Genomic DNA, 114,731 nt, shown 5'->3' with positions numbered 1-114,731 from the left:
GAAAAGTTTTCACTTGTGGTTGTTATGCATGTTTAAAATTCAGTTTAATTTAGTGAATCTTATGAATGCATGGCAATATTTCTGCAAAAACTAAATATTTTCCTTCATGTTTTAGCTGGTTGGACCAAAACAATTATTTCACTCTTTTGAGCTTAAAAATGAAATAAATTAGTTAAATGTTTATGAATTTTAGAAATGCAGAACAAGATTTCAGCAAAAACTAACATTTTAAACTGTTTACATTCTGCACAAACTTCATATTTTCATTTTGTTTGACCCCCATCAATGCAAAGATTTTTTTTATTTTTAAGACAAAATGATAATTTTGCGGATTGTTTGTCGTTTGGGATTAAAAATGACATAAATTCGTTTTATTTTTGTGATTTTTTTCAGTGCATGAAGTGGGAAAGTGAAGCTGCTTTCAGCTCCAACTGAAACTTGAAACCTAAATATTTTCCTTTTGTTTGCGTGCAGAAGGGGAGCGCGCGTGACCCCCATCAATCTGCCACGAGCCAAAGTGAGACAAAAGCATTATCACATCAATGCGCCATTCAGCCGCAGCCAATCAGCGCGCGCCGCTTTCTCTGCGCCGCACGAGCTGCGGGGCTATAAAAGCTGCCGCGTGAAGCCGCTCCGCTCCAAACGCTCTTCTTCCTCCTGGAATATCCTCATCCTCACCGACGGCATCATGACTTTTGAAGAGGTTCTGATCCAGAAGCCCGCCGAGCGCGCTCAGTGCGCAGGCGCAGCCCTGGAGGAAGTTCTGGTCTCGGCTAAAGACAACCAGTCTCTCACCGTGGGAGTCTATGAGTGCGCAAAAGTCATGAACCTGTAAGTTTGGAGATCCGCAGATGGTCGGTTTGGTTCCCGACCCGGTCTGACCCGGTTTGTTCTTTCCGTCCACAGAGACCCGGACAGCGTGTCGTTCTGCGTCCTGGCCACGGACGAGCAGTTCGAGTGGGATGTGGCCCTGCAGATCCACTTCACCCTCATCCAGTCCTTCTGCTTCGACAACGACATCAGCATCGTCAGAGTCAGCGACACGCAGCGTCTGGCCGCCATCGTCGGAGACGAGCAGGAAGACGCGCACTGCGTCCTCATCACGGTACGAGCAGGGGCGGAACGACGGGGTGGGCTCCGGGGGGCTGCGGCCCAACAATCCTACATTAATGTTCTGATAAATACAAATATAACAGGAGAAAATGAGCTGGAACTTACAGAATATATTTAATTTTTACACTCTAAAGTGTGACTGGGCTGAATTAATTTTTTGTTAGGTTAAGACATATTTTGGCCAAATTAATTTCTGCAAACTTACCTTTGTTTTATTACAGTAAAAAAGCTATTTTAAATTTCTAAAAAATTTTAAATTGTTAGCTTCATCGCATTAAAGCCCATTTATTGCTTGATTTTATCTTCTACACATTTCTGCTCCAAGAATTAAATCACATTTTTACTTAAAACTGAAGTTCTGAGTCGGCCATTTTGTTCCCCAACTGAAACTAACAAATTCCAACATTTGCAGCTGATTTTCAATATAGACACTAACAGTAGAACAACCCCCCATACTTTTGGTGTTATGGCCACTTTGTGAGGCTTGTAGCTCCGGCCCTGCTCAGCAGCCGTTTCCCTGCTAACGCTCCTCCTGTCGCTCCAACAGAACCCGGCCGATGGGTCTTGGGAGGACACGGCTCTGGAGAAGCTGCACCTGTTCTGCGAGGAGAGCCGGCGGCTGAACGACTGGGTTCCTGAGATCAGCCTCCCCGAGCGCTGACCCGGCTCTCTGCCGCTCACCTGATCCGTTCACACCTGGAAATCCTCATCCCGACCGGGATGATTCCGTTTCCGGTTCTTTCCTGGGCGCTCCTGAGGAGCTAGCATGCCCGGGCTAGCATGGCGCCGGCAGCGCCGCCGCCCCCGCAGCCGTCCGTGCCAAGATGAGCCTGGTTCTTTCTGCGAACGAGGCCGGGCACGCGGCGGGGGGCGGCACACCGTCGACCCTCATTCTTTGTGCGGATGAGGTTTGGAGAGGGAGGAGAAGAGGCGAGTTCTGCGTCCCGTGGTTCCCACGGAGCGAACGTCGCCACGTAGAAGCACGCGCAGCAGGAGAAGAAGCGGTGCCGAGGAAGAAGCGGCCATCTTGGAAAGAGACTTTTCAGATGTTCGTCTTCGGCTGAGCAACATGGCAGCAGTTGCAGTCAGCGGAAAAGTTTCCCACTTTCCAGAATTGTCTTAATTCTCTAAAGGTTTCACTTTAGAAGTTTAACGATGACAAAAATTAATCTAGAAAAGTCTAATCTAAAGGTTTCACTTTAGAAAATGACAAGATTAAATTATTGATAAAAACAACAAAAAATCTTTGTAATAAAATTTGTTAAAAAAATTAAAAATGTCTTTAATTCTGATGTAAATGCAAATATAATTTGAAACAATTTAACCAAGATAAAATGATTGTAGCTGTTTTTGATTATTTTTAACTGCAGAAATGTTTTATTTGTTGTTTTAAGATGTTTTTGTTTAATTTTACTAATGAAAATTTTTTCTGAAGATTAGAGAAATGACTCGGTTATGAAATAAGATCTGGACCAGAATGTTTTCTTTTTTTTGACCTGCAATTCTGATATAATTAAAAATTAATTTTAAATTATTTAACCAGCATCTTATCTGATTTTGACTTAAAATGCAGAACATATGAAAATTGTTGCTCCATTTTGTATTTTTTTTGCGTAGTTAAACCTTTGACTATTCTCTCTGTGAAGATTCAGATTTCACTTATTGGAGAATTAGCTTGAATACACTGTAAAAAATACCTGATGTGTTTTAAACTTGTTAGAAATAATAGTTTTGTATGTTTGTATGTGAAAAACACTGAATAAAATCCTTGAAGATGATTTTGTGGTTTTCACTCTGGATGAATAAACTCTGTTCTTCACGGATCAGTGATTTTGCTCCCTGATGCGTCGCCTTCATCTGCATCTCTATGAGGCTCCACACAATAGCCGCTCCGCACAGAGGGCCCTTTGTCTGGCCCGCAGATGTCTCCGGGGCCACGCCGCGCCATCTGCCGCTCGGGGTCAGCAGGGTCAGGTGGGCGGAGTCGAGCCAGAGGGAAGAAAGGGAAACCAGGAGGGAGGGTTCGGTTCGGTTCGGTCCGGCCAGCTGCTGTTTACCAAACTTTCACCAACTGTGTGACAGTAAACAGATCAGATGTTTGGGGCCCTGAGGGGCCACCTGCTCTGCACCAGCCAGGCTGGAGAAACACAGAATGAAACTTTAATTTTTACTGGATATTCCTGGGACGTCCTCACATTTAATGACGGCACATTATGAAATAAAAAATCCCCAAGTTTCATAAGTTGATTTGAAAATGTTCAGGTTTTTTTCTAGAAATAAACTTTTGAAACTTTTGCATCATAACAAATAATCCATAAGAAAAAAAAAATCCTCTGCTAGAAAACATTTGCAAGAAAAGAGACTCAGGAATTTTCTAGGAAATAAATAGAAAGTTTTAGATCAATCTCACAAATTTCCAAGTTTCAAAAGTTTATTTCTAGAAAAAAATTGCTTGAAAGTTTTTTTTCTTTTCTCAGAAATGTTTTTTTGCCGAGTGGATTATGGAGCATTTATTATGATGTGTAACCATGGCAACAATTCATTTTTTTTGGTTTGTTTTTTTTTACAACTGACTACAGCTGGTTAGCATTTTAAACCAATACCTGAGCTGCTACTTTCTGGCTGTACGATTAGACAACAGACTTAATGAGGAGCAGCAATAGCAAAGGAGGAGGATTAGCAAAGCCAGCTAACAACTGATGATGTCATCCAGGAAATGCTACGTTTTTGCCATCCAGATATTAAGCTGTTGGTCAGAGGCCTCTTCAGAGCCACTGCAAGACTGACTGCTACTGGTGCTCATTCCTGCCGCAGCATCAGTTTGAAGGAAGGAAAAATATTTCTGAATTTAATTCCTTGAAGCAGTTTCTGTGGAAATGTCATAAAATGGTTTAAAAAAAACACTTAAAATTTCAGGTTTCACCTTTGACCTCACAGTCATTTTATTTCTCGTTTTTCAGGCACTTTCACATAAATAACAGAAAAGTTTCCAGCGCTGAACTCAGAGTATAAAACGTGAATCTAAGAGGGGCGATGATGATGATGATGATGATGGTTTTCTTTGGTCCATTTGGGTCTCAAATGTTTCTAAAAACAAACCAGAGCACTTAAAAAAAACACCCAGCCGTTATTTGGCAAATTATTTCTCTTGGTGTCTAGAAAGACGTGATTGGTCCATGCAATGGGCTGTGCAGGAGGCTCCACTTCTGCTTTTCAAAGATGTACAGTTATGTAACTGTGCATCTGTTTGCAGCCATTTTCAGGCGTGGGTGTAAACGTTGAGTTGGGGGCGTGGCCAGCAGCAGCTTGTCTGGATTTAAAAACTAAACTCTTGTTATCTAAGAATGATTTGTTTAGGCCACAGACGGACCCGTAGCGGTCCGTTATGACAGCACACAGAACTTGGAGGTGTGCCTGAGGCCCCTGTAGGCCCGCAGCCCCTCCCTCTTGGGGTCCCTCACCATGCCGCGGACCACGGGCAGCGAGTCGCAGCCCCACCTCTTCTGGGCGCGGTGCAGCAGGATGCGGTAGACGCCGGTGACGGGGCTGCGGCTGTCCGTCAGCTGGTGGTTGCGGAGGTGTTCGGCGGTGAAGCCCAGCTCCTCCAGGGCGCTCCGCACCTCCTCCTCCACCTCCTCGTCCTCCGGGTTCCCGCGCTCCGACTCCAGCAGGCTCTGCAGCGGGCCGGGCGGCTCCGGCGGCGTCAGCGCCCAGGGGAACTCCACGGGCAGCAGCCAATCGCAGCCCAGCATCTGGTCGACGGCGTAGCGCTCGGCGGCGACCGGCTTCAGGATGCCCCTGATGAGCCGCTGGCAGGGGCCCGGCACCCACGGCGGGATGGCGTAGCTGGTCTCCATGATGCAGCGCCGCAGCTTGCCCATGGTGTCGGCCCGGAACGGCATGCTGCCGGTCACCATGAAGAACAGCAGGACCCCCATGGCCCAGACGTCCACCGGCGGGCCCAGGTAGCTGTCGTCCCTGAACAGCTCCGGGGCGGCGTACGGCGGCGAGCCGCAGAACGTGTCCAGCGAGCTGCTGCGGCTCGCAACGCGCGTGCTGAAGCCGAAGTCGGCGACTTTGACGCAGCCGGCGGAGGTGAACAAAACGTTCTCCGCTTTCAGGTCGCGGTGGATGATGTTCAAGTTGTGCTGAAGGGGAAAACAGAGAGAACTGGTTGGACTGGTACGATAACAAATGACCCTGGACGATAAATTCTCCCAGATGTTATTGCAATAAACAATAATATTGTTATAATAATATTACCTTTTTTATATTTTGCTCTAAAGTTGCCAATTAGACTAATCTGTTTCATGTCAAATTACAGCCTACATATTCTGATCAATAAAAATCATTTGCTTTCTTGGTCTTGTGTTTCTTTTTTCTGGTGGACATTTTTCAAAATGGCCGAAATGGAAATATGTGTCCACTGTAGTTATTACCAGTGGAGGACACAGCTAACGAAAGAGTTAGCTTCACTCACCACTAATTCACCAAACAACAATCTTAGCATCTGGTAAGTTTATATGCTTAACATTAGCAGAGCTAATGCTAAACACACAAAGAAAACAGCAGGGCTAGCATTAAGCTGCTATTCAACATAAAAAAATTATTGAAAGCTGACAAATAAAAATGAGCAGAAGCTAATGCTAAGTAGCCACGTACATAAAAACGTGTGTAGCTCTGAAGCTTAAGGGACGTCATTAGCTTTCTAGTGTCATGTGACAAGACGTGATTGGTCAATGCAGCCGGAGGAAGCTAACTATAGCATTGTGTGACTGCAGCCTTCCATTGTTTTCAGGTTTAGCATTAGCAGAACTATTGTTTATGATTAGTGTAACAGTTAATAATGTTCCATTAGCTTGATGCTAACATGAAATGCTATTCCTCGTAAGGCAGGGGTGTCAAACTCCAGTCCTCGAGGGCCGGTGTCCTGCAACTTTTAGATGTGCCTCTGCTGCAACACAGCTGAATAGAATAATTAGATCATTAAGGCTCTGGAGAACTGATCTACACAAGGAGGAGGTAATTAAACCATTTCATTCCAGTGTTTGGTACCTGTGGCACATCTAAATACTGCAGGAGACCGGCCCTTGAGGACTGGAGTTTGACACCTGTGTCGTAAGGTGATGAACCTGATTCCTGATCAGTCCATATTCTGCTCCGTACAGAAAAACAATGTTTCATCTCATCCTGTTTCCTGGCCTTTATTCACACAACGCAGAATTGATTTATGCTGAACGATCACGATTACAGACGTTACATTAGCGGGTTAAAGGTTCCTGAAGAATCGCCCACCATGTATTTGACGGCAGAGAGGATCTGGGCGAAGGTGATCTTGCTGACGTTGTCGCACAGCTTCCCCTCGGTGCAGATCCGATTGTGCAGATCCCCTCCTCCGGCGTACTCCAGCACCAGGAAGAGGCGGCTGGGCGTGTCCACCACCTCGTACAGCCGGATCACGTTGGGGTGCTGCAGGCACTCCAGGCTGCTGATCTCCCTGGACAGCAGCCGCTGGGCCTGGGCGTCCAGCCGCGTCCGGTCCAGGATCTTCAGAGCCACTTTGTCTGTGAGCAGAACAACAGAGAAAATATTAATAGTGGTGCAGCAGATAGATTAATTAATAAAAATGAAAAAATGCAAGATGGCTGCCACCACAGTCATCAAGGAAATTGTGCCAATATTTACCACAGATTGATAATTTAGTCAAGTGATACATGATTGGATCCATATTATTAATCTTTTTTTGTTTTTTCAAGATGGCCGCCATGGTTGTCATTGAAAATTAAATTTTCACTCTAAAATTGCTAAATGGATGAATGTGTTTCATAGCCTTCATGTTTTCAACAATAAAATTCCTACATATTTTCTTCATCTTGTTTCATTTTACTGGTGGACATTTTTCAAAATGGCCGCCATGGTTATAATTGAGAATATATGTCCACAGTAGTTACCGCCGGTGGTGAACACAGCTAACCAAAGAGTTAGCTAACCACTAACGCTACACTCCTAAACACATGAAAAAGTTAGCAGAAGCTAATGCTAACCACAAAAAATGGTTTTGTGACAGCTAACGCTAAACAGCTTCGCACATAAAAGTTAGCAGAAGCTAATGCTAACCACAAAAAATGTTTTTGTGAAAGCTAACGCTAAACAGATTCGCACATAAAAGTTAGCAGAAGCTATGCTAACCATGAAGACGACTGTCACATGATATGTTTTAACTTATTACCAAAGTTGAAAAGTATTAATATGTAGAAAACCAGAAAAACTGAAACAGACTGAGAGACAAAATTCATCTAAAATATTAAAACTGGGAACATTTTATGGCAAAAATCGGTTAAAAATGGCGGCCATCTTGAAAAATGAGTCATCTTGAAATTCAAGAGGCTAATGGACAATATGAAAATGCTAATTGCTAATGTATCCAAGCTCTATAATAACATGTGTGACTGGAGCTGTGAATGGGATTATCAGGTGAGGTTCTGATGGTACCTTTGGTCAGAGCGTGGAACGCCAGTTTGACCCTGGAGAAAGTCCCGTAGCCGATCTCCCCTCTGACCTTGTAGAAGCCCACCCTGCGGCCGATGATCAGCTCCTTGATGGTCTTCTCGTCTTTGCACATGGCCGCCGTTAGCTTCTGCAGCGGCGTGAGGTGCAGCGAGTCGTCGGGCCGCTCCTCCTCATGGCCGCCGTCCGAGCTGTCCGTCAGGCTGTACAGGCTGTGGCTCAGCCTGTGGCGGGTCAGCTGGTACTGGCTTCCAGGCATCGCTGCGAAACAGACACAGGAGGACTCAACAACCCTAGAGCCGTGCAAAAGTCTTAAACCACCCGACATTTCTTTGTGTTTTCCTTCAAAACAGCCAGAAAGTCTTAAAAACCGGCTACTTTAAGTCCTTATAAGGACGTCAAGGCTGCTTTGAACTGAACTTTAACAGTTTACTATTGTCTGTGGTTTCATAGGAAGACTGGAGACTATAGAGAAAGAGAACTTTAAACACAGGTTCTGTAAATTATGATTTTATGTTTTGTTAGCAAAAACTGTTTTTTTTTTTATTCCACTACATTGTTTCAAATTTATATCAAATTTGAAAAAAATGTGTGTTTTCCTGTCAATCAGATCTTAATTGACCAAAATAATAATTTGAACATCCCATCCACCACAAGTGATGAGCTCATAGCTCAGCTTTCTATTCCTTAGTTGCCGATTGTTGCTAAAATGCATCAAACCCAAAATTATAAATAACTTTTGGAACTTTGATCACATGTTGTTTATTTTAATATAGAAAATGTGGAAGACATTAATCAGTCTAAATATATATTTTATTGCACAACCTAGTTCAAGGTTAAGATCATTTACTGTGTTTATCAGCAGAACTCTGTAATTCACACTCCGACCACTAGATGGCATCAAAGCACTTCTAATATAATCCGAGAGGCATATTAATCAACCCATAAAGAGAGTATTTATGCACCATCTAGTATGTATTCATAACAAAATAGGTATGATGCTAATTAGCATCACTAGTCCATAAAGGAATACAGTTTGTGGTGTCATTATTTTTGGCTTCAGATTAATAATCTCACACAGGATTCTATTAGGACAAGTTTCTACAACCTGGTTAAAAGTAAAGATCTCACCAGATGTCCAAACCACCCGTCTTCTTCAGAACGGACGGAGTCCTCTCCAAACAGTCCGGCCCAGACGGACCCAGAGAACCAGAACCTTCTCACATGCTGAGGTCAGAGCTTCACCGCCTCCACCTGTTTCCTCTCCAACAGAGAACCGTAGACTGTTGACTCAACACACGGCAGACATGTGAGGAGGAGGAGGCTGAGACGACGCCACAGGCCACGCCTCTTCATCCCTCCAGCAAAGGACGGCGGCCAAGATGGTGTCCATGATCGCTAATCCTGTTTGAGTTCAACTCTGACCCGCTACATTTAAACCGAAACAAACAAAAGCTTCTGGTTCTGACTGTATTTTATGTTTCTAAATCACCAGAACCTGGATATTTATGCAGGTTGAGGCCAGGTGTGTGGGAGGAAATGGTTTCATTCCCTGGAGGCTCGGCTGAAGATGAACCGTTACGCAACGGCATTAGCCGATGTTCTCGTTGAGATTAGAGGAGAGTCCAGTTTAGAGCGCGGCTGCAGAGCAGAGATAAACAGATTAGAGGGAACAAGATCAAGACCTGGCTGGAGAGCAGCTCCATTCAGGTGGGAACACCTGGGGAGCAACGTGGCTCCGCCGAGAATTCATTAACTCATCGTTTAGTTTGTCTCAGAAATCAAATAATCTGACGATTAATCGATCGATCAGATTAAAAAATGGCCACATTCTACATATAAACACTGAAAGAAAAAATACAATTACAGATTAATTACTACATAGCAAAAGGTGCTAAATAATTTCTATACTTTTTTATATAAAATTTGAACCTGGTGAAGCTAAACAGCCACTTCAGCAGTTCTGATTAAAACATATTTACAGACAAAGGTGTTTTTTTTTTTCTTAAATATAAAATGTGTATATATGTGTAAATATTTTGAACAGTTTTGACTCAATTACTCCGTTGAATATGTTGGTTTTTTAATAAATTATCCTTTTCAGAGTCTGATTCTCTACTTTAGTAAACAGTTAATCGTTAACTAGTTGATGATTATTCAATTATCATCTCTAATTGAGTGATAGATGATATTTCTCCTGATTGACACCATCAGCTGTTACAAACACTCTGCTAATCCACCTCATTTACTTTTGCCGCTCCTCTTTAAATCTCTGCCATGGTTGGAAAGATGTTGGATTTGGGGAAACGATGGAAGGAAGAGATGGTTTCAGCTTCCACCTTTTCAGCTCCTCTGGGATTTGGGGTCATAGTTCAGATATTATTAGTAAAAACAATACCTTGTCGCCACGGTAACACGTCTAAACAACCAGCTCCCGTGGGAAACTAAAAACATTAGACCCAAACTGCTCCAGAACTATTTATATTGCTAAATACTGAGGAAGTTTTTCCTGCTACAGGTGGGTGTACTTAGTTTTCCCTTATTTAAAGGGTGTACTTTCATTCTACCATAAGCCTGTTTATCAGAGAATCTTTTTCAGGCTTTCAAACATCAAACCAAAACCAAACTCTGAGATTTTAAAGCTGAATTAATGAATTTATGGAAAGCAGTCGACTGATTTATTTCTCTGAATGGAAACAGATTCAAGCTGCAGCAACAGATTAGAGTTTCATTCAGCTTCCTCCTCTGCTGCAGTCTAATGGGATTAGAGCCTCATACGGCCGGGCAGCGTGGGGTTCAACGTGCTTCCAGACGGGGAAAAAGGCGAAGAAAACGCAGCAACGGCAACCAGAACACGAATTTAAACTTTTCTGAACACAACCGAGTCAAACTAGAACTTCCTCCTCTTCACATAGCTGCTGCTGCCAATGCTAACGGCGCGCTGGCTCTGCTCCAGCTCCTTGATTCTCTGACGCAGAACCGCAATCTCTTTATTCTTCTCCTCCTGGAAAAACTGCAGCTTCTGATCAAACACACACACACACACACACACACACACACACACACACACGCACACACACACACCACTAAGTTCTGGGTCAATCTAACAGAACCTGACGTTTATTTCTGCAGGTGAGGTTCTGGCTCACCCGCTTGAAGACGCTCTGAGGAAGAAGGTTGGATCCATGAAGTTGCTGCTGCTGGTTCCTCTGAGCTGAACTTTGAACCCGAGCTAACTTCGCACCAAACTGTTGGAAAACAGAAGCAGAAACGTAAACAAACAGCTCAAACTGGAGGATCCCTCAACAATCGTTCAGTTCAGACAGATTTAACAAGCTACTTCAAACCGACTGAAACGGTTAAATTAATGAAATCATAATTAATCTCTATTATCTGATGAACCATGGTTCAATAAACTATAAACAGACCATAACAGGCTGGAAGAACAAATCAAAGAGCTGCAATGAAGCCAAAACTACAGAAAATAAACTTTTTGCATTTAAAAAATATATTTTTAATTCTTTGTCTGCAACCTGAGGAGTTCTGAGTGGAAAATATTTAGTTTTATCTTCACCTGGTTCAACGTTTGTTTAAACAAAATCTCCTTTAAAGCCTCTTTTGCTATCATCATTATTATTTATAAGTATTTCTTAGCATAATATAACTAAACAAAAAATACAATAAAATAACAAAAACAATAGCAGGGTGGTTTAAACGTATCACGTATATAACTCAAATTATAATACATATAGAACAGAAAGTCACACAGATTCAGTTTATCATTTAACTCGGATCTTTTTAAATTATTAATGAATCATTAACTGAAAAAATTCTGTTACATTTTAGGGAATAAAATGTTTATTTTCTTACTTACAGAGGGATTCAGTTATTTGTTTATTTATATGTTATAATGCATTTATAACATTGAGTAAAAAAGTGGTTAAATGAAAAACTTGCAGCATATGCCAATTTTTTTTATCCAATAAATTGATTAATCGATTATTGAAATGTGTTTCTCAACAGAAGCTCATCCACAGCAGGTCTGGCCTCCTGCAGTACCTGTGAAGGTCAGCAGGGGGCGCAACGAACCATAAAACTGACTATAAACACTCAGGAATTATAAACGGTTATATTTGTTTCTGAGTTTCAGTTCATAGAAAAGAAAACAAACTTAAATTAAATGATAATCAGCAGCTGTTTTACAGTAACCTTTAATAACAAACGATGATTTGTAGAAACATTAAAGATGATTTTTTTTGCTGACCTCCATCTGCATCTTGAGCAGCTCGCTCTGCCGCTCCCTCTCCTGCTCCTTCATCCTCGTCTTCATCTCCTCCAGCTCCAGATGTTTCTCCTCCAGCTGCCGCCGAACATCAGCATCTTTAGCTTCCACTGGAGAAAAACCAGAGAAAAACCTGAAAACTGGTTTATATCAACACTTCTGACCACAAAACAAACTCTGATGGGCAAAACACAAACTCAGCATTTCTAAAAACTAAAATAAACTGTTAAAAGTAATAAAAACCAGAATAAAACCTATAAACAGTTAAAGTTGGTGAAGTCTTACTCTGCCTCTCCGCCTGTTTCTGCGCCTCCTCTACCTCTCTGCTGCTCTGCTGTCTGACGGCCTGTAGCGCCCTCTGGTGTCTGTCCTCATCTGCTGCCATCTGGCTGAGCAGCTGCTGGACATCCGACCGCCCAGCCTGCAGGGCAGCAGCACAAAACGAGACAAACTGAAATCAAAAGGGTTTATTCACCTTCTCTAATCTAATTCTGGTAGAAAAGAGAGTGAATCAGAGCCAGAATAAAGTTAATAAAACGAGAGTAAAATCCTAAAATATAATCAGTTATAAATGACCAGAGTAACAGAATCATTTCATGAGAAAAAGCTGCTTTAGCACAGAGTTGAAATAAGGAACGTTTATATTCAGGATTTATTTTAAATCAGATGTAAACACCAGAGAACTGATCCGTTTGTTTCTGTTTTCACCTCAGCTGTTCTCTCATTCTCGTCCTTCAGATTCTCCACCTCCTTCCTCAGCTTCTGGTTTTCCACTGAAACGTCAAGAAAAACACAAAATTAAATAACAGAACCCCAAAGTTTCTCCCCTGAAACTCATCCCTGTTGTTTAAAATGATTCACTTTGTTAGGAGCTTCAGCCGTTCACACAGATTATTTAATAAAACAAAAATCCCATCAGACACACTCAGCTGTTTCCTTTCAGATTTCAGGCTTTTAATAATATTTTTTAATAAAGATAAAAACATTCAACTTTAAGGATGTTTAAAAAAAAGTGTTGCACCAGTTTGAATTTTTGTGGATTTCCACTGATTCACACATGGAAACTTAAACTGTTTCCATTTGAAACGAATCAGAGATTTCTTCAGATATCAACGTTACTCAAAGTTGTAGTTACAGAAAGTAGAGGTTTGAACTTTGACCTTTTTCTCAGTTTGGTGCTAAAGATGAAACATCTTTAACAAAATCAACTATTTTCTGGAAAAGCCTAAATTAAGGAAGTTATTTGGAGTTTTGCTGTTTTTAATCAAAATAAAATAAAAATATTTTGACAGAAAGATGACTGGTGACGGAAAAACTCCCACTAAATATTAGTTAAATGCTCCTTATGAAGCTTTTTGAACTGCAGCAACTGTCAAACACGGTGGTGGCAGCATTATGTCGAGGGCTTTTTCTATATTAACTTTACTGCTGCACAAACTGGAAGTGTTGAAATAAATCATTAAATCACATCCAGGAGATTAAACATCTTTTCTCCAGGCTTGTGTTGGGTTTTCCTGGTGTTTTAACTCTTTCCACCAGCAGGTGGCGCCGTTACCTCTGAGGTCACATTGTTCCTGCAGCGTCCGGTGCAGCCGGTCCACCGTCACCAGGAGGCTCTCCTTCTCTGCAAACAGCATCAACTGTCAATCTGCTGCAAACATTTACCTCAAAGAAAAATATCTACCTTAAAATCATTTTAGAATAATAGAATCAGCAAACTGACGCAATGAAGTAAAAAAAAGAAAAATAAAAAGCTAAAATGCAGTAAAATTATGTTATTACTACCAGAGTAAAATGTAAAAAATCATGAGAATGAGTTGATTTTATTACAAGAATAGTCAGGATAATATGAGAATAAAGTTGAAATAATGAGAATAAAGTTTAATATTCCACATTTCCAGATAAAATGTGGAATTTTAGCAGAATAAAACTATAATTTTATAACTCCTACATGAAAAATGATAAATTATTAACATGGGGATTGTTGAGCAACTTGTGCAGTTATATTGGTATTAGTTTTACAAATGAGATAATATTTTAACAGATCAGCATCAAATTATTATAGTAGAAGGACCTTTAAATGATTCTGCAAACTGAATTTATTTTTAAAAAAAATTAACACTCTAGACAAGCTGATCATGTCAGATCCAGATAACTATCACAGTATTCTCATGAAAACGGATTTTAATGAGAGTAAAGTTATTTTGTGACATATTCTGCTAATATTACTATTATTGTTGTCATAAAATTATGACATGATTCTCATAATTTAAATAAAACCTCTAATTTAGCCCTAATACTCTTTGGTTTAAGTTTTTCATATGAAAACAGTGAACAGTTTGGCAAAGCGCCACTAGAGGGAGACAAAAATCACAAGTTCAACTACAAACAAATAAATAACCTAAAATACTCACCATCTTTTAGACTCTGCTCCTTATTTCTATAAAAATTCACCAGCCTGTTGGAGTCATCCAGCCTGATCTCCAGAAGGTTTTTTGCACCATTCAGTTCTGTAATGTTCTGCCAGAGACAATAGAGAGAAAATGGTTCAATGTCCCGTTAAAACGAACGATCCTGAAAAATAGATTCAGTTTCAGTTCAAACGTTACAGTTTTTAATGCTTCTTGTAATTTGGAAACATAAATGCAAAATTAATCATTTATATTCATGTAGACCTCAAATTAGATTATTTAAAAAATAAAAAAAAACATATTAAGAAAAGTCCAACTTAGATCTAATTATTCTACACTGAACAGAAAAAACTGAGTAAACTTTTTCTCAGCTTACTAAGTTATTCTATAATTTGTAAGATGGAGTTTTCATTTATTTTTCATACAATAGCATATTACAGCCAAAGTATATAGAAAAAATAAAAGACCAAAAATCTGCCAAAACAATTTCAGAAAAATTATAGAAAAACAATTGTTTGAAAACTCAAAAATTTGTCAAAAAATTAAGAATTTGTTTTATTAATCTCGGAAATTTGGGGGGGGGCAAGAAATTTTAGTTTTAAAAGTCGCAAATTTGCTAGAAAATCAATTAAGAAATTCTGAAATTAATCTCTGAAATTTTCCAAAAAAATGTAACTCTCTGGGTTTCAAAGTCACAAATTTGCTAGACAAAAATCCGAATATTTCCAAGAAAAAAAATTTTTTTCCCTGAGTTTTTGTTTTTCCACAAAAATGTCAAAACAAGTTTCATATTGATATGAAAGTTTCATTTAAATTCTAAAACAAAGTGGACTGCAGACCCTGTAGAGTTAATATAGTATCGAATATTATGTATGACTAAAATTATATATTTCCAAATTAAAAAAATAAAACAGGCACAATATCAAAACGAAAAGTGAGAAAGTTGGTTCACTCAACATGTTTTTAAAAATTAAAAGCGAGGAAAAGCTCGTTTTCGTGTTTAATGTCATAAACTCCGGTAAAGAGCATTAGCATTAGCATTAAGCTAACCGTCACGTACCTGTTCCAGTCGACAGAATTCCGCCATAAATCTCTCCAGTTTCACACAGTTTAACTTCGTCATCCCGTTGGATTAAAAGAACCAAACAAAACAATGTTTAATTGTGTAGTTTGTGGTTTCTATGTCTGTATTTGTCACCGACGCTAAGCTAACTAACAGCTAACGAAACGAGGTGCCGCCATTTTGAGAACAGCGCGAACTTCTTAGTAACAGATCATCAATATTACCAGGCCAGATTTAAAAACTAAAAACAAAACCATATTATTATTATTGACTTTTTCTATCACCAAGTTCCTTTATTGGCAGCCCAAGGAAAGTAGGAGTCCGTTTTAGTTTTCAGTTTTTAAGTCTAAAATATTCCTGACCACATGTAAAATTGTACAGCGAATACAAAGTGTTATCATCCAAACCAAATTGTGATAATTTGTTCTAAACTCATATTTATCATCCACTGGCCCTAACATTATTACCTCTAAAATTCATACAAATAATACAATGAAATTATAAAACTGTATTTAAATTGTTTATATTAATTTTAAAAATTAATAACATTAAACTTTGATGTGGGAATTTTAACCCTGACCTCAAAATCCAAAATGGCCACCTTGCAGAAAACAGCCAACCAATTTCAAGGAGATTTTAAAGAGAAGTATCAGATTAAAACAAGACAGCAACTAAAGTTGTTGAAAAGTTGTTTAATATGTAACTTTATAAAATTGCATATGGTTTTTACATTTATTATGACCCATATTATTGGAAGAAAATCTTATTTCCCTTTCCAAATGCTGACAAAGAGACGGATCCACGAATGTCTGGAAAGTTTTCCAATGATTGTCCAAGCTTTCACTTCAGGAAAAAAAACAGCATGCAAGGAAAATTACAATTAAACCTCCAGTTTTCCAGTAAATGCTCATCATTCAGCTGAAGGTAACTTCTTACAGAAAACTAAACAGATTTAACAAATGTAGCTGAATTGTCATTTATTGTTAAAAGAAATACGACCTTCTATTTCTGACATTAAATGAAACTAACCTTATATTTTTAAAGGGCCAGTTGTGACAGAATGTGCTAACAAAACTAGCAATTAAATTGTTAAAATATTAAGTATCTTTTCACTCAATGAGAACTTCTTAAAGTTAAATAATATTAAATATATTTTCACCTTGACCTAATTTGGCAGAATACAAATAAACTTGCTGATTTGATTGATAAAATAATATTTAAGGACACTTTAACATAAAAGGGCCACATTAAAACTTCTGACGGGCCGGATTTGGCCCCCGAGCCTCAAGTTTGATACCTGAAAGAATTTTCAAAACATAACTGACCTAAAACAGGAAGTTCAGTTAATGTCAGACAGTGAAGAAGAAAATACAAGTGTGCTTTAATAAAAGATGTAAACATTTGGTTTACAACTCTGAAATCATTTATGAAATACAAAATACTCAGATATAAAGGCAAAAAATACACAAAAAATTAAAAACTTTAAAAAAATATTTCACAGTTTTAAATGAAAAGAAAAAATTGAATGAAAGTAAAAGGATAATTTACAGTCCAGCTGATGCTGTAGTCCAGAAAACAGATTTTCTGGCTTCATTTATGGAACAGCATCAATATTACCAAAGTATGTGACAGTGAAACATGATAGAAATATTAAATACATAAAAAAGTAAATGCATGACCCTTTCGTTTATCATTTTCACAAATTCTGTTAAAAAAAAAAACAATTGAATTAGTGAAAATTAGATCAACTAGATTAACAAGTTCTGGGTGATTAATACTGAAAAAAGACAAAATTAAGACATGAGTCGAGTTATTCCTCTATAATTACAGAGCACCTGGATTTTCAGAACTTGTTACAATATTGACCTTTTTTGACTCCATTCCTTCACGATCTAGATTATTTATGAGATTCCAAACCTGCTTTTTAAAACAAGTAAGCTACACAGCGATGGATATTTCTGAGAGGGTGTGCTAACTTTCTTCCACCAGAACAGACGAACCTCAACGTTAAAACCTCGTTTCATTTGTTCTAATTCATTTATTTATGAGGCTAAAATGTTGCCATCTGTCTGTGGTGGGCACACTAACGCTAAACTGCTAACCCGCTAATAGCATAGCTAATTTTATCAGTTAGCAGTTTAGCATTTTTGCTAAATTTGAAAACATTTAGCGCACTAAGCTTCCACTAAATACATTTTCCCCAATAAAGTTTAAAGAGCTAATTTGGCTGTTTTAAAACCCAAACGTCTAACTGCTTGACCTCTTGAACTAGTTAGACGTTTATATTAATGCTCTTATTTTGAAAGGGGTAAAAACTTCAAATTGGAATTGAAATTAACGTCTTAGCCCTCTATCATTAGCTTCTGCTAAAAAAGCTAACTGGTGCAGCAGTTTACTGTTACTCTAAAAAACAAAATTTACTGTTAGCTTCTGCTAAATGGGATAGCGCTTTAGCATTAGCAGAACTAATGTTTATGATTAGCGTTTAGAGCTAATCATACCTTTCTAACTACCTTGTTAGCTCGCTAACAAGGTAGCTTGCTACAAACACCAGTGGCAATGCCCACCACTGGTATTTGTTTCCTTTGATTTCCCATCTGCAGATCCAGATCTTCCCTGTAGCATCTTTTTGTTAGCTGTGCTGGTTTAAGGTGGAACAGTGTCACTGGGTCCAGGTTTCTCTGAACGCCTCCGGCTCCTGCTGCTATTTTAAGCTAGCTGAAACCGAGCCAGGGTCACCTCCAGGAACTGACCTCCCTTTAGATTAACAAGTTCTGGGTGATTTGATCCCCGGCTGATTTACGGTGTGACGCTTCCCAGCAGGTCGGGGGTCAGGTAGCCGTCGGGCGTAGCTGGTATTTTGGGGCCGGTCAGGTTGGGGGCCGGCGTCGGTGTCAGTAGGAGGCTGTTCTGGATGTCCACGCCTTCCACCACGGTGTAGACAGGAGCAGCGGGCAGCTGGGCTACGCACTCAGGAAGCTCTGCTAACCGCTTCGTCTCAGAGCTGCTGTCTCTCTGATCTGCGTTCACCAAGACGCCATCTTGTTTCTTACCCTTCTCCTCCTCCATGTTTGTCTCTTTAATGGTGGTTTTCTCCAGCAGAACGCTCCCAGACAACCCGACCTCGCCAACCTGCGTGTACGCCGCCGCCTCCCTGCCCTCCACAGGTACAAACGCCGAGCTTTGCTCCACGGCGGTCGCCTCCTGATGGACGGGCAACGCGCAGGCCTCGCTCAGCAGATCCGGCTCGCAGCAGCTGGAGCGGCCCGAGTCGTCGTCCCTGAAGACGGTGGAGTGTGGAGACGACGGGGAGCAGTCCATGAGGCAGCCCGTGTCCACGTCCAGCAGCTTGTCGTTGGACTCCTCGATGTCCAGTTCGATGAACTCCACCCAGGGGTCGTTGTAGAGCTCCGGCCGGAGGTCGGGCGGGCCGGTGAGGATGGATGTGAGCTCTCGGAGTTTCCCTTTCTGGAACAAACACGGTTCAGACACCCATGACATCCCACAAAACCCAAAATAGACGTTTATATTTCAATTTCGACCTTAAACAGAAAGTAAAAATTCACATTTTAAATGTTTTTGTGATTCCATTTGGGTCTAGCTGGCTTCTAAAAACAATCCAAATGCTTAAAATAAACACCGAAATGTTTTTTGGCAACAAGTCTTTGTTTTTAGGTTCTGGGAAATGAGCCGTTTCAAAAACTTCCAGAATGTAACGTCAAAATCTGCAGGCACTGTCCGTCACCTAGCAACCCCAGCAGAGTTCTGCCCGTTACCTGACAACCCAACAATGGGTTATACAAAATATGTTCATACATTTTTTATTTTTATACAAAATCCTTCTTAGATAACAAGATTTTTTTCTTGTTATTATTACATGGTCAAATATCTTGTTATAAGTTTAATATTAAGTATTTACTTTAAACAAGCTCTTATATCTTGCTGTTCAGTTGTTTGTTAGTTTTGTCTTATTTCAACTGACTTAAGATTTTTGCACTAGAAACTAAACCAAAAATACTTTGTAAGATTTTGTTTTATTTATAGTGTATAATTTTAGCCAGAAAAAACCCAACTGTAGGAAAAAATAAATGCATTTAATTCCTCAAAAAAATAATAAAACTACATATATTTTTTGATGTCTTTTAAAATCCTTCTTGTGGAAACTTGCCTTCAGTAGATTCGGGTCGATTCCTCGTATTTTCGGTCCAGGAACAGGAGGCAGGAGGATAAACATCAACCTGGAGCAGAAAAGAAAACAGCAGAAATCATTTCTTCTTCATTCTCTTGGTTCAGACTCAAATATTCTAATTCTGACAATCAGCTACTAACTTTTCCTGCTGTGAAATGATGACCAGCAGCAGGACGGCCACTAAAAACAACGTTCCAAAGATGAGCAAAGCCATAACTGGGAATCTGGAAACTGAAGGACAAAAAAAGTCAAATGAATGAATTGAAAAAGCAAAATGTTTTAGCACAGCTTTGTCAATGTTGACCTCTAGATGGGATGTGGATGAACACAGAGTCGCTGAAGTCTCCATAGTCCTTCCCTGCCAGCATTTTGCAGCGAACTCTGACCTCATAATTGACGTTGGTTTGAAGGCCGAACAGGGAGCGGTGCGTTGTTTTCACCAGGCCGGCCTGAGGAGCACAAAGGGTTAAAAACTCAAGTTATTATCTGGAAATAAAGAGGAACGATCTAGAGCCAGCTCAGCTTCAGTTACTACGCCTAGAAACTGGAGATCAGGCTGAAATCTGAGCCTTCAGAGTCACATAGAGACAGTTACAAAGTCAGCCTTCTGTCACCTGAGGAACAATGAGGAAATGATTGAAACTAAATCTTTAGTTTTCTCTGTTTATGAATGAATAACTTCTTATTCATTTGTTGTTTCTTATTTTTATTAACGGGAGGCTGAAAAATTCTTGTGGCTTAACTTTGAGACAAATAAGTCTGACTGATTGTTGGTAACGAGCCTCTGCACCCTAACGAACCGGCACGGCCACCCACCTGTTCCCAGCGCTCGGCGCCGGCCTGGCGGTACTGGGCGTCGTACTGCAGCGCTATCCATCCCGTCTCCACGTCGGCCGTCGCCGGAGGCCTCCAGCTCAGCATGGCGTCAAAGTGCGATCCGGTCAGGCTGACGTTCATCAGGGTCCAGTTGAGGCCGAACGGAGGGTCCGGTTTCACTGCAGAGCAGAAACACGGGATCAAACCAGGCAGAACATTCAAACACATTTTCTCTGATTGATCCTAATTAATCAATACAGTCTAGTTCAGTTTGCTATCCTAGCGCTGCGTTGTCAATCATAAGTTGAGTTTTTGTGGATTTCAGATATGAAGATATTTCAGGTTTTCCACTTTATTAAAGAACAGAAAAAAATAACTGAGAAAATTTCTAATATTTTATCAAAAAATAAATAACATTTACATGAAGAGTGAAAACGGTCATCTTCTTTAAAAGTTCTTTAGTTCAAATGAATGGATGAATGAATAATTGAAGGAATGGGCCAGTGCAGTCTGAATCCGTCCCTAAAGGATGTGACCATCATGTTTCCTTTCGTCAGCGCCTGAATGAACTGGAACAGTTCTCCGGAGAACTGGAACAAACCCAAACACTTTTCATAATTAAAACCAGTTGGACGTCATGTCTTCTGCAGAAGAATTTGTTTTCTGTCCCGCTGACAGGAGGAAGGTTTCTCTCCAGTGGAATCCAGAAACCAATCTGGACCGTCCTACTCTGAACTCACCCAGGTCTTCCAGGGAGAAGGAGATCTCGTCGTACAGGACGGCCCGGTCCCTGGAGCGCAGCTGCACCGTGTAGGACGTCCAGACCGTGGTGTGGTTCTCGTTGAAGAAGCACTCGTCTGGTCTCTCCGCGCTGTAGTGGGGACATTCGTTCCAGTTTTTCTCTGAGGCGCCGGGAAGCCTGAAAGGGAACACAGTCGACTACATTGAAGCAAGTTTAATTCAGCATTGCTAGCTTAATCACCAGAAAACAGACATTTCATAAGAATTGTTGAGTTTTTCTTTATAAAATCATAACTGCTCAGTCGTTGTCAATCATGCATATGACATACACACTGCACACTGATATACTGTTGGAAGCTAATACTGAACACTATACTGACATTACATAAAGTGCTAATATTACTTAGTCTGTAATAAAAAGTCTTCTAGAGTTCAGGTCTCCATTTAATTTCAAAATAAGAGCATGAAAGACCAAAACTTCAGCAGAAATATCGAACTTTATTCAACTGAATAAACAACAAAGTAAATTAGCGCTTTAGAATTTATATGAAAAAATGAATTAAGGGGAAGCTAAATGCGCTAAACGTTTTTAAAGTTAGCTAAAGTGCTAACAGTTAGTTCTGCTATTAGCACATTAGCATCCCCACTACTGGATTCATGTCTATATTTGATCTTCTGGCTCCAGTTGAAGTCATTTTATGATTATTCCAGTTGAAATAAATAATCATAAGCTAAACATTAAATTGCGTTTATTTGGCTGATTTAAAGCAGCATCACTTTGACCCGCTGGTGGACTTTGCCTGTTCGAAAGAGATAACTCTGCTTCCAATTTATCACAGTCCACCCTGAGGTCATGTTTCTAAACCTGAAGCAGGTTGTCATGTTTTTAAAAAGCCTTCCTGCATCTTTAAAGTGGAGGAAAATGCAGGTTTATGGATTAGTGAAGACAATGTTTTCCTTACACTCTGTTGAAGTAGAACAGGCGTAAATCTTTTGGTTCTGATAGGTTCTGGAAGGAGCCGGCGCTCCATCTGCAGACGAAAGTCTCCATGTTGCGCGAGACGCAGTCGGTGAAGTGCGGCCGCACTGGAGAGGAAAAGAAAATATTATTTACACATTTTATTAAAAACAATAGCTGCGAAACAAAAAGGCCTCGGATATTTTTCATAACTGACTGATTGTTTCATATCTGACATTTTGTGTGGAAGTGTGGGCTAAAAGTTGTAAACATCAATAGATTCTTTTTTTATTACAAAAGAGAGCAAAGAGTCATAAGTGAAGTGGATACAGAAATCACACAAACCCAACAGTTGATCAGTTAAACTTATTGAACCTGAGCAAAATATTTTAAAATGTGCACAGAGCACAAACACAACCAAACAATATTCAAAACAGATTTGGAAAGATAAAGAAAATACTACGAAAGAGGAATAGGGCAGCTGGAAAATAAAAACAATTCTGACTTCAATTCAGAATTCAGAAAAAAAATCTCAGTTCTTTGAAATAATTTGATAAAGTCAGGATTATGAGAAAAAAATCTGAATTCTGAGGAGAGATATTAAAATTCAGAGAAATCATTAAGAAATATGAGGAGGAAAAACTCAGAATTCTGAGAAATTTTGTGAAAAGAAAATCTGAATACTGAAAAAAAAATCTAAATTTTGAGAAATTTCTAAATTCTGAGACTGAAGTCAGAATTCTCAGGAAAATTTCAAAACCCAAGAAAAATTCAGAATTCTGTGAAAAAATTCAGAGTTCTGAATTTAAATCTCTTTCTGGATTAAAAAATGTTGAAAATCATTGAACAAGCTGATGTTTTGTTCTGTACTTGTGTGTTTGAAATATTTCTATAAGCTTATACTTCTTTCTTTTCTTTTAGTTTTTACTTGAACTCCTGATATTTATGACTGAGTGAATGAGATAATAGATAAAATGGCGCTGAGCGCTGAGCGCCTCCCTTTGGCCGCCAGCGTTTTCCTGGAAGTCCACTTCAGACTCACTGCAGGAGGAGTTCGCTCCTCAGCTGTCGTGGAATAATCTGTTTGTTCTCACCGTACCGAGAAACGCGCTCACACAGAAACAGGCATGCGGCTCGGGTTTTACTGCCTGCACAAATTGAGAGCATGTGTGCCTGGAGCAGCTCTCTGTGGAGCTGCTACAGGCTGCCGGCCCAGTAAACACCACATCTGGCAGAAAACACAGAAATTGCCACTTCCTGCTGTCTGTACCGCCAAAGTAAAACATTCATCTTTACTAAATGCAGTTTGTTCCATATAATCCTGAAAAATTCAGTAGTTTTGTGTCTTTGCAGCTTCAGGATCCGAGCTAAAACGATTTTAGAATAACGAGCAAAGAGCTTTGTTTGCATAAAAGTTATTTAACTGATGGTTGAAGGAGCCGAACAAAATAATTCAGTCAAAAAATATATATTATTTAATCTTAAATTCAAAATTATTCAAAGTTACTATAGATGGAGAAAATTGTTACATTTATATATTATTTTGCACAGTTTTGGCTTCATTACTCCCAAGTGCTGTCGATCAACCTAATGTACTAGCTGCTAAATGTGCTGCTGGTGGAGAAACAATTACAGAAAAACCGTTTACTTCCCATCATCAGTGGCTATGCTAACTTATAACAAGCTAAGTGCAGCACAGCAGAGAGAAAAGAGGATGATTGGCAGCGCTAAGTCCCGCCTCCTGGCTCTGATTGGTTGATTCTAGTTAACACTGGGAGAAAACGGAGGAGTTACATTTTTACAGATTAAACTGTCACAATATAGTGACAGTTTCAACAAATATGTACAAAATATTTTCATAAGTTACACACTGCAGCTTTAAGGTCATTCTTTGCTTTGTTTCATTTTAATGTTTCATGTTTTGCTGAGAAGGTAAGAAAATCAAGAATTTACTAGTTTTCCTTATTTTCTCTTTTGACTGGATGATTTTAGCCAACGTAACGTAACGTAACGTAGCCAACGTAAAGTTGGACGCCCCCCGCTTAAAGCAGAGGAACAACGGCAGCATTCCTCACTCTGGTTGTGAAAACAGAGAAAACCACCTGCAGGCCATCAGCAGCTCAACAGCTCACAAGTCCAGACTGGCTGAGCGCCTGCGACAATGATGACGATGATGAAGGTGATGTATGCTGTACTTTTGGCCCACTTCAGAGAACAGGAGTAAGGGGTTAAAAATAACCTGTTTACCAGATAACCGGCTCCTCCTCCTGTTCAGGGCCGAGCTTCGTCAGGATTAGGAGAAAAATGTGACACCCAGCTATGTGGTCAGAAAACTCAGTGGGGGAGGAGAGAACATGAGGGTTCGACCGGCCGACCCACTAACCTGCTACTGCAGGTTCCACCAGCTGAAATTTAACACCTTTACATCCACAATGAATGAAATATAAGAACTTTATCCACAGAAATGCATGAATGGTGTCCAGCAAACTGGTTATAAATTTACATTTACCCAAGCTAGCTAGCTACAATGTTAGCAGCTAGTTAGTGGTAGTATCAGATATGATGGGTTATTACTGCAGATAGAAAAAAACAGATGAAATGTCTACCAAAAAAACATTAATAAAAAAGGAATTTTTTTAGCTCTAAAAGTTAAAAATTTGGAGGATGGTTTTCTTTTCAGCAAACACAACCCGAGGCTCCTCTACTTAGCTAGTTTTTGGGATGACCTGTTGGATGGACAAACAGATGGATGGATTAAGAAAATGAACAAAAGTCGAAAAATTTTTACTTCTGAAACTCTGAAATATCAAAGTCTAGCAAACTTGAGATTGAGCTCAATCTTTCTGTTATTCAGGGGTATGTTACCAGCTAGTTAGCGGTAGCCTGAACCGTCTCCAATCAACAGAATGAAGACCAGTGAGACTCAAACTTATGGCTGACAAAATCCCCGCCAGAAAAAAAACAAACATAGATCATACGACATTAAATAGTCCTGTAAAGACAGAATTTCAGAAATTGGATAAACATTTTAAAGGCCAACTTGCTTTTTTTCATTAAGACTTTTTTTTAGTATATTATCAACTAGCTAGAGGTAGCCTCAAACGGCCGGAGTCACATTTGAGTGCAACTGAAACTGAAACTTTAGCCTGACAGAAAATTCCCGCGAAAAAGCAAACATAGAATATATACTATTATAAATATTATTGTCGAAACAAAATTTAAGAAAATGAATTAAGACATTAAAGGCCAACTTACTATCATTTCTTCATTAATAGCGTTTTTTATATTAGCAACAAGCTAGCGGTAGCCTCAACCGTCTGGAGTTACAGAAAGTAAAGATGTGCCGGGCGGGTGCGACTGAAACTTTCGCCTGACAGAAAATCCCCGCGAGAAAAAAAAAACATAGAATATATATTAAATAGTCTTTTCGAAACAGAATTTAAAAAATGGTCTTAATTTAAAGGAGTGTTACTTTTTTTTTAATGAAGTGAGACTTCTAAAGAAGTGGTCGGACATTTCAGGAGGCGCGCTGCGGACACCCCGACTCTCCCCTCGCCTTTCAGTAACGTCAACTTGAGCGTGTCTGTTTGCTCAGCGGCTGTCAGGCACAGTTCACCCCGCTGAAGATAAACACCACGGAGCGGCACGTCCCCTACTCCTTACGCCGGGATTACCTCCCGGATGCGGACGTAACCTCACGCCGTGTTCCCATCACACACACAGAAAGCTGATAGCGGAGCCGTCACCAGATCTACAGTAAACATGTTTACGCCTTGATTTATCCCCCCAAAGCTGCCAGCAATCTATTTCAGGGCGCAGCACAACATCCTGCATGCATTTCCATAAATCCAGATGAGCTTCCTGTCCACTGAGGCGCAGGAAACATTCTCTGGGCGGACAAAGTCATTCATTAATTATCAGGCGGGACGCGGCGTACTGGCCGGCCGCTCCGTGTTAATTAGCAGGACCTTTGGACCCATTAAGGCCCGTGGGAAGCCGCCATTATGCTTCCTATCGGGCCAAGAGGTTATTCAAAGCAAACGTTCAGCCGTCAGTCAGTGTGCTCCAGCAGGGTTGCCAGGTTGGACGGGTCTCTACCCAAGTCTGAAGTTGTTTGCTGTCAAAATTGGATCTGGTTCTGAATACCAACAATGTTTTAAATCAGTGGAGCCCAAAGTGGGTCTTTGAGGGCTGCATGTTTTAGTTCTCTTCCTGGTTTAACGCTCAAATGATGGCTCATTAGAGGCCTAAGAAGAACATTGACATGCTGAAAAGGTTGTTGGTACAACCAGGGAGAGAACTAAACCATGCAGGATGCCGGCCCTCCAGGACCAACTTCGGCCCCCTGTTTTAAATTATCACAAGTTTATAAATGCAGTCGATGACCTAAAGCATGAATTATATTCTTTATATCCGAGTATAGGAGTCACTCAAAGAAAATAACAAAAAATAGAATCATAAGAAAAAAAGTTGTGAGTGCAAATAATGAAAGATTAAAGGCATAAAATTAAAAGAATAAAATTCTATTATTATTGGAATAAAGCCACACGAATATAAAGTTTAAATAATACAAGAATAAAGTCAAAATAATACGACAATAAAGTCATAAAATTACCAAAATAAGACGAGATGATTTAATTCTCGTCTTATTTTGGTAATTTTATGACTTTATTCGTGTAATTTTACTATTTATTTATTATTCTCAATGGCTCTAATACTCCAACGTAAATATAAATCCAGTGCTGTTGATGTGAGTTTCCTTCCTTAAAGGTTGAGATTTGTAAGGTTTTCTGTTGGGTTTGGTCTGGACACTGTCAGTCCGATCTGGCAACCCTGTGTGGCTCTCCAGGGAGAAAACCTGGACCTGATGAGCCGAAGAATCTGCTTCCTGCACCGGATCGACTCAGCAGAACGAGCCTCATAAATAACCGGAAATCCTTCTGTTTTTCCTCGCAGCCTGGACTCCTCTGCCACTTTTCCCTCCATTTCAAATCAATCCTGCTGATGATTTTCCCCAAACAGAGTTAAATCGAACCCGTTTTGTTGCAGTAATAATGAGGTGAAAGTGTCGGGCAGGAAGCCATGAGGGGACAACAAAACGGGACTGTGGAAACAAAAACAGCAGGACCAGGCGGGCCCACCAGTCCAAACAAAGTCTGAATCAAACCGCCTGGCTGGGAAAACTCGGTCCGGTTGATTCGTAGAAGCAGAACCTCTGAGGGCTTCGACATGGCTGGAAAAGTGAAGCTATTTTAGACGACTCATTACTTAAAAATGTCCTGCAGTGAACTCTGCAGCTGGGAAAAAGGGAGGCTACTCACTTTTTCTATTTTTATTCATTTCTTTCCTGTTTTTAATTTCATTTTGTAGCTTTTATGTATCTGAGCTTGTAGTTTATTTTTATGTTTTTGGTTTGGAAGGCAGGAAAGAGCTAAAATTAAAACGAAAAAACTTTTTTTTCCAATACATATATTTAAAAAATACACAAAATATATTTTATTAACCCCTTAACCTTAAACCCCTAAATCACCAAAAACGGCTGAAAAGGCAAACCCAAATTAAATCAGCTGCTGTTCTAGAACAAGTTGGAGTGAACATGAAAGCATCTCTCCTTCGACTCCCCCTCCACCCAGTCTGCCCCCCACCTTCTCTCCTTCTTCGAAACCGCCCCCGCCACCATTCCCTCGGCCCCCCATTCCCGCTCAACGGTACGCTCTGCCCACCTCACTCTGACGGCAGCAGCGGACGACTAAAAGTTTTCGGTATTCTCTGATCCAAAACGGGTCAGTTCTTACGGCCATAATCGTCCACTCCTGTGAGTTGGGAAGTTCTGCTGAAGAAATACATCCAGTTCCGACACGTTCTGACAACGTGTCTCTCCTTTGGTGAGAAAAACTCCTGTAAACACCGTTACGCATGAGGACGCATGAGGAAGCATGAGGAAGCACAGAGCCTGACTTTGACGCAACAAAGACGCACGCTGGTGGATTCGCATGCAACTGGTGGATTCATGTCAAAACAAATCCCAAAATGCCTGATGTCACATGACACGTGTTGGATACACATTGGTGGCTTTAGATTTAGATGACCAGTCAGAAATATTCCAGAAAGAATACAGGCAAGTCAAAGTGAGCTCAATCGCTCTCTGGATATTATTGGCTCAGGAAAAGCCAATAATATCTTTCGACCATAACATTATTGGTCGAATGCTGTGTCAATCAAAATAGGGGGCTGTGGCGTAGAGGTTAGCGCGACCCGTATTTGGAGGCCTTGGGTCCTCGACGCGGCCGTCGCGGGTTCGACTCCCGGACCCGACGACATTTGCCGCATGTCTTCCCCCCTCTCCTTCCCCGTTTCCTGTCAGCCCACTATCATTTAAGGGACACTAGAGCCCACAAAAATACCCCCTGGAGGGGTAAAAAAAAAAATGGGGGGCTGTAGGTTGCCCAACAAAAGCGTCATCAATGAAACCCGGAAGAGTTTAAACCCTTAAATCTCAACCCCGGAAAATACAATGGAAAAACGTCAGGCGGGCGTTCCGGTTCAAACTGGGTCAAACTGTAAGTTCACAAAACAGCCAAGTAAATGAGAGCTTCAGAATATATCTGGAAAAAATGATTTAAGGGAAGCTAAGTGAGCTAAATGTTTTTAAAGTTAGCAAAAACGCTGACGTGCTAATCATCTAACTACTTGAATATTTCCTAAGAGTTGATAACCAAAACTCAAACATACATGTTTAGTTTTATTCAACTGAAAATTTAGAAAACAACCAAGAAAATTCTTTAAGCGTGTTAGCGTTAACGTTGACAACATTTAGCGCACTTAGCTTATCCTGACTTCATTTTTGCTGTAAATTCTAAACAATGGATAACACAGTTAGCCAACACAGATGCCAAACTTTATTCAACTAAAAATTTACAAAATATCCAAGTAAATTAGCATCTCAGGATGTAATTTAGGGGATGCTAAGTGTGCTAAATGTTTTCAAAGTTAGCAAAACACGTAAACGTCTAACTACTTGAAGAATTTAGCAGTTAATAACCAAAACTTCAACATTTGTGAGCTTTTATTCAACTGAAAGTTTACAAAATAGCCAATTATCACCTCAGAATTGAATTTAGGGGAAGCTAAGCATGCTAAATGTTTTCAAAGTTAGCAAATGCTTTATATAAAAGATTAGCTATGCTGTTAGCGCATTAGCAGAAGTGTGCCCACCACTGATTTGGAATTATGTTCCACAGAAAAATGTGTGAATACTGAACATCTTAGTTGGGTCAGAAACATGTCTGAATCAGCCGTTCATCAAACATGTCTGACTTTTTTTTTAAACTACAACCAACAATTTCGTTTTGCTGTCGTAGAAAAGTCATTTCAGTTTCAACAAAAAGTCATAAAACATAAAAACCAAACCCAGCAGGGGAGCGCTGCACTGTTACGCAACCAAACCCGACTCCAGATGTCCAACCCGGCTGTAAACATTCACTGCAGACCTCAGCTGAAATGTGAGTCATGTGTGAAGAGTCTTTCTGCTGCCGCTGGACCCAAACCGGGCCCTTCGCACTGAACAGCTTCCCATTGTTTTCCCGCTTCAGAATTCCTGGTAATCCACTTCACCAGAAACCCGCTGGCTCTCTCTGCGGAGGCCGCGCATGTTGTGCAACACGCATTGTGCTCCAAGGCTGCACAGTTTTTACTGACTTAAAGAGACGATTTGTCCTGAAAACCCACCGAGGCAGAAACTAATCAGAGTCTCCAGACGAGTGGAAACCGTTCGGACCCGAAACACAGACGCCGTACCTGCATCAGGCTCCGACCGGAGGCCGAAGACGTGGAGGAAGAGGAGAAGCAGCGTGAGCGCCGCAGACGTCATGTTGAGCTGCGGAGGAAACATTAACACAAAGTTAGTTGGTTCCACCCAGAAAACCCACAGAGATCCAACCGTGAAGAACCATCACGCTCCCACCGAGCTTTCTGCACATAAATAACATTAAAATTCCTCCCAGAGCCTCGTTTAATCAATCACCGATGTGTTTGGAGGATTTCAGGATTTATTTGCAACATTCTGCCTCCAACACAACGAACAACTCAATGGAAACAGAGTTTAGCATTTTGGTGGATTTTCCTCTTTAAAAAGCGAAACCTTCAATAGGCCTTCAGGTTAGATTAAAACACTAAGAACTATCAGGTACGGAGGCGGGAGCATCATGCTGGGGGACAGCGACTAAAGTTTGAGACGATATGAAGAAGGTAAAAACTATTCAACCATTTCTGATGTTTTACCGTTTTATTGTTTTTACGATTCAATCATAATTAACAAAAAAAAATGTTTCCCTCTAATGTCAAAATAAAAACTGATTTCTGCAGAATAATCACAAATAAAAACGTTTTATATAAAACTAGTGAGTGCATAAATATTCTGTTAATTGTCATTATTATTTAGACATAATTTTGCACTTGGACATTAAAGTCTTTTTGGCAAATTATTTTGCCAAAATAAAAAAGTAAAGTTTTGCATTTTATCCTCTTTAACAGAAAGGCTTCCAGTTAATTTTTTATTTTGTTTGCACATCTGGAAGATGAATCAATCAGTTCTCATTTGCTTTACATTTGCTGTGTTTAGCAAAGTTCTATAAATTAATTAAAAGCATAAAAGTTTGTTTTTGAGTGTAGATGTGATCATATCTATAAGAAATTAGTGAGAATGTAAAAAACTTGCTTATTAAAAAAGACAAATAGTTTGTGATGTTGATGCCAATCTTCATTAGAAAGAGTTTTCAGTTTTGCTGTAATTAAAAGTAAAGAGTCTGTGTAGTTAGGGGCCGCACAAAATCAGTCTGGGGGACACAGTTGGCCCTGCGCCGCACTTTGAACACCCCTGGCTCAGTGTAAATATTTATTTATCTAGCAGCTTACATGCTTACAGTCAAAACTATTGTAATGAAACTGTTTGTTGCTAATAGCCGGCTTTAAACAGAAGAGGTTTCACTTTTATTTCCAAAGTTTGGTCACGCTCTATGGAACACAAACCAGAGGCGACAGGAACGCCGAGCCGCTCCCTATTGGCTGCCTGCCCGGCAGCTAAATGTGCTAATTGTTTTTCTTAGAAATAAGATCATCTAGTCTTTGAGTAAAGACAGACAGGTTTATTCGCCGTCTTTATTCCTAGAAAGAAACATTTATCTGTCCTACCAGGAAGACGCAGCTGAGTTCTGGCTGGGATTGGGTCGGCCTAGTCCAAACAGCAGTTCAGGGTCACTCCACTCCCCAAAAGTTGTGAAATCCACCAGCGCTCGTTTCTGAGTTTTTTTTTTCTTTTCTTGTTTTTCTGGAACATTTCTGAATGATTTCATCATGGAAAGCAAACCGAGGTTCTGATTTCACCTCAAAGTCAGGAATTAATTTCCTTACATTCACCTTAATGATCACATTAACGAAGCTTTACATTTATGAGTAACATGCATGTTTCAGTCATATTGCACTTATACTGACCTATTTGAACTGTTTTTTTTTCCCCAGGGGAGAAATAATTAAAATTGATTTCATTTCAAACGCGGTCAGAACCAGACAGAACCATTTAAAAGTGACCTGTGATGCAAAATTCACATTTTGCACATTGTTGTACTTTAATTTGGGTTTGTACTGATAAAAAAACAAACTGTTTTTTGCAGTAAGTTGATGTTTTTTTGTGTCTTGAAAAGGAGCAGTTTCAAAAACCTCTTGAGTGTAACATCCCAGCCCGTTACCTAGCAACCCAAGCTGAACTGCAGCTCATTTATTCAGCTGGTTTTTTTGCTGTATGTGCTGTACAACGGCTGCTGGAAAAGACAAGTGTTCTGTTGTTGACTTGCCATCCAGAAACCACTAGCTGCATTCTTCCTGGTTGTGCAGGAGGCTCTACTAATGCTTTTCAAAGATGTACAGTTGTTTAGTTGTGCATCTGTTTGCAGCCATTTTCATGTGTGAGTGTAAAGGTTGAGTTCATGACTGTGGCCAGCAGCAGATTATTTACATTTAAACTGACTAGACGGCCTAAATGAGCTAAAATCTCATTATCTAAGAATGATTTTGTGCAAAAAATAAAATGAACATGTTTTGTATAGGCCACAGATATATCCTAACCTGTTCAAGGAAGCACGATAAGTCGCATTTAATTCTCGTTATCTGACATTAGATCAACTTTTTTAAGGACAGTTGGCAGCAAACACTTCCACTAATCTGCTAATAGAGATGCTAATTTTACGTTTAGTGCTTTAGCATTTGTTAGCTTTGAAAACGTGAAACAATGTGATGGTTTTGCATCGCCATGCCACACACTCCTTGATTGAAATGATTATTTTTAACCTTCATCTATTCATTTGTTTAATAAAATGTCAGTTTTCTTGGAAAACGTGACGTTTTCTGGGTGACTAACATTTTGGTGTTAGTCTACAGTTTCTTGGGTTTTTCTGCTCCTCCTGTTGTTCTGAGTATTAAACAGCTCAGTAACTGTTTAGATTTGCATACCTCGTCTACGTGCCTGGAGGTTCATTTCCAGTTTGTTCATTACGTCAACCAGTTGGAAGCTCCTATTTATCAATGTGCAGACAAAAGCACTGGCATATTCATGTTCCCTCTTATCTCTCAAACCTCGTCCATGTAAGGAGTTCAGGGTCTGATAGCCTTCTTTCACAGAAACGCTTTATTTTCAGCTACAACGTGCAAACTGAGCTGGGGAAAAACTTCAACATGATCTCAGTGGAGACTTTATTGCAAGTGCTAACAGAGTGGAGTCACGAGAAACATGTTTGGAAATGTTTTTGCAAGATTCCCAGAGATTAGTCTGTAAAATGTTTAATTTTGTGCTACTTTTGTGCTATTTTTTCTGGTTAAATAAGGTCAAGTAATAGAAATAATATCTAAACCAGACATAGATATGCCTTAATGTTGTCAGATTTAAAAAAAATATTCCAGATTTTCCAATTATTCAGATGGATGCATTTACCTGCATGTTTATTTTTGATCGTCATATTTGATTAGAGATTTTTAAAGAATGAAATAAATGTGAGTTTGTGCTTCCATCTCTTGTTTTTAAGTTAATTCATGTTTGTTGAACGTTTATTTTGCCCTGTAATTAAACAGGTAAAGCACACATATAACATAATATGTTGCAAATATTAAACTAAATAACTAAGAATAAAATCACTGATTCTTGATAGAATGTCACTTTCTAGAAAAAATATAAATTCAGGAGATAAACCGTTGAAATGTGGAGGGGAAAAAACTGAAAATAATAACCAATCAGTACATTTAGCCGTTAAATCTGCCCACTTTCAGTCTGTTTACACAGATTTAAGGTGCAACTTTTTCCCTGTTTATCCAATTTCAGCCTGATTTTTAGGAAATGTGAAAATAAGTCAGCATTAAGCTCCAGCAGAACAAGCATAAACCGCGTTTAAGACGCTTAAAGATTGTTTTTAAGGAGCGCAGAGGAAGATCCTGGTGCTTACCTTGCGCACCAGCCCGCAGGTCTTACCCCAGAGAAGACCCCCGTTCACCCGCCGCCGCGGCTCCGCTGCCAGTCCCGGAGCTCCGGGGGTTTCCTCGATACACAAACCGACACAACGGCGACCAAACACGGACTCAAACTCCCGAATCGATGCGCTGACAGCAGCTGAAGGCGGTTCACCGGAGACAGCTGTCCTCCCGCTGTGTGACAGAGGCTGTGTGTCGATCTGCGGCGCTGCAGGTGCGATAAATACAGAGTGGCGCCATCTGCTGGTGGAGTCTGGGTACCGCAGGGGAAACGCAGACCGAGGACAACATTAGATGGAACAAAAAAGGAGTAAATTGCTGCCAAAAAACTCAGAAATTTAGAGACTGATCTCATACATTTTCTGGGGGAAAATAATTTAACTAGAAAATTTATGAGTTTGAAATTGCTAGAAAAAAAATTAAATTTTGAGATTAACCTCAGAAATTTTCCAGAAAAAGCCTCTAAATTTCAAGTCAAATTTTTTTAACTTATGGAAAAAAATAATTCTAGCAAATTTCAGAATTTTCAAACTCAAATTCAAAATTTCTGGGTTGTTAGGCAGAAATTTACTCTTTTCCCCTCCCTGTCTACAAATGCCCTGCTACGCCAATTTTTCACATATTTCTTTGCCGTGAATTTTTTTCTCCAATCTAGCAATAAAAGCCACATGAGAGTTTATGTACATTTGGAAAAAACCTAGTTGAAACCAAAGAAACATTTTGAAATTAAATGTAAAATTTAAATCAGGGAAAAAAGTTAAACTGTTTAATTCATTTTTAAAAATTGTATTTCTTTTATTAGGAGTATCAGATTTTCAGTTCATTTTCTTCAGTTTTATTGTTTTTATGAATGGAAGTTCATTACCACCATGAATGAAAATAATTTTATTTATAATAAAGTCACAAGAATGAAAGTCATAATTAAAGTTTTAGTCTCAATTATGAAAATAAGTCGTAATTTTCAGATTTAAAGTCATTTTTACAAACGTAAGTCAATTTTGAGTTTTAGAGTCATTATTATGAGAATGAAATAATAAAGTAAAACCATTTTGACCGTCTCCAGTCTGATAGATGTCGATGATTCCTTTTGTTATTCTGTAGATCAGGAGATTCTGTGTTTGTGTTTGAGATCTTTTACCTACTTCATGCTGTTCAAGTGATTTCTTCATACTACTTGTCTGGACGTATTCAGACCTGAAGGTGGCTGGTGGCATTAAACCACAAAATATGATTAATCCCAGAAAATCCATTATTAATCCCAGCTGTAATGACTTTTTCACATACAACCAGGTTGATTTATGAGCCTTAATAAATAATATTTTAATTAGAAAACACTGAAAAACCTGTTGGATCTGAATATTTCCCTCCTTCAAGCTGAAGTTCTTAATCCAACCACTAGGTGGCGAGCTCAGTAAGATTGTTTATTACAGTTTATTAAATTATAAAGCAAAGCAATAAAACTAATTGTCTCTTCTCTCAGTTGATTCCTTCATGTATTTTATAATTAGAGCAAACTGAATAAATAAACTGCAGTTCTGGACATAAGTTTCTCTAAACTAAAAGCTCCAGCAGAGTAAATAAATCCAGATTATGAGTCGTTTAAGGATCAGGTCAGTTTGGACCTGATTGTTCTAATCGTTTCTTCACTGAGGGAATTCCTGAACTCGGGGGAGTGTTGAGAAACGCAGCTGCCAATAAATGACCCTGAGCGTTACAGAGCTGAACCAGATAAGAGGGAGAAACTCTGACCAGAACAGCATGAAGGTAAAACCAGAAAATTCACCATTTAAAATATGATCTACCACAAATAAATCACGTTTAAACTCAAATAAACCTTCCTGCTTTCTGTTCACAGTTGTATTTGGTTTCTACGTTAGCGCTGTCACTCACTCTGCTGTCACCAGTTTGGTAAGAGTAACACGTTTCACCGTTGTTTTAATAAATGCTGCATACTTTAGGGTTGTATTTTTAAATAAGTATCATTTCTTCCTTTCTCAGCTGTCAGCAGAGAGTAAACTGCAGATTTGGTTCATATGGAGGCTGGTCTGAGTGCGACGGCTGCTCCCGTACAAAGGTAACCAAACAACACTTTGACTCAGAGCCATGAACATTTTATTATTTATACATTTATTAATTCAATATGAGAAAATAAGGTTTGCATAAAGAACGTAGAAAATATTGGAGATGATCGGAGCACAAAAATATATTTTTAAATCATACTTAAAAATAAGCTTAGCTTAGCCCATGTTAGCTTAGTTTATTTTATTTTATATTATGTTGTTCAGCACAGTTTTAATTTTATTTTATCCACTTTAGTGTAATTAAAGTTACCTTACTATATTTATCTTACCTTCCCAGTTATTTATTTCCCTTTAGCTTATTACATCCTCTTTTAACTTAGCTTAGGGTGGTTTATTATATTTTAATTTCCAAATCCTATTTTTTAACATTTTATCTAAACTTAACCTAGTTTAATTTATCCTAAGTCACTTTAGTTTTCCCTATCTCATCTTATTTTAGCTAACTTTGGTATATTTTTACTTTACCTTAGCTTACCAGGTGTTAGCTAAGTTAGCATGTCTAAAGTTGTCATAGCCAATTTTGTGAATCTTGATTTAATTCCCTTTAGCTTAGCAAAGGTTTTATTAATGTTCCAGATGTAAATGTCAGTACAGAAACCATGAGACTTATTTTTATTTTAGCTTAATTTATCTTATCTTTGATATTATGTAGATGGCAGATTTTTATCTTTTATTTTTTTACATCTCTGTGTTGACCCAGATTATAGATTTAGTTGTGTAATCTTTTAATCATATTTTACCAGAAACAGCTCAGTTAGAGCAACATGGCTGACTTTTGGCACCGTTTTCTGGCCGCACTCTAAACCCAAACAGGACAGAGTTCGAATGAAGCAACATTTCTCTCTAGTCTGTAAATATTTCAGGGAGTTTGATATTTGTTTCTCCAGTAAGGCACAAGCAAGTTCAATTCATGTGAGATGGATTTGTAATCAGTACAAAAAGAGTTTTGCTGCCTTTTTTTTTATTATTAATTATTGTTAACTGGAACATGCAACCATTCAAATTCACATTTTGAATAGTTTTATATTTACATTTGGTTATAAAAACAGTCTGAGTGTTTAAAAAGAAAACACCCCGCCGCTTTTTGGAATTATGCTTTTTCAAAACCTTCCGAATAACGTCACAAATCAGCAGGCATTGCCCCTCGCCTAGCAACCCCAGCCCGTTACCTAGCAACCCCCAGGAGCTCCACCCGTCACCTAGCAACGCCCAGGAGCTCCACATAGGCAGAACTGACCAGATTAAAATCACATTATCTAAGAACGATTTTGTGGGGGGAAAAAATAAAGTAATGAACATGATTCAGTTAGTCTGTACAACAGGGGTGTTCAAACTTTTATCACATGGGAAAAAATGATCAATTCAAAAATAAGAGAAGAAAAAAGGACAAAAAAAAGATGAAAAAAGAAAAATACTGAGTTTTTTTACCTTCTCAACAGTAAACTAAGTTACAATACTTTAATTAAATGAGTAAAATAGTCTTTTTTTAATTGGAAAGGGTGTGTAAATTATTATTATTACTTTAATAATCAATAAAAGGAAGAAATCTTTGAACTTTGAACATTCCTGTTTCCCAGAAACCTGTTCAAGAAGTAAAATATGTCACCTTTAGTTCAGCAATTCTATGTATTTAATAGTTTTACTCTGTTTTCCAGGTGCGGACTCGTCATGTGGAGGTGTACGCTCAGTTTGGAGGGGCGCCGTGTTCAGGAGAAGCCACCGAAACGCAGACATGTGTCCCACAGAAAACGTGTCCCCTGGAAACAGGGTGTGGCAGCAGGTTCCGCTGCACCTCTGGTACGTCAAGATCCAAAGTCAAATATCTAACGTATCGATCAAAGTTATTACAGATAACTAAAACTGACAAAAACTGTAACTGAGAAAACATTTTCGTTAACTGGATTAAATAAAAACCGTAACTAATTAAAACTAAACTGAAACTAAACAATATTTACCTAATAAAAACTGGAAAACACACTCAAAAACTAAAACTAACAGAATTAGATAAAACAAAAAAAAGAAACAATGAATTAAACCTAGACTATAATGGAGTTGATGTTCTAACTGTGATGCAGGCCAGTGTATCAGCCAATCTCTGGTTTGTAATGGAGACCAGGACTGTGAGGACGGTCTGGACGAGCGAAGCTGTGGCCAAGACGACAGCCAATACTCATGTGATCTTATCAAAACGCCTCCAAACGCCGACCTCACAGGCAAAGGGTGGGAGCCTCCGTGTTTCTGAATAAAGACACAATGTTCGGAGATGATAATCTGTCACCTGTTACCACAGATGAGGTCAATGAAAGCATTTCTTTCACAGATTCGACGTTCTGACCGGGAAGCTGAAAGCTGGTGTGATCAACACGTTTAGTTTCGGAGGACAGTGCCGGAAGGTTTTCAGCGGGAGCCATAAAGTCATGTACAGGCTGCCACAAAACATCCTCAGGTTCAACTTTGAAGTGAGTAACTGAAAAAACTGGTGGGAGTTGAATAGTTTGATCTGGTCCAAATGGGCAACAGGACGGCCAAAAGGTTATATCCAATCTGTGTGCCTAGAAGATCCAGTTTGTTTGGGGAGATGTGAATATGTAATGGAACCAAAAAGGTTAATTCTGTCTCGGTTTGGTTGAAGTGAACTCTGGTGAGGTTCGTATGCATATGTGAACAGGACAACACAGGGCATTCTGGGTAAATACAACCAAAACAAATGTGCTAGTCCAGCGATAGCAGGAGAAACGACTCGTTGTCTTTTACCAAAGGCAAAGGAGAAATCCTCCAACTGATCAAATTTGACACCACTCCATTTTTATTTACATTTCACAATGAAGGAACTTGCACTCAGTGTCTTCCAAGGTTTTTTTATGTCATTTCATTCAGTGGTTCTTGGTGCAGCGCCCCCACAGGCGAGGAGGGGAACAGGTTGCTCAAGGGGTTTGGTTGATGAACCGAAAGCTGAAAATGTAACAAATGTTGGAGTTTTGGACCCTAATCAAACCGAGTCTGCTGGACTTTCAGGGGTGAAAACATCGTTGATGGAGCTGAGAATAACCGTTTGTGCTGCAGGTCCATGTAGACAACGAGGAAAGTGACGAGTCCTATGAGAGCGCCTGGTCCTACGCTCAGCACATCCAGTCCAACGCCTGGTTCGGACATGACCGTCGGACGTTCCACAAAGAAGTCACAGACAATAAGGTGACCGATGACCAGACCTGCTTCAGCTGCATAGTGAACCCTTGAATCTTTGGGTTTCATCATTTGTGTGTCCCATAAAATCCCTTCCCCAATGTTTCCTGGTGTGTGTTTCAGGCTTACAGACTTCTAATCCTGAAGAACAGAGTGGAGTTGGCCCAGTTTCAGAACTCTGCCCCCCAGTATCTGACTCTCTCTGCAGATTTCTGGAAGGCCTTGTCCTCGCTGCCGCTGACCTACGACTACTCCGCCTACCGCCAGGTGCTACAGACCTTCGGCACACACTACATGTCTGAGGGGTCACTTGGCGGCGAATACCAAGGCTTGTTGGAGTTTGACTTTCAGGCCCACACATCCCACAGTAAGGACTTAATGAGTGAATATTGTTACAGGATAGCAAATCTAAAAGGAGAACATGGACAATGCCAAAGTGTTCTGACACACTGTTCAAAACTCAAACACTCCAAAGGGATTAAGGTCACTAATTAACGGTATAGTCCAATAAATCATGACAAGATCCGACTGTGGCTTAATCTATGACCATAATACCAAGAAAAGGTTAAGACTAATGCCAGACTTTCAAACCAACCGTCAATCTATCGTCTAGTTCCAGGGGACAAAAGTCTAATCTGAGCTGTTAGGAGGTGAGATTCATACAGAGGTGGGCAGAGCAGTCAAAATTATACTAAAGTAAAAGTAGCAATACTTCAACATATTTTTACTCAAGTAAAAGTAAAAAGTAGCCGTCCAAAAAATTACTCAAATAATCTGAGTAAATTGGTATTTAACTAAATACTTTGGTACTCAATTAAATTAAATTAAATTACCAGAAAGTATATTAAAAAATACCAAAGTAGTTTTGGTAATATATTTTACCAATACCAATACCAAAGTATTGGTAAAATACTTTGGTATCCAAAGTATTTAAAGTGACTTTGGTATTTTACCCAAATACTTTGGTAAAATAGTATTCGGTAAAAAGGCTACTAACGTACTGGTTAACTGATCAAAACGTCTGATTTAATATTTGAAATTTGCATAAGCAGACGGACTAAAATATAAAGTTATGTTTTGGTATTTTAATAACTAAAATGAAAATAATTCATATAAATAACAATTACAAAATCAGACAAAAGAAAAAATGTTCCTAATCAGTTTATTTCAATATAAAATTTATGAAACTGCAGGTGTGTGTCTATGTCTGGTGAATATTTTTGGTTAAAAAAAGCTTGTTCTCCTTTCATTGAAGTTACTCACAGTGGGTAAAATATCCAGTATTGATACTTCATAATGAAGTTACTCAAGTAAATGTAAAATGTACAGCATTGTAAAAATACTCCTAAAATTATTATTTTTTCCAAAGAGTTGCTCAGGTAAATGTAACTAGTTAATTCCAATGTATGTTATATTTCTGTCCTTTTTTAAAGGTGTGACAGACATTGAATACCAAAGATGTTGGAAAAAAGTGAAGCGCTTCCTGTTCTTTAAGAAAACCAAAATCACCTGCGAAAGATTGCAGAAACATCTGGAATCCAAAGCTGGCGAGTTGAAGTCACACAAACCCAAATATTTTAATCACAGTTCTCTCTGAGCTCACATTACATTATTTCCATTTTCTGCAGGAAGCCAGTCAAACAAGATGCCCATCAAGGTGAACGTGTTTGGAGGAGATCCGCAGTTCATAGGCGCTCTATCTGTTCTGGATCTACAGAAACCCGAAGCTAACGGAGAAATCTACAATAACTGGGCCTCATCTGTCAAAGATTTCCCTAATGTCATAAACCAGAAGGTAAAAAGACCCAAGATCGCAAGTATTTAAGAGCCCAGTATTAAAAATATGAAATACGGAGAACTTCAGCACTAGGATTACTAAATAATCTGACAGGAAATAGGATTAGGAAAGTTTCAGACCACATTCCTTCAGAGGGAACAGGAAATGTTGTTTTGCCGAACCATCCTTCACTATTTATCACCCCAAAGTAAAAGTATGAATATTTTGGTTCGATACGGTGGCCCAGAAGAGTCAACAAAATACAAAAGCTCCAATAAAATAGCAAAAAGCCACAAAACAGCAACAAACACCAAAAGGCAACAACACAATAACAAAAAGCCACGACATGGCAACAAAAAGTCAGAAGCTATGCTAACACACAATTTATGCTAGCAAGTTTGTCATAACTTCCGTTTTAGCATAAATGCTGTTTGGCTTTATGAATCCCAATAATTTACACAAATACATTATTTTAATGTTCATCAGATCTTAAACCTTTTTATTGCTGTTTATTGTTGACCTGAAAAAACATAATTAACTAAACAACAAAAATAACAATATTGCACAGGCTAGCAAGTTTAATTAGCATGTGCTAATCCTTGCTAGCTAGCTCTAACTTAGAATGTTACTAGCCGACCAACAAAATTATCCGATTTCTCCTCTAAATAGTAGCAACCGACAGTAATTTCCTTTGATTGTCAACATATTGATCTGACCTCCTCCAGCTTCGTCCTCTGTATGAACTGGTGAAAGAGGTCGAGTGCGCCGGGTTGAAAAAGCTTTACCTGAAGCGGGCGACGGAGGAGTTCCTGTCCGCGGAGCATCCCTGCCGCTGCAGGCCGTGCCAGAATAACGGCCAGCCGCTGCTGACCGGCACCGAGTGCCGCTGCGTCTGCAGACCCGGAACATCAGGACCGGCCTGCGAGAGGGGAGCCGCGACCGGAGAGCAGCCCGGTAAACAACAACAACAAGCAGCGGAGTGGCCACTGAGGAGACCGGGGGGCGGGGCTTCGGCTAACCTCGACATCTGATTGGCCACTCCAACCACAGCGGCCAATCAGATTGTATTTTATCTAAATTAGATAACAAAAAGGAAGAGAAAGTTTCTGCCAAAAAACTCAACAATTTTGAGATCAATAACAGACATTTTCTAGAGAAAACAAAAATAAATGTTTTTTTGTTTTCTAGAGAAAACTAAAAAAAATGTTGAGCAAAAAAGTCAATAAAATTCTAGAAAAATTTTTTTATTTTTATATTAGTCTGAAAAAAATGTCTGGAAAAAACAAGTAAATTTGCAGCTGCACAAGTCAAAACATTTGCAAGGAAAAAATGCAGAAATTCTCAACATTTTTCTGTAACAAAATGTAAATTTCTGTGTTCAAAAAGTTATAAATATGCTAGAAAAAACTGAGAAAGTTTTAGATTAGTCTGAGAAATTTTCTAAAAAATAAAAAAAACCAAAGGAAATCTCTGAGCTCTAAAATAAATTTTAAAAAAGCTCATTATTTACTACATTTTCACCTTTCATGTTTTTTATGTTCAAATGTAATAAAGCATAAAAATAATTCCAGTAGAAAACAGGAAATGAAAGTGATCACTGGATCTGTTTCTCAGGAGTGATCCATGGCAGCTGGAGCTGCTGGTCCAACTGGGGAGCCTGCTCTGGAGGTCAAAGGTCAAGAACCCGAAGCTGCAATAACCCTGCCCCTAGAGGAGGGGGCCGGAACTGCATCGGGGAGCAAAGCGAACAAAAACCCTGTGAAGAGCCAGATATACAATATTTACAGTAAGTTTTCTAGTTATAATAAAACCTTAATAGCTATAAAGTCCCGTTTTCACTCATTATTGTATTTTTGTTCCTTTTTGCCCTCAGGATGATGGAGCCTCAATGCTTTGGGCTTTCTATAACTCCACCAAAAAGGTGCGGACTTCCTCCTGTCCTGAAGAACGGATTCGTTGAGGTGAATTTTTAATCTGAATTCCTGTTTTGTTCTTATGATTATTACAAAAATAAAGTTAAAATAATACAAGACCTTTATTCTTGTATTATTTTATTTTCATAATTAAATTTTTTAATTATTTTTTCTTTCTTAGCATGGCCTTAATACTTACTTAATTACTACTTAATTCTTATTTGATAAGACAAACATTTTATTTTTTTACCATTTGGAAAGAAATACTTATTGGACTTTCATACAACACAAAAATAATGAACTGGTAAAGAATATAAAAAGAAATTGTAGATATTTTTGATTTTTTTAGTCATTTCAGGTTATGAACAGAGAATCTAAGCAGACAATTAGACTAAGTTAAATTGATGTGAAATATGGTCATCAGGACAATAAATTGTGATATTAAGCTTCTTAAAATCAATCATGAATAATCAGAGGACTAAGGAGTCAGGTAAGGCGCCTTGAGGAACACCACTATCAACTGGGAATAGTTGAAACACTTTTCTGTTCACAGTTTACAGTTCTGGTAACATTAATGTCATGTTAAAAAGTATTTGTTCATACTCTGATAGTTTTTTAATCTTTCTCTTTTATAGGATCTTAAAGACTTTTACACAGTAGGAAGCAGACTGCAGTATTCCTGCATTGAGGATTTTTACCTCGTTGGAAACGCTGCAGCCACATGTGGTGAAAACCAACAATGGAGCTCAGGATCAATGGTTTGTAAAAGTAAGTATTAAAGTAACACTAAATTCAAACCCCATAAAGTTTTATTAATGAATCTTTGGTTGTCAAATAGATGAAAATGTGGACATTTTTTAGAAATATTCAGGATTTGTTCCATGCTTATTGTGGATATTTGAGTTATTACACAGTTTCCATACTTATTACATCTTTATTTTTTCATAGTTAATTTCATAAATATTATGTAAAAGTAGAAATTAACATTTCTTCCAGGTTCCACTTGTGCATTTCCTGAAATCGGCGGTTTAGTTGAAGTCACGCCCATTAAAAATGTCTACCAGATCGGAGACTCCGTGTCCCTGTCGTGTCCCGCGGGATCGGAGCTGGACGGTCAAGTGTCAGAGGTCAGGTGCAGCTCCAGTCTGCAGTGGTCGCCGTCTCCTGATGATGTTCAGTGTCACACAGGTGAACCTTCAGGAGCAGCTGTCCTTTAAAACGGATGAATTTAAGGCAAAGTGACTCAAATTCAAAAGGTTTTGTCTAACATGGCCTAAATGTAACAAATTCAATGTTAATGCAGGCAACTTCATTTTTTTACGACGAGAAAATAATTTAAAAATAAAATAAAATTCAAAGAATAAAGTTGAAATAACATTAGAAAAAAAATAATAAGAAGAATAAAGTCTTAATATTTTGCTAATGTTATTTCCTCCTAATTTTATGAATTTATTTTCTTATCAATTCAACTTTTTTCTTGTAATTTTATGATTTAATTTGTGAAATTTTATGACTTTTTTTCTAAAACATTTTCTTGAAAAAAAAGAAGAAATTTTCTCAAAAATCCCAAATAGTGGTAGAAAAAGAACATGGAAATGTTGACATTAACCTAAGAAAATCTATATAAAGAATCAAAACAATAACATTTCTGACCTGTAAAAGTAAAAAAAGAAAAAAGCCAGATAAAATGCTGACATTTTTTAATTAATCCCACAAATTTTCTTGAGAAAATGCAAATTCCTGAGTTCGAAAATGTGAAAATTGTTTAGTTTTGAAAGGAAGAATTTTTTTTTTTTCCCAGAAAATTTCATAGATAAATAGCAACATGTCTGAGTTTTTGGCAGAAATTTAAACCTCCTTTTTATATAATAAACCATCATTAAGTTGTGTGTTCCACTTAGTGTTGGTCTATCATATAAAGGAGAATAAATCACACTACATGTTGTAAATTTTCATTAAATTTGCCTTCTTGTTCCTGTGCAGTGCTCACCTCTCCGGCGCCACCTGCTGGTCTGAACTGTAAACCCTGGGAGAAGATCGGAAGGACCGGCTGTGTCTGTAAAATGCCCGCTGAGTGCCTGTTAGTCTCTTCCTTCAGAACTAAAACCAAACTGAAATCCAGACCCAGTCAGGGCGTTTGGTTTAAAAATGTTCTTGTTTCAGGTCGTCCGTGAAGTTCTGCTCCCGGGTCGGGCCGATGAGTCTCTGGTTGGGCGTCTGCCAGCTGGGGGCGCTGCGCTGTTTGGGGCGCAGCTTCACGCTGGCGGCCGATACGGACTGCGGCAGACCGCAGGAGGAAACGTTCACTTCCTGCAGCGACTGCAAACCAGGGACGACCTGCCGAGGTGAAACACCCGAATACTGAACATCCCGCTCAATAAAAACACATAACAACAGTAAATATGATCAGATCTGACGGATCTCAACGTCTGATGAAACTCACGTCAATAGCGCCAGATATACATTATAACGGAGTATAGAGACAAACCAGATATTACAAAAATATTAAAATAAATACAATTTAGAGAACAGAGTTGTAATTCAAATTATTTTGACTTTATTCAGGTAATATTATGACGGAATTAAAGTCATAATATTCCTGTAATATTAATTCTCGTATTATTTTTGACCTTATTATCTTGTGACATCTGGGATTTTTGTTTTACAATCCTACTATATAGTGACACTTTATTAACCATTTACCACTCGGTGATGACGTCATAATCAGGAGAAATTAATACGTTTTGAGAATCTTTGCCACGCAATGACAACTATTTCGACAGAATTTCTCTCTGAATAATTAATAAAAACGCCTCAAATGTTGTGAAAATTTTAACAACCCGCCCAAAACCTTTCTTCATTATTTTCCATCCAAAAGTGTTGAGTATGATTTCCTTTCTAATCGTAGAATCCCAGCGGAAATGCGTATGTCTGAGTCCGTCGGAGTGCCCTGCAGGCTCCGCCCCCCTGTGCGTCACTTCCGGTGATGATGGCGGCCCCGCGAACATGACGGAGTGCGAGGTGGGATCCAGGAGGTGCGCAGGCGAAACGATCCGTCTGCTCAGTCTGGAGCAATGTCCGCAGTAAACGGACAGTTTTCTTCATTTTAGTCTGTAAATATTTCTTATTTTGGTAGCAGCTGAACTGTAAATATAATGTTACAAATAAATTGATCAATTTCTTTGTTTTTGTACATCCATCCATAAGGGTGTTGGATAATGGATAGATTTATTGTTTTTGTTATAAAATGTATTAAATTGTTTTCATTAAAATTTCCCTTGATTTATTTTTTATTCATTCATCCATTTTATTGACTTTACCAGCAGGGATACATTAACAGTTTCTTTGGTCTATTTAAGCTAACCTAGCCACTCAAGCTAGCTTAGCAAGGCTAGCATGAGGGGCATAGTAGCCAGATAAACTTGACTGCCAGCCAATCAGAAAAATTAACAATGCAAATAACATTTCAATTAATTATTTTAACTTATATTTTACAATAATGATTCAAAAATTACAGAAGCCCATTGCTGTCATGAAAGAAACAGGAGCAAGTTTCCTTAGAGAATCAGTGGGACTTTGAATTTCATAATGATGTATTTGAGCAACTTGTTCCCCTCCTCGCCTGTGGGGGCACTGCTCAGTGAAACAATAAAGGAAACAGCACAAACGCCACTAAAAGAGACACTGAGCGCAACTTCCTTCTTCACAAAATGTAAACAAAAATGAAGTGGTGATAAAGTTTTTAGGATTTCTCTTTTGGCTTTGGCTAAAAACCAGGAGCCATTTCTCCAGCTAGCGCTAAGCTAACGTGTTTGTTTTGTTTGTATTTACCCAGAATTCCCTGCGCTGTAGTCCGCTTCCTGCTTTTGGAGCGGTGGCTGGTCTGCTCTGCAGTCATATTAGGGCTTCGAACTGTAACCAAACCCAGATCTTGGTTTGTAGGCGAACCAGAGTTTGATTAGTATTCACACCTGAGTTTCTAGAAACTGGTGTGAATCCACTTTGTCAACAAAACAAATGTCTACATTGTTTTAAATATAAAGTTTTATTGCATTACAAAGTAAAACAGAGCATTAAATGCCATCCATTGATTATACCCACAAAATAGAAAACAGTCAGGACAACCAACCAAGCTTAGCTAGCTTCAAAAAGCTTTCATTCATCTTTAATCATCATCTGTAGCTGCAGGGAGGTTCACGTGGACCCATCATCTGCTCTGACAAACGCCCTCGTTGAGCATTTCATACTCAAAGCCGCTGCAGCTGATAGCCCCCAAAGCGCAAAGACTGATGCTTCGGATCATCTGCATCGGCTTCAGCTTCACGCAGAACATCTGGTCCGAGGTTTTGGGGCAGTCAAGAGGAGCTTTGCACTGGCACTTCTTAGAGGCTAGAACCCATAAATAAACATTAGACATGGTGTCTGATCACTTCCCAGACTTCCCAGTATCACTTCCCAGACTTCCCAGTACATGAGACGCCAGACCGACTCACCGGAGCAGGTCTCCCAGTCGTAGCAGGTGTCCAAGTCGCACGGCACGTGCAACGAACTCCTGGGCGACATCTTGGCTCTGAACTTGGCCCGCTCCAGTTTGGCTGGCTCGACCGAGTCGCACACGCCTTCGCTGATGTAGAAGAGTGGGTCGCCGTGGCAACGGCCGGCGTGGAAGGAGCAGAGCGACATCGACACGGCGACACCCAGGTTTACGTTGAGGACGCAGAGACTCGCCGACTGTGAACTAGAGACGGGTGAACATTCAGATCAGATCATTCCCTTCCAAACAAGGCTCTGTTTGTCAAATTAGGAATATTTAGCAAACTTATTCAGCGGTGGACACACTTATGCTAACATGCTAATAGCAAAGCTAATCTTTCAATTAGTGCTTTAACTCATTTTGAAAATGCTTAGCACAGCTGTTTTTATGGTTTGGTTTCTGTCTGCTAAGAATTCCCCAAGTAGTTAGATGTTTAGCTTTTACATTTTTGCTAATTTTGACAATGATTAGCGCAATTAGCTTTTTCATTTTTCCAAATAAATTCTAACTTGGACATTTTGCAGACTTTCAGATGAATAAAGTTTGATCTCTGTGTTGACATTTTGGTTGTCGCTTCTTAAAAATTCCCAAAGTAGTTATATGTTTAGGACTTTTTAGGACATTTTTGCTAATTTCGAAAACGTTTAGCAAACTTACTTTCATTCAAATAAATTTTTCCAGCTAAATTTTTGGCTGTTTTGTAAACTTTCAGTTGAACAAAGTTTGTTTATAGGCTTAAGAATGGTTCAAGTAACTAGACGTTTATGTAAATATTGTGTCAATGACACATGGTGAGAATTTAGCGCCTAGCGTTTAGCATTAGCTTCTGCTAGATGCAATGTTGGAGGGGTGCTTTAGCATTAACAGAACTATTGATTAGTGATTTAGGATTAGTGTGACTACATTTTTAGTTAGCAGTGCCCAACACTGAATTTAACTAAAGATGGTAAAACACGTCTGTCTGGAGACCAATGAGCTCCAGAGGCTTTAAATGATGAAAATGCCAGCGATCTAAAAATCCCCTACAGACAACTTTCCCGTTCAATGCAGACACAGCCGGATCTCTGCCGCTTCTGTCCTGGACCACACTGACCATCAGGAACAAATGGCTGCACTAAGCAGGCAAAAAGAGAAAATTATTTTAGCATTTTCACTAATTTGCTTCACAGCTAGCAAACAAGACGACTTTATTACAGAAGTTTGTCAAATTGCAAGAGACTCTTGATTGTTTCCAACCAACCATCTGTGCAGTGGAGGTCTGCAGGCAGCGGAGGCTCCCAGGTCAGTTTGCTGCTGCACCTGTAGAGGCCTCTTGGCATCGGCATCAAACCCGCCTCATTGCAGTTGAAACCGACCGATTGGCCCACTCTGTACGTCTCTCTGGAGGGATACAGCACCATGTTCTCTGGGGCCTCTGGAGCAACGCAAAGCCTCTCTAAAGACAAGAAGGAGGCAGATTTTAGGAACTTCCTGTGGAGAAATGCATGAAAACGCTGAGTGTAAAAGCAACTCAAAGACTTCCAACTTGACTTGGACTTGTCCCTAAATCACTACCAACTTTTAGACCCATATTTCTCATTCTATCCAAACTTTTCTATTGGTAATTTATGATCTTTGGAACTTTAAAATGCTTTTTAATTTCATGTTTAAATCTTATCATTACAGCTAAATAATGTCTGGATTTATCTGTAAAAGTTTGGGACTCTGGTTTCTCTACAAAACACAAACTTACTGATGCATCTTCCTCTTGGTTGACTCCAGGTCCCATCTGGTTGACAGTTAATGAACTGGAAACCTTCCAGTTCAAATCCAGTGAAGCACTGGAACTCCTCATCCTCACCAAAGCTGTAATACTGTTTCGATTTCTACAAGAATGAAGCAAAACAATTATTAGACCTTAAAATTATCAAATGTACAACAGCGTATCAGGACATTTGTGCTAATAATCTGTAAAAAGTCATTTAAAAGAAACTTAGAGTTTAAAATGTTCAACTTTTGAACTTTAGAAATTTCTGATATTAATCTCAAAATTTCTATTTTTTCTAGCACATTTTCAACTTTGAAGCTCGGAAAATTCTTTGTTTTTTCTAGAAAATTTCTGAGAGTAGTTTAAACGTTTCCAAGTTAAATTCTTAACTTTTAAAACTCAGAAATTTCCACTTTTTTTTTTTTTTTTTTTAGAAATTTCCAAGATAAATCTAAAATTTTCTGATTATTTTCTAGCAAACGTTCGACTTTTAAAACTCAGAAATTTCCTATTTTCTTTCTAGTACATTTAGAAGATTAACCTCACAATTTCTGATTTTTTAGGCTTAAATTTACTTCGTTTTTTTCTACCTACAATAGCTTTGTAAAATGCTATTAGCTTAAAAATGAAATGTATTGTTAAACGCAGACATGGTTTTGTCCATTTAAGTAGAGTGTTACCCTGAGGAAGCTGTGGTTCGGTCTCTGCGGCCTCAAACAGCCCTCCACCCCCGGCGGCAGCTCATCCCTCCATCCCACAGTGAACTCATCATCGTTGTCACACGACTCTTTTCTGCACAGGAAACCCAAACAACAAGCAACTCTATAAAACCAAACCTGCTGGTTGAAATAGTTCATTTTACTTGAGTCCGTCTGAGTCCTACTTTTCAAACAGGGAGAGGGGACACGGTTCCTCTTGCTTGTTTGGACCGTCGCAGGGTTGGCCGTCTCTGAGGGGAGCAGGGTTGTCACACTTCCTTGTTCGTTGTCTCCTCATGGAGCCGCTGCAGCTGCTCCACGGCCCCCAGCAGCTCCAGTAACCATCCACTGCCTCTGTGGAAAACAAACAACTTTCCAGCAGAAACCACATTTTTGTCAAGCTAATAGTTTATCCACATAGCCTATTAGCTTGGAAGGCTAAAACAGTCCAACATATAGATTTAAATTGATACCTTAGTTTGTTCTTTGTTAATTATAAAGGTATGAAGTAGTTGAACAGTCAACATATTCTGAAGTCAAACAGATTCATTTATAGATTAATAAATGGAAAAATCAGCCACTAGTTATGCTAGCTGCTAATCCCTGGTTAAGCTAGTGGCTAATCAGAGTTCAGGGGAAATATTTGTTACTTTTTATGTATTTTTTTCTACTATATAAATTAAATTTCAGTTCGAAACATTGTTAACTGATTAATTGTATCATAAAAGTTCTTAGCTAGATTCTTTTTGTTGTTGTTTCTGCCACTTTAAGCATCTATGCTAAGTTATCTATGCTTAGAGTTTCAGAAACTCTCTAAGCATAGAGAGACATTGTACAGTGGCCGGGCAATAAAAAAAAATATTTTGAATAATAATAAAACACGCAGGATCTAACTAAATGAGCTTAGTACTCAAAATGTTGCGTACCTGAAGTGTAGTCAGGCGCTCGTATCTCACAGTTGGTGCCGAAAGTTCCTGTCTGGCAAACACACTTGCACTCGGTCCCAGAGAGAACCGGCTTGGCGTTATTGGGACACGGGGCGCACTTACAGGTATCAAACTCCTCCAGGTATTGGAGCAGAGCCTTCCTCAGTTGTCTCCTCTTTGTGACAGCACAGGGAATTCCCCGAACCAGATCTATGATTGGACGCAACTGAACAAACACGAACAAGGAGTCTTTAATATCGTTACTGATTAGAATCAGAGTGACGTCAGTTTGGTGAATTAGGAGGAAGTTTTTGTGAAAACGTTAAGATAGTAGCTACTTACACCTACTAACCAGCCTTGTAAAATATTCTCAAAATAATGAGATGACCAGCTATAAGTGATTTCTTGCTAAGCTAAAAGTAACTAGACCATATCAATGTGGACGCTAGCTCTCTAATGACATCAAGCGACAAGGAAAAGGTTCCTTTTTAAGAGAGAAACAACTGTGGATAGAACCTGGACAAGAAACGTCACAAGAACTTAATTCGCAAGCAGCGAGTTAACACAAGGAGAGAAATGCTTTCTCAGACTTCTGTTAGCAAGGATGCTAACTGTGGATGGCTTAAAACTGAACTGTATGCCGGTGATTTATGCCGTCTGGGTGCTAGTTATGCTTCAGGCATCCTTCGTTCAAGCTGCCACATCCATTCAACATTTCCTTTTGTATGAACAAGGAGTTAATCAGTTAAACATCTGGATGACTCTTCTAAAGATTTACTGTTGCTGGTACCAGGGGGTGAAACCCAATGAGTGTAGAGCACTTACAGGCAAAATATGGTCCCCTGATTGACAATCTCATGACTAAATAATTGGTTCTAGTCATGGCAGCCATCTTGTCACAAGACCACACAGATCACTTGGCAATGACAGCCATTTTGGGGAATTCTTTGTCTTTGTTTACACCTTCGCAAATGCCATCCATCGTCTGTACCTCCTTGTCCTAGCGAGGTTGAGGAGAGGCTGGTGGTCATTTGGTGAGAGACTGGATGCACCACGAACAGATTGCTGGTTAATCACACGGCAACCATATATACACCCTGCCATACCCTAGGACAATTTAGAGTAGCCAGTTAACCTAACATGCATGTCTTTAGATGGGAGGAAGCTGGAGTACCCAGTGAAACCAACCGTAACACCATCCTAGAGTACTTTCTCTCTAAGTCCCTTTGTGAGAAAACCCCTTGTTGGCTATTATCTTCTCTACTAAGCAGCTTAGTGTTCATCACTGAACACTTAAGCATCAATGATGAATAAAATGTTTCTATGAGGTTCTCTGGAATTGACCTGGTAGTCCACCAAAGCAGGGTTGTCAATCACAGACTTGGCCCAGTTCTTGTAGGATGTCTTGTCCGGCGCAGCGCCTTGTCTTTCCCAGGCCAGAGCTCCAGCTTCCCTGGCTCCACCGCCTTTCACCCTGGAGAAGGACTTCTCAGAGGCCTGGATGAACGAGCCTGGACAAGAGACAAGATGAGAAAATGAGCCAAGAGACACACCAAAACGTAGAAATAAGAGAAACTCTTCCTCCGCTACACTTCAGAGGTAACCTTGGTATTTCTCAGTCATGCGGTTGTTGGTGCATCTGTGTACGCTGCTGGATTCAGAGTAGAGGATTATAGTCCAGGAGATATCTCGGTGCAGGCAGCCATTGAAGGTCTCTTCTGTTTCACCTGCCACCAAAAAGGTACAGATAAAAACTGAGTTTTAATCTGTTGGTTCATTGGAAAAATGCTAGTCGACTAGGTTACATAAGGCAGTATCTGTTTTTTCTTGTTTAAGGATACAGGAACTTTGATGACCAGTAAGAAATCTTAAGCCAAGGCTTTTAAGAAAGAGTTCTCATGGTGCTTTTAAGGTCCAACATCCATCCATTAGTTTCCAAAGCAACAGATTAGGTAGAAAGGCCCAGACTTGCCAGTCCTCAGTCACATCTCCTCTGGGGGAATCCCTTTGTGTCTCCAGGCCAGAAACATAAACCCTCATTAAATTTTTACCTAATAGGGGCGCGCCGTGGTGGCGTAGCGGTTAGCGCGACCCATGTTTGGAGGCCTTGAGTCCTCGACGCGGCCGTCGCGAGTTCGACTCCCGGACCCGACGACATTTGCCGCATGTCTTCCCCCCTCTCCTTCCCTGTTTCCTGTCAGCCTACTTCCGTAAAAAGGGACACTAGAGCCCACAAAAGACCCCCTGGAGGGGTACAAAAAAAAAAAAAAAAAAAAAAAAAAAAAAAAAAAAAAAGGGCGTGCCGTGGTGGCGTAGGGGTTAGCGCGACCCACATTTGGAGGCCTCAAGTCCTCGACGCGGCTGTCGCGGGTTCGACTCCCGGACCCGGCGACATTTACCGCATGTCTTCCCCCCTCTCCCTCCCCCTTTCCTGTCAGCCTACTTCATGAAAAGGGACACTAGAGCCCACAAAAAGACCCCCTGGAGGGGTTACAAAAAAAAAAAAAAAAAAAATTTTTTTACCTAATTTATAAACTGAGTTGGACCGAAAACTGAAGCACTCGATTTGTATACTTTGACTCTCATCTTAAACCTTGAGATATAGATTAGGACCATTAGAATGAGATCTGGGCAATAGATATTGGGAATGAGGAGATCAGCGTTTGTCTTCTGGACCCTGCTTGTGTCCCCAGGTAAGCAGAGTGGACACAAGGTGAACTTACCTGATAATTTCCATGCATGGCGTTTTAGACGTACCTCTGGTTTATACTGCGGTTCTAAACTCTAAATGCCAGGGTGTGATGTATAACCTGAGCTTCTTATCTCCTCCCGGCTGTACTGGTAGAGCAGATCGTAGTGGCCTCCCAGTTTTCCAGAGCTGTAGTAGTGCGTGCCAAAGCGCTGGAAGATTTCCCTGTAGAGGGCGTAGTTGTAATCGAGTGGCAGAGCGTGAAGGAACTGAAGGAATGGCAGCGAAAGCACAAGATCCTGTGGATCCTTCACTGTAAAGTTCGAAATCGGTAGAAGTTGATGAACTCGGAAGAACTTGGAGTCCTAAAAAATGGTGGGGTAGACACTGATTTTAGTGCTTTATAAAATAAAGACGTTTTGTTCTTGTGTTGGCAATGGGTTGTGCAGATCTACCATTTAAATCACCTTTTTCTTTGAAGCCTCAAAGGCTGCCTTACTCGAGGTCAGACTGGAGCTGGAAGAACTGCGTCCATAAAAGAACAAAATGTGAAGGTTGTCTTGATCTCGCGTGTTTTGTCCTCTCTGTTCCGATCTCTTTATCACGACCGGCTCAGAAATCACCGGCTGCGGGTCGGTGCTGAAGTCTTCCAACACCCCAACCTAAACATCCACAGCACAGTTAGTAAATCTGACATAATTAGAAAGTGGAGAACATTTCCATAAAGTATCACTTGTTTGGTTTCTCAGTATCCCATTAGCAGGAAAGGTTTTAAGAGCAGATAATCAATGGCTACCTTAATGTCAAAGGTCTTAAAGTTGTACGGCATTCGATGGTAGAGTAAAGTGCTTTGCGGTCGCCTGATGATGCAGCTTCCTCCCATGAACATGTTGTCCAGCACTCCTCCCCTCGGCTCCTCCGCCAGAAAATCAAAACTACATATAAACCAGGAAACAGAAGGAGGAAATATTTCGTTAAATATCAGAAATTACTTTTATTTTCCACTGCTCTGACACATCATCGGTCTTATGGAAAAGACACTTGAGACAATGATACAATATTAGTTACATCATTAACCCTAAACATCAAAAATAAATATTAGCTTAGCTAATGCTAGTGTTATAAAAACATCAAATTTAGCAGAAGCTAATGCTAAAGTGCTTTAGGATTTACTGCTTAGAGAGCTAAAAGTTGTCAACGTTGAGCAAAAATGCGAAGATGCTAAAATCTGTCTACTGGGAGAACAATTAATATCCAAAACTTAAACATAGACGTTGAACTTTATTCAACTGAAAGTTTATAAAACAGCCAAGTAAATTAGCGCTTTAGAATTTGTCTGAAAACATTCATATAGGTAAAGCTAAGTGCGCTAAACGTCTTTAAAGTTAGCAAAAATGCTAAAACGCTAAATAAAATAAATTGTTTTGCTATTAGCTAGTGGAAGTGCTCCCACTGCTGATAATAAAAATACACTTCCACAAACATCTAGAGGGGTAATTAGCAGTTTGGGGTAAGAATGGGGCAGTTTACCCATTTCCAACCAGATCAACCCCCGGGGCAGGTCTCCTCTCAGGAGGACAGACGACTGAAAAGGCTCCGCAGTCCCTCTCATCTGAGTTATCTCCACAGTCGTTCTGTTTGTTGCATGTCAGCGTTGAGTTGATGCAGCGGCCTGCAGCATTAAAGGTTATTTTTAATCATTTCTTACAGCTGAAGTTCAGCAGATTCATAATTTTAGGTGAAGTCACCGTTGCCACACTTGAAGTCGCCCCTGCAGTCCACCGGCGGTAACTGGCACTCTTTGGAGGGATAGCAGGGCCTTTCCTCTGTCAGCTCCTCTCTGCATTCAGAGCCACCGAACTGGGAAGGTCTCACCACAGACCGGGTCCGAAACTGAAGCAGAACACGGCAGAAACCTGAGTCATAGCAGCTGGGTTTAATAAATTATTTTAAAAAATACTGTAGTTTCTAATGTGAATGTGAAAGAAGCAGCATGTTGGGGTGACTGTGGTCCTGCCTGCTTCCGGGCGCAGGGCGAGCAGTCGGACCACTGGCTGAACTCGGACAGGACGCAGTTGATCGGACAAGCCTGCTGGTTACAACCTCTGGTGTCACTTCTGGCGCACATCTGGGGGCAGCTGTTCTTCCAGTAATAATCATCATACTGAACGTTCCTGGAGAACAGAGACGGGAAAGTCTGTCGCAGTCTTCTGGGTTTGGTTTTGCAACAGTCCTGTAAATATTTCTGGCTCGTTGTTGCACAATGGCCCGTTTCTCAAACATCATTTAGAAAAATAAAAACCTTGTGATGTGTTTAACTCTATGAATATGTTTTTTTTTCTTACCTGTTTCTGGTCTGAGTGCCGTAGTTGCAGGTTCTGGTGCAGGCGGACCAGGCGGTCCAGGGGTACCGGTCACAGTGACAGGCCAGGCTGCCGGATATGAAGCCGAGGAGCAGCAGCGGCAGCGGCAGCATCATGCTGCGGGATGGAGACATCGAGCAGCTCAACCTGAAGATTGTTTAAGTTTTTATTTATGTTGAAATAACCCAAGATGGCTCATTTAGTTTCTGCAGAGGAGAATTAGGGTCACTGAAAAAACAAGCAAACAAAACTGATCTAAGATTTTTAACTTTATTCACAGAATTCTTTTTTTGTAGAAAATTGTGACTTTTCTTCCAGAATTCTGAAATTAAAGTCAGATTTCTTTTTCTGCAGGTTCTCATTTTGAGAAATTGCTTTAAATGCATCTGCAGTTTTCCTGCAAATCACTTGCATTTTCCTCCTTAATTAAATATCTAGACATTTTGCAGCAGGTTTTGCTTCAGACTAAACAGAATTTAACCATAAAAGCTGAAAAGATGAAGCCATAACTCACCAGATGAGCTGCTGTCGTCTGCAGGAGGGATTTTAATCAGATTCCTGCAGAAATTTGAATCGGTTGGTAATAAAAGCAGAACTGCAGGCTGATCTGAGGCTGAGCTTCCTGTCTGGGTGGATATAAACCCACAGCGATCCTCAGGGGAATCCACTTGTTTATGAATTCATGTTGACCAATTGGTGTCCAAAAATAAATCACAGGTTCTTGATCCTGGTTGTTACGGGAAGAGCAGCAGCTCTGGAATTTCCAGGCTGCTTGATGCAAACCAGATGTTCTGTTTCACTGCTTATCTTCCAGAGGGGAACGGAGAATGTTTCTGCTCATTTATGACTTCCTTAAGTTTTCCAAACATTTTCACAATCAGCAGCTTTGCACAATCGACGCTTTGTTTAGGTATGAAGAACATCTCCGCCCAGTTTGGATCATTTCAGCAAAACAAAACCATCTGATAGAAGGAAAATGGGCCAGATTTTTATTGAAACTGAATAAACATGGAACTAAAATACTGTTTATGTTGCACTTTAATCAATAACAATAAACATCTAAAAGTTTTATTAATTCCCATTTAGTCCCAAACAAATTCCTGGTGTATTGGTTTTATGTGAACCAAAGTGTCTGCCACATTGTTTTAAAACATAATATCACACACGGGATTTCTTTTATCCACATAAACTCACAAATCCATCACTGATTGTTGTTTTAATTACGCCAAACCAATAGGGGGCAGTGTGGCGCAGAACTACAACCTGTCAGCCAATCAGATTGCTCCAAAACAACCACCACTTCCTGTTAGGAATCAAACATGGCGCCAGGAGTTTCACTTGTAGGTTGAACTCATTTTAAGTAGCGTATTAGAATATAAAGTTATATTTACACGTTACTTTGGACCCTAAATCTTCAGAACCGCTGAAAGACCGACTGCTCTGAGGAAACGTATATATTGGTTTACAACTTAAAGTGTTTCTGAATTTAATTTGTGATTTTAGTATTTAGCTAATTTCTGATTAATATCATACATTGAACTGATAGAGAAACAACAAAATGATCTAAATTCTTGTATACAAAACTTTATTTTTGTTATAAAATGTCCTAAGCTGTACATTAAGTTCAGCAGTTTCCTTCTACTCTGCAGGAGACATCAACACAGAGGCCTAATCGGAGTCACACACATGCCAAAAACAAGACGGACTATTTAAAACATCAGCACAGCGTCACAGTGAAACTGAAAACAAAACACAATCGTTTACAGGTCACGTTACATTCGGTTGCAAAATGGCCCCGGCTGGATGCAAACAGGAGATTATTTCTGTGTTTTTGCTGTTTTCATTTTAAAAGTGATGCTTTATCAGAGTAATGCGATAACTAAAAAATAAAAGCATTCCTCTGTATGGAACTACATTGGGGCCATAAAGTTTGTTCAAAGAAAGAAAATTGAAACTATTAGAAAAAGATTTAAAACGGAAAAATAAGTTTTAGAACTAAAAAAAAAAAAAGAACTTCAAAAATACATTTTAGATTCAGGTTTTTTTTCTAGTTTCATTTTTTTTTATTGACATTTTTCTTAGTTTGAAACTTTTTTTGCAGTTCCAAAAATTTTTCTTTGGAAAAAAAAAAAAAAGACTTTTTGTTTTTTCTTTTAAATGTTTTTGTAAATTTTCAACAAAAAAAAAAAGGCCCAAATTTATGGCTAATTGGTCCCATAATATTGGTGCCATTATATTGAACACACTTAATGGCCCCAGTTCACATTTTTGTTTTAGGGAAGACTACTGAAGCAAATAAAATCACCAGTTTCAAAATTAAACAGAAGAAGAAAGCATAAGTGCCATTAATGCGGAGCGGTTCGGTACGCTAATCGTCTAGTTACGCCTTTAACTAGACTCAGAACAAATATGGCGAGAGATTTGGCATAAAATTGCCGCCCAATGGTACACAGATGATGTCATCAGACCAGAGCTCCGCCCACATGGTGAGGAACGCACCGCCAGTTTATAGACCCAACTTGGCTAAAACCGAAGCAGATATTAGAGGGAGATCTGACAGTGGAGAAGGAGCGCTGGAGATCTTTATATCCTTTGAACACTACAACTACAAACCGCGCTGTTTTTATTAGGATTTTATGTGACAACCCTGAACAGCAGAGTTCAGACATTGTGAAGAGGAAGGAAAATGAAAAGTGAAGAAGAACGAACCTACCAAGATACAGAGAGCAGATCAGAGAAGAGAAGAGGTTGATTTTAGGGTGTTTTCACACCAGATAGTCCCAAAACTGTAACATTTGTTACATTTTCAGCTGCTGCTGTTCTCTCCAAACTGTTTCAGCAACCTGTTCCCCTCCTCACCTGTGGGGGCGCTGCACTAAAAACCACTGAAAGAAAACACAGAGTGCAACTTTCTTCTTTACAAACAAAAATGGAGTGGCACCAGATTTTAGCGTTTGTAGGATTTATCTTTTATCTCTGGGGAAAAATCACGTGTTATTTCTTCTGCTACCGTTGGACTAGCGTGTTTGTTTTGGATGCTAGGAAGTAATTTCATCAGTTTCAGAGTAGGCATCTAATTAGCAAGCAAATTATTTAGTCTAACAAACCAAATATTTAGTTCCAAACTAATTATTTAGTTAGAAAGCTAGTTTTAGAATGTTTTATGCCTGATAGTCCTGGAGACTTGGTTCTGTACTTTGTCAAACGATCCAAACCTTTTGAGCAACCTGTTCCCCTCCTCGCCTGTGGGGGCGCTGCACCAAGAACCACTGAGCGAGATTACATAAAATCCTCTGAATAAAACACTGAGCACAACTTCGTTCTCCATAAAATGTAAAGAAAAAATGAATTAGCGCCAGATTTTAGCAGTTGTAGGATTTCTCGAGTCATCTTTCCCGCTAGCGCTACCTAGCATTTTTGTTTTGGTTGTATTTACCCAGAATGCCCTGCACTGTAGTCCACTTCCTGCTTTTGGAGTGGTCTCCAGTCCACTTGGCGTTCACATATGCATTAAAATGCACCAGAGTTCACGTCAGTTGAACCCAGACCTCGGTTTGTAGGCGGACCAGAGTTCACTTTCTAGTAAAACGGACTGGAGTTCATTAAACTATAAAGCTAAAGATGTTATTTTCCTTCCTTTTCACGACTAAGAACGCCTGTTCGATCATCCACGGTGGTTTAGGGTGAGCGATGTGAATCCCCCTCCAAGGCACCGTTAGCATCAGATACTTTTTAACACTTTTCTGACATTTTTCATGCATGTTTCAGTTTCTGCACCGACTGGTCCAGGCAGAAAAAAGCAGATTTTCCTGTCAGACAGGCAAAGTTTATCACCGACAACATCGAAGCGATAAAAATATGCTTTAAAAACGTAGATGATTAAGATTCAGAAGCAGCTTTTCTTCTTTTCCTCTCTTCTCTCTGTACATGAACGCGGCGCAACGTGGAGGACTTGCTTTGTCACGTCACACAGATCAGAAGACGAATGAGACTTGGAGACGATGTGGAGCCATGAGAGAAGCACAGTGAGGCTGCTGCATAGCCTGGACATTTACACGCTTCAGGGTCAGAAACCGAACAAATCTGACGTCTCAAAGACCCGCTTCCAAATAAAACACCAAGTTTAGACATTCTGGAGCTCTTGAGGAAACCCAAGATTACAATTTTAGTTTGAAGAAATGAAGTGAAATGTGAATGAGAGCCGGAGTAAAGGTTGCTGTCGATCCTCAGCCCGACACCATGCAGCAGAGTCCGGGGAAGCGCCTCTTCCTCTGCCGGACCAGCGGCTGGGGAGTCAGGTTCAACAAGCTGCTGTCGTCTGAAACGGGTCAGAACATCCAGAGTTCACATGATGAGCAGAAAACTTTATCTGAGCTGATAGCTAAATGTTTCAGATCGACAAACTGACTTTAGGGTTTGGGTTTGTTTTTTCAGCCTCTGGTCTGATTACTGTCTGATCTGCAGAATCAGAAAATCAGCTAAACTGAATCTGTCTGACAGGATGAAGTAGGCTGAAGGCAGAGATGAGCACTCTGTTAGCTAAAAGGGTAGCTGCGCTAATCCTACAGCACTAACCATAAACACTAGTTTCACTAAAGCTAAAGCCCTACAACAAGATGGGAGCTAATACAAAAGTGCTATAGCAATATGGTATTTAGCAGAAGCTAATGGCAAAGCGCTACATTAGCATAGAATTTAGTGAAAGCTAATGCTAAAGTACCACACCTACATAGTATTTAATAGAAGCTAATGTTAAAGCACTACAGCAACATAACGGATGCTAATGCTAACCTGCTATACCAACCTGGTATTTAGCAAAAGCTAATGCTTGTCAAGTCAACAGTGCTGTAACCAGCTAGTTTAGGAGTTTTGTCTTTGGGACATTATGAACAGAAACATTTCCACCATCAAAATGTCCGCCTCATCAGACCACTGAGTCCAGAAACTTTTCTAACTATATTAAATCCGTGAGACGTTCATGATAACTTGTTATTAAAAGCAGTAATTTTCACTGATACTACATCGGATGTACCTTGATTTTTCAGCGGCAGCGGCATCGTCTCCCTGAGTTTGCTGAGTAAGTTTCTCATCTCTTTCATGTCTCTGCCAATAGAAACACGTTGGGATGAGTCGCATGGTAGAACGGAAAACAGAAGAAGAACAGAGCAGCACCTCTCTATGTTGTCGATGTCCGTCCCCACCAGCCACGTCTCCTGAGGGTAATCGATGGGAGATGACGAGCGGTCCTCCAGGATGGGAACGTCCGAGCTCTCGTCCATCCGGAAGTCGACTCTGGGCTCCGAGTCGGTTCCTGCTGGGAGGAAAACCCACAAATAAAGCGACAACAACACACACCTGCTCACTGCCTCCAGCAGGATCAGAGTTTCACTTAAAGCTCTAGTTTTATTTACACTAAACAAAGATTTCCTTGGAAAAAAGTATCTTAGTAATTTAACCAACTCTCTGCTGCCATCTGGTGGTCAAAGAAAGATCCCAGACATGTTTGATGAAACAGCTGGAGGGTTTTACTGTCTTCACACCTGTATCACAGCGTGTGGTTATAGTATCAAAATACATGAAAAAATTACTAATATTTTGCTTAACTCCAATGCTAATAACAGAGCTAATTTTTCATTTAGCGCATTAGCATTTTTGCTAATTTTGAAAACGTTTAGCGCACTTAGCTTCCCATAATCTCAAATCATGTCCTGTTTAGGATGATATACTATTTTGAACAGAGTTGGGTAGTAACTAGTTACATTTACTTAGTAACGTTTTAAAAATATATTTACTTTTAGGAGTATTTTTACTATGCTGTACTTTTTACTTCTACTTAAGTAATTTTATTATGAAGTATTTCTACTCTTACTTGAGTAAAAAATCTGGATTTTCTACCCACTGAATGAAAAACAAACATGTTTTAACCAAAAATCCAGCAGTTTTTGTTAAAGTTTAATAAGTTTTTTATTAAAACAAACTGATTTGGAAACTGATTTTGTTATTTTTTTTGTTGAATTATTGTCATTTTGGTCTTTAAAATACCAAAATCGTTACCTGATTTTACATTTTAGTCCATCTGATGATGTCATTTCTAAATATTAAATGATTGATCATTTGATCAGTTACTCAGGACTTGAGTAAATTTTTACCAAATAGGTTTTTTTACTTCTACTTAAGTAAAAATATGTTGAAGTGGTTCTACTCTTCACTCTACACACGTCTGATGTTGTAAAATATCAACTTTAGCTTTAGCAGAACTAATATTTATAAATAGTGCTTTCAGGTTAGCACAGCAGCGTTTCAGCTATAGTGTCTGGTTATAAGAAAAGCTTGTAAACTTAGTAAATAAGTAATAAAAAGTGTCTCTGTTTGTGCGCAGGTACCTCTCCTGTGCAGCTGCAGAACCCCCAGCAGGCACATGGACTTGAGCATCTCGGTTATGAACATCTCCAGGCAGCACTGCAGCTGGATGAAGAGCCGGCAGATTTCAGGATGGATCTGTCCGTCCTCCGGCCTGCAGGAGAAAAGATGGATGAGGAGAATCACAGACGGAGCTCCAGATTTAGACTCACTAATGCGTCAGGAGGGAAGTGATAATAAAAACCCAATAAACTGTGGAACTGAAATTGGTGCACATTTAATCAGTTTGTGGCATAATTTACTAATCAAATACTATAATTGTTTTATTTTATGAGTTTGTCTGAAGTTCAATGATGTGTTTTAGAAAACATAAAATATTCTGCTGCTTTGTTTTTAATAAGGTTTTATGGATAAAATTCTTCTACCTTCACTGTTGACAAGAATTTAAATATTATTTATTTCTGTACTAGTCTCATCTTTTTTATTCTGTATTTTTTTTCTTTTTATTTTGACCTGTGCATGTAAAAGTAAAAAAATGTCAGATAATAAATAATCTTCATTCTGATTGTCATTTTTGGAAATAAAAATATAAAATAAACTGTTTTATTTATTGATATTGATGTTTTATTTTGGATATTTAACATGTCTTCCGGTTCCTTTTTTTAATTTTTTTTTTTTAAACAGAATTAAAGTTTCTTGGTTTTTGAAACGATGAACCTGCAATAATACAAATAACATTGGACCTGCAGTATTTGCAGCCTTGAAGTAATAGATTACTTGAAGATTATTTCAAAAGAACATATTAGACTTTATCGCAATAATTACTGGAGCAATTTATCGTCCAGGAAAATGTATTGTTGTAACAATAACCAATCAGAATTTAATAATAAAACATTAGCAGGTATTTTATTTAACTTTAACTCGCAGATCAAAAACAAAAGCGGTAAAATGCTGATCCATATTCATCCGTGTTACTGCGGTTCGTGTTTACCCAGATCCGGAGATGATGGCCAGGTCCTGGTGCGCGGCCCGGGCCATGGAGCATCCTTTGGACCGGGTCTGCTGCATCTGAGCCCGCAGAGACGGACAGTCCACCGAGATCTCCCCGACAGAAATGACCTGCTCCCGGTACAGAGCCACCAGCGTGTTGAACTCCTGGACCGTCTGAAAGGAGGACAAGTCACCGACAGACCCGGTTCCGTTTATCTGAATGTTTTTCTACCCACCATCCTGCTGTCGTCCACCGCCGCCTCCGTGCTCTCCCGCCGCTCCGGATCCGCCTGCGCCCCCTTGCTGATGGGGAAGACGCTCCCTGCGGATCTTGGGCGCTTTTTCCGCCCGTACGGTGCGGAACACATGCATGCACCCCCTCCGCCGGAGCCCACCCAGAGAGAGGCACCCCGAAATAAAAAGACCCCAAAAAGAGCCAACAAAATGAGTCAGCTCAGGCGGATGAGAGCCCGGCTCGGAGGACCTCCCTTCCCCGGCTGTGAGCGCTGGTTTCCCGGGGAAACAGGAGCTGGTGTCCGGCCGATGGGAGCCCCAGCAGCCGCTTCTGCATCCCAGCCGAGATGGAGTCACCTTCAGCCGCCTGTGAAGGCCGACAGGAGGGGGAGGCTGCTGCGGCTTCCGCCTCTGCCTCACGTGTGAGGGAGCCAACAGCAAAACAAGTCGTCACCCCGGAATAAAATTAACCGTTTAAGGACGAGAGAGCGGAGGGAGGAAGATACTCACACAATAAACTAACCGGGTTTAAATGTAATAAAAACATCAAAATGTTTTAATTTAAATGGATGACAGTTTTAGTTTCAGCGCGTTGTGGCCTGCAGCTTGTAAAGTAATTCAATAATTTGAGGTAATAAGAGAAAAAATGAGTTTGTCATATTTTCACCAAGTAATTAATTTATTCCTCAGTTTCAAACTAAATATCTAATTAGCAAGCCAAATATTTAGTTACAATGCTAGTAATATATATTGAAACTAAATATTTAATTTGAAGCTAAAATTTATTAGTTAAATATTGAGTTAAATATTCAGCTGTTTAGTTAGAAAGCAAATTAAGTTTTAAGCCATTTATTTAGTTAGCAAGCTAAATATTTAGTCTACCAACTGAATTTAGTTAGACTTGGTTGTTACTGTCAAACAAACCAACCTGTTCCCCTCCTGGCCTGTGGGGGCGCTGCACCAAGAGCCACTGAAGGAAACGACAAGAAAACCTCTGAAGACACTGAGAGCAACTTCCTTCTTCATGAAACGTAAATAAAAACGGAGCAGCGTCAGATTTTAGCGTTTGTGGGATTTCTCTTTAGTTTTCGGTAAAACCGTTTCTCCTGCTAGCGCTAAGCTAACGTGTTTGTTTTGGTTGGGTTTATCTGGACTCACAGGAACGATGACTCAGCATAAAAAACTCAGGAAACATGGACACCTTTACCGTCTCAGTCCTTGGAAAGTGGAGACATTTATTTTACAACAAGTTGAACCGTTTTGTTCAGCACCTTTCTGTGGTTCTGCAGGATCCAGTTCATTAAAATATGTGCAAATTAAAAACATGGCCATGTGCAGAAACTCATGTGAATAACGTGAAGAAGAACCCGGCGAGGTAGAGGAGCAGCGCGAAGGAGATGACGAAGAGGACGATGAGCGTGGCGAAGGGCAGCTGAGGAAGGCCCTGCATGCCGAGGTCAAAAGGTCGTGGATTTAGATGCCAGCGTCGCCACACGGCCTCCGCGCTTCGCCCATGACCTGGAGCACAACAGAGCAGAGGTCAGAGGTCACCAGATCCCCAGAATATGAAAGACTTTTTATTCAAATTATTAATATTTTAGTTGTTCTAAAGACTAAAACTTAGTTTATGACTCTTTTCTATTCAGCTATCGGCTCCCATTATAACCAGACACAGAATATAATATTTTAAAACTAATGATGGTTTTACCTGCTCAGAAATAAACTAAGTAGGTAAATAATCATATTACGTATGAGATTATTTAATAATTTATTAATTAAAAAAATAAGATTTCAGTTTGTTTTGAGCAACAAAACCAGGATTGGAGTTATTTATTTTAAAATAACTCCCACACACTGAACACACTGTATTCAGCAAAGTCTAATTCAACAAATACTTAGAAGAAGATTTATGTCCATAAAACTAAACAAACAAACAAAAATCAGCCTTTGAGTGATCTGGGCTGAGAAAAAGTCTGATTATTAAAAAATATAATTTATTATTAAGATAAATATTAAGTATTAATCTTGTCTTATTGTAAGCAATAAAAAAAGATAAATACTTTTAATGTGAGACAGGTGTGACGTGTAATGACGCACCTGAGCCACCAGGGGCAGCAAAGCTTCATGGTATTACTGTATGTTTAAATGGAAGCCATTTTGTTTCACCTCACAATAACAAAACTCTTAAAGCCACAGAAACATGTCTGGTGTTTGATGTTAATATTTATGTTTTGGACAAATCAGTGTCAGAAAATATCAGAATTGATATTTTTGTGGTTTTTTACGTTGTTTGCAGATGATCTGATAAAATTTCCACGCTTGGCCAGAAGAAAAGAGATTCTGACTCCTGTGATTTAATTTAATATTTTTCCACAAATTGATCCCAACATGGGGCCCAGTCATTCAGAGCCACGTTGGGGCCAATTTATTGGAAAAATAAAAAACTCATCACAACCAAACAAAAATGCCTTTAAATCTCTGACTGGTTCTGAAACTGTTAGGAAGATTTACTGCAGTGAATCAGGAGCCATTTTGGAAAGAAGCTTCTACAAATGAACCCAAAACAAGAATTATTAATTATTGACCCAGTCAAGGCCAGGTGGGTTTTGAAGCAGTTGGACTCAAATAAAGATACAAAAACAGGCTAAATATAATTTTGACATCCTGGTTTCCCTTTAAAAGTGTAAACGTGAAAATGTCCTGACAGCATAAGTAGCGTGTTTGCTCCCGGGAGCTGGGCAGCGGCCAGCGAGCGCTCAGCGAGTTCTGGAAGTTCTGCCTGCGCGTTGCCCAGACCTTCGGGAACAGAGTCTTGGCCCGGTGGTCGAGCTCTGGGGGAGGAAGAGGAGCGGAGTCAGACAGCGGAGGGGTTCAATCTCAGATCGCGACCCGGGGAGGAGGCTGACCTCTGTGGAAGCCGGTGTTGGAGATGAGGCGGCGGCAGAGCGGGCAGGGCGTGTGGGCGGCGCGGTTCCGGGCCAGGCGCCGCAGACACGGCTCACAGAAGACGTGAGCGCAGGGCAGGCAGCTGCGAGGCCGGAAGAAAACGTCCAGGCACACGGCGCAGGTCAGGCCGTCCCGGTCCACGTCCTCACAGGCCGGAGGACGGGCCGGGGACGACTGGGCCTGAGACAGCACAGGTCAGAGGTCAGAGGTCACTCAGAGGAGGAGGGGAAACTGACACACAACCTGTAGAGACTCTATACTTTAACTCATCGATTCTCTACATTCATCTCAGCAAATCAGATTAAAACTAACATTAAGTAACAAACATTATTCAGATATTAAACAGTTTTTATTATTTATGAATTAAAACTGTTTTTTATTTTATCTGGTGAAATATTATAATCCTAAACATGTTTTAATCGCCATATTTAACAGACATAAAGCATCAGTCAGAGTTACAGACTGAAATAAATCAACTTTCAATAATAATAATTTAATTTATTGTTCTTCCTCACCGGCTCCTCCTCCTCTTCCTCCTGCAGCTGACTCTGCAGCCATCTCTCTCTCCTCCTCTGCTTCCTCCTCCGACTCTTCAGTCGGTTCTGGTCCGTTTTGCTCAGTCTGGTCCGGGCCAAGGAGCTCAGAACCACAGGACCATGAGAGGACGACACCTGGCCAGGAGAGAGCCAGAACCGGGTCAGAACCAGCAGCTCAACCAAAGTCTGCCCTGGTTTTGGTTCTGACCCATTTAGTTTTTTCTTGAATGGTTTCATTCTTTGTGTCGTTTCCTGCTAATGAAACTATAATCCATTCTGTGGCGCCGCTCACAGTGGTTGGAGCTTCGACTGAGAAAATCCACTGACAGAAATTATTTCTGAGCTCCAAACATCAAAAATCTGAAAGAAAAATCTCAGAAATTCACTAGAAAAGACTCGGCCATTTCTCAGGTCCAAGAGTCGAACATTTCAGATGTTTGGAACTCAGAAAATTTCAGAAGGTTTTCTTTATTTCCTTCTTGCTGTGGCTCTGCACTGAGTTAATAACAGCTACATGTCCAGGTTCCAGTTTGTAACAGATTCTACTGGGGAAAGTAAAACAATAAAGTTTTTCCCTCCAGTTTGTGAATTTTCCAGATGTAAATAAAAACATTCAACGTTAAAAAGTTTCCTGTTTGTCTCCTGATTCAATCAGAAAAGTAAACGTACCGCTTCCTGCTGCCGCTCTGCTTCCTCTGTTTCCTGAGGCGCTGCAGACGACGATGCTAACGATGCTAACGATGCTAACGATGCTAATCCTGCTGGAGCTCCAGACTCCCAGGGGACGGCGTCGCTCCGATCCTCATGATCCGACTCAGCCTGAGGTTCTGCCGCTCTCCTGACAGACGAGTCCAGCTGCGGCGCGTCCGTGTCTACGGCGGCACCGTGCTGTGGAGTCCCACCGGCGCAGACCGGGTCCAGGGTGGGCCCCTCCTGCTGGGCCTGCGCCGACCCGCGGCCCGTCCTGCGCCGCGGGACGATGAGGAGGCGGGGCTTCTGGTCCAGATCCACGCGGCTGCGGCTGAAGTGGACGGTGGCATCGCGGCCGCAGGGGCAGCGGTACCGGTTCAGGAAGCTGTAGCCGCCCAGCCGAGCCCCGCAGTGGAAGCAGTTCAGCTTCCCGGACGTCCAGACGGCCTGAGGACGAGACGGCAGGTTCTGGAAAACTCTAGAAATGGTTCTGATCACATATCAGCGCAGCTCAGCCGGCCTGAAGCGACACAAAACTCAGGTTTCTGGACCTGGATGACCGTCTGAACGACAGAAGTCAGATTTGGTTCACTTCAGGCTGCAGTGTGAACGGAGCCTGAAGTGAACCAAATCAAAGAGGAAAAGAACCTCACATGTCAGAAATCACATTAAATCATTACATTATGACAATAACTAACAGGAAGAGGAGAAAACCAACCTGCTGGACCGAGATCCAGATCCACTCCGGTAGATTATCAACATCCATGTGCCAAATACAGCAGGAGACCGGACTGCAGTCTGCTGCCTGGACACAAACTGGACCTCAGAAATACACAAACTGGAAGAACTACAATAAACTCACTTAACACTGGGATGAGGTGGTTTTATAAATGTATCAAAATAAATTTCATAAAGCTGTAATGGAAACACAAGTCACATGATCAACAGCCGGATGTTACTACTGGCAGAAACCATGAAGAAGACAACAGGAAGTGGTTTTACAACATTCAAATGAGATGGAAATGATAGTTGGATTCACTTTAAAAATCAAAACTTGTTTTCCAGAGTTCACAGGAAGTGCCCTACATCCACTTCCTGCATTGACTCTCCACACTAATGATGCTACATTAATAAATAACGAGTAATAAAAGTCTGAACTGGAGGGAAACAGACAGAGACGCTGAATGTCTGAGGCTCAGTCCTTTTAATGTTCTGTGTCCAAATCAAACCAGTTTGATTAAATTTAAATAAAACTCGTTACTGACCAAACACGTGGCGTCTCCGACGGCCCTGCGGCAGCGCCTACAGCGGAGCTTCTTTCCGTTCATCTTCACCCGCCTGGCAGGACCAGATCAACCCATCTGATGGTCAGGAGGGACGACAACACAGACCACAAATGTCAGAGGTCAACGGATTATTAAAAACATCCTCAAAATGATATTTTATTCACTACTTCTGTTCAAAAAGTGAGACATTTTCATTGTTTCTGCCTTATAGCTGCACTTTTTCCTTCCACTAAACATTCCACGGACCTCCCAGAATCAGATGTAAGGTGTTGCCATGGAGACGGATGTGTGGGTTTTGTTAACCGTGTGACCTGATCCCAGAATCACCAGTTGTCCCATCACATGGATTTAGGACCGAAACTGATTCTAAAAAGCACCAAAAGTTTAAAATAAATGGAGGAAAACTTCCAGGAAACTTCCGGACTGGATAGTTTGCTAAAACTCTCTAAGTGGGAAGGTTTTAGCAAACTATCAGCTTCTTTAAATCTGGAAATATGAGAGATAATTTAATAATTTAAGACTTTATCACAGCAGGGCTTGTTAAAATGCACCTGCTGATGCGGAAGAAATACTTTCAGAATCAAACTAAAACCGTCCAACTGTTAAAGTTCACATTTTTACTAAGTTTATTTCATGCATCAGTTTCATCAACACTTCTTTGTATTAATATTACAACTTAGCTGTTATTTTTCCTCTAAATGTTGTGCTAAAACCTGAACACAGACCGTTTAAACAGTTAACCTCCAGCTAACTTCGCTAAAGTTAACACCAAGTTTCCCTCGTTACGGTTCAAAGTCCGCAGCGGGATAACTTTTAAAGTGTCGAAATTATATTTCACAATCAGTTGTTCACAGTTAGGCTTACCGTGAAGAACTTTTAAATGCTTAAACGGTCGAGGTGACGAAGTGACGAGCATTTAAATCCATTTGTGACAACAGGAAAAGTGAGGATGTACGGGATGGAGGACGGGCCAAAAGTTACGAGAACGCTCACCGTCCCAAAGCTGGTAAAGACGAATGCTTTCGCTTTTCTGTGATGATTAAATTTATATTTAAATAATTTTTTTACGTCATTACAAAAAAAAAAAAAAGTATTGGAAATCCTAGTAACAACAGTGACCAGTGTCCCCCTGCTGGTTTATTTATGTAACTACAGTTACAGAATGGACGCATCGCAATGTTTGGAGGCAAAACTTAATTTGTATTGACAAAAAAGTGTTGAAAATGTAATAATTTGCTTATTCGGAGTCTGTTATTGTAATAAAAATTAAGTTGAGATATTTTTTTATTTAGCTCAAACGGAAACAAATAATATAATATAATCCAAGTATCTTCAGAGTCGTTGATATGCTAATTATTAGTCTCATAATGATAATAATAATTATCACGATATCTATTTTTAATATTGTTATTACTATTATTATAATATATTATTAAAATAATGATAATAATAACAATAGTAACATTTGCAATTAATATTAAAAGCTATTAATAATAATAAACTATAATATTTTCATTAAAACCATAATGACATCATCATATTACTCTATTTTCTACTAATTTAGGTTGAATATTGTTTGAGGTGTATCATTCAGAACTTTAGCTTAATATAATATATTAGATCATAATTTATTATATTATAATATAATATTGTAATAAAATATTAGTGGTAAAAATAATAATTATCATTATTATTGTTATTATAATTATCAACATTTTTATTTTACTTCTCTTAATTTTCTGAAATTAATTTAGAAATCTTATCTTTGCAGTGTATAAATTATCAATCCATTTTCTTATCAGACCCAAACATTGTGTGTTTTAAAATCACCGTGCCAACAGCAGGTGGCGCTCTAAGCGCCTCGGGTCTGTTTGGTCACTTGGTTCTCTGACCGGGTCCGAAAAGCTGCAATAAAACAAAAACTGCGGGATAAAAACAAAACCAGAGATGAAACCTGGAAGTAAATCAAATGTTCAGTTTCCAGTTTAACAGCTGAAACATTAAGAGGAAGCCGGTCAGAACCAGAACCAGAACCAGAACCGGCCCAATGACGCATTTTCCATCACAGGTATAAATACCGCGCATCATTCTCCGTCAGCAGCCGCGACCTGCGCTGCTCTGCGCTCCTCCCGGCAGTCCGCTATGTGCGCTGATCGGCTGCGCACCGGGCTCCGCTAACACGCTCTGTCCGCACCGCGCCACCATGGACGGCACCAACAACACCACAGCCTGGCTCGACTTCCCCAACTCCACCGAACCGGCCGCCGCCGCCGCCGCGGGCGCCGAGGTGACACTGAGCTCCCAGCTGCTCACCTCCTTCCTGCTCGGCGCGCTCATCCTGTGCGCAGCCTTCGGGAACGGCTGCGTGGTGGCGGCCATCGCGCTGGAGCGCTCCCTGCAGAACGTGGCCAACTACCTGATCGGCTCCCTGGCCGTCACCGACCTGATGGTGTCGGTGCTGGTGCTGCCCATGGCGGCGCTCTACCAGGTTCTGGACCGCTGGACGCTCGGCCCGGTGCCGTGCGACATCTTCATCTCCCTGGACATGGTGTGCTGCACCTCATCCATCCTGCACCTGTGCGCCATCGCGCTGGACCGCTACTGGGCCATCACCGAGCCCATCGACTACATGAAGAAGCGGACGCCGAGGCGAGCCGCGGTTCTGATCAGCGTCACCTGGATAGTCGGGTTCTCCATCTCGGTGCCGCCGATGCTGGTGATGCGCTCCCAGCCGAGCGGCGACGCGGAGGACCGGCACAGCCAGATGGAGTGCAAGATCCGGCAGGACCCGTGGTACACGATATACTCCACGTTCGGCGCGTTTTACATCCCGCTGACGCTGATGCTGGTTCTGTACGGGCGGATTTTCAAAGCGGCGCGGTTCCGGATCAGGAGGACTGTGCGTAAAACCGAGAAGAAGAAAGTGTCCGACTCGTGCCTGGCGCTGTCGCCGGCGCTCTTCCACAAGAAGCCGCACGGCGACGCGCAGCAGGGCAAGAGCTGGAAGCGCAGCGTGGAGCCGCGGCCGCCGCTGCCGCCGCCGAGCGTCAACGGCGCGGTGAAGCACGCCGACGACGGCGAGTCCCTGGAGATCATCGAGGTGCACAGCAGCTCCAGGGGCCACCTGCCGCTGCCCAACACCCCGAGCTCCGCGCCGCTGTTCGAGAGCCGCCACGAAAAGGCGACGGAAGCCAAGCGGAAGATCGCGCTGGCGCGGGAGCGGAAGACGGTGAAGACGCTGGGCATCATCATGGGCACCTTCATCCTCTGCTGGCTGCCCTTCTTCATCGTGGCCCTGGTGATGCCGTTCTGCCGGGAGTCGTGCTACATGCCCGGCTGGCTGGAGGCCGTCATCAACTGGCTGGGATACTCCAACTCCCTGCTCAACCCGATCATCTACGCTTACTTCAACAAAGACTTCCAGAGCGCCTTCAAGAAAATCATCAAGTGTCATTTCTGCAAACCCTGAATCAGAAACGAACCGGGACAGAAACTCGTGTTGATAATCATCGTTAAATATCTCCAGACTGTCTGTAGACTATGCATAGATAAAGCTGTGATCGTTGGATTGAGGCTCATGTTCGTGTTCATGTAATGTCCAATAAAAAGATACTTTTTTTTCACAAACTCTCGGCTTTTAGGTTGATTTTTATGGGGGAATATTATTGCCATAAGTCAAGCGCACACATTTTCAGTTGGACAGCAGGATTTCTAAACTTCAAATACTTGTACTGAAATTCTCAGTTTGAAAGCAGGAAGAAATATTAATAACCTAACAAACATATTTTTACCTGATAATTTGCAAACTGGATGTTTTTCTTTAAAAAACACGAAAAATTCAAAGTTTCGGATCTTTAATGGTTTAAACTTAAACTTCATAATTTGTTTAATTAGAATTACAGTATGCTTAGTTTATTGTTGAGCAGTGAAAAAGTGTGCTAACTAAACTAGAAACAACCAACCAGAGCCAGGAGGCGGGGCTTAGTGCTGTCAATCATGATCCTGTGCGCATCCATACAACCTTGAAGCCATTTGAAAAATAAATTAACATTTAATTGAAAAATGGTTGTTAGCTTTTCACATCTATGGTGTTCATAAAGTTTCCAGGCTAAGCTAGGCTAGCAATAGCGCTAATGCTAAAGTGAGGCTGTTAAGACTTACTAGCCACATTATTAGACTAGATTTAAAATTTAGTCCAATAAATTTAGAGTAATGATTTCTCTATTAATAACAAAAGAGTTTCTTAAAGAGACAGAGGCCCAATAAATCAGGAAGTGACGTTTCTTTTAATGAATATCTGGTAAATTTATACAGCATTTCTTTAGTTGAAGGTGACATAGTTACTAGATTGTGCTATAAAATAATACCTAGAGTTGGATAGTAACTAGTTACATTTACCCAGTTACATTTACTTGAGTAACTTTTTGAAAAAAATAATTTTACTTTGTTGTACTTTGAGTATTTTTACTATTTCTGCTCTTACTTGAGTTAAACTTCTGCATTTTCTTCCCACTGAATGAAAAACAAACATGTTTTAACCAAAAATCCACCAGATTCAGAAACAGAAACTTTAATAAAACTGCAGGTTTTATTAAAGTTTCTTATTGAAAGAAACTGATTTGGAAAATGTTCTTTTGCTACTTATATGAATTATTTTCATTTTGATCTTTAAAATACCCAAATTTCCACTAAACTTTACATTTTGGTCCATCTGATGATGGAATTTTTAATTATTAAATTAATTATTAATTATTAAATGATTGATAATTTGTCTGGTTACTCAGTGTTTGAGTAGAATTTTTACCAAATACTTTTTTACTCTTGAGTTATTTCTCTAACGGCCACTTTTACTTTTACATGAGTAAAAATATGTCGAAGTAGTTTTACTCTGACCTCAGTAATATTTTTAATTCTCTGCTCTCCTCTATTTCTGTCTAGAAAACATAATTCTGCCTCTAAATGTGAACCTGGTTTGTAATCTGTCAGACTTTTGCTTCTTGAATCGTCCCAGTTTTTTCTCCCCAGTGTGAATCTAAAAATCTGAATCTGAGGCGTTAAAGCGACGGCCACGCCGGCATACGAGCGACCAGGGAAAGGTCAAAGTGGACCAGGTTCCGCCCGGCCGGCCTCGTAAGTCCGTCTTAAAAAAGCGGCTCGCACATGAAGGATGGAGAGGTGGTCGCCATGGAGACGTGTGAGCGACGCAAACGAGGAGCAATTACCTGATCAAAGGCCTGCTGAGACATGGAGGTGAGTGAGAGCAGCTGGCGCACAATAAGCAGGTGGAGTTCCTCATTGTTTCCTCCAACAAACGATGTTTGTTTATACTTTATTCTTACAACCACAACCAAAATATCACACAATATTGATATTTTCCTCCAAATCCAGCAAGATATTCTTGATTTGTTCTGAATTTTCAGAACCACAGGAGGCTGCAGAATGAGGCTGGTTTACTGAAACATGGCCGCCGCATCAAGTTAGGACATAATAAATATTCCTTTTCTTATTTTATAAATCTTTGAGCAGATTGAAAATGGAGACACATTTTTATCCAAATTTTATGTTTAAAAAACAATAAAACCAGAAAATAGAGTCATAAACTGTGATTAAGCTGTTATATGATGGGAAATGTAGTCCAGTTTTATGGCAAATATAAATTCTCTCGAATGCATTGCGGATTATTAACGCAAACAAAAGGAGCAAATTTCAGTCAAACATTTTGTAGAAAAAGACGTAACAATTTCTGAGCTCCAAAAGTAAAAAATTTTACATTTTGAGACTCATCTCAGAAATTTTCTAGAAAAAACATGGATATTTCTGAGCTTGAAAAGTCGACAATTTTCAACTTTTCGAGAACAAAAAATTTCCACGTTTTTTATTTCTACGAAAATATGTAATATTAATATCAACATTTCTGAATTTTTCTCTCCCAAATCTCCCAAATTTTTGGAGCTCAAAAATTTCAACGTCTTTTCTTGAAAATCTCAACATTTATGATTTTATTTGGTGTAACTATAGTAACAGGCCTTAATGATGTGTCTCTGTTATCAAACTACAAAAATGGCCGCCCGGTTTGTACTGTAAGGCTCTTTCTTTCACTTTGAGCTGCTGTGATTATTTTTTATTTTCTAGCAACAGAAGAAATGTGTCTGAAAGATGAACGGGTTTCTGTCAGATTTGATGCGTTTCTTGACATTTTGCTGTTTCTGTCTCTGAATTATGATGTTTTCTGCTCGTTTTCTCTGGTTTCAGTCTTTAGTGACAGATCTGTGATTTTCTCTGCATCTCGTCTTAAATCTCTTCAGTTTGTTGCCTTTGTGCGTTGATCAGTGCTGCTGTTGTTCCAAAGCTGCGTTTGTTTGAATCTTGAAACTTTTTAAACACACGATTAAAACAGTTGAAGCCTCAGATTCTCATTTTTCTCCAGCAAAATCATTAGAAATCGACTTTCTGATGATTAAACTGATGATTATTTCACTGCAGCAGGAAAACAAAACAACACAAGGCTTGTCTGGATGGTTCTGGGAGCTTCCTCAGAGGCTGCAGCTGAGTGCACTTGGCTGTAAATCAGCCTGCAGAGGAGAGCTGGGATTAAATTTGGTCCGTATGCTCTTGAACTGTGGAGCCGTGTTTACCCTGCAGGGCTGCTGGTGGCGCTCTGCTGTCAGAGGAATTACAATCCGGCTCTCCGCAGCCAAAACATGGAGCAAAACCTTTTGGCTGCTGTTCATCGACCTGTTTTAGTCGTTATACAGAAATAAAAAGAAAATAAAACAGAATATTTAGTCCTGGAAGTATCAGAAATATCAACACAATTCATATTTATGTTTCTGTGCATCCATCCAGACCCGATCCTCCAGGAAACAGAGACAGTCAGCCGGAAAATGGAGCTAAATATGAGCCGGATGTTAATGTAAGTGAAAAATAACTGATTGTAAATGTAAGAATCAGTTTCATTGTTTGTATTTGAGCTCTGCGGTGCGGCGGAGCGGAGCGGAGAGGAGAGGAGCGCAGCGCCGTCTGGGAGTTAACTGAACATGGATCATGGATTCCTGGTCATGGACGAGTGTCTGTGTGAACGCATGGGGCCCCTCCACACGCTAATGAAGTCATTAATTCAGACCCTCGTTAACAAGAGACCAGACTTTAGTTTGTGTCCAACTGAAGCACAACTTTCAACTTGTGGAATTATGTAATTCAGTAAATCTTAGAAATTGTTTCAGGAGTCAAGATTAATTTGGACGATACGACTGAAAACCGTGTTTCTTATCAGCCAATATGGATAATTATTGATGAGTTTTTTGTTTTAAATATCTGAAATAACAATAACAACCTTTGATGTTTTGTCCAGTTTTCACTTCACACTGTTATATTTTAGTAACGAGGCGCAGTGGGGAAACTTTAAACTGCTGCTGCGCAAGTTACTCAACAACTTGTTGCTAGGTAACCAAAAGGTCAGAGAGTTAGTAAGTTACTTAGCAGCTTGTTGCTAGGTAACTCTCTCAAAAGTGAGTTAGTAAGTTCCTAAATAGTTTGTTGCTAGGTAACCAAAAAGTGAGTTAGTATTTGCTTTGCTCTGTTAGAGGCTGAGCGGCTAAAGTCTTTCCTCTGCCTACATCTCCCAGAATGCTTTGCGGTTCTGGATCGGACTTCAGTGAATATTCTACATGTTGTGTCATTGATCAGTTTTATCCCGATACGTTATTGATTTATCATCCAGCACTCTGTAGTTCACTTTGTAAGATGTGAGAAAGTTTAATTTAATGCACGAAAAGTGAGAAAATAATATGTAATTTATTTCCACTATTTCCTGCAGACTGTATCTCTGTGTTGGTGGGGCTGTTAGCGTCCTGACCTTTGACCCTGCTGCAGGTGTCTTTGTTTGGGCTCAGTCACTTTAGGAGCGACATCAAACAGAGGCTTGTTTTTGTTGTTTTGCTGTTTGATGCGTTCTGCAGCTGTTCTTCCTCCTGATCCGACACTTTGTGTCTTTTTACAACATTTCAGCCTCACATGAGTCACTCAACATTTTATTCTAATAATTTAATGTTTTAAGAGCTTCTGATTTTCAGGGGTAAGTTTTCACAAAAAAAAGTGTCTTTCCTTTTCACTGAAAACATGATGCTCATGTTCTGATTGTTTTTACTAGGCTGGATACATTTTATTTTATATTTACCAAATTAGTATTATTTTCAATAAAAAGCTTCATTTTTAACAAGCTAAGATTTGAAATATTTCTTTCGCCAATGTAGTTTAATTAATGCAAACATCAAAATAAAACAAGACTAAGAACTAAAAACTAAATAACTGAAGTTGAAACATTCATATGAATTGTTATTTACTCTAAATAAACAACAATAGTTTGGGTTATTTATTGGTTTGTTTAGTAAAAGTCACATTTCTGATCACATATTTATTGCTGTCAGATGCTAAGTATTTAGCTTGCTAGCTAAATGTTTACAACATAGGTTGTAAACACCTTAATATTATTAAAACTAAAAGTTTATAAACATTTAACTTTCTAACTAAATGTTAACCAGCTAACTACTTAGCTTGCCAGCAACATTTTTACAAGCTGAATAAATATAGATAATTTAGTTTGGAGCTAAATGCTTAGCTTGCTAACAGTGTATGCTACGTACATTATTCTGTATTTTATCCATTAGTTGAATAAATGTCAGTTTGTCACACAGCATCACTGTTGGCCCAGAAACTGATCCTTCTGATTTGGTTGTTTGGTCAACATGCCGACGCCTGATAGGTAAATGATTACATTTGAATTGAGTCGATACGTTTACACAGAATATTTCTTCTGTTCTTGTCGTTTTACTCTAACTGCTCCTCCCTCAGGTCTGGTAAAACCTGCAGTGATATGATCAGAATATTTGGGATGCAGCTTTTAAACACAATGGGTTTAAAGAAACACAACTGATCTTGGATCTTTAGGCAGCTGGACGACTTTTAAATGTTTTTCTGAACTTTCTGTGTTAGAAAGAAAGATATGGATGTTTTTTGTAAACATTTAGATATCTGATATAAATGTAAATTATTTAATTTGCATGGTCTTGGTAAAACACAGCAGGTGAGTCCACAGTTCAAACAAAGGACACGGAGATGGAGTTGATATCTGATTTGGGTTCAGCTTTTCGGCTGAAGTTTAGGAAGGAGCAATAATTGTGTGAAATCTTCTGGTTCATTCATAGTTTTGCAGCTTTTGGTAAGTATTGGTTATGGTTTTCAAATATCTGCAGCAGAGATGCCAAGGAGGAAACCATAAATTATTGAATGTACATTTATACATTATGCCGAAACAAAAACGACTACAAATTATAGAAATGGTTGCAAAACCGGATATTTTCCGACTCGTGTGACCTGGGAGGAACATTTCCTACAGAGACGGATCAGTCCGTGACATTTTCCAGAGCAGATTCCAGTTTTCTGAGGATTTTGCTGAATAATTCAACCAGCCTGTCTTATTGTTTATAAACAGAGATGTTTCTGACATGTTTTGACATTTATATCTGCTTTTTTTTCATGACAAAATGCTCACAAAACGATTTTTCAATCATACCAAAGGGCAGAAAAGGTTTTCAGCAGAAAAACAGGAGCAATCTGAGGCTGAATAATAGGAAATAATAATTCGTATTGACACCACAGTTTAAAGTGTTTAAGGTTTGTATTTCACAGCTAGAAAATAACTGATAAAAACAAAACTAAATGTTTCCATCAGATATAAAAAAGCATCAGGTGATTCAATTTGACTAAATGTCCTCTAGCATTTATTTGTTGTGCCAACGTCTTATTACGATGCCAAGAATAGATTGAATCGCTCTAAATTAGACTTTTGAACATTTCTGTTGTTTCTATGGTAACGGAAAGCTTTCAGTTTGACTAAAACAACATAATTTTCCCTCAATGCAAACCAAGAAACATCAAAATTATTCAAAGAATTGAAACGTTTTCATGTTCGAATTATGAAAATCAGGATTATTAACATTAAGAAAAATGTTTTTCTTTTTTATTAATGTGCAAATTAAACATTCTAATTAAATTGATTTGATGTCGTTTATTTAGAGCTTTTAATTTGAAGAATGAGAGATTTATTCCCAGCTTGGAGTTTGCAGGTTTTCTCTGTGAATGTTTGGCTTTTCTCCAGTTTCACCAGAACCAGATTTTTAATCCGAATTGGACTTTAACTATTAATGTCAGCAGGTCTTTTTCTTATATTGTTAACAGAACAGTAAAACTTTAATTGGTTTCTGACTATTGATTGTCTTCAGGCACTCTGCTGATATTACAGCAGAGTGCCTGAAATATATATTATAATATTAGCTTAATAACATTAAGCTAATATTACACGAATATTATTGTTGTTGTAATAATTAGACTTCTTGTATGACTTTATTCTTGAAATATTAAGACATTTTTTCCTCATAGTTTTATTTTTTTGACGCTGTGTTGTAAAATTGTTTTGTTTACAAACATGATATAAGTTACAGTCCAACAACAAAATTTATAATTTTATTGCAGAAACATTTTGCTTCTGTTAAAGTATTTCTAATAAACTTTTATCATTTCTAAATACTTTCTGATGTAACGCTGAACAATCTGCCTGAAGCTAAAGACGATGTTTTGGCTTTGAAAGGTTAATTTTGTGATGACCTTTGGTGACCTTTGATCCCCCCGTGGTGCTGAAGGATGAAACCGGAGCGCCGGGCGAACGTTCAGAGGGCCGAGTGTTCGAACAGGATGACGGTGGATCTGCTGGACAGGCTGGACGGCCTGGAGGGCCGGAAGGCTCCGATCCGAGAGTAAACGTCCCCGTCTGAGCACGCACCCCAGGACAGGTGGGGGCTGGGCGGCGTGGTGAGGATCAGAGGCAGCGACGGCGGCCGGAGCCCAGGCGGGGGCGCTGCAGGCGGGGTCGGCGGCAGGGGGAGGGAAGGCGGAGCGACGATGGAAGTTATGGTGGTGATGGTCTGGATGGGAGCCGGTTCTGCAGGGAGCAACCCGTTCTTGGTGGGGATCTCCTGACAGGCGGTGGGCTGCTGCAGCCTGTAGGTGGCGCTGTGGTAGAAGCTGTTGTACTCCAAGGCGTGTCGCGCCCGGGCCAGCCTGAGCCTGGAACCAGAACCCGACCAGAGACAGCGGGTCCATAACAATATCTATCAATGTCAATAGATAAAACACTGAACTCTGAGCCAGAACCGCACGGCATTCTGGGAGATGTAGGCAGAGCAAAGACTCACGCTAAGCTATGTGGCTGCTATCAACTAACTAAATCACTTTTGGTAGCCTAGCAACAAGCTGTTGAACAACTTACCTACTCTCTCACTCTTTGGTTGCCTAGCAACAACTTGTTGGGTAACTTACTAACTTGCTCGCTCTTTGGTTGCTTAGCAACAACCTACTAACTCACTTGTTCTTCGATTAGTGAGTTAATATTAACAAAATAAAGTCATAATATTACGAGAAAGTTGTTCAAGGATAAAGTTAAAATAATATGAGAATTGTCTTTCGGCTTTATTCTCGTATTTTGACTTTATTCTTGTAATTTTATGACTTTTAGTGATTTTATTGTTTTATTTTCTCTGATTTTGGCCCTTATCCTCTGTGGTACATTAAATCCCTCAGTCTTTCACACAGAAGGTGAGTTCATCTCTGTCCGGCTCAGCCCAGGTGAGCTCCTACCTGTGCCTCAGCTGCAGCAGCCTGTAGAGCAGCAGCAGGATCACGGCTCCGGCCAGCGTCACCAGCAGCAGCGCCACCTTCAGGTCTGGACTCCAGCAGGTCCTCCCGGCCGAGCCGCAGCTCCTCGGGGGCTCCGGGGGCCGCTCCGTCCCCCTGACGGGGCCGGCGCCGACCCGGCTGGGCGGAGGAGGAACCTGGAGGGAGGAGCTGCTGGTGACCAGCTGGCTGAGGTGCATCGCTGCCAGGGGGGATCACAGACAGGAAGTGATGTCGTTTGGCTTGAACTCCATCGATTCTCACAGATCTGAAAATGGAAGAGTTTGGTTTAGTCTGAGGTCAAAAGGTCATGTGATGTTTATCACTAAAACGTCAAGAACTATCAGCAATAATTTGGTTTATTAGTCACTGATCCATGGAGCAGCTAATTCTGCTTTAAGCTAACGAGAGGAGAAAAGAAACGACGAGAAAAGAAATGACAGGAAAAGAAACGACGAGAAAAGAAACGAAGATGTCTTCGTGATGTAAAATCTTTAACACAAGCAGGAGTTTTCACAAAACCCAGCTTTTATTTTGGTAGTCAAATTCCGTTTAACAGGAAGTGAATTTGCATATTGGCTAAATATTTAGCTTTGAGCTAAAGAGCTAAGTATTTGCTGTGAATCTAAATATTTACTTTGAAGCTAAATATTTAGCTAGATAACCAAATTTATGGCTTTAGGCTAAATACTTAGTTTGAGGCTAAAGAGCTAAGTATTTAATCTCAAGCTAAATAAATATTTAGTCTGACGCTACATACTTAGCTTGTTAACTAAATATTAGTTTATGTGTCAGGCTTTCCTCAGAGCAACACAGATAAATAGTCAAATTATTGGAAACATGCAAAAGAAAAAAGATAAATTTAGAAGGAGTTCAAAACTTTTAACTTTTTTCATTACTAAAATGTAAATAAAAACAAAAATTGACTCCATAACTTCATGTTTTACAAATAATTTATATATATGTATAATTTTTCCACCCTGAAAAGGGAGAGCACAAAGAAAATGATTCAAAATTAATTTAAAAAATCACAAAATTTGAAATGAGGCCTGACAGTTTTTCTGGTTTAAGGGTCTTAAAGTAAGTCTGGACCAGCGGAGCCCACAGTGGGCCCCTGAGGGCCGGCATCCTGCATGTTTTAGTCTCCCTGGTTTAACGCTCCTGGATCAACTGATGGATCATCAGAGGCTCAAACAGAACATTGACATGTTGGTACCAGAGAGAGAACTAAACCGTGCAGGATGCCGGGCCTCCAGGACCCACTTTGGGCCCCCTGGTCTAGATCCTAAAAGAAACATAAAATAAGAAGCTAACCTCCGCGCATGCAGCCGCTCCTCAACGTTTGGTTTTATATGTCAGTAGAAACTCAGACTCACCTGGACCATGTGTGGCGGTTTTGGGTAAATCCAGGAGGAAAACAAGCCGACCGTCTGAGCGGCTCTCCAGCGACGGAGAGGAAACCGGCGGGAACAGCAGGAAACGGGCCGCTTCCCGAACACACAATACCACAAACCTGACTGCAGAGCACTTCCTGTCGCCATGGTTACAGGAAACTGGTCAAGGAAAGCCTCCTGTCTTATGGACTCAGCTGGAGTTTGAAGAAAACATGAAACTGAGCAGCACAATAAGGCAGGAAAGAGAAATACTTTGGCTTTAGATTTTTTTACACCGATATAAATTAGGAAAAAACTAATATTGTAGAAAGTTACATAAACTCAATTACATTTACTTGAGTAACTTTTTTGAAAATATTTACTTTTACTTGAGTAATTTTCTGGATTTTCTAACCACTGAATGAAAAACGAACCTGTTTTAACCAAAGATCCACCAGACACTTGAAACCTTTTTTAAGTTTCATAAGTTTTTTATCAAAAGAAACTGATTTGGAAAAATTTTATTTTGTTATTTTTGTTATTTTATAAATTATTGTAATTTTTGTCCTTAAAATACCAACATTTCCACTTAACTTTATATTTCAGTCTGTCTGATGATGTAATTTTGAAATACAAAATAACTGATAATTTGATCAGTTACTCAATATTTGAGTAACTTTTTGCCAAATACTTTTTTCCTCTTCCTGGAGTAATTTTGCTTTTACTTGAGTAAAAATATGTTGAAGTACTTTTACTCTTACTTTTTGTGTACTCTGTCCAGCTCTGATGATAACACTTTTATTATTATGCTCCTGTTAAATGACTTGGTTTTTTGAAGGCCTAAACATATACAAAATATGTTTATTTTATTTTTTAATTGCAACACAAATGTCCCAACAGCGCCACCTGGCAACATTAAACTGCCTCAGCGTTGACCTGACTTTACTGTAAAGGAAGGAAGTTTGTTGAAAGTTGTCCAACTCCCCAAGATCTACAGGAAACTCTCAGCCATCAACTCTACACCAAACAGGAAGTCGGCCATCTTGGACTGAAGTTTGAATTTTGACCATATTTTGTCCGTTTACTGACAAAATTTTAAGTTTGGTATTTTGGTCTCAACTAGTCTTAATAATTCATTTTATTTGTTTTCTTTTGTTTATTTATTTTGGATATTTAAAATGTCTTCCTGTTCCAGAGTTAAATGTTCACCAGAGTTTAAATTTATTGATTTTTGATGATGGGTTTTTATTACCATTAAATGACTTGAAAATGGTCTCAAAACATTTTTATCATTTATCTCAATAATGTATCACATTTGATATTGTGACAGAGCTAATTATGATAAATTACAATTATTGATGAGGAATGAAAATATAAATAAACTGACAGTATGATTGTAAATGTTACTTTTGGTATTTTTTCCATTATTTGCTCCATAGAAGCATCAATAAATATTGAAAATATGATTAAATTCAGTTACTGTGTGCACCTTTGAAGACGCCTGTTGTAAAAGGGAATATTTTACAAAAACAAAACTTTGTTTTTGGTGCCATGAATGCAGAAGTTACCTCAGAAAGAAGTAATAAATACTTTTTTTAGCATAAAATATTACAATAAAATTCCACGTCCGTATCGCTCGGCTCCGTTAGAAACCCAGATATTCTGGTTCTGACCAGCAGGAAGACAGATCGTCTCCCAGGTTAGTAAATAAAAACATGTGGAGCAGCAGCAGCTGTTTATCAGGCGGATAACCGGAGAGATGGAGGAGGGCGTGAAAGGCCGGCCGCTATCTGATGGAGCCGCATTCAGAGGGAACCGAAAGAGGCTCGGCCCGACTCAAGTCCGGCTCCATTTATCTGTCTAATAAGCTGTGATGCCGGGCCAAGCCGGGGGGAAGGAGAACCTCTGGCTGGCAGCGCCACTCTGCCGCTCATATTACAGAGAAATATTAAAGATCTGTTATCGGCTGCAGGATTGTAATTCAGCAACGATCCACGAAAAAAAGAAGAATTTAAAAACAAAGACGATCAGAAGATCCTCTGATTTAATTACTTCATTAATATAATGTTAATAAGATAAGCAGAAATAATTTAGATTAATTCTGTTTGACAGTTAAAAAAACAAACAATAAAATATAAAATAAGCTCTTATTTTATTCCATCAGCTTCTCTTTAACAGACTCATAAAACTGATTAAATTAAAGTCAATTAAAAATGAATTATTAGCATCAAATGGCCTTGTTTTGTTTTTAATTATATATCATTCATTTATTTTTATTATTTAAATCTGATTCCAATTAGGAAAAACAAAGAGGAAAATAATTTTTCAAACTTTTTCAAAATAAGTTGACTCAATTTTAATTAGACTGAGATTAATTAAATGGATGGATGGATGGACGGATGGATGGATGGATGGATGGATGGAGGGAGGGATGGATGGACGAATGGATGGGATGGATGGATGGATGGAGGAAACGGACAACAGCAGGAATTCTGCTACAGAGCAGGGCATTCTGGGTAAATACAACCAAAACAAACGTGTTAGCCTAGCGCTAGCATTAGAAATGACTCGTGTTTTTTTTTAAAGATAAAACAGAAATCCTCCAAACGCTACAATCTGATGATAGTCCATGTTTGCTAACATTTAGTGAAGAAAGTTGCGCTCAGCGTCTCCTTAGGTTCATGTAAGAACCTTCAGTGGTTCGTGGTGCAGCGCCCCCACTGGCGAGGAGGGGAACTGTTTTTAAACGGTTTGTTTGGTTTAACTCAGTGAAAAAAAACCTCAGCAGCTGAAATGTAACAAAGCTGGTTTTGTCCTGGCGCCATGCAGTGATGTTTTAATGTGCAGCAGTGAGGATGGGAGCCATGTTGATGCAGGTTGCCATGTTGGAGGGACGATAAAGCACTGCAGCTGATGATAATCACAGAGCTGGAGACGATGGTTATGATAATGACGCCTCAGGATGTTTCAGTGAAATCCTGATGATATTAATGATGATATTATGGAGGGAAGTCTGTATCTTTCTGCTGCTCCTGATCAAACTGATTTTTTTCATCTCATTTTGTGACTAAGAAGAGCTAAAAGCTGCTGAGAGCTCTTTATCCGGCCGCTGTTAACCCACACGGTTAAATCCAGAGTGCCAATCAAACGCAGCACAAGACGGAGCGAGTGGGAGTTTGTCTTTTCACACAATCACATCAGGATTAAACATGCGTCTAATTCCAGTTTCAGGGAGCAAATAATAAAGTTTGGAAACATATTTGAAGATCAGAGGTTTGATTTTAAATGCTGATGCTTGAGAGGTAAAATATGACGTTAGGGCCAAACTCAGGTTTTTATTGTGAGAATAAAGTTATGTTACATTAAAAACTCACACTATTATGACTGTATGGACATATCATCTCAGCTTTATTCATGAATTATAATATTGTTCTTGTAATTTTATGACATAAATCATAATGTTTTTTTATTTTAATCTAGGCTAATCTGTAGCATGTTAGGCTAGGGTTGGCAGGCTAATGCTAACGTAGCTTAGCCTCCATGTTTTCATCTGTTTCGTGTTAGGAAAAAAAATCCAGTTAATATTTTCTGATGCTTCATATTGTGTCTCTTAATTTTGTTTTATTTTTATTTGTTTATTCATTTTAAATATTCAAAATGTTCTGGTGTTAAAAGTTCATGAGAATTTAAAGTTTATTGATCTTTGACAAAGTGTTTTTGCTTAATCATACCTTTATATTAAATGATCTCAAAGCAACAATATAATCGTTTATCACAATAACTTACAATTTATCGTCCAGTTAAATGTGTTTTTGTAACAGCAGCCTGAATGTTTCATTTATTACACAGTTTTGAGTCATTTTGCTTCGTAACTTCTTTGGCCAAATCTTGTTTTGTTTTGTAGGTGGCAGTAGACAGAATCTCTGCACATCAAAAAAATCTCTAATTGTTTAATTGTCCAGTAAAGTGTTGATATTATCGGTTCATCGCCTCCCGGTGGTCATTCTGCTGCTGGTTCCAGTCAGTGGGGGGTCGGTGGCGGTTCTGGTGGCTAACTGCGCTCAGACGTGTGTGTCTGTGGCCTCGGGCCCCGCGCTGTCAGATCAGCTTTCCACGGCAGACAGCACAAGGTCATCAGATGACGACCTTGAGCCGGGGCTGCCCTGCAGTCCTTCAGCTGTCCACATTCATTTCCAGTCAGCCGCCGCGGCGCCCAGATCGACTCTCAGCTCCGTATCTCTGTGCTTAAAGCACAACGGCGTGACGTTCGGGGAAATTAGACGTCTGGCTGTGATGCTAAGATACTGACATCATCATGTTGGTGCTTCAGTGTTCAGCTTTCCAGGAGGAAAGTTGAATGTTTCTGACAAAAACCATTTTCATCACATTTGATTGATTATTTCTGTTTTATCAATTTTTTGTTAATTTATCTGATTCTTTAAGTCACTTTGGGTAAGAGAGCTTAAATAAATTAAAGCGAAACAACAATAAGTCACTTTGAACAGGTTTGGATAAGTTTATGGCCTATACAAAACCTGTTAGACAATGAGATTTATCTGTTTTATGGCGTTTTGTCACTTTAAATCTAAATAATCTGCGGCTGGCCACGCCCTCCAACTCAACGTTTATGCTTCCACGTAAAAATGGCCGCAGACAGATTCTCAATCATACAACTGTACATCTTTGAAAAGCAGAAGTGGAGCCTCCTGCCCAACCAACAAGAATGCAGCAAGTAGTATCTGGATGGTAAATCTACAACAAAACACGTATCTTTTCCAGCAGCCATTGTACAGCAGATACAGGGAGAAAACCAGCTCACCAAACATGCTGGCACTCAGCTCTGGTTGCTAGGTAACAGCGCAGTGGGACTTCACTATTAGGATGCTTTTGAAAAGACTAATTTTCCAGACACCATAAAAAACATACATTTTTTCCCCAAAAACAGCGAGAAACATAAATGCAACCATTTGGGTTGTTTGGATTAAAGATTTAAAATGTCAAGTTTTAATAGTTCCCCTTAAAGTTACATAATGCAATCAAACCTTCTTCAATTAATAAAATCAAACATTAAAATAATAATGTTGACATGATTTCCTGCTTTTATTTTATATGATAGAACAGAAAATAAACCTGATCAATGGATGAACATATAAATGTGAGCTGTGTAATAATTATCTCCACCTGGTTTAAAGATTACAAAAACTGTTTAAAATAACTGCAGAGGGAAGAAAAGGTTTTTCAAATTCAAAAGTTTGAAATATTATGCAGCCACAAGGCTAATGGCATTTACAGTGAACATTTTTCTTGAATTATCATTTTGTTATTCAAATTTTTAAATCAAAATGTAAATAAAATACAGTTATTAAAACTAAACTTTATGTCATTTCACCCGACATTAACAGTTTAACAGACCGGTGAACAGATGCATTATTTTAATATTTAGTTTCTTGCTAATAAATAAGATATTAATTTTCCCTGTGACTGAAGAGAGAAAAACAATGCTGCTTTCACTGAATGAAAAACAACAGTTTTAAAAAAGCAGGAGAAAAAGATGCATTGGATTCTTTTTTTTTTTTTTGTCAATCAACCAGTCAGTCGTTCCAGCGATTAAAGAGCTCAGTGAAAGAAAGAAAAATGCAAATCTGCAGTAAAAATCCATACATGCAACACCAGTTGTCCGTTTCCAAGGAGCAACAGTAAAGGAAAATATCCGTCGTTTTCCTGATGGGAGGTCTGGTTCCTTAAAGGCTCCCATTGTTCCCAAACACAGAATCCTTCTGACGTCTGCAGATTTCTGAGAAAAAAAAAAAAAACCCGCCTGGCCTCCGGATCCAGAGTGGACGTAAATGTCGGACTGGATTTGTCTTGGCCGGTCGGATGAGACGCAGGTCAAAAGGCTTTCATTAGCGTCTAAACACACGGCTAATAAATACTTCACACTCATGAAGCAGCGCTCTCAGGCTGCATGAGCTCCATATTCATACGACACATCCAGGTCAGAGGTCAAAGGTTCATTTCTGCAAACTGGGCAGTAAAAAACTTTCTCTAATCCTTTTTCACACATATTAACTAATAAGTTAGCTTTACTAATGCTAATCATAAACAGTTCCGCTAATGCTAAAGCTGAAGCAGGACACCGAAATGGTATTCAGCAGAAACTAATGCAAAAAAACTTTATTCAACTGAAAGTTTAAAAGATTATAGTTTTAGGATTTATACAGGAAAATGTAATTAGGGTAAGCTAAGAGCGCTAAACGTTTTCAAAGCTAGCAGAAATGCTAGAGAGCTGCTGCAAAAAACATGTTTTTGTCTGTTATTGATATTAGCTTCATGATCTGAAACATTCAAATGAAAAAAAAGTTAAAAACAGAAGAAATCTGGAAATAGCAACTAAAACCTGTTTAAAATCTATGATATAATAATAGTAAAATGATTTTACAAACTGAGTCTGTAGAGCTTTAAATCAGATGAGATTTCAGCCTGGAAACTGAGAAATGTTAATTTTTCAGTTTCGTTTTTAGCAGCAGTTAAATAACCGCCGCCGTATAATTTTACCAGCCAATTAACACGTCTTTCATCCAAAAGCTTTGAACCGAACGTGGCTCAGCCGGAGGGAAGCAGGACCTTCATAAAGCTGCAGGGTGCAGGTTCCTGTCGGCAAATCGGCCATTAAATTCACTTTCAGTCAGGCAGGTGACCGAACACCTGTCAGCGCCTTTGTTCACTGTAAAACCTACATGAACTCCCACTGATTAAATGTTAATTAACTTGATGTTAACTTTTTTCATGTAAAATGTTTGGTGAAGTTCCCTGCAGAGACACTGTGGAGAAAGATCTTATTATTATAGAGATTATATATTATTATAAACATTTTAAACGGTTTGTTTAGAGTGCATTCGCTTAGTTTACATCTGTTACAAAATTGCTGCAGTCCCTCTTTTCTTTCTGAAACATTTGGTTATTTTAACAACACAACCTGTGATAATAAGTGGAAACAATCAGGAAGTTGAGTTGGGCGGATTGATCCAAAATATTGATAATATTGATACAGAGTCGGAATCAGAATCAGATCAATACCATTGTGATAAGATTGATAGTTTAGTTTTAGATTCTCTCTTGAAATTTTATTTTTGAATTGCAGTTTTTCAACTCTGCCTCACAAAAGATTATATTTTAAATTGCTCTCAAATATTTTTTTGCATTGTAGGAAAAATTTACTCAAATGCTGTTAAACTATTTTATAGACAACTATAATTTTGTCCAAGTTGTTTCTGGATGGTAAATCAACAATAAAACACGTTTTCAAGCAGAAATTGAACAGCTGACCAAACCTGCTGGAACTTCTCTGGGGTTGCTAAGTAACGGGGCAGAATTATTCTGGGGTTGCTAGGTAACAGGCCGGGCGTTGCCGGGTTACTGGTTGCTGTTTTTTGTCTGTTTTATCTGAAACATAAAATCAGTCATTTGAGTCGCAACATCATCCTGTATTTTTAAAAAATGTAAATAAATATAGATTCTAATCACATGGGAGCTAAAAAGTTATTTTATTCTCATTTAACTAGGAATGACATGGAGGAAAGACTGAGTATTTAGACACTGGAGGTGATGGAAACCATATTCCTGGTTTGAAACCACGTCACAACGGACCTGCAGGACAAACTGCATGTTTATTCTGATCTCAGCTCATTTCTGCTCCTTGTTGTTTCTGATGTTTTCCTGAAGGTGAAAATCCTCCAGAAGAGCCGGAGGCTTCAGGTCCAGATGCACATCGTCCAGGATTCAGTTTAGCCTCCAGAGAAACAGCTGATGAAAAAATAAATCTAACTCGGCTCCAACATCCAGGCCTCTGCATTCATCAAACTTCATTTTTATTTTCAGTAAAACGGTTTTATTATCTTCCTGTTTATTTACTTTACCTGCTCTCTGTCAAACACCTGATCACGTCCTCCTCTTTGGGTTTTCTGAACATTTTGCAAAGTAAGTTCTGGATTTAAAAGCGACCTGTAATGCAAAAATTAACATTTTGCACATTTTTGTTTTTACATTTGGGTTTCTACTGATTCTATAAATCAAAGTCTTGGTGTCTGGAAAATGAGCCATTCAAAAACCTCCCGATTGTTAAGTCACATTCGACAGGCACTGTGCCGTTACCTAGCAACCCCAGTGGAGTTCCACCCGTTATCTAGCAACCTAAGCAGAACTTCAGTACATTTGTTCAGCTGGTTTTTCTGTACAATGGCTGCTGGAAAAGACAAATGTTTTGTTGTTGACTTGCCAAACAGAAACCACTTGCTGCATTCTTGTTGGTCGTGCAGGAGGCTCCACTTCTGCTTTTCAAACATGTACGGTTGTATAGTTGTGCATCTGTTCATGTGACACAACTTACTTTTATTTATTTGGATTTAAAGTGACAAAATGCCCTAAAACAGCTCAAAATGCAGAAATGAATAAAATCTCATAATAGAAGAATGATTTTGTGTAAAAAAATGCAATGAACATGTTTTGAATAGGCCACAGACATCTTCCTTTCCAGCAAAACCCAAAGCAAAAAGTCACTGTGCATTGTTCTCTCTCTCTCTGTAAGCCTATTAAGTCACCATAGCAACAAGTTATTTAAGCGTCAGTGTCTGACAGGCACAACCAATTTTAAAAAATCTCAGTCTAACAAAATGAACAGATATGGATTTGCTGTAGACCAGGAGTGTCCAGACTGCGGTTCGGACAGCAGACAATATTTACTCGATTGTTGTCAGTTTGACCTTTTCTGACACAGAAATCACCTGACAGTATCAAAACACCTTCAGGCAGTTTCATCTGTGTCTAAATGTGTTAATTGCAGCAGCATGCTTCACGGTCTGAACTTAATGAAACCGCTGATGAAGATCGTCTCCACGTGCGCTCCAAGCAGGAAGCCACTGAGCTCAGCAGGAGAGGCCGACCAATCACAGCCCGGCTGCTGAAGTTACACCTGAACTACTGAAACTCTTCACCTTCTGCTTTTGTCCTCCACATTTTGGGAAAGTTGAACATTCCTGGTTCAGTTTCCACCGAAGTTCTTCTGATCGTCCTCAATTAGTCTCATATAATCAATTAGAAATTGATCAGAATTGTTTTAATAATTACTCCCCCAGTGAACAATCAAATCTGTAAATTTAAAGAAGCAGAAAGCGGCGAAGGATTATATTTTTAATTAGCTTCATTCAGTTCCATCTTTTATCTGCTGTGTGATCGTAGCCTTTGCGCTAACACTGACGCTAACACTGACGCTAACATTGACGCTAACATCGACGCTAACATTGACGTTGTTCCTCATCTCTGCTCTTGCAGGTTCAGCCAATCAGCATCAAGGAAAATGAATGAACACACACCAGCCAATAGCATGTCTAGCATTCCAGATTCCCAAGCTGAGTTTTCATTGGATTATTTTACGTATTGTTGTGTATTTTATTTTATATATTTTTTTATGTTATTTAATTTTTTCTGGGACTTTAACCCAACTTTTCCTTTTAATAACGCCAATCTCTATTCCCCAGGGTGAAAGGTTTATAGGATCCTTTACTATTTTAGATATAATAATTTATTATTTGTAAAATTAAGTTGTTAGCCTGAGTGAGTATCCCACCTGATAACGGTGGTTTTGAGTTCGTTGATCCCAGCGCTGAAGCCGTGGAGCCGACCAACAGAACTCGTCTGTCTTACATCCTAATCGAGGTTTGAGGCTGGAGTCTCGTCCAGGTCGGCGCCTTAACGCTGTTCGTCGACGTCCTCGGATGTCCAGTCGAGGGATCCGGGTCACGGCACCAAATTGTTGTGGAAAAATACTATTTCCAAGATCTGTCAGGTGAAATTACTCAGTCAGGTTTATTCATATATTGTGCACAATACAGAGAAGCTTGTAGGACAATCAGTAATGAAGCAGGTCTGGATGAAAAGCTGCCAGGCAGAGAAACACATGAGTTTTATACCAAAACTAGGGGTGAGACAGGCTGGTTCTGATGCAGCTGTGGAAAACAATTCCCAGCCTTGTACATGTAGCCCAAATAGTTATATTTTGGTGGGGCTATACAGGAACTTAGAATAAACAAATAGCAATACAACTAGCAAATGTGACCTTACTGTAATTTTCCACTTCAGTATCCTCTACGAAAAACTGAATACTGAGTCAAAATTGTCCTTCTGTTGCTTTTAGCTCAGATTTAAACTGAGAAAAATCGTTAATTTTGTCCCGTAATACGTAAAAGAAGCTCTGAACGTGTGGAAAAGCTTAACAAGTGACAACAAAACTATTCCTGCTGATCTTCCTCTGACTTTGAGTCAGTGCAGCTCCTAAAAATAATGCTTACAGTGGAATCGTCCTTCAGTTTCTACAAACGTATCGGCCCTAATCCTCTGTACTGCATGTCGGCTTCTATCTTCAGGAGGGAGATTTGGCTCATCCAGAGATGGATTCACAAGGTGAACAAATTAGGAATTAATCCTACTTTAAATCCGTGTATCACATAGTATGTTTCAGGCAGGGGATTATTTCCTGGGCAGTTGGAGAGGCAGAGATGTTATTTACTGTAGATAAAATGTGCTAAAGAGACACGCCGCTAATTAAAGATGCTATAAACACAAATATAGTGAAACATTTCCTGTAATCCAGGTTAAGACCTTCCGTCATTGAGCTCACCTTGACTGACAAACGGCCCGTCTTTCAAAATAAAACCCAAAAGCAAATACAAATCTTCCTTTACACAATAAAACAGACATGATACTTAAACAAACTGCTCTTAATTTGTGTTAATTTAAACTGTTTACAAGATCAGAGACTATAAACACGTGCAAACAGATTTAGGAGTAAATATTCCTGATTAGCATTAAACTAAGTCAGATTCTTTCCTCCGTAAGAAGAAAAGTTTTTGCTTTCAGACATCCGTCTAACAGGAGATGAAAACAAACTGATTTCTGAATTTGTGTTTTCTTTAACCTCCAAAAAAAAACTCTCGTCTTCAGGAAGCTGAAAGCATTTCAGATTTTCAACTTCTACTTGAGAGGTTTGGTTGAAGTGAACTTTGAATGCCATGTGAACCGGAGACGGCTCCAAAAGCAGGAAGTGGACTACAGCACAGGGCATTCTGGGTAAAACAAACATGCTAGCCTAGCGCTAGCAGGAGAAGCGTCTTGTTTACGTTTCATTAAGAAGGAAGTTGCGCTCAGTGCCTTCTTCAGGGGTTTTTATGTAATTTCCCTCAGTAGTTCTTAATGCAGCGCCCCCACAGGCAGGGAGGGGAACAGCATTTTGAGTTAGTTTGTATCATTTGACACTGCAGTGTGAAAAAGAACCACAGCTGAAAATGTAAGAAATGTTCCAGACTATCAGGTGGAAAAATGCCTTAGCATGAAAACATGCTACTAGTTCACATCCAAGGCTGCAATCTGTGACGCCATCTTGGATCATCAACTGTTTTCTTCCTGCAGGAATCAAGTTGAAGGCAGATGGACTTTAATTAGGCAGGAGAATATGAACATTTTAAATATTGTAAAGTGGAGGACATTTCTACGGCAACAACATTTTGTTTTTATAATTTGCTTCTTATCCTCTACTGCACCAGCATTCACCCAATCTGGTAACAGATGTGAATAAAAACGATAAAAATGGCTCCTGAGCAGCAACAATTAAGATAAAAAGAAAATATAAAAATGCTCCATAATTGACTTCCCTGGCGCTTTGCAGTCTGACTCAGCTTGCTCTTTCATTTCGGCTTTATTTTGCAAGTACCCTTTAAAGCTACATCTTGAAAATATGCACTTTACCTAAAGAGATGTAATAAATGGACAGATACGTGTTCAATAATTACCCCCCAAAAATGTGACAAGCTTTTAGTGGCCATGGTTACAGCGGATCGTGTGAATCAGTTGACCAGAAGCGAGGAAAGAGACATTTAGAGGAAATTAGTGGTGTGGTAAGTTTCTGAGCAGCAAAGGAAATGTGATAAAAGTCACATCACAGGTTAGCTGCATTTATTTCACAATGTTTAGCTTCCAGAAAGCTGAAAGCAAAGCCTGAAAAAACCTGCAAAAAAAGCTAAATTTACTGGTTTGTAAGTATAAAAATCATTTATTTATTATTTTATGTCCAAATAATAAAAAAACCTGCTCTGTTTCATGATTTTATTCTGATTTCAGATTGAAATAGTGATTTTTATTCAAAAAATCTGTTTTGACCTCATTTGTTCACTCAGATTAAAACCAAAGCAGTTAATTAAAAATATAAACTGTTTCTAAAATTAATCAGCTCCAGTTCATCTAATAAGTTCTCATATTTCAGTTGAATATGTTGGTCTAAACATCTATTACTTTATTGATCTAAAACCTCATAATTACTTCAAAACATCTGGACATCTGGAAGTTTATCATAAACAAGATACTGCTAGCTATATTATCTGGGGCTAACATTGTTAGCAGCAGCTAAATTAGCGGGAGCTAACAAATGGCTGGACAATAAATCAATAACCATATACAGTATATCACAATAGACAAGTGATTAATATCAATACATCTGGTAGAAAATTCAATATGGAAAATATTCATTGAACTCCGATTCAATGCACTGCATTGCATTCTGGGAGATGTAGGCAGAAAAAAGACTTTAGCTGCTCAACTTCTCAAGGTGAGCTAAGCTAGGTTGGTGGAATCAACTAACTCACTCACTCTTTGGTTACCTAGCAACTCATTCACTCACTGTTACCTAGCAACAACCTGCTAAGTAACCTGCGCAGCAGCAGTTTAAGGTTTCTTCTCAAAACGGCTTAAAAATACTTATAATGTGAAAGGTTTGTTAGCCATGTAGCATGGCCCTAAGCTAACACCATTAGCTGTTTATAACACAATTAACAGAAGCTAACACAATTAGCAGAACCTAATGCCATTAGCTAGAGCTAGCACCAGAAAAAGAAACTAGCATCATTAGCTAAAGTTAACACCTTTAGCAGAACTAGTATCATTTGCTAGATCTAACACCATTAGCAGGAGCTAATGCCATTAGCAGGATCTAACATCATTAGCAGAACCTAATGCCATTAGCTAGAGCTAACCTCGTTATCAGGAGGCAACACTATATGTAGGAGCTAACGCTAATCTTTACATTGTTAACAAACTGTTTTAATAACCGACATGCTCCTCTTCCTCCATTTAGTCGTCCTCATTTTTATATCCTCATCATTTCTTCATAGTCTTCCAGTTAAAACTGAAAAGATTAAACATTACTTACGGCGCAAAAATTACTGTTCTGCCTGGCCGGCGCTAGCGCCGTTAGCACTTAGCATAGATAACCTGCCTCAGTCCGTCACAATAACAAATTTGGTTAGACGATAAATTTATAGCGATAAACAATAATATTGTTGTTTTGACACCATTTTGATTCTGAAAGATCAATAAACGTTAAATTTTAATGAACATTTAACACTGGAACTATAAGATATTTTAAATATTCAAAATAAATAAAACAACAGAAACATTTGCTTCGCTCCTAGTTGAGACCGAAGTATCAGAAAGACTTTTATCATCCTGATTGAACTTATAATTTAATTTGATTAATCGATTTATCATTTATTGTGACGTCTGTGTGACAATATTTTGTCTAAATCTATAAAAATTGTATTTCTACTCTTTGGTTTTCACTTCTGAATAAAAAACGTTTCTCAGATCATCATTCCAATCAACTCTCCGCCTTGACATCAGAGCATTTTAAGCCATAACTTGGCGATTTTCTCCGACACGTAGGGAGGACATAACCTTTTTAAACGTAAACATGAGAGCCGGAGTCGTTAGCGGGCGGAGAACGGTCGCCCACGCAGAAAGCGACGGCGGCAATCAGCAGAAGGAGGAAGAAGGGCCTGGAGAGCGGCGCTCGTCAGAACTGAAAAGCCTTTTGTGTTGCCTCTGATTGAGCTGCGATACTCAGAAGACGCTCGGTAATTGTGTTGCCGTCTCCGTTAGCGGCGTGTGGGTCCAGGAGAGCGCAGCCAAGTGATGGGAGTGTGTTTGTGCAAGTCAAGGGCCTGAAGACGTCGATACAATGAGGCTCATCAAGAAAGCTGATGTCCCATCAGAGGAAGCGGAGGAGAAAACGTGATGATGAGGGAATCTGAGGAGAAAAGATCCAGTTTGCTACAATAATCTGATTTTCCTCACGATTATAACAGAATGAAGAAATGAAGCTGTGCCATGAAAACACAATTAGAGTATCATTAAAAACTTAAATTAGCTCAAAAACTGAAGATAATATGTTAGTTTCTCAACACGGTTATTTTGTGGTATTATAATAAAAAATATATATATATTATGAATATTATAAAAATAAGTAGAATTATTGTATATAATCCTTATATAATAAAATAAAAAATAGTAATAGTTGAAGTAGTAATCATGATATAATAATTCTAATACCCCTTAATATAATTATAACATGGAGATTATTGTTATAAAATATTATAAAATATAATAACTAAATAACTACAAATTGTTAAATACTTAGTATTACAAAAATAATATTCCTTAATATGATTATATTAAAAATATTAAAGTATAATAATAAATTCAGAATTTTAAAATTAATGTAGTAGTACTAGTCAAAATAATAAAATGTCTTATATACCTTAATGATTATAAATTGAAAACTTAATTATTACAAAATATAATCATTATGAAATTTTTTTTTTACATTTATTTAATTAGTTATAGTAAAATTAATATTGCTTAATCTTAATTAATATATTTTTAAATATAATCATTATAAAATAAGAATTATTATGATTATTATTATTCAGTCTGAGAAGCTGAATAATGATAAAATTAGATTACATGTAATAGAAATATATTTAATAATCTGTGAATGAATCTATTAATGGAAAGCTTAGTGGAAGAAAAAAATTTAGTTATGACAAAAGTTTACAGCAACATAGTTGATGAATATACATTTATGTATTTATCTTCATATAGAATATACTTTTATGAATTTTACTTTTATGTGTTTAAGTGATCTTAACTCGTCTGTAGGATCTTTAAAGGCTGTTTCGATGCTGATTTAATTATTATCACAGAAACTTTTTAATTTGTTAAACCTTTTAACTCTGACCAACCAGTCTCTGATCAAATCAGCAGAAAGTAAAGAAGCACTGAGGGGATTTGAACAGACGGAGAGTTCAGTCCGACCTCCTTTCCTTTTGTGTTTCTGCTATTTTCTCTCAGTTTTAAGTCAGAACCCATCTGCCGATCACTGGGCCTCGCTTGTGGGCGGGAGAAGAAAAAACGCAGCCTGTAGCTGGTTTGGGTCTCGCTTTGGTCTCGATCGTAAAGCTGTGGGCGCAGCACAGTGAGCCGCTACTTGTCGCTGAGAGCTGACTCCATATGGAGGGAAGATTGGAAACTGGCAGCAAGGATCTTTAAAACCAGAAAAATAAAAAGTCCTGCCAAGAGAGAGGACTTTAATTCAAACAAATACTTTAAATGTACTAAAAAGTATAAAATATCAGTTTAAATGAGAAAAATCATGATGTTTAGCTAATGAACATGACTAGTTCCTACATTCCTGTAAAAATATATTTGTTCTATGACATTTTTACAAATTTAGCCAAAGACAACCTGAGAAAATACAAAAAAAACGATTTTAAATTCATGAATAAATCAATAAAACAGTCAATAGTGACCCAAAGCAACCTGATTGTAAGTGAAAAAGTAATTTCTCACTAGACATAATAAACTAAATCTCTCAATTTTTGGAGTAAAATCTACAGTTAACTCTTTCTGAATGAACATAAGTGTTTTACAACATGGAGGCATTAATATCAATATTAATATTATTAATTATAATAATTATAATTATTACAAACAACAATTAACAATAAACAACAATTAATGTTCTTAACTAACATTAATTGCTGGTTAACAACTGAAAAATAAACAATGAGCAACTGAAATATATTGAAACTGAAAAAATTAGTAATAAATAAAGAAAATACTAAAAAATAAACTACAGAAAATCAGACATTTTCTTGCTTGGGGGGTTAAAGGTGCCCACCATGGCCCTCTGGTAAATTTGCTCTAGAACCGCCACTGCTTAGAGATCATTTTTTTCAAAAAGTGTCACAAAAATGTGACTTGCTTCTAGGAGATGAAACTTTTAATTGTTGTGGTTTCTTTTAACGTATGGCTGAGCTATGGAGCTCCAATCAGACCTAAACTGCTAAAGTCTGTTGGGAGATTTTCATGTGTTTATTTATGTGATTTAGAAGGAGAATTTAACCAAAATCTGAGAAGTAAACAGAATTTTTTCCAGCTTAAAAAGGTTGAAAAAGTCTAAAAACATTAAAACTGAGTGTAAATAAAAGCTGACCTATGGAAGATGCCAACATGCCGGCGTTCCTGTCATTCACAGATCTCTGCTCATTTGTGACATCTGGTCAGATCTGCAGTGGGAAACAGACGGCGACTCCCACCGCCGCCATCTGCCTGCGTGAAAATGGGCCGCCGCGGGTTGCCAGGTCGGCGCCACATCCAGCTGATGGCAGGACACTTTGTGACTTAGAAAGAAGCAAATAATAATCAGTGAAGGAACTGAAGAAAGTAAAACAAGTCATTAGAAATGTAACTAGAAAGTTTTCACTTCCTGTTTTCACCGTCATTCATCCTCAGACTTTGCAATGCTTTCTCAGAATTCTAACTTTTTTAAAATTATGACGATTTTCTCAGAATTTTGACTTTATTCTCAGTTATTTTTTTCAGTGGTCCTCATCCTTTTTACTCTATGTGATAAATACTAAGATTAACCTTTCTAATTTAATGACTGAAATAAACTTACTTGTTAGTTGCTGCTGTTTCCATTACCACAAAATTGCTCAATTTATTATTTCAAAAATAAATTTCATGATTTTTAAAAAAAAAAATACATTTTTTGATACAAAGTTTAGCGTTTTTTTGGCCATATTGAAATTGGTTTATTTCATAAAGCTGCAATGGAAGAAGTTTTTTTGCACAATGAATCATATGATCAACAACAGGATGTTACTACTGGCAAAAACTACAAAGAAGACGACAGGAAGTAGTTGGATGATGACAACACAGCATGATTTTTAATGACTTGTTGCTTAAACAAGCTCCTCCACATGTGATTTTAATCACATTTCTTATTGCAAAATTGTTTTTTACAGAAAGTTTTACATTTGTAATGGAAACACAGTAAGTGATCTCGTAATTTATTACATTTATTAAAGAGAAATGCCTGGAAAAAGCTTTAATCTTGAACAGAGATGATAATTATTGCATCACATTTTTCATGGCAGATTTCTGGAAACAGAAACATTTAATTCTCTCTCTTGTAGTTGTATCTCTGCTCAGCAGCTGTTCGCTGATCGTCGGCCTCGACCCCAATCTACTCCGAGACCTCGGCGACGTCATCGGATCTGAAGCTAAAAATTTAAATACGGCCGAGTTCTAGAGACCCGTAACGTTCCTGATTGATCCGATATGTCAGCTTATCCGACGGTCCAGGCCGCAGCCACTGCACCAGGCTTCACTTTCACCCCGTCAATATAAATGCAAATCATACAATCTGTCGAGGGCCGTGTGGATTACGACTCGCAGTCGCCTGCCTGTGAAAAGACGGTGAAAGGTCAGCGGTTCGTCACGTTTGGCTGATTGCAACGCAATGAATTCAGAGCCAGAGGGAATGAGCCGTTTTACCTTAAAGTGCAAACATTTCATTGGATCTTTTTTTGACATTTTTACCCGTCTGAGACACGAGGATGTCAGCGGATTACTTAAACAGTTTGATTAATTTTTTACAAGGAACTGGGAGCAACAGTGTGAATTTGGACGGTCAGAATTGCACATGCAGCCTTTGGTTAAAGCAACTCTAACAGGTTGGACACAGTTTTGTTTTCACAGCCATTTTCTGACATCTAGTGAAGCTCGAACAGAATCACTTTTTTATTCCAAGGCCTTTAAATTATGCTCCTTATGGTTGTTATTGCAAAGAAGCTACAAAAATCACCACCTGGTTTTCAGTTTCTCCTGCTATTTATGCCATGAAGCATCATTTCCTCATCAGATATTCATGTCTGGAATTATTAAACTAAATAAATACACTGAAGATTATTTTGAAATTAAATATCTAGCTTGGAGCTACATTTACCATAGAGCTACATATTTAGTTTGCTAAATAAATAATTAGTATACTACCTAAATATTTAGCATGCTAACTAAATATTTAGCATGAAGCTACATATTTAGCTTGCTAGCTAAATATTTAGTTTCAAGCTAAACATTTAGCTGTGAGTTACATATTTAACTTGGTAACTATTTATTTTGAAGCTAAATATTTAGCTTTCTAAGTATTCAGTTTTTAATTTAAATACTAAATATTTGACTGTGATATTTATGACCCTGATAGCAAAAATATGATTTTGAAAAATAAACCTCGTTTTTCCTTTCTGAAATACTAAAATTACCCAAGTGCTGTTAATTTTTTAATATGCAACTTCATACTTAGCAAAGTGAGGCTTAGAAACCTGCTAACTCTTTACCAGCATGGTGGAGAAAGCATCATGCTGTGGGCTTATTTCATTGCCAGTGTCTCTGCTGCAAAAGTGGTCATGGTGAATCTTTTTAAGTGCAACTTAGAAACAATTACATCTGTTTGAAAACAGACCCGTTCAATTAGTTTTCATACCATGACAAAGACTTTCTCATTCTCTGTTTCTCTTTCCAGCTACATGTGAACTGAATGTATTGTTTGCAGTAGAAAATTGACTCCAAAGTCTTTAAATTCGTGTCCAAATGGAGCCGTTTGGTTCAGACAAAACCCAGCGGAGGCTCGGCCTCAGCTTCAATCAAACAGTCTGTTTAAATTGCAGACCTTTCCCCACTTGTGAGATAATTACCCCCATTATTCTATTGATCAAGTGGTACCTGAAAATCCCTTTAATGTTTTACTCTCTTTGTGTTCAGAGCAACTATGAAGCTCTCGTGTTGTAAAAGGCGAAGGATTATTTTTAAAAACGGAGATTCACCTGCATGCAGGCTTTCCTGCTGATCCTCAGAAACAAAGTCTCACAACCTGCCAGGTTGTGGAACAAACGTCTCAAACCCTGCAGAGGTTTGCGATCGCCTCATTGGTTTTGTTAACAAATTCATTAATTAGGCAATCAGACAGAAATTAGAGGTCACTGCATGAGGGGTCAATTATTCTCATCTCCTCCTGGGGTGAAGATAAACTTCTTCCTGTGACCTGCAGCAGTAAAATCAACACTGACAGCCAACACACTACTGTAAATTCAAAGTCAACTTTGTCCTTCTTACGTTTTTAAACTTTGTAAAACAAACACTTTCAGTCATTTCTGCCTTCCGATTTCCGATTTAAGCAGAACATTTATGAATATCTTTGCTACAATCTGTGTCAACACTTTAGACTGACTTTTACTGACAGTTTGAAGAATCAGAGTCCAGAAGATTCGGTTCGATTGCGACCAAAGTTGCAAGATTTGCTACATTTTCAGCGTCAAAATATTCAAATGCTTTGAGCCCTGTTCCCCTCCTGGCCTGTGGGGGCGCTGCACTAAGAACCACTGAAGTAAACGACAAGAAAACCTCTGAAGACACTGAGCGCAACTTCATTCTTCACCAAATGGAAACAAAAATGGAGCGGGATCAAATTTTAGCGGTTGGAGGATTTCTCTTTTGTCTTTGGTACAAAACCACAATCCATTTTTCCTGCTAGCGCTAGGCTAGCACTTTTTTGACTGTTTTTACCCAGAATGCCTTGTGCTTTAGAGAAATTTCACAACAGCTTTGTTTAGTCGTTTTAATAAAACTGTAGTTCCGGTTCAGTTGGAGAAGCTGGATGTATAATTGAACAAAAAAAGCAATTTGACTAAGCTTTTAGACTGGAGACCGCTCCAAAAGCAGGAAGTGAACTACAGCGCAGGGCATTCTGGGTAAAAACAACCGAAACAAACACACTAGCCAAGCGCAAGCAGAAGAAATAAAAATCCTCCAACCCCTAAAATCTGACGCCACTCTGTTTACACTTTGTGAAAGAATTACGTTGTGCTCAGTGTCTTTGGAGGTTTTTGTTGTTTCCTTCAGTGGTTATTGGTGCAGCGCCCCCACAGGCGAGGAGGGGAACAGGTTTTTCAGAGTTTGGTTGGTTTGACTCAATTCAGAGTGAATGTGAAACGCAGCAGCTGATCAGAGCAGGAACAAATCCTTCAGTCCTACATAAACTCTTGACTCTCTTTAGTCGCAGTAAAGTCAATCTGAGTGGAAAAGGACGGGATCTGGTGATACCAGAACCAATTTTCTGTTGGTAAACTTCAATCCTCTGGAATCTTTGTGAGGATGATTTTATGGTTTAAAAAGAAAGGACTGAATTTGATAATTAATGGATTTGTTTTAAATTCTAGGCTTTCAAAATGAACACTTTCTGTTATTGTAATAAATCGGCAGTCAGGGCGTCTTTCATAGCAACATGCTGCCCCCTGCTGGACTGTTTTATACAGGGAGGCAAGAAGCTCCCAAAAAAGCCATAAAATAGAGGAAATAAAACGTTTAATAAATTAGTAAATAAACTAATATTAAAAACAAAGAGGAAATAAACTGATAATAAGTAACTGACAAAATAAAATTGAAACTAAGTAAATAGGAAATAAAATTAAATAAGTGGAAATAAAACTAAATATAAAAATAAGACAAATCAAAATAGAAAATGAATGAGAAAATAAAATGAAATAACTAGGAGATGAAACTGTAAATAATTAAGAAAAATAACTGAATAAATAAGAGCAAAGAAAACTGTAAACAAATGCGATATAAATAAAATTTAAAACAAATAAATATACTATGGAATATATTAGGAAATAACCTTATTAATATTGAGGTTAGTACACCGTTCACTCAATAAATGGTGTACTTGTCCTTTAAAATTCAATTCCTGAATGTATTTAAAGTTTGTGCTGCCCTCTGCTGCTGGATGCTTGTTATTACAACTCAGACGTTGCTGCTGGTTTAACATTAAATCACTGAACTCTATCGCCACCAACCTTAAAATGAAAAAAAACCCTGAACATTTATACCAGAAATAAAAATAATTATAGAAATAAAAACAACTTATATTCTGTTTTATAATGTATCTCAGTTATTAAACTTTTAACCAGAACATGGAGCCTAAAAATAAACCAACCACAGGCTGTCACCTCTAACAGCTTCCTGAATGCAGACCGGGCCGCCCTCTGAGGTCTGACTCAGTCAGCGGTACCGCCCCCCTCTCTCATGTTCGGCTCATATATAACCAGAACCGGAACCGGCTCCAGGCAGGGAACCGCTCAGACGTCCAGAGGGAGCAAAGATCAGCGGCTCAGACGCTCAGGAAGATAAAAACAAGATGAGGGTCAGTCTGCAAACGCTGATAACATGTAAGTCATCCGCTCTATGATCAGTTCACTCAAATACCTGCACAATATTCAGATTAATTCGTTTGTTTAAATGTTTAAATGATGCTGAAGATGATCATACAACCTGATCTCCTCAGCTGTTTTCAAAGATTGTCTGAAGTTAAAGAAAGTTTCAGTTAAAACCTGCATTTCCTCGAGGGAAGCTCCACAGTTCAAAGGTTTTCTCAATGACTGATTGATTAACAGTAATTACTTTAACTAAACCAGTGGAGGCTGAGGGAAAAGGTTGGTTTGTGACAGGAAGTGTTGTTAGACAGATTTAGAGGTGAGAAAAATGTTTTTACCAGTTTGAAAAACAAAATTGAGGCCAAACTGCCTGAGAGAGAAACTTTCAGAAGCGTCAAACCGGATCTCAGTTTCCACTTCCTGCACACCAACACGGCCTGCGTCTAAGAAAAACATCAGCGTGGTTTTAGTTAGACACAGTGAGGCAAAACATGAAGAAATTCCCTAAAAATACTTTTTTAAACTAAGAATGTATTGTTCTGTCATAAGAAATTTTACTGGACGATAAAATTGTTCCAGGAGTTATTGTGATAAACGATAATATTGTTATTTTGAGTTCATTTTCTATCTGCTGCACATCTTTGCAACCATTTTGCAAAGAAAACAAAACTGACAGTGGATTAAGGCCATAATAATACATTTCTTTTAAATGTAAAAAAGTGATAATATTCCAAGAATAAAGTCAGTCATATTTTTAAAGACAGTTTCTCATCCATAAAAATGTACAATCTGGAGTTCCACAGGGCAGCTGTTTTGGACCTTTTCTGTTTCCGTCATCAAACTGCATGATAAGTTGAACATTGACCAACATATAGGAAATTTAACGTCTGTTTTTTCACAACTATGGATGATGTTTTCATGATGTGAAGCACTGTGAGTTGCTGAAATGTGCTGTACAGATTGGAGATTATGTAGAATTAACCAATGGGAATTGTGTTTTTCTTGACTGGTTTTGATTTTTAAACGGTTTTACGTCTCAAAATAAAGAATATCGTAGAGAAACTGCTGCACTGTAAAACATAAGAGGCGAGATTAAGAGTGGAAAAAGACTGAAGTGTCGTTTGTGTGGAATTACAGGGCTGTTGCTATCATTAGCATCAACATTGGCATCAGAGACAACGACGGCAATGACAACAACAATGACACCAACAACAACACCAACATCAATGACAACAACTACAGCACCAACAACAACTACAGCACCAACAACAACTACAGCACCAACAATGACAACAACAACAACTACAGCACCAACAACAACTACAGCACCAACAACAACTACAGCACCAACAACAACTACAGCACCAACAATGACAACAACAACAACTACAGCACCAACAACAACTACAGCACCAACAACAACAACTACACCAACTACAGCACCAACTACAACACCACCAACGACACGAACAACATCGACACCAACAACAATAATGACGACATCTATACATTCGTCAACTGATTTCAGCTCATCAACCTCATCATCTCAAACCGAGAGCGGCACTACGGCCGTTTCTGCAGCTTCATCACCACCATCATCATCCTCAGTGACCTCAGATGCTACGAATACGACCGTCACCCTCACAACCGTTCAAACAAATGACACCACCGTAACCACCACCACCACCGTAACCAACACCACCACCGTAACCAACACCACCACCAGCAGCTCTACCACCACAACTGGTTCCACAACCAGTAAAATGGCCTCAGAACCACCAACCTCATCCGGCGCCCCAACCACCAGGCCTGATGCTGCCTCTTCCAGCAGACCCACGTCAACCACAGCCCCCACCAGCAGTCTGACGCCGGAGAAGGAGGAACAGAAGTCGGAGGCACTTAGCCCAGGTAGGCAGGTCCACCATTTTACTTTTTATTCTTTTGGAATCAAAATCACTGATTTTGAGATATTTTTTCCTCATTAAGCTCCTTCCAAAATCTACATGGAGAAGAAAAAAACTGTTAACTGACCTGAATGGTGCGCCTGCTTGTGCATAATCCAATGTTTCAGAGTTTTGATGTTGATATGGAGGCAGAAATCTGTGATTGAGATCAGGGAACGTTTCCCAAACTGAAGGGATCAGAAGTTTTTAAGACTCTGTAAACGAGGGGCAGCGCGTTGGAAACGGACAGCCAGATGTATGGAGTTCAGGTCAAAGGTGAAAGTCAGATGGGAATTTCCTTTAGAGATTATAATCTGTCAAAATGACAAAAAGCCTTCAGATTTTTCCATCACTGTTTTAAAAAGATCCAGTCAAATATTTCATCAATCCCCCTGAGTAGAAGTAGGAAATATTATGTTACGTTTAAGTGAAATTATTATTGGAATAATTTTATTAGGACTCAAACATACATTTTTAAAAATTATAAATATGCTTCAAATACGTGTTAATAGGAAACAACTCATTTAATTTATTTAAAAAAGAATTCGTTTCATTTTAAGACGTTCTGGTAAAATTGCGTCTTTATTCTGCTAATATTGTGACTATATCCTCCTCAATAAATAAAGATTCTCTTGAAATAAGGGCCACTTTTTTTTATAAATATCATTGTCATTTATTTAAATTTTAGAGACAAAAATGAAAAGAAATTGATTAAAAAGCTGTAAATGTTGAAACTCTTTGGCAGCGGCCCGATGTTTCAGTCGTTGCTCCGTCCCACTTCTCTGCCTCATAATGTGGAAAAGTTCCTGCTGTGGTTAATATGTGAGCCGATTTCTTCTCTCACTTCCTTGTTTACCTTCCAGTCACTTCTTTATGAGATTTACAAACGAACTACTGAAAAAAAACAGGTTTTTGTTTTAGTGACTGCTCTTCCTCTCTGGTTGGTAAACGGTTACAGAAATAATGATACTTCCTCTGCAAACGTTTTGGTTCTGCTGCTTAAATGTCACCTGTTGGTCATGGAGCTGATAAGTCCAGGTGTTGGCCTCACCTGTGGCGTTTACTGGCTTCCCATCATGGCCGACTGGTGGAGGTGATAAATGTGACTCAGAGCCTTTATGGTTTAAGGAGAAACCGAGTCAAGTTTGGGTTTCGTTTCAGAAATATTCAGAACAGAACAAAAGGTTTTCAGCAGAATTAAACATAAAATTAAAAATGCTAAAGCTACATTTATGTTATAGTGTAATAATGAAGTTTAAAACCTGAGTCTTCTGGTATGTTTGAGTTAAACATTTATATTTTATTGTTTCCTCTTTAAAACAAAAGAAAAGAATGAATACAGAATATTGTATATTTTATTTAGATGTTTTTAAAATTTAAGATATATTTTATCCTCACTTTAAAGAAAGAGAAAAAATAAGTAGATAGATAATATTCCAAGTTTCTTCATATTTAAAACATTTTAAAATAAAAAAAGTTTGTTTTTTTATTTAAAAAAGAAAGAAAACTGCATAATTCCTTTTCTTAACTTTAAAAATGATCAATTAAAAAATATATATAAAAAGAGAGTGGACAACATGTTTTATTTTTGTATTATTTCCCTTATTTTTAAAAAATAACAAAAAATAGGAAGAGACAGCGATGTATATTTAATTTGTTCTTCTTTTCTAAAAAGAGAAGTTAAAAAAAGAAAATCATGTAGATTAATTCTTTTCATATTTTAAAAATAATGACATGCAAAATAATTTAATTTATATTATTTTATTTAATTAATATTTTTATTGTAAGCAATACATATAAATTAAAAAGAGAACATTATGTTTATTTATGTTACATATGAACATTTCCTTTATCAGATGAAACCTTTGTTGTTGCTTCCTCTTATTGCTTTCCTATTCATTTAAAAGTTCAAAGGTCAATTTTGTCTGATCTGCTGGAAGAGGAAATTATCTGAAGTTCATGGTTCACTGACAGCCTGAACAATGAGTTCATATTTTTATCATTTATCAGATTTTTTATGAAGAAACTCTGAATTTGTGTCTTAAATTGTTTTGAGGACAAAAATAAAAACATGTTTAAAACATAAAACTGTGAAGAAAATGATTCTTTAAGCCAAAAAACAAACAAATGCTCGTGTTTAATAATCCAACATGGATCCTGTTTTTGACTGGCCCTCCTCTGATTGGGTCAATAACTAAACTCTTGTTTAAAACTCGTTCTGTCTGCAGGAACCATCGTTGTCATCGTGGCCATTTTCCTGCTGCTGGTTCTGCTGGTGCTGGGAGGATTATACCACCACAAGTTCAGGTGAGACTTAACAATAACACGAAAAGCACGAAATCACCTTTATTTCCATTAACCATCTCTGTGTTGTTGTTTGCAGACGGGCGTCGTACGGCCCCCTGCTGAGCAGCCACGAACACGGCTCTTTAGGAAACTTCACCAACCCCATGTACGACCCCTGATGACCCCTGATGACCCCGGATGAATCCACAAATCCTGCACTCTGAGCCGTTTGACGATGGCAGTAAATTCAGATTATGAACGTCTCTGCTATACAAACACTGGTTAAATGGCATTTCTTTGGTGTTTTTTGGCGTTAAGAACTTTTTTCTTTAAGTTTTTGCACTGAAAGTTGAAGTAGGAATTATAAGTTGCATAAAAAAGGCCAACAAAGAACAAAAACAGCATAAAAAAACAATACATTAATTATTTTTTAGCTGGGAATTTATCTTGTTTTTACATAAATATTGTCAATTGTTTTTGCAATCCTTGCAGCTACATGGGTTACTTTAAGCAAAACTGTGAGATAAAAAGAAATGAACTAAAATAAGAATTAGTTAAATTTAGTTTTTAGTGAAAGTATTTATTTTCCAATAAATTGTAATGTTTAGTAATTGTGACTATTTTAAGATCAAACTAAGAATTTTTGTTTTATATCTTATTTGCATTTTTATGATTTAAAAATCAAATAAATAGATGCGTTACTTCATTCATGTTAAAGTTAATTCTAATTCTGTGTTTCTGTTTATTTTTTTCCTGTTTTGAACATTTACAGCAGGTTGTTTTGTAATTTTAACTAATGTTGCTGATTTGTGTGAAATTAAAATGTTCAACTAAAAATAGTGATTAAAACAATAATTTGAAAAAGTTTTTCTTTTTAAAATGGTTTCATAATCAGAACACAGTCTATCTAATGAATAAGTTATTAAAAAATAAAGTGAAAGGTGGGGAGATTAATAACTAAACAGTTTTATTGTTTTCAGATATCAGATTAAAAATGAACTTCAAAATATTTCATACTCAGTGTACGAAGCTAACAACAAGCTAGCTAAATAGCCTATTAGCTAGCTAGTCATCTATTTGCCATCAAAATTAGCTTGTCGCTAAGTTAGCTACCTGCTAGCAATGTGGTTAGCTAATTGGACAGATTCAGTATTTTTCTCTAAAAGATAATCCTGCAGAAAACATTTCGGCCATCTTGACTTAAATATTGACGACACTCGGATGATAACGCACAAAATGATCACAAACACACCAGCATGTTTATCTTTCAATGGCTCCATAAAAAAGCAATAACGTTTTATAGTGGTCTAGTAAAAGCCCGATCTAAGCCTGATTAAAATGCTTTGGTTTGACCTTAAATAGGCTGTTCATGATGGAAAATCCCCCAGTTTGGTTGAAGTGAAGCAGTTCTGCAAAAATCGCCCACAATGATGTGAAAACCTCTTTTATTGTCTGTAAACGCAACAAACACATGATGGCACCAAGGTTGGCCCAGTGAATTACATGCATCATTTATCCCCTTAATAAAGATATTTTATAATAGATTTTCATATTTACTCTGGTTATCTTTTAATTTTAAGCTGTTTGATTATCTGAAACATTTAGCTGTGAAAAAAATAGCAAAAAGAGAAAATCTGTATATTTTTCACAATACTGTGAAAATAGTATTTGTTTAGTCATTTTAAAATTCAACCGCCAATATCGGCTATTTATAATATTTAAATAAAGAAGAAATCAGAGAAGATACTGATAATAAGTTAACATCAAGAGAAAAACAACAACAACAAGCTAGGTAGCAAATTAGTCAGCTAGTAAGATTGTAGCTAGCTCACTATCCAAAAGGCTAAATAAGCTAGCTATCTGTCCAGAATGCTAGTTAATTTACTTTCAGTTAAAGTAACTAATAAATATGTGTTTACTGCCAACCAGATAAAAAAGCAGCACAAATAACTGCTTTTCTTCATGCTAACAATCAAGATAGCTTAACAGCTAAAGAGCAGCTTAGCTGTGATTTCAAGTAGTTAGTGTTTAGCTAGTTAGCCAGCATCTAAGGCAGTGGTGTCCAAACGTATGTTGTTAAATTGAAAGTATGCACATTTTTTATAGCATCTTTAAAACTTTTGGTTTGTTACAAAAAAAGCTAAACTGTTTTTTGTAGATAATATTTCCCTTAAAATGTGTAAAATATGTTCAAAAGGATCCACTAAGCTTTCAGGTCAGATTTGCTCCATTTTTTGGCCCAAAACCCTCCACAGGGTCTCAAAGGAAGGAGGTTGAAAGGAGTCGTTTTTATTCAACCCAGTCAATTTGTCGCCATCACTGGGCAGCGGTAATTACAGAGGGAGCAGAATCTCATGCTACGCTGTCATTATCAGGCCCTGAATAGTCCAGTCAGTGTGTGTCCATATGGGTTCCTTTATAATTACACAGCAGGAAGGGCGGATCAATACGCACTGTAGTAACATCTGGACCAGCTAAATTCATACATAAGGATTTAAATAAGTGAATTAATACAGATTGAAAGATTTGTTCAGATGTTTTTTGTTTCATTTTGAATCTACCCTCAGAAGCATATTGTTAGAAATATTGGCAATTATTTTTGTCCAAATACTGATTGAGATTTAAAAATAATCATTTTAGTACCAAGCAGACTTTTATATTTACAATAATGACAGCCAAAGGATTTCTTTCTGTGGTTGGACTGTGAGAAACTTACCAAATCCTGTCAACGCCGAGCAACTTTTGGTGGAGGCAGTATCATGGTTGGGGCCACATCATCCTCACTGGAAAAAACAACATGGCGTGTCATCACTGGAGACAATCAGACATGCGCAGATATTCAGATCTACATGCTAAATATTTAGTTAGCAAGCTACAAATGTAGCCTCATATTTAGCTTGTTAACTACAACATATGTAGTTAACAAACTAAATATTTAGCTTCAAGCTAAGTACTTAGCTAGCAAGCTAAATAACAAAATATGTAGTTAGCTTGCTAATGAAATAATTAGGTGTTCATTTTTGACTGTAACTTTACAAATGATACCTATTTACGGGGAACTCTTTAGTTTAAGTACATTATTAAATCTCCGTTTATGCAAACAGCAGCAAACAAGACAGATTAAGACCCTTTAAAACAAGACAGATTAAGACCCTATAAAACAAGACAGATTAAGATAATTTAAATGGTTTGGAAATAAGACGGTTTCCCAAACAACAGAGAAAATAAAGTCTAATTTTCCTACTCTTTGATTAGGAAGCTGCCAGCCTGTTAGCAGGTAAATGTTGATCCTGTTTGGTTTGCAAACAGAACGGAAACTGTTGTCTGAACCAAAGTTTCATTTCAAGACAAAAAACCTAAAAAGTTTCACTTTCTGTCCGTCTGAAACTCTGCGGCTGACTTCACTAAGTTTTATAAAACATTCGCATCAAGCAGGACTAGATAAGGCAGCATTACCCGTCCTGAGTTCGTCCATCAACGGGTCCAGTTCCGGTCCAGTTCGGCTGCTGTTGAAACATACAGCCGGTTAGTTTTCTTTATCACATAATAAACAATTATACATGTAGAAAAAAAGCAAAAAGACCCTTTAAAAATACCAATTTGGACCAGTTCTGATCCAACTGAGTAATGTTTTGTAGTAATTTTTGTCACCACTAGATGTCAGTAAAAACCAACATTCCTGAGCCTGGAAACGTGATTTTAGACAAATGAAATTAAATTTAACTTTTACCTGAATGTGTTTACGGCAGTTAATACAAATAACGTTTGTTTTTATTTGTGTTAAATAAAAAAAGTTAACATAATTAACTCTGTGCAACTTGTGTCACAATAAAAACATGAATTATCCGCAGCATTCTTCATGAAAAAGGCACAACACTATTGATTTAATAAAGAAAACAGACATTTAGCAGGCTAAACATTTAGCTCCAATCTGAATATTTTTCTACAAACTATTTATTTAGCTAGCAAACCAAACATTTAGCAATATATTTAGTGTGAAATTGGGATATTTATAAAGACATTAACAGTTAAAGTACGTGGTGTATTAAATATATATGCAGTAAGCACACTTAATGATAATCCAGACCATTGCCCTGGGGAATTTAAGTATTTATAAAAGTGTTTCATTCAAATAAAAATGTTAATGTGATACTTTTACTGGGGTATGACTTTAAATTTGGCAGAAATGAGCAGGAAGAGAGAAGAACTTTGTTTATATCTCCTAAGGAGTTGGACTGGTTTCTGTGAGGATAACAAGTTCAATCAGGCAGCTGAACGCAGCAGATCAATTAAAATATCCTGATATTTTCCTAAACTTTTAATCACTGTAATGCTGTTGGGATTAGATGAAAATGTTTCTGTTGCAGTTTGTGGTTTTAAGCTGCATGAATGTTCATGTTTTACTCAGTAAATCGTCTGCGGTGGGTTTCTTTCTCATTCCAAAGCAGCTTCTTTTATCCCACAAAGATTTTATCTTTCACAGAAAATGGTTTCTGCCAGAGACCTGCTGAAGGTGCTGATGTTTCTGAATCTTTAGACCTGAAACCTGCTCATGTTTGGAGAAACAGTTTATCATAGTTAAAGTAACTAAAGTAAAGATATCAGGCCCAAACAGACTAATTAAAATTAATGAAAACATTCCTCCATAAACCACATTGAATGTTTTTTTTTTTAAACCTGCGAGTCCCAACAAAAGAGTTCAGCAGGTACATTTGTTAAAAAAATTAAATATTTTCCTCCAGAAGAGAAACACTGCAATACCACAAAATCTTACCAAGTAGTTTTGGTCTAGTTTGTAGCACAAATATCTTTAATTCACTTAAAATAAGACAAAATTAATGTACAAATAACCTTTCAGGTAGAAATCTGAGGTTGTTTTAAGTCAGAAATATCTTCATATTTATGAAAAAGTTCTAGTTCTATTGGCAGATTAGTTCACAAGATATTTTTCCCATATTTTAAGTGAAATAATCTACCAATGAAACTAGAACTTTTTCCTCCATATAAAGGAATTTACCCCCTGACAGTTTCGTTTCCCGTATTCATGTCCAAAACTTTACAAGGTTTGAACTCGGGATTTAATTTGATTTCAAGGAATTACCGTACAATGGTGCCATCCTGGTATGGAGTGAGGCAAAGGAGAAACTTTTAGTACCAGGATGACTTCAAGCAGTTTGGACAATCCACTCAATGAAGTGAATTTACCCCATAACTGCAACTCAGTCATATGTACATCAGAAACCCAGAGTTGTACAATATTATGACACCAGAATTGAAAGTTGAGGTGGGAAGCGTCCAGTGAAACAGTGAAACTCCTTTCCATGTCGTTGGTCTCCTACAGTTAAGGGCCTCCTGGAACCACATACTTTGCTTTTTGTGTCCCTTCAGCCTGGAATCCAGTGACTGGAGCAAAGCAGCAGTCCTCAGAGGAATTTCATTTTTGGAAAACACTGCAAAACATAATTTTTATTTTAGCACCAGTTGCAACCTTTGGAAAACATTGATCACCCAGTGATTCATTCAGTCTTATGGTGCCCACGCTGCTTCTCATCATGACCGCCTTCATTCTGAGAGATTGGCAAACAGGACCTTTAGAAAAAGCAGAAGTTTGTTGGCTACAGTCGAGACGTTAATAGAAATGATGTGGTTTCTATGACGTTCATAGAAATCACATCATTTAGATCCAGACCACTGAATCACCAATCATAACTCACCGATATATTGGCAAGTCAAATATTGTCACCATGAACGTGAAAAGAACAAACCTTGCAGCACAGAAGATCAGAATCCAAACTCCTCTCATGGTTTCTGCCACAACTGAAGGTGGAACCAACATAAAAGAACCGAAAAAAACTCAATTCCTGCCGATTAACATCCAGGCTTTTGATTTGGGTCAATGCAGTGCAGCTTTTTATTTATCATCATATAAAATCCATCCATCCATTTTCTGACACCCTTGTCCCTAGTGGGGTCGGGAGGTTCTGGTGCCGATGTCCAGCTAATGTTCCGGGCGAGAGGCGGGGTCACCTGGACAGGTCGCAGGCTGTCGCAGGGCAACCCAGAGACAGACAGGACACACACACACACACACACACACACACCTAGGAGAATTTAGAGAGACCAGTTAACCGGACAGTCATGTTTTTGGGCTGTGGGAGGAAGCCGGAGAACCCGGAGAACCCGGAGAGAACCCACCATGCACAGGGAGAACTCTATACAGAAAGACCCCGGGCCGGGAATCGAACCCAGAACCTTTATGCATCAGTGCTACCAACTGCTCCACTGTCCAGTCCATCATATCACATATTTTTCTCAAAAGTTCTGTTTAAAGAGCTTTATGATCAGTTCTCAACATGAATATTAAAGTAATGAGAAAGGAGTGGAACTTGAAAGCTAAATGTCGAAACCGAAATTAAAACACACAAAACAAAAATCACACGATCCACAATCAGATGTTTTTACTGGTGGAAAAGAAATGGATAGAAAATAAGAATAAAAATGATTGGTAATTTAAAATGTTTCAAAATTAAAGCACACCTAAGCCTTTTATTGTAAATATGTATAATTAATGTAAAAACATCAAAGTTTTTCGGTATAAATTTCCTCCTGAGTAGCCAGATTATTTAAATTGGCCTTAATACTTCAGTCATGCACAAATGTTTAATTTTAGCCACATTCCAAGTCACTGCTTACTTGCCTAAATATAATTTGAGCGCTTCCTGAACATGACCACAGACACGGTGGTGATGTTCATCTCTGAACTGGGATTTTCCCACCAGCGGATTCTGAATAATGCGGCTGCAGCAGCTTCTCGTCGTTTGTTATTCTGACTCGGACGTGTTTATTCAGAGTCCCGCTGTGCAACCGAGGCCGGATTATCAGGAAGTCGGTTTACTATATGTCTCGTCCAAATCGTCTGCACGCAACGTTTTTACTCTCACCACAAGGAGGAAGTTCTTTTTTATATTATCAGTTGATTTATGCATCCATATACGCTTTTTTTACTGTATCGTAATTAACACTGTCCAGTTTATCTGTATTTAATTTTACAACTGTTAACTTTATGTCAGCTGTTCATTAGAAAGCATTGCTCTGTATTTTGTTGAGGGTTATTTATTTTATTTAATGTATAGGTCACATATCTATATGTGTAGGAATCAGTGTTTGCGGAACATGTTCACACTGGCTGCTGTGTTTACTGTCGGTTTTATAAATGGTTCCTCGGTTCTGCATTCTTTGTGCTGGTTTGGGCCCTGAAATGAAACCGTCCTCCGACTCGTTCATGATTCACGATGAGGTCTGCGCAGGAATTTCTCAAGCAGCAGCAGAGAGGAAAAGAAGTGGGGAAAGATTCAAAATGGTGAAGTAACACGGTGGTGCCACACGTCGGATCAAAGTGTGGCTTCGCTCCGTCTCAAATGTTA

At 38.9% G+C, this 114,731-nt stretch overlaps 9 protein-coding genes and 1 pseudogene across 13 annotated transcripts; 4 read left to right on the top strand and 6 right to left on the bottom strand.

Annotated features, from left to right (window-relative positions):
* Window positions 1–259: 259 nt before the first annotated feature.
* Window positions 260–2,884, top strand: LOC102234565 (annotated as a pseudogene).
* A 1,517-nt stretch (window positions 2,885–4,401) lies between these two features.
* On the bottom strand, window positions 4,402–9,537 carry LOC102234311 (serine/threonine-protein kinase NIM1-like). The gene is made up of 4 exons (XM_005812442.2): window positions 8,752–9,537; window positions 7,606–7,881; window positions 6,409–6,677; window positions 4,402–5,261 (listed from the first exon to the last, which is right to left on the bottom strand). The coding sequence occupies exons 2-4, from the start codon at window positions 7,877–7,879 to the stop codon at window positions 4,497–4,499; spliced, it is 1,308 nt and encodes a 435-aa protein (XP_005812499.1). The 5' UTR covers window positions 7,880–7,881; window positions 8,752–9,537; the 3' UTR covers window positions 4,402–4,496.
* A 749-nt stretch (window positions 9,538–10,286) lies between these two features.
* ccdc152 (coiled-coil domain containing 152) lies at window positions 10,287–15,642 on the bottom strand. Its single transcript, XM_005812441.2, has 8 exons — window positions 15,374–15,642; window positions 14,317–14,422; window positions 13,458–13,526; window positions 12,611–12,675; window positions 12,188–12,323; window positions 11,885–12,012; window positions 10,770–10,868; window positions 10,287–10,642 (listed from the first exon to the last, which is right to left on the bottom strand). Exons 1-8 carry the CDS (start codon window positions 15,434–15,436, stop codon window positions 10,511–10,513), a joined length of 798 nt encoding a protein of 265 aa, XP_005812498.1. The 5' UTR covers window positions 15,437–15,642; the 3' UTR covers window positions 10,287–10,510.
* Window positions 15,643–16,048: 406 nt separating this feature from the next.
* Window positions 16,049–33,902, bottom strand: LOC102233795 (growth hormone receptor-like). 3 transcript variants are annotated; one of them, XM_023337906.1, is made up of 9 exons: window positions 33,593–33,902; window positions 29,878–29,956; window positions 22,085–22,208; window positions 21,122–21,300; window positions 20,382–20,560; window positions 19,870–20,014; window positions 19,706–19,796; window positions 19,545–19,614; window positions 16,049–18,844 (listed from the first exon to the last, which is right to left on the bottom strand). In XM_023337906.1, the coding sequence occupies exons 2-9, from the start codon at window positions 29,948–29,950 to the stop codon at window positions 18,176–18,178; spliced, it is 1,530 nt and encodes a 509-aa protein (XP_023193674.1). In that variant the 5' UTR covers window positions 29,951–29,956; window positions 33,593–33,902; the 3' UTR covers window positions 16,049–18,175. The 3 variants fall into 3 exon arrangements, with proteins under 3 accessions (XP_023193674.1, XP_023193675.1, XP_005812497.1); XM_023337907.1 differs by having other exon boundaries at window positions 33,567–33,879; XM_005812440.2 differs by lacking the exon at window positions 33,593–33,902 and having other exon boundaries at window positions 29,878–29,986.
* A 730-nt stretch (window positions 33,903–34,632) lies between these two features.
* On the top strand, window positions 34,633–45,817 carry LOC102233538 (complement component C7-like). Its single transcript, XM_023337894.1, has 18 exons — window positions 34,633–35,355; window positions 35,447–35,499; window positions 35,590–35,665; window positions 37,328–37,469; window positions 37,748–37,892; window positions 37,993–38,131; window positions 38,736–38,864; window positions 38,979–39,222; window positions 40,289–40,402; window positions 40,484–40,650; window positions 41,358–41,586; window positions 42,247–42,418; window positions 42,506–42,593; window positions 43,181–43,313; window positions 43,542–43,733; window positions 44,529–44,625; window positions 44,709–44,890; window positions 45,454–45,817. The coding sequence occupies exons 1-18, from the start codon at window positions 35,290–35,292 to the stop codon at window positions 45,630–45,632; spliced, it is 2,547 nt and encodes an 848-aa protein (XP_023193662.1). The 5' UTR covers window positions 34,633–35,289; the 3' UTR covers window positions 45,633–45,817.
* Window positions 45,818–46,571: 754 nt separating this feature from the next.
* c6 (complement C6) lies at window positions 46,572–63,478 on the bottom strand. 2 transcript variants are annotated; one of them, XM_023337892.1, is made up of 21 exons: window positions 63,089–63,478; window positions 62,854–63,026; window positions 61,886–62,016; window positions 60,675–60,816; window positions 55,485–55,619; window positions 55,157–55,313; window positions 54,888–55,032; window positions 54,670–54,811; window positions 53,936–54,074; window positions 53,607–53,801; window positions 53,261–53,504; window positions 52,055–52,177; window positions 51,795–51,961; window positions 50,451–50,676; window positions 49,710–49,878; window positions 49,507–49,618; window positions 48,812–48,944; window positions 48,320–48,514; window positions 48,106–48,193; window positions 47,039–47,283; window positions 46,572–46,934 (listed from the first exon to the last, which is right to left on the bottom strand). In XM_023337892.1, the coding sequence occupies exons 1-21, from the start codon at window positions 63,218–63,220 to the stop codon at window positions 46,753–46,755; spliced, it is 3,375 nt and encodes a 1,124-aa protein (XP_023193660.1). In that variant the 5' UTR covers window positions 63,221–63,478; the 3' UTR covers window positions 46,572–46,752. The 2 variants fall into 2 exon arrangements, with proteins under 2 accessions (XP_023193660.1, XP_005812495.1); XM_005812438.2 differs by lacking the exons at window positions 60,675–60,816; window positions 61,886–62,016; window positions 62,854–63,026; window positions 63,089–63,478 and adding an exon at window positions 56,017–56,301 and having other exon boundaries at window positions 55,485–55,649.
* An 806-nt stretch (window positions 63,479–64,284) lies between these two features.
* Window positions 64,285–69,549, bottom strand: LOC111609436 (E3 ubiquitin-protein ligase RNF180-like). Of its 2 annotated transcripts, XM_023337912.1 has the most exons (8): window positions 69,409–69,549; window positions 68,524–68,619; window positions 67,977–68,063; window positions 67,238–67,705; window positions 66,548–66,703; window positions 65,993–66,212; window positions 65,792–65,917; window positions 64,285–64,604 (listed from the first exon to the last, which is right to left on the bottom strand). In XM_023337912.1, the coding sequence occupies exons 2-8, from the start codon at window positions 68,584–68,586 to the stop codon at window positions 64,429–64,431; spliced, it is 1,296 nt and encodes a 431-aa protein (XP_023193680.1). In that variant the 5' UTR covers window positions 68,587–68,619; window positions 69,409–69,549; the 3' UTR covers window positions 64,285–64,428. The 2 variants fall into 2 exon arrangements, with proteins under 2 accessions (XP_023193680.1, XP_023193681.1); XM_023337913.1 differs by lacking the exon at window positions 69,409–69,549 and having other exon boundaries at window positions 67,977–68,059; window positions 68,524–68,610.
* Window positions 69,550–70,414: 865 nt separating this feature from the next.
* LOC102231275 (5-hydroxytryptamine receptor 1A-beta-like) lies at window positions 70,415–72,162 on the top strand. Its single transcript, XM_023337914.1, has one exon. It carries the CDS (start codon window positions 70,748–70,750, stop codon window positions 72,011–72,013), a length of 1,266 nt encoding a protein of 421 aa, XP_023193682.1. The 5' UTR covers window positions 70,415–70,747; the 3' UTR covers window positions 72,014–72,162.
* A 6,039-nt stretch (window positions 72,163–78,201) lies between these two features.
* Window positions 78,202–91,383, bottom strand: LOC111609439 (actin cytoskeleton-regulatory complex protein pan1-like). The gene is made up of 4 exons (XM_023337920.1): window positions 91,267–91,383; window positions 81,648–81,859; window positions 80,236–80,539; window positions 78,202–79,665 (listed from the first exon to the last, which is right to left on the bottom strand). Exons 3-4 carry the CDS (start codon window positions 80,469–80,471, stop codon window positions 79,269–79,271), a joined length of 633 nt encoding a protein of 210 aa, XP_023193688.1. The 5' UTR covers window positions 80,472–80,539; window positions 81,648–81,859; window positions 91,267–91,383; the 3' UTR covers window positions 78,202–79,268.
* A 13,107-nt stretch (window positions 91,384–104,490) lies between these two features.
* parm1 (prostate androgen-regulated mucin-like protein 1) lies at window positions 104,491–108,096 on the top strand. The gene is made up of 3 exons (XM_023337921.1): window positions 104,491–104,986; window positions 107,250–107,328; window positions 107,405–108,096. The coding sequence occupies exons 1-3, from the start codon at window positions 104,572–104,574 to the stop codon at window positions 107,484–107,486; spliced, it is 576 nt and encodes a 191-aa protein (XP_023193689.1). The 5' UTR covers window positions 104,491–104,571; the 3' UTR covers window positions 107,487–108,096.
* Window positions 108,097–114,731: the final 6,635 nt, after the last annotated feature.

Source organism: Xiphophorus maculatus, chromosome 8, assembly GCF_002775205.1.
Source record: "Xiphophorus maculatus strain JP 163 A chromosome 8, X_maculatus-5.0-male, whole genome shotgun sequence".
Lineage (NCBI taxonomy): Eukaryota > Metazoa > Chordata > Actinopteri > Cyprinodontiformes > Poeciliidae > Xiphophorus > Xiphophorus maculatus.
Note: the sequence above shows the minus strand (reverse complement) of the source record. Positions and strands in the feature narration are given on the sequence as shown.

What these genes read in the sequence shown, in the direction of transcription:
- LOC102234311 (XM_005812442.2), bottom strand. Translation starts at nt 7,879, where the DNA reads ATGCCTGGAAGCCAGTACCAGCTGACCCGCCACAGGCTGAGCCACAGC. An exon ending in GTTCCACGCTCTGACCAAAG is followed by an intron (nt 6,678 to 7,605) that starts GTACCATCAGAA and finishes TTCTGCTCACAG; the next exon opens with ACAAAGTGGCTCTGAAGATC. An exon ending in TCTCTGCCGTCAAATACATG is followed by an intron (nt 5,262 to 6,408) that starts GTGGGCGATTCT and finishes TTTCCCCTTCAG; the next exon opens with CACAACTTGAACATCATCCA.
- ccdc152 (XM_005812441.2), bottom strand. Translation starts at nt 15,436, where the DNA reads ATGACGAAGTTAAACTGTGTGAAACTGGAGAGATTTATGGCGGAATTC. An exon ending in GGAACAATGTGACCTCAGAG is followed by an intron (nt 12,676 to 13,457) that starts GTAACGGCGCCA and finishes TTGACGTTTCAG; the next exon opens with TGGAAAACCAGAAGCTGAGG. An exon ending in GAAACAGGCGGAGAGGCAGA is followed by an intron (nt 12,013 to 12,187) that starts GTAAGACTTCAC and finishes GTTTTTCTCCAG; the next exon opens with TGGAAGCTAAAGATGCTGAT.
- LOC102233795 (XM_005812440.2), bottom strand. Translation starts at nt 29,971, where the DNA reads ATGTTTCCTCCGCAGCTCAACATGACGTCTGCGGCGCTCACGCTGCTT. An exon ending in CTTCTCCCTGGAAGACCTGG is followed by an intron (nt 20,561 to 21,121) that starts GTGAGTTCAGAG and finishes TCTGCTCTGCAG; the next exon opens with TGAAACCGGACCCTCCGTTC. An exon ending in GCGCCGAGCGCTGGGAACAG is followed by an intron (nt 20,015 to 20,381) that starts GTGGGTGGCCGT and finishes TGTGCTCCTCAG; the next exon opens with GCCGGCCTGGTGAAAACAAC.
- LOC102233538 (XM_023337894.1), top strand. Translation starts at nt 35,290, where the DNA reads ATGACCCTGAGCGTTACAGAGCTGAACCAGATAAGAGGGAGAAACTCT. An exon ending in ACATCTGGAATCCAAAGCTG is followed by an intron (nt 40,403 to 40,483) that starts GCGAGTTGAAGT and finishes CATTTTCTGCAG; the next exon opens with GAAGCCAGTCAAACAAGATG. An exon ending in TGATGTTCAGTGTCACACAG is followed by an intron (nt 43,734 to 44,528) that starts GTGAACCTTCAG and finishes GTTCCTGTGCAG; the next exon opens with TGCTCACCTCTCCGGCGCCA.
- c6 (XM_023337892.1), bottom strand. Translation starts at nt 63,220, where the DNA reads ATGTGTTCCGCACCGTACGGGCGGAAAAAGCGCCCAAGATCCGCAGGG. An exon ending in GTTGATCTGGTTGGAAATGG is followed by an intron (nt 54,075 to 54,669) that starts GTAAACTGCCCC and finishes GTTTATATGTAG; the next exon opens with TTTTGATTTTCTGGCGGAGG. An exon ending in CGACTGGGAGACCTGCTCCG is followed by an intron (nt 46,935 to 47,038) that starts GTGAGTCGGTCT and finishes TATGGGTTCTAG; the next exon opens with CCTCTAAGAAGTGCCAGTGC.
- LOC111609436 (XM_023337912.1), bottom strand. Translation starts at nt 68,586, where the DNA reads ATGAACGGAAAGAAGCTCCGCTGTAGGCGCTGCCGCAGGGCCGTCGGA. An exon ending in AGGAAGAGGAGGAGGAGCCG is followed by an intron (nt 66,213 to 66,547) that starts GTGAGGAAGAAC and finishes GTGCTGTCTCAG; the next exon opens with GCCCAGTCGTCCCCGGCCCG. An exon ending in GCAAACACGCTACTTATGCT is followed by an intron (nt 64,605 to 65,791) that starts GTCAGGACATTT and finishes GTTGTGCTCCAG; the next exon opens with GTCATGGGCGAAGCGCGGAG.
- LOC102231275 (XM_023337914.1), top strand. Translation starts at nt 70,748, where the DNA reads ATGGACGGCACCAACAACACCACAGCCTGGCTCGACTTCCCCAACTCC.
- LOC111609439 (XM_023337920.1), bottom strand. Translation starts at nt 80,471, where the DNA reads ATGCACCTCAGCCAGCTGGTCACCAGCAGCTCCTCCCTCCAGGTTCCT. An exon ending in CTGCTGCAGCTGAGGCACAG is followed by an intron (nt 79,666 to 80,235) that starts GTAGGAGCTCAC and finishes TTCTGGTTCCAG; the next exon opens with GCTCAGGCTGGCCCGGGCGC.
- parm1 (XM_023337921.1), top strand. Translation starts at nt 104,572, where the DNA reads ATGACGACATCTATACATTCGTCAACTGATTTCAGCTCATCAACCTCA. An exon ending in GTCGGAGGCACTTAGCCCAG is followed by an intron (nt 104,987 to 107,249) that starts GTAGGCAGGTCC and finishes TTCTGTCTGCAG; the next exon opens with GAACCATCGTTGTCATCGTG. An exon ending in TTATACCACCACAAGTTCAG is followed by an intron (nt 107,329 to 107,404) that starts GTGAGACTTAAC and finishes TGTTGTTTGCAG; the next exon opens with ACGGGCGTCGTACGGCCCCC.